General features: G+C 39.4%; 7 protein-coding genes and 1 pseudogene across 11 annotated transcripts; 5 read left to right on the top strand and 3 right to left on the bottom strand.

The window, feature by feature from the left end:
- Positions 1-2164: 2164 nt before the first annotated feature.
- On the bottom strand, positions 2165-12242 carry LOC124283681. Its single transcript, XM_046719684.1, has 6 exons — positions 12145-12242; positions 10149-10379; positions 8682-8821; positions 7352-7467; positions 4723-4958; positions 2165-3252 (listed from the first exon to the last, which is right to left on the bottom strand). Exons 2-6 carry the CDS (start codon positions 10333-10335, stop codon positions 2432-2434), a joined length of 1500 nt encoding a protein of 499 aa, XP_046575640.1. The 5' UTR covers positions 10336-10379; positions 12145-12242; the 3' UTR covers positions 2165-2431.
- Positions 12243-20241: 7999 nt separating this feature from the next.
- LOC124283682 (probable gamma-butyrobetaine dioxygenase) lies at positions 20242-62168 on the bottom strand. Of its 4 annotated transcripts, none has more exons than XM_046719688.1 (16): positions 62151-62168; positions 51492-51659; positions 50104-50186; positions 46766-46863; positions 44102-44229; positions 41260-41399; positions 38640-38695; positions 35218-35293; positions 34211-34255; positions 33208-33332; positions 30410-30550; positions 25953-26013; positions 25424-25477; positions 25237-25305; positions 24318-24422; positions 20242-20864 (listed from the first exon to the last, which is right to left on the bottom strand). In XM_046719688.1, the coding sequence occupies exons 2-16, from the start codon at positions 51616-51618 to the stop codon at positions 20757-20759; spliced, it is 1416 nt and encodes a 471-aa protein (XP_046575644.1). In that variant the 5' UTR covers positions 51619-51659; positions 62151-62168; the 3' UTR covers positions 20242-20756. The 4 variants fall into 4 exon arrangements, with proteins under 4 accessions (XP_046575644.1, XP_046575643.1, XP_046575642.1 ...); XM_046719687.1 differs by lacking the exon at positions 62151-62168 and adding an exon at positions 61914-61988; XM_046719686.1 differs by lacking the exon at positions 62151-62168 and adding an exon at positions 61752-61849.
- On the top strand, positions 52920-53495 carry LOC124283683. 2 transcript variants are annotated; one of them, XM_046719690.1, is made up of 2 exons: positions 52920-53069; positions 53110-53495. In XM_046719690.1, exons 1-2 carry the CDS (start codon positions 53013-53015, stop codon positions 53356-53358), a joined length of 306 nt encoding a protein of 101 aa, XP_046575646.1. In that variant the 5' UTR covers positions 52920-53012; the 3' UTR covers positions 53359-53495. The 2 variants fall into 2 exon arrangements, with proteins under 2 accessions (XP_046575646.1, XP_046575645.1); XM_046719689.1 differs by having other exon boundaries at positions 52920-53064; positions 53105-53495.
- Positions 62169-66505: 4337 nt separating the features above from the next.
- Positions 66506-84950, top strand: LOC124283686 (RNA-binding protein 25-like). The gene is given in 20 exon segments (XM_046719692.1): positions 66506-66624; positions 68719-68815; positions 69314-69354; positions 69670-69759; positions 71357-71452; positions 73828-73885; positions 74036-74127; positions 74433-74685; positions 74823-74887; positions 75128-75208; positions 77459-77682; positions 78412-78507; positions 78691-78778; positions 79395-79468; positions 79698-79848; positions 80706-81039; positions 81449-81615; positions 81618-81710; positions 82619-82765; positions 84066-84950. Coding segments are annotated over 19 exon segments (2331 nt in total). The 5' UTR covers positions 66506-66624; positions 68719-68727; the 3' UTR covers positions 84159-84950.
- Positions 84951-85578: 628 nt separating this feature from the next.
- On the bottom strand, positions 85579-89569 carry LOC124283685. The gene has a single exon (XM_046719691.1). It carries the CDS (start codon positions 87781-87783, stop codon positions 86920-86922), a length of 864 nt encoding a protein of 287 aa, XP_046575647.1. The 5' UTR covers positions 87784-89569; the 3' UTR covers positions 85579-86919.
- Positions 89570-108162: 18593 nt separating this feature from the next.
- On the top strand, positions 108163-112969 carry LOC124283689 (1,25-dihydroxyvitamin D(3) 24-hydroxylase, mitochondrial-like). Its single transcript, XM_046719695.1, has 6 exons — positions 108163-108765; positions 109776-109966; positions 110838-111041; positions 111920-112086; positions 112582-112748; positions 112858-112969. Exons 1-6 carry the CDS (start codon positions 108362-108364, stop codon positions 112952-112954), a joined length of 1230 nt encoding a protein of 409 aa, XP_046575651.1. The 5' UTR covers positions 108163-108361; the 3' UTR covers positions 112955-112969.
- A 1856-nt stretch (positions 112970-114825) lies between these two features.
- LOC124283690 (25-hydroxyvitamin D-1 alpha hydroxylase, mitochondrial-like) lies at positions 114826-118279 on the top strand. The gene is made up of 3 exons (XM_046719696.1): positions 114826-115003; positions 115911-115954; positions 117331-118279. The coding sequence occupies exons 1-3, from the start codon at positions 114829-114831 to the stop codon at positions 117454-117456; spliced, it is 345 nt and encodes a 114-aa protein (XP_046575652.1). The 5' UTR covers positions 114826-114828; the 3' UTR covers positions 117457-118279.
- A 3078-nt stretch (positions 118280-121357) lies between these two features.
- On the top strand, positions 121358-129632 carry LOC124283688 (annotated as a pseudogene).
- Positions 129633-142713: the final 13081 nt, after the last annotated feature.

Genomic DNA, 142713 nt, shown 5'->3' on the forward strand with positions numbered 1-142713 from the left:
CCAGTAATATCAAAAGCAGACTCATTATCACAAAATAGCACTGTGCAACCTTTATATCAGTCGTCACGCTCACGATGGTGAAATGTGTAAGTGTGACCACCATACTGTGTTACCATGGTAACAATATGCTGCATAATTATGGGCAACAAACAAATGGCATCATACTCTCCACCTGTGCAACAACCGGGTTTAGTTTGAACTAGTTTTTAGTTCCATCTAATGATACAGGCACCAAATCCACTAAGCATCCATAGCATTACGTTATTCCTTAGCCAATGATAAACTATATACCGGTAGCTACGATAGGTCGTAATGTTACGAACACTTTGTGGATCAGGATCCAGTCTACACAAATATCAGTGTAGCGTAACATGAAAATTCAAAATTTTAAAATGTTCATTCTGACACTGAATCAAACAGTGACTACAAGAAGTAAGAACGAAACATATATTACCAATTACCAATTATCCAAGAATGTCTCTTGTAACACTTCAGCAAAACTAAGTTGATAAAGAAACTGGTGTTATATTTTGGCTGGTTGGCCAGCGCACAAACAGCTCACCTATAGCTGTGTCATCTCCTCAAATGAAGTGCTAAAATACTCAAAAAATATTACCGGGTTCAATCTCATAACAATATCCATAGCATATGTCTCCACAATCAGCCTTCATCAGGTCCCAATGTACTGAACACATTCAAATTTTCGTGGCTACGAGAATATATCTTTAATGTGATCAAAAATAAACTCAGTAACGGATGTCATTTGATTTCAACTTGACCTTGATAAATGCCATTAAAAGTAATTTCAATCGCCATTTTTTTAAATGGTCAAAAGTTTTCAAATGCCAATTCCACAAATTAGTGCATACATTTTCAGGTAATGCTATTATAACACACCTCAATTAAGACAATAATTTTGAATTGCTCTAAAACATTTCCTGCTATGTTTCTGTGCCAGAATCAGAAACAAGTATTTGATCCAATTCTAAGTTGTCACTTATCTGATCGCCATATTACTACACCTTAAATACAACAATTACATGTACTGTCCATAGTCAAAACACTTAGCACCGAGGTGCTCTTATAATACAAAGGTGCTTATTACAGTGCCATGGCAACGATTGTGTTACTGGTGGATCCAGAGGGTGGGGAGCGTACTGATCCTTTTTCTCCGATACCTTACATCGTATCTGCATCCTTCGTCAAGTCACTTGGTAGTACAGGTACCAGCTTCTTCGAAATCTTGGATCCGCCTTTGCGTGTTAATTTGATTCCAAATCTCCTATACATAAAAGAATCAGTCTGTCTACAGCATTTACCTCAGAAGGAACCCTAGGCACAGACTCTCTGTGGAAGCACTAAAAAAAGCTGGCTGTAGATCTATAATATACATGGGGTAGAATCCCCAAAGTGTCTTATCTTCATCAGGTCGGGACTATATCGCTCACTCAGTATGTGGAACACAGCACTTCATGTGAGACAACATGAGTCTTGTAAAATACAACAATTCTTGCTACACTGTCAATCTTTTCAATCTCAATCGTATTCCTGGAAGAAATACACAAATGAGCAGTATTAAATAATTTCCATGTCCCAAACTCCCAACCCTTAATATTTGAGTTTGCTTGTTAAGAGTTGGCATTGACTGACTTGCATTACCACTTTCTGAGTGCATATATATGAGGTGTGAAACTACATGGGGCGCGGTATGCTATATACGATATTTGTTTAATTCTTATGACACATTGCGATACCATAATGTTTGGATATTAAGGGTTTACAAAATATCTAGTTATATTTTTTATACTCACTGAAAATTTGTTTGCATGCATGTTATCTGGCTGTCCGAATTTCAGAAGTATTTAAATGTAGGATATTTGTACATATCAGTTTGATAGTCTTATCGTTTTCCAAATGAAAGCAAGACCAAATTAATTACTTGTTTTAAAGAAAAGTGTGTTAACTTTCACCTAATTCCCCAATTAAAATTTCAATAAGGGAAATAACTGCTCAAGTTTTTACTTAAAACTCATAGTTACATTGATATGATGATAAATACTTTCCCCTGAAGTGAAAACATAACATTATTTCCCAAATTAATTAAGTCTCAAGGAAAATATGTTATTACTCATAACAGGCACAAAATAGTGACCATTTAGCCATTGATATTTTAATACAAAAAGCTGAATTTTTTTCCAGTTTTCCCACAATCTTTTCATATACTTTCGGATGAACATCGTCAAAACAAGAAATTATATTGGTCTGGTTTAAATATACATTCAGTAAAAAACAAAATCTTATATTTTACGTGTCATTTTTATCACAGCACAACCCCTACTAATCAATGTATGATATCAGCAGCTGTGTCCTGCATTACATAACTATCTCTGTACCAAAACATCACTAGCATACACACAGCTGTGCCCTAAGACTATACCACCTCCTCCAGCTCATCTATGATGGGGGAGTTGGGGTTGCGTGGAGCCTGCAGAAAGCGTGCTGCAGCAGAGGGGCTGGTGGTGCTGCTGTGGTGGCTGGTAACCCTAGGAGGAGAACTGCAGCCCACAATACTAGGCATGGGTGTGCTGGAGGCCTTCATACTGGATCCTGTAACACCTATACCCGTCAAACTGGAGGCCGCCATGCTGGAGATTGGCAGAATGGATGACGTCGAGCAGCAGACTTGACTTGACGGTGTCTCAGCAGACATAGGGAGGCTGCAGGTGGTGAGACTGGAGTCTGGGAAGCTGGAGTTTGGGACAACTCCCTGTCGACTACACTCAGTAGGAGGCAGATGGTAGGTGTCAACAGGGTGGTCCGGTAACATTGGATGAGCAAGAGAACGGGACTCATGGGGACTCTGAACCCCCAGGTGGTCTTGTGGGGGACATGGTTGGTTGCCTACACTCATGGCTTGAAGGTAGGTGAGTGGGGAGCGACCGGTAGTGTCAACTGGCTGGTAGGCCGGGGGCAGCTCACCAGTCACACTCGCTGCAGGGTCACCTCGCCTATTGGCTAAAACTCCTAGAAAATGTGGAATTAGAAAAAACCTTCCTGAAGAAGACCAGGGTCCATTAGTGCCCTGAGTGAGCTCAGCTGTAGTGAGTGTCTGTCCTGTGGCGAGAGATGCAAGTTGGTGTCCTCCACCACTGGTGTCTAGTCCAGGCTGTGTAGGGAATGTGCAGCGACGGTAACACTGGGCCATCTGTCCTGGGATAGTCAGTGTATTGCTGGAGGTGTCTACATTACAGCCTGTGGGGAAGGAAAAGTGTTTGTTGATGTGATGTCATAGCTAAAAATCCAAGAGCTTGAAAGAGAAATCAAACTTGAAGTTCAGCAATCAGAGCCTCATTGTGAGAAAGTGTTTGATGCACAGCTAAATTTGACACTGATTGTGTTGCATGAGATGGAGCTCATCACCTAAATAAGATATATAGCTTATGATATATATAGATATACATACCTGTGCACATGATCTATACCTGATGGCCCAGATATATAGCTGGAGCCCATGATGTATACACTATATTTACCTGGGGCCCATGATGTATACACTATATATACCTGGAGCCAATGATGTATACAATATATTTACCTCAAGCCCATGATGTATACAATATATTTACCTGGAGCCCATGATGTATACAATATATTCACCTGGAGCCAATGATGTATACAATATATTTACCTCAAGCCCATGATGTATACAATATATTCACCTGGAGCCCATGATGTATACAATATATTTACCTGGAGCCCATGATGTATACAATATATATACCTGGAGCCCATGATGTATACACTATATTTACCGGGAGCCCATGATGTATACAATATATAGCCCATCATGTATACACTATATTTTCCGGGGAGCCAATGATGTATACAATATATTTACCGGGAGCCCATGATGTATACAATATATATTTACCGAAAGCCCATGATGTATACAATATATAGCCCATGATGTATACACTATATTTACCTGGAGCCAATGATGCATACAATATATTTACCTGAAGCCCATGATGTATACAATATATATACCTGGAGCCCATGATGTATACACTATATTTACCGGGGAGCCAATGATGTATACAATATATTTACCTCAAGCCCATGATGTATTCAATATATATTTACCGGGAGCCCATGATGTATACAATATATAGCCCATGATGTATACACTATATTTACCTGGAGCCAATGATGCATACAATATATTTACCTGAAGCCCATGATGTATACACTATATTTACCTGGATCCCATGATGTATACAATATATATTTACCTGGAGCCCATGATGTATACAATATATAGCCCATGATGTATACACTATATTTACCTGGAGCCAGTGATGTATACAATATATTTACCGGGAGCCCATGATGTATACAATATATAGCCCATGATGTATACACTATATTTACCGGGGAGCCAATGATGTATACAATATATTTACCTTGAGCCCATGATGTATACACTATATTTACCTGGAGCCCATGATGTATACAATATATATTTACCGGGAGCCCATGATGTATACAATATATAGCCCATGATGTATACACTATATTTACCTGGAGCCCATGATGTATACAATATATAGCCCATGATGTATACACTATATTTACCTGGAGCCCATGATGTATACAATATATAGCCCATGATGTATACACTATATTTACCTGGAGCCCATGATGTATACAATATATATTTACCTGGAGCCCATGATGTATAGGCTGGCAGTGTAGTTTCGTCTGTGTGAGCATGGAGAGTAGAGCGATTGAGGGTAGATGAAGACACTTCTACCCCAACAGCCTCCTCGTATGGCGGAGGGGGTTCATCCTGGTCAAGATGATGATGCCCTGCTGGGGGGATGCAACTTGTATTTTCCTGTGTCACCTCACTGTAGGATGGAGGTGCACAGTCTTCCCCTGTGGATGATGCATAGCTTCTGCAAACAGGAAGACACTGTGTGAGTATAATGACATTAACACATTTTCTTTCATTAGTGAATGAGTTTCACACCACCAGTGTCTTAGTCTACAGGGGTTTCACCATTGTACTCATTAGGGAACTGAATTCATCTTTGATGTAACAAGCACATGCTTCAACCTCTAGGCATGGGTGAATGACATTAGTTTTACGCCGCTTTTAGTTTTAGCAATATTCCAACAATATCACTGCCGAGGACACCAGAAATGGGCTTCACACACTGTACCCATATGGGGAATCGAACCACTAGACCACCTATTGCAATGGCAACTGGACAATGAAATGGGAGGAATCTGGGATCTCTAAAAACATGAGTTATACATACATTCTTAATCTTAGAAAGATATCCACAACTCTGGTCTGCTAACCAAAGAATATACTATATACTAGTGTTGGGAATTGGTTGAAATCACACAATTGATGATTGCTTCATTACAAACGAACAATCATCAAAAAAACTTGGTTAGAGTCATTTTTTCAGATTTTCCTATCCAGGTTGTTACTGCAGAAAAGTATAACATGATGCAACTTGTTAATTTAAAGAGATGACTAATATATCATGAACATAAACTTCCTGGAGTCTTGGAGAAATATTCAGTCATGACTTTTCAGTTAGTGAAGTGAGTTTTCTAAGAAATAGACATGTTTCCAGGCCCTGACAACTTCTAAGATATGTTCAAAGTATTTCAAAGACTAAAACAGTAGTTCCAAAATCGTTTATGTTCGATTATGAGAAAATGTGATCGATTGCTTGGTTGTTTGGTCACTGCGACCAATCTTTGATTATTTCAATTAATCGGAACACCACTACTATATACACCAACAATCAAAAGTATTTAAAAGATGCCTTGACATCAAGTTACAATGTCAATGAGATAATCATGCCATACAATCATTATCACAAAATAATCACATCTCCACAAAAAGTATCAAATAGAACAACTTCTTGGATTGGCAAGTTGAGGAGATGAAGAATGAGGACTATATTTTTTATGGATAAACAACTTCTTTATTCTGTATAGACCATGTTTCGACATTGATTCTAATGTCGTTGTCAAGCAAGTGGTTGTTAACAACATTAGAATCTATGTCAAAACGTTACCTTTACAGAATAAATATGTTGTATATCCATAAAAATAGTCCTGTGATATACAACTTGTCATTGGCCTGAGCATTCAAGTATGTCATGAAATGTGGATTTCATTTTTTATGATCATGCTAAAAGTATTGCAGCATGTTAAGCGAAACCATCTTCTACTTGTCTCATATCAGACATTTTCTTTATATGTTATCATTGGTCAAAAGAGAGTTGAGATATGTCACCAGTTTTCAATGCATTTTGACAGAAGATAGTGTTACTCAATCATGCCAATAGGGCCAAAGTACAAGATTTTACAGGTACTTCTATTAGTGATGAAGCCATCTATTTGACATGACAACTAAAGATATAGTCTGTTTGCAGTGAAAACATACCGATGAATTTCACGTTAAAAAAACAGTAAATCAAATAAAGTGAAAGAGGTTGAATCCTCATAATTCTACCTTGCCAATTGAACATTTAAATGTCAGAATTTTATTCAACTTAGGATAAAAGTTGTTTAACAAATGATCATAGTTTCAAATCGCTATTATTGGTTTTATAATATTATAATATTATTATACCACATCGGCCATTGAGGACAAAGTCTGACCTGTCTGAGTAATTTAGACCTACTATAGCCTGTCAGATATAAATGTACTGGAGACATGTACTGGTATTCTGACCAGTATCTAATATATTGAGGTGAGGTGAGGTGAGGTGATATGGGGTTTAACGTCGTGCTTGAGAATATTTTGCTCATCTGACGCCGTGCATCCGTGTGTATGTGTATGTGCGGCTGCTTGTACTAGCCCAGACTGAAGCTGGTTTTATAGTGCTAGCCCACTGAGATACCATGCCGCAGTGAAGCATGAATACCCCACTCAGACACATTATACTGACTCCGAGCTGACCAGTCCTTGTTGTACCCAGTAATGCCGAGCGCCAGGCAGGGACCAACAAGTACCATATTTTAACGTCTTTTGGTATGACGCGGTCGGGGATCGAACCCGTGACCTTCCGCTCTCCCGGGCGGACGCTCTAACCAATACACCACGGAGGCGGTCGTATCTAATATATTGGGCACTGCTGACCTATTCTGACCTTTAGCAGGTTGTGTCACAGCTGATCAGGGAAACTAAAAGGTCCCACCAAAATATATGACAGCTCCTAACATCAATCCCCCATTGCCCAATAAGGATAAATATCTGAACTCCAAATTTACTACCATATTGGGCCCTGAAAGACTTTCATGACAAATAATGAGCTCCTACCTCATTTGTGTGTCAGGGGTGACATTCAGGGCATCCATGATGACAGTGACAGCACCCAGGCCATCGTTACGATCCACTACCACTGCTGTCACCGTGCCACGCCCCATCTGTCCCAGCTGTTGGAAATAACAGGCAACCAAATCATGTATAAGTGTATGGTCTTTAAAAAATGTGATGTTACTTAGCATACAAAGTAACCAGCTAAGAGAGTGAGTGAGTTGGATTTACCACAGCTTCGAACAGTTGGTTGGTTTGTTGTTTTACGCCGCACTCAGCAATATTCCAGCTATATGGCAGTGGTCTGTAAATAATCGAGCTTGGACCAGACAATCCAGTGATCAACATCATGAGGATTGATCTACGCAATTAGGATATGATGACTTGTGTCAACCCAGTCAGTGAGTCTGACCACACGAATCCTGTTAGTCACCTCTTACGATAAGCATGGGTTGCTGAAGACCAGTCGAACAGTATTTCAATCGCATCTGTCATGTCTGCTTGAGGAAAGCCCAAAGTAATCATCTAAAGGGACCGTTCATAATTTATGGCTAGGGGTGATGATGATTTTAAAGGGGGTCACCCATTTTGTTCTGGGGAGGTAGGGGGTCAGCAAATTTGTACACGTTTCTAGCGGGGTCAGCAATTTTGTACATAAAAATATTTTAAAATTATGCTTAAAACATACTGGAAGGGAGGGGGTCATTGATTTTGTACATGACATGCAGGGGGGGTCACTTACTTTGTACATAAATTTTAGGGGGGATCATTCACATTGTACATGCTTCTCCATAAAAATTTATCATCAACCCCCCTGGCCATAAATTATGAACAGTCTCTAATACAGGTCTTCTGTTTGGAGGTAAAGCACTCAGGTGGAGCACACAAACAAGGCACGGTACTGACAAACCATTACACAAAAGCCCACTGCATCAGGATTTGATGATTTTATATAATGTCAACCACAAAAAAATGACCTCTCTAATATCTAACATTGCTTATTTATTGTGACTGGCAAGTCTTCATTTTCTTACAAAACAGACATAAGTGAGTGAGTGAGTGAGTTGGGTTTTACGCCACTTTTAGCAATATTCCAGCAATATCACGGCTGGGGACACCAGAAATGGACTTCACACATTGTACCCATGTGGGAAATCGAAACCCAGGCGACAAGCGGACCATTTAACTACTAGGCTACTCCATCACCCATATTAGACAGACATGATAAAAAGACCTTCAGTGATACACTCTGATGATGATATCCATAATTTACTGGATATATTACCTGTAATTCTGATTATAATAACTCTGGTTGTTTTCTTTATGTTCATACCTGTAGTCCATTCCTGGTGGAGTTATTTCGTTTCCGAGCTATAACAAACTGCCTCATGGACAACAAGAGAAGTAGGAGAGCTAGAGCTATCAGCAGTGGGCCGGTCATGGACACCTTGCCACCAAATACATCATTGAACCCTGAAAGAACAAATACCAAATAGCTTGTTTGGTTTGTTGTTTAAACACACGCAATATTCCAGCTATAAGGCAGCTGTCTGAAATAATCGAGTCTGGACCAGACAATCCAGTGATCGACAGCATGAGCATCGATCTGCGCAATTCAGATATGATGACATGTATCTACCAAGTCAGCGGGCCTGACCACCCGATCCCGTTAGTCACCTTTTACGACAAGCATGGGTTGCTGAAGACCAATCCTATCCAGGAACTTCACGGTCTTATACCAAATAGCATCTCACAAAGTAATGTCGTATTTGTCAGTGGACCCGGGTTTGGATAAATTTTGTATTGTAACAACTCAATACAAGGGCAGCAACGAATCCACTAGGAAGCGAATATCATATTTTTAAACTTATCCTATCTCACGATTTGCACTTCTCTCTCTTGCTTCGACGCTGAGTGGAATGAATGAGAACTTTCCCTGTAGGCCTCTCTTGTCCATACGCCCGTGTTCCCCAGGCTCTCCTTATAGGACAGGCCCTAGTCCCATGCTGAGCATGCAGCACGCTCCCCTATCTACCCACGTGACTACCTCAGAGTGATCATTCTCTTCTTGGAGCTACCTCCGTAATCTGAGTAGCGGGGAGGCTGGGTGGGCATACATCCCGTGAGATAGGATAAGTATATAAATATACAATTTATTGTTAAAATTTCAAAATTTGTAAACTTATCCTATCTCATGATTTGCACTTATACCACGGTTGGACGGCGGGTCGCAGATTACCCTAAGTCAAAAAGCACTGACAGTATACACTGTATAGGCAAATGACAACCGTAGATAGCAATGAACAAGGGAGGCCATATCCGACTAGCATAGTACCTATACTAGTGATGGGTTCTCCTGAACATATACAATTTATAGTTAAAATTTCCAAGACTATTGGGTAACGAATACGATTATTGTCTTATGAGTACAAAAACAAGTAATCATCCAAAGTATTATTCATTATATTCAGTGAAACAAAAACAAAAGAAATTCTTTGAAATGTTTTGGCCATAGTTACAGTGTTGATAATGATATATGATCATGACAATGTCCAGTGACCAAATTACTGTCAATTTAAATATATATATGAGTGATGACAATTATCCTGCTTTTCTTAGATCTATTCCCCTTTGCAAGACTCGCTTTAATAAGTGACAACCAAATTCATGAAAAAACACTCCTTTGTAAAAAATGCATGATTATTTGATTCTAGTGATAACGAATCATGAACTGAATTCCCAATAGTTTTCAGAACAATTCACCAAACCCTCCAGAACAGTGTGATGACTGATGTCTTACCCAGCCATGTTAGGATGCTCCCCACAAGAAGGAGAACACTGGCAACGGTTGTGAACATTATCCCCCGCCTAAGTGGCTCCTTGGTCTCCGTGGGCCCAAATGATGAGGATGTGACGAATGTCCGCAGTGCATTTGGTCGCCGGCTGCGAGGCACGTGGATATGAGACGAATGGAACATGGTGCTCATCGGTGAGTCAGGGGGGTAACATTCTACACCAAGGTGCTTTCAGACTGCAACATGACACAGGGGAATAAAGAACATGTATTTGGAATACAGCTGACCTGATAAATCTTTACTGTGTAAAAGAACAATAAAACCAAGTGGATGGTTGGATGGTTTGTTGCCGAACTGAACAATATTCCAACTATATGGCAGCGGTCTGTAAATAATCGGTCTGGACCAGACAATTCAGTGATGAACAGCATGAGCATCGATCTACGCAAATAGGAACTTATGACATATGTCTAGAAGACTAATTCTAGGCTACCAGATCATTCCAAGCTGACTGTGTCAAAAATTGGTGAGTGAGTGAGTGAGTATGGTTTTATGCCGCTTTCAGCAATATTCCAGCAATATCACGGCGGAGGACACCAGAAATGGGCTTCACACATTGTATCCATGTACTATGATGTAGGGAATCAAACCCGGGGTCATCGGCGTGACAACCAGACGCTTTAACCAATAGGCTACCCCACTGCCCCCTTAAATTGGTAACCATAAAGCCTTAATACATAAGACTAGTTCAGTAAATACTTAGCTGTCATACCACACTTACAATTCATTCTTTATTCCTCATACTCCAGTATTAGAATCTAGGGACCCAGTATATTATTAAGATTTAACATTTTGACAGGGATCCCTTAACTTCTATACTTAACAAACATGAGGACAGTTAGCAGATTTAAATACTGTCAATTTGACCTGTAAGTGCAATATTCATATTACCACAATAACATTAAGTAAATTTGCATATAGCCAGGCTGTATTTATACAGACACAGAACTGCAGTGTAACATTAACCTTTTACTCCAACACAGGTAATCATGATAATTGGTCCATAATAAGTTTAAAATTATTACTTGCTTGGTTCTTGCATGTCAAATACACTGATAATAAGTTAACTATTGTTACCATGGTTACAGACTCATTGTCACTAATAGTGATACTACACAGAAAACAGATTTATAAAAAACATTTGTACTTCAAGAGTAAAAGACATTCTATTTGGGTGACCTTTTGTTCTATTTTAGATAAATTATTTCACAATGTCCTAGATAGGCAGTTAGGAATTAGTGGTTGATCAAGACACAAAAAACATGAATTTGAACATTTGACTGAGGTTAGACGGTTAACTTTGTGTGCTGGCAATTAAGTGCCTGACTCTGAGGGTGTCTGTCGGTTTAAATCCAGGATGGGACTCAACCCAACGAAAGTACTAGAATCTTTACTTTACTGAGAAAGTGTAATTCCAAATATAACATGTGTTCAGTTTAACACAGCTAAATTTGTAGAAAATCTACCTCTGTATTGAAAACAAGGTATCTCTAACGTAGCTTAACGTTTCAACTATTCCTTATAAAGTCATGTTAGCTTTTCCAGGATGGCTGTTTTCAATCATGATGTGTAATGGTTTTCGTACAAATTCATTGAAAATTGTGAATATAAACTGAGCCCAAGTGTTTCTATCTTTCAGTGGTAAAGTGACATCTGTCATGTACCATCAGGATGTCAATCCCTTGTAGCGTGTTCGTCAGTGGTAACAACTATATGGGTAACATAGGTGTTGATGGGCATGTTTTATAAGAGTAACAGATGAATTTCAATTATGAGACAACCTGTGAAACTAATTTCAGTTAGCATGAAGTGGAAAATGTGAAAGTGAATAGTTCACACCACCAATAAATGCTTGCACTACAGCTGGGATTCCTCCCTTTAAAATGTATTTCGAGCAACATTTCCAGTTATTCATACATCCACATCAACAGTTAACGTTACCTGCATCCCATGTAATCACTAAAGAAACATATTTCACATATAATTGACTCCGAACACACAGCACAATTCCATGTTTACTTTAGCTGCTCTCAACATACAGGAAGTACCAATGTACGGATGTAGAAACTGCCACCTGTTGGAGAACTAAGGGAATTAACTCTGGACATCAAACAGTTTTCTAGACTTGCTTATTCCTTCCGTTCGAATCAAGTGATCTAATGGTCTAACATGTTGCCAACTCGCATTTTCTAAGATTGGGGAATGTTTAATTGTTGAATATGTTTACAGGTATGGATCACTACTAGTGGTGGTCCGATTAATTGAAATAATCGAAGATTGGTCGCAGTGGCTAAACGACCAAACAATCGATCATGTTTTCTCATAATCGAACACAAACGATTCTGGAACACTTTTTGCATTAACAATATTTTTCACATGGTTGGTTTTGTCTGTTACATTTATGAGCACTACAAGCTCGTTCCAAGTCACAAATGAATTTATCTTAAAGACCCCAAGAAATTTATGTTCCTAACATACTAGTCATCTTTTAAAGATGTGCAATTTGCACAAAACACCTCAAAGAACTACATGTTTTTCCTTTATGTTTTTGTGTGTATTGACAAAAATAACCAGGAAAATTTCATAAATGACGCTAACCAATTATTTTCGATGCTTGATCGGTTGTAATGAACCAATCATCAATTATGTGATTTTAACCAATTCCCAACACTAATCACTACATAGAGCATGGACTATGGACTAAGATGGCGACAACCATGGCGTAATTACAATCACAGCCGAGTAATTTGTCAGTCTCATTCTGACATATGCAGTTTTTGTAATGACCTACAGGAAACAATCTGTCATGTATACTGGAATTGTAAGGAAACCAAGACATTTTGGAATGAGCTTGAGATCTGGATCAATAAATACCTCAACAAAGAAATCAAAATTACAAAATATCTGGTTTGGTACTTCACAAGCTAACAAAATACTAAACCATATATTTTTCTCTGCAAAGAGACATATTTATTTATGTAATATGAACAAAAAAAACAATTCCCAAATTAATTAACTGTCTGAAAACCTTAGAATTCATCTTTCTTGCAGAAATAAATATTTCCAAAAGAAACAATGACGTGGACAATTTTGAAAAAATGGTTTCCTTTCATCCCTTATCTCAATCATTGACTATTTTCAACCACCCTATAGAAGTTGGTATGTGTCAACGTATTTTACTTGTATATTGCTTCTGTCACTGAGGCGGCAGAGTAGCCTAGTGGTTAAGTGGTTGACCCGGGTTATATTCCCCACATGGGTACTGTGTGTGGACCTGTTTCTGGTGTCATGATATTGCTGGAGTGTTCCTAAAAGCGGCATTAAACCATGCTCACTCACTCACTGCTGTTACAGTAATATGTTTGCATCTTTGTAACTATGGGAATGAATAAAAAAAACTAAAAAACATTTGGCAGTCTCACTAGAGACGACATAATAATATATTATGTGGACTCTGATCTCAGTATGTTTTATCAGGGAGAATAGAAGATTTGCTGTAGATTATCCCTGGTTTTATTCTTGTAAGCTCAGCTGATTAGCAACAGTTTATGGTTATCCTAATTACACACGGACAATGTCTCAGTTTTGCATGATATGAAGATTGGTGTTTGAACGTGAGTTAGTGACGTGTGTAATACATTTGTGAACAGTATTATGTGTCTGTTTGATCACAGGCAAATTGTAGCGCAAATAGGGTTGCGCAACAAAGAGAAAATTACCAGTCTTTCCATATGCTTCGCGCGCATATGGGAAGACTGGTAATTTTCTCTTTGAAATGAACGGACTGGGTAATCACGCTGAGTGTTGTGATACCACTAGATTAAGGACATTTTTATGCAATGAACTCAAAAGCATTGGGCAGTGGTGATGTATTAAAAGGGCATCGCACATGTGGGAATCGAACTCGGGCACGAGCTAACGCTTTAACCTGTCGGGCGGATATTGTTTGAAGGTACCTGAGATAACCTGCTGGGTTATGGTCTATCCTTATGGTTAAAGAGGATTCTTTTACCCTTCTTAAGCACATTGTGTGTGCCTCGAAAGCTATAACATCCGATTCTTTACAACCCATGCAAGAAGCCGAAACTGAAATGTGCTCACTGCGAGTCCATTCACTCAACGTATTATTTTTATATGGATTACGTCAATCAATGGTGGTTCATGTCACGCCCTTTTAGGTAACTACATGACAATTTATGTAGTGTGCGTGTGTGTGCGTGCGTGCGTGCGCACGTGATAAGTCCCAATTTCAGATTCAGTTTACAGAGTCAACCAGTCCTTATTCTATCCTTTTAATCCATCATCATAGGCGGCGTAACAACAAGGACCACACTTTAAAATCTTATGTCTGACACGACAGGAAACTGACCTCCCGACCTTTCCGTGCAGACGCTCTACCCACACAAAAGAAGTGGTCATAATGACAGTGGAGTATGACAGTTATTGAAAGTGTACATGTGCTTCAAAGTGTTAGTGTCATACCATATACAGCCTGGCGGGCAGTAACCCTGTCTATCAATGTCTCTTTACCCTCAAAAAAAATTATTATGAGGTCCATTTTTGACTACATGACCTGTTTAATATAAAAGATGGGCTGTGCCAGAAGGGCTGAAATTAGCGGTATCCTGGAACCTTTCATTCACGTATTTTAGCATGGGCAATTATCTGAGAGCAGTGAGAAATATAAAGGATAGCAGTGAAACATATGCGCATTTCCAATCCTTGTATTAAAGTTACCATGAATGTAATATTCACAAACTTGCAAACGGGCTTTGATATGTGTACATTGTCTTGGCACTATATAAACGCTGTCCCTGTCGGTGACAATGTATACCTTGATGCTAGTGTTCTGCGAGTATCATATAGACAAATTAGCCGTGAAACATGAATATATTCTGTTTTAAATGTGATGATGATGATTATTGTTGATGACGATGTTGATGATTATTTGGAGATTTTACATGCGCTTTACGACATAGAGCGTATTTCTCACACGGTGAAAAATGTTCTTATGAGACGGCGTTAATCTGAACAGCTGTGAGGATCGGGACAGTTTGTCAGTATAGGCTTAGTTGACTGATAAGGAACAGTGTTAGTATCACAATCTAACAGATAATAGTAGCTACGTCTACCTACGTAGCTGATACGTTTCTCTACGGAGCATATACTTTCATGTATATATACTTCATTTCAAAAGTTTAGACTCACTTAAAACACTCACTATATATATGTTACATCGAAGATTGATTTCTCCACTAACTTGGGGGAACCAAGTGCATGTGAAAAGCTGCGTTTTGGTGTAAAGTTGTGTTAAGAATTCGCCAATTTTCACTGATTTGTATCATTTCTTGAATTCATGACAATAATCTTTTCAACGTTACGAATTTGTTTTACAATACACCAGTTCCTGTGTAAACAGTACCTTTAAACAGCATGGAATAGTTTGCAGAATTTAGTTTAGAACAGCTGCCAGAAGAAAGTAGCTATATTGACACTAGTGAGTCTAAACTTTTGAAATGAAGCATATATGAAATTATAAACGAGACCGTGATATTGTGTTGTGAAGTTACGATGTAAGTATCAGCTACGTGGAAGTAACGTATCTTCAACGTGGACGAAAGTATTTCAATGATTGTTGAAAGTATCAACTACAAAGAAGTATTATTTACGTAGATATTACAATAATTATATATTGTGGCTTGAATAGATTGACATTATACAGTGGAAATTCTACTCGCCCATTCTTCACGCGGGGACTGAACGTTCAAAACACTGAATTAAACTGCGATTTTACCCTGATTGCATGGTCACAAAAAGTCGCTTTGGTCAGAATAGTCTAATGAAAAATCATTTTGTCTTGTTTGGGGTTTCTCATAACGAAATCATTCTGTTTTGAAATTCGATGCCCTCTCCGCGTACTGGGAGAACCTCAAGAATATTTGGCTTATCTTATCAACTGACATTTTATCTTCTAGGCTGATCCGAAAGTGACCAGCTACGTCTTAACATGTAAAAGCTTACTATCTGGTCAAGATATGACAAACTTGTTACTTGAAATGTACTGCCAAGACCTACTTTTGTCTGTATCGTTGATGTAATGGTCTGAAATCTATACGTCCATCGGCAGATGAGTCGGACTAAAATATTATTATATTACTCAAAGGGAAAACGGTTTTACATATTATTTATCTGTTAATACTGATCATGATATCCATTTGTAGAATAGAAGCTGTCAAGATACATAAATTGTATTTCCTTCTTAAATATACGAGGCAAGATCCAGATTTTTTCCAGTCCGATAGAACCCCAGTGGGGTGTAAAGTTATGTTGTTTGAGTGCTGTTTTGTTGTATTTATTCACCACTGCAACATTCAGCCTACAGCCAACTTACGACACAGAGAACCGTCTGCCTAGACCAGACAAACCAGTGATCAATAATGTAAGCAACCGGTGTCTCTTCTCCCCCCAATTATTTTTCAAGGAAAACGTAGCTCTTCATCTCAACGAGCATTTTACATTCTTCTTGATGTATTTGTACTCCTTCGTCTTGATCACGGGGAATCGCTTTTCTAGTTCAATTCACGGTTCTGGCAGCTCATTTGGGCGGAATGGTCAGGGGTAGGTTATTTAATTGAGTGAGTGTCAAATGGCATACCCAAGGCATGGACTGATGGTCAAAGTAATCATTGGTCTGACCCACGGTCCGAGTTAGTTCGACTGCCCTCATATTGCGGACTGCTAGTTCCTACAGATGTGGGTTTAATTTCTTCAACATGGTGGCTTTTTTCGTGTTCTTGGTTTTGAATTTGTTCCACCACTGTTCAGAAATATATTCCATGCAAAGCAAGAACAAACAAACTGACTGTCCTACTGCCATTGAACTTTACGTCCTGGGACATGTTTCCCTTCTGTGCTCGCACCCATATGGAACACGATAACGTTTAGATAATAGCAGATAAACATATGCTATTCGCCGACACATGAACGAAACCAGTGCTGTTCAAGGGAATTATTTACCGTACGCAATGTACTGGCCTGGAATCCATTCCTGTTTTCAAAATGGTGCTGAAACAACACTTTACTATTATTATCACCTTGCTCTTGATTTTATAATACACCGAACAACTGACCGAGTATGGTTTTGCGCAGTTTAAGCATTATTCCAATATTCCAGCAATGGCGGGGGAGCAATGGCCAAGAATCATAATCTGTGCGATCTGTGGGATCGATTTTTGGTTGGGTTTGGTTTGTTGTTTAACGCTGCAGCTATTCCAGCTATAATGCGGAAGTCTGTAAATAATATAGTCTGGACCAGACAATCCAATGATCAACAGCGTCAGCATCGATCTACGTAATTTGTATACGATGACATGTGTTGAGCTGGGATCAGACCTAAGGAGAGCAATATCATGCTAGCTATGTCCCTTGTCTGTTCCGAATTAAACATGTTTCCATATGTCACAACTCTCAACCATAAGAAAGGTTAGAGGAATGTAACTGCACGATTTACAGCTCACGTCTATATCTCCGATTGGCTTTAACTCATAAACTTCATGAAACTATGTCTATCTTCTTTAATAACCTACTCTTAAAACGCATGTGTTACTGAAAGTGAGTTATAAGTAAGGCCTCACATAGATAAACACACCAATAGTTTTGGAAACCAAGACGGCGGTTCCTTAACAAAATACCAAATCCAATCTCGAAAGATGGAACCCAAAGAAACGAACCCAATAGAACCGAATTCAAAGATCATTTGCAATTAAGAAAGCATATATATTTGGACGTAGTAAATGGACCACACATTTTAAAGAAGATATTATTTCTTGCCAGAGAGAGTTGTAGACGTGTGTGTCGTATGATTTAGACCTTTCAGAAGACCAGCATTGACCCTTAAACGCTGACATTAAACAAGAAACAGATATAGGGATACTGTAACCGCGGCATAGTAAACTACTGACGTTGACCAGTCTGGGTAAACATGTTTAGTCTTGCCAGACCAAAGATAATCAACAGGGCCAGGTGTTAAATCCCCCAGGAACATGAGTGTATGTTTAAAAGTAGATTTGGGTATATTTATCTCAATTTGACTTCGGTAATAAACAGAATATTATATGAGTGCCCATATCATACTATGTTTACGACACTCGTGCATAAATATCGGTATATCCCTCGCTCTCGCTCGGAAATACCAACATTTAGGCACTCGTGTCGTAACCATAGTATGACATGGACACTCATATAATATCCTCTATATGAAGACACTCAGTTGAGATTCTCTATGTCCCAACACAGTATGGGAAGTCCAATATGCAATAGAGACTGATGAAGATTAGGTTTAGACTGTGAAGATTAGGTTTAGACTGTGAAGATTAGGTTAGACTGGTGAAGACCAAAAGTAGTCCATGCTTGCAAGACGTGACTAACTGGAGTTGGACTTGGTTGATGCATGACATCTAAGCCCACCTACGTTGATTGATGCTCATGATGTCAATCACTGGATTGTCAGGTCCAGGCTAAATTATTTGCAGACCTACAAATAGCTGAAATATTGCGGTTACAACATAACAAATACAGAATGACATGTTTGATTGAAATTTGTCCCCCAAACAACAGACAAAACCTCCTCTCTTACCTTATATTGGTTGAAAGAAAAAACAAAACAACAACACACATTAGCATGTTTAATATAGTCAGTTGAAGGGCTATAAACAAATATTTTGATGACTGCATTACAAAAATGAGCAGGAAGCCATTCTACAGAGCGATCTCAGCTTTGAGGTGTTCCTAACCTCCTTTATTGTACATTTTAGGCGATTCATAATCTAAAACCAAAGTAGTGGTTACAGATTAAGACAAAATGAATACTCATATTCTATATCAAGATGATAAACATGTCATGTGCTTAGACATGTCTCTTCACCCCTGAAGATCCGGATTAGAATTGATCTTCAGCAACCCATGCTTGTCATAAGAGGTGACTAACAGGATCGAGTGGTCAGACTCACTGACTTGGTTGACAAAGGTGTTCGTATCCCAAGTGTGTAGAGCAATGCTCATGACGTTGATCACTGGATTGAATGGTCCAGACTTGATTATGTACAAACTGCCGCCATATATCTTGAATAATACTGAGTGTGGCATTAAACAACAAACAAACACAAACAAAGAGATAAAGGAGATTTTTCTTCCTAAATGAATATATATAGACAATTAAATAAGACAATGATGACACCAGGGTGATACATATACATATTGCCATGCTTGAAACACCTACATTTAACCCTGTTAAGAGGGGCAGTGGGTTAGCCTAATGGTTAAAGCATCGTATCATTAAATTCACGTGCACAATGCGTCAGGGCATGCGTTTACCCGGTATGTGATGCGCTCTGTTGTTTCGTCCCATAAAAATGTTGTTACGTTAAAAGTCTTGTTTCTGAAGTTTAATTTCGAAAATTGGTTTAAAAGAACATTTAACATGCACATTCGTTATGATTGTAAAGTAGATAAGACAATTATCGAAATTTCAAAAACAAACATGAATGTCGCGTTTCTTTTGGAACTAAGTATATTTCCACAACTGAATATTCACTGACATCTGAGCACACTTCATGCTGAATCACATTATATTTTCAAAACGTCAGAAGTAGGTTTCTGCACAAACTCAGGTGTGAGATATATATGACATCACTCTGGTTTGATCTCATGATTACATGGGAACAAATAGTGGAACAATATATTGACTGTCATTGGAACAAATAGTGGAACAGTATATCAATTGTCATGAAAACAAATAGAGAAACAGTTTATCAACTGTCATGAAAATATATAGTGGAGCAGTATATTAAGTGTCCTGAAAACAAATAGTGGAGCAGTATATTTTAAAAGTGACATGAAAACAAATAGTGCAGCAGTATATTTTAAAAGTGACATGAAAACAAATAGTGCAGCAGTATATTAAGTGTCATGAAAACAAATAGTGGAGCAGTATATTTTAAAAGTGTTAAAAGTGACATGAAAACAAATAGTGGAACAGTATAGTAAGTGTCATGAAAACAAATGGTGGAGCAGTATATCAACTGTCATGAAAACAAATGGTGGAGCAGTATATTAAGTGTCATGAAAACAAATAGTGGAACAGTATATCAACTGTCACGAAAACAAATGGTGGAGCAGTATATTAAGTGTCATGAAAACAAATAGTGGAGCAGTATATTTACTATCTTGGCAACAAATAATGTAACAATAACCTGTCTTGGGAAGCCTACGGCTGAAATAATATCTGATTCAGTAAACATATCAGTTTACTTTCTTTTACTCATACCATGTCAAAATGGAAGGTTGAAAGCCAAACATGTGTACTGACACATGACTAAGGGTCATTACTGGGGCAAAAATTCACACAAATGAATAACAAATACTAGAATGTCTAAGCATCAGAACTCTACACATCAAGATGCTGATTCTTGATTTCACGATGCCCCAACACAAATTAGAGCCGTTGTGCTTCTAGCACAGCACCTGGTTGGTGGAGTTGTAGGTGCCCCAACATATCAGAACCAGTCCTGGTTTCCAACTCTTCTAGCAGGATGCCCATCACCGACTGTGTTTGAGAGAACCTGTAGCTTGCTCTTGAAGTGGTCAATATGAACATAGCAGCCCTGAAAAAGTCAGTTTCACATAAAGATAGACCCTTTTTCAAACTGGAAATAGTTCATTTGAAACAACAGATGATTAGACATTAAGAAGGAACCTCCATTTGAGAGTAGCAATGCTATGGATGAACATGACACTTTCTGTAGCTGGCAAACACCTCTGTTAAAGTGTAACAATAGATGTATCTTTGATCAAGATTTCAGTTGGCAAGCACCTCTGTAATAACATACAGATGTACTGTCAACAAGATGCTGCCTTAAAAAGGTGGGGACCACTGTTCAAGGACAACAAAGGATTCTCATCCATCAAGAAAACCGTACCTCCAACAAATATGTCATTGATCAAGATGACCCTACCTCCAGTAGAAGAGCGTGTCTGTTAGAGGACAAGCAAAGATATGTCATTGATCAAGATGACCCTACCTCCAGTAGAAGAGAATGTCTGTTGGAGGACAACCAAAGATATGTCATTGATCAAGATGACCCTACCTCCAGTAAAAGAGAATGTCTGTTGGAGGACAACCAAAGATATGTCATTGATCAAGATGACCCTACCTCCAGTAGAAGAGAATGTCTTTTGGAGGACAACCAAAGATATGTCACTGATCAAGATGACCCTACCTCAAGTAGAAGAGAGATGTCTGATAGAGGACAACCAAAGATATGTCACTGATCAAGATGACCCTACCTCAAGTAGAAGAGCTTGTCTGTTAGAGGACAACCAAAGATATGTCATTGATCAAGATGACCCTACCTCCAGTAGAAGAGCATGTCTGTTGGAGGACAACCAAAGACATGTCATTGATCAAGATGACCCTACCTCCAGTAGAAGAGAGTGTCTGATAGAGGACAACCAAAGATATGTCATTGATCAAGATGACCCTACCTCCAGTAGAAGAGAATGTCTGTTAGAGGACAACCAAAGATATGTCACTGATCAAGATGACCCTACCTCAAGTATAAGAGCGTGTCTGTTAGAGGACAACCAAAGATATGTCATTTATCAAGATGACCCTACCTCCAGTATAAGAGAATGTCTGATAGAGGACAACCAAAGATATGTCATTGATCAAGATGACCCTACCTCCAGTAGAAGAGAATGTCTTATAGAGGACAACCAAAGATATGTCATTGATCAAGATGACCCTACCTCCAGTAGAAGAGCTGTTTCTGCTAGAGGACAACCAAAGATATGTCATTGATCAAGATGACCCTACCACCAGTAGAAGAAGAGCGTGTCTGTTAGAGGACAACCAAAGATATGTCATTGATCAAGATGACCCTACCTCAGTAGTAGAAGAGAATGTCTGTTAGAGGACAACTTAAGATATGTCACTGATCAAGATGACCCTACCTCCAGTAGAAGAGAGCGTGTCTGTTAGAGGACAACCAAAGATATGTCACTGATCAAGATGACCCTACCTCCAGTAGAAGAGAGTGTCTGATAGAGGACAACCAAAGATATGTCATTGATCAAGATGACCCTACCTCCAGTAGAAGAGAATGTCTGTTAGAGGACAACCAAAGATATGTCATTAATCAAGATGACCCTACCTCCAGTAGAAGAGAATGTCTGATAGAGGACAACCAAAGATATGTCACTGATCAAGATGACCCTACCTCAAGTAGAAGAGCGTGTCTGTTAGAGAGGACAACCAAAGATATGTCATTGATCAAGATGACCCTACCTGGAGGACAACCCATGTCATTGATCAAGATGACCCCTACCTCCAGTAGAAGAGAGTGTCTGATAGAGGACAACCAAAGATATGTCATTGATCAAGATGACCCTACCTCCAGGAGAAGAGAATGTCTGTTAGAGGACAACCAAAGATATGTCATTGATCAAGATGACCCTACCTCAAGTATAAGAGCGTGTCTGATAGAGGACAACCAAAGATATGTCATTGATCAAGATGACCCTACCTCCAGTATAAGAGAATGTCTGATAGAGGACAACCAAAGATATGTCATTGATCAAGATGACCCTACCTCCAGTAGAAGAGAATGTCTTATAGAGGACAACCAAAGATATGTCATTGATCAAGATGACCCTACCTCCAGTAGAAGAGCGTGTCTGTTAGAGGACAACCAAAGATATGTCATTGATCAAGATGACCCTACCTCCAGTAGAAGAGCGTGTCTGTTAGAGGACAACCAAAGATATGTCATTGATCAAGATGACCCTACCTCAAGTAGAAGAGAATGTCTGTTAGAGGACAATAAGATATGTCACTGATCAAGATGACCCTACCTCCAGTATAAGAGAATGTCTGATAGAGAGGACAACCAAAGATATGTCATTGATCAAGATGACCCTACCTCCAGTAGAAGAGAATGTCTTATAGAGGGACAACCAAAGATATGTCATTGATCAAGATGACCCTACCTCCAGTAGAAGAGCGTGTCTGATAGAGAGGACAACCAAAGATATGTCATTGATCAAGATGACCCTACCTCCAGTAGAAGAGCGTGTCTGTTAGAGGACAACCAAAGATATGTCATTGATCAAGATGACCCTACCTCAAGTAGAAGAGAATGTCTGTTAGAGGACAACTTAAGATATGTCACTGATCAAGATGACCCTACCTCCAGTAGAAGAGCGTGTCTGTTAGAGGACAACCAAAGATATGTCATTGATCAAGATGACCCTACCTCCAGTAGAAGAGACTGTCTGATAGAGGACAACCAAAGATATGTCATTGATCAAGATGACCCTACCTCAAGTAGAAGAGCGTGTCTGTTAGAGGACAACCAAAGATATGTCATTGATCAAGATGACCCTACCTCCAGTAGAAGAGAATGTCTGATAGAGGACAACCAAAGATATGTCATTGATCAAGATGACCCTACCTCCAGTAGAAGAGCGTGTCTGTTAGAGGACAACCAAAGATATGTCATTGATCAAGATGACCCTACCTCCAGTAGAAGAGCATGTCTGTTAGAGGACAACCAAAGACATGTCATTGATCAAGATGACCCTACCTCCAGTAGAAGAGAGTGTCTGATAGAGGACAACCAAAGATATGTCATTGATCAAGATGACCCTACCTCCAGTAGAAGAGCGTGTCTTTTAGAGGACAAACCAAAGATATGTCATTGATCAAGATGACCCTACCTCCAGTAGAAGAGAATGTCTGTTAGAGGACAACCAAAGATATGTCACTGATCAAGATGACCCTACCTCCAGTAGAAGAGCGTGTCTGTTAGAGGACAACCAAAGATATGTCATTGATCAAGATGACCCTACCTCCAGTAGAAGAGCGTGTCTTTTGGAGGACAAACAAAGATATGTCATTGATCAAGATGACCCTACCTCCAGTAGAAGAGCGTGTCTGTTAGAGGACAACCAAAGATATGACACTGTTCAAGATGACCCTACCTCCAGTCGAGGAACATGTCTGTTAGAGGAGAATCAAAGATATGTCATTGATCAAGATGACCTCAAGGTGACCTTACCTCCAGTAGGCGAGAACCTCCGTTGAGGGTGAAACTGTGACGCCCATGAAGCATCCTGCGGTTGTTAAAGACAACTACATCACCCTCCTGTAGTTGATAAGTTAACTGAAACATAATCAGTTCCATGCACAATGCCAGAGGCAAAGCATTTTGGACAAGATCTTGACAAATATCATCCTTTGTCAACATTCACGGTAAAAATATCAACGTGTATAAAATCAATATAGATTCATCCCCATCATAAAGCAGGTCTTATATATAATCCAAAGACAAAAATAGAAGACATCTCAATACAACATTTTTTCGTGTAGCTCCACTACTTAAACTCCATCTATACCAAATTTCATTACAATTTGAACAACACTGGCTAAGAAAGGGCATAAGAGCTACAAGCTTTCAGTATGGTTAAAACACAAAGGACTAATCTAGGTAATAATCCCATAAAAAAAGAACATATATGTTAAGCCCCACTACTAAGATGTAATAAATCTGATTACATTTTCAAAATATTAACAAATAATTTGGGATGTCCATATTAATGGTAACAGAAATGTTTCAGTCATTTGTCAAGTAGTTTCTAAGGACAATAGTTTTAGTCTTGATGCTGGACAAAGTGGCCATGAATTTCAGTGAGTTTAGCTAACAAAAGTTGCCTTAATACTTGTGACAAATATTTCCAAATAAGGTATATTCTCCAGACAGTTTGTCCATGATCAGACACTTCATAACTACGACCCTACTACAAAAAAGCTGTTTTTTCTCCAGAGCAGATGATTCGGATGTGGGTTTAAGGCAAAAATCTTAAATGATGCAGATCTTTACTACAACAGTGTACTTCTGAGAAAAAACATGAATCCTTATCAGTCTAATCAGGGATATTAAAGACGAGTTATCAACAGCATTGATTTCATCTACGTACCGTATGGGGCGACGCCTCAAGAGCCTTGGCAAAACTCTGGTAGGCTGCATAATATCTCTCTATGTCAACCTTAAATATAAATAATAAATTCAGTTAACATACAAATTCTTAAACACATTAACAACAGGTCCATTTAATGTAGCTCTTAAGGCTGAATGTTTTTGAAGTCATTCATGTTGTTTCTCACCTCTGGTATGGATAAGGGTCCCTCAAATGCTGGAGCCCAATTGACGTTCACAATCTGAAACAAGTATGAAATGATAACAGCAAATAGACTGTTGTTTGAAAGAAAATAGGAGACAATAATCAGGGGTAGTTTGATTAATTCCATAGCTAAACCTTGAACAAGGCAAACATGTTGCTAAGGCATTGTTCTCTTGCCGAAATACTGTTCAGACCATTCAGATAGATGGATGGATAGAGGGATGGGTGTATGAATGAACAAATAAACGAATGAACAAATGAACGAACGAATGAATAAGTTGGTGGGTGTTTGGATGGATGGATAGACAGATGGACGGACATTAAATATCAATATATCACTGACTTCATTATCACTTTTTGGGGAATGTTGATGAATGAATGAATGAATGCATGAATGAATAGTTGGGTGGGTGTTTGCATGGATGGATGGATGGATGATGGACGGACGGACGAACGAACAGACGGATGGATGGATGGATGGAAGAAATGTTAAATATCAATATATCACTGACCTCATTATTATTGTTGAGGACAATGTGAGGTCGCTGGAAAGTTATGTGAACTGGAGACTCTCTGTGATGGAAGAAAAGACCTGTTATATATAGAATGTGACAAGGCTCTGTAGCTCACCTGTCTATAGCTTCAATAAGAAATATAATTGTTTATAGCAAACTGAAAATTCTTTTTTTATTGTGTAACCGATATTAATGAACAACGTTAAAAACACTTGAATGACAGATGCAAGAAACCCAGTTGCATCTCCATTCCCGAATGACCCAAAACTATTCTCATACCACGCCTTACAAATGTTGAATGTAAACGTGCAATTAACATTCTCCCGGCTGGCCAATCTACAGTTCCTGTTGCATTACATGGACAATTCACAACCTAAGGACACAAGTGCATCAAATGGGTATGACAAATGGTCGAGGGACGCCACATGCCGAGGACAATCAAACTGGCTACATCATTTGACAACCACAATGTCAACCAGTAAATCACTGTTAGGGGTTCACGTAACTGCCCAGTACATCACTGGTGCGCTACCCATCTTCGGGTCCGACGTGCTCTTGTTGGGCCAATTCTGACCCATGTAAATCATAAACAATGTCTACTCTGGCAGCGTATGAAATAAGCCAAAAAACCCAGCCAGACTGCCAAAATGGATTTAACCAGGCCAGACACCAAGATATGGTGAATGTACTCAGGCTAGCCGTAAATTTAGAAATCTAGCCCGTCTCAGGCGGTCGGACGGGCCTTATTTCATACACTGACTCTGGGCACAATTGCACCTGTAGATGGCTACATTTTCTGCAAAATGTGGTATTGATGTCATGGAGTTGCCATCGGGATCACCTGATCTCAATCCCATCGAACATGTATGGGATGCTCTTGGGAGAAGTCTTTGTGCCTTGAGACTTCAACCCCAGAATGTTCAAGAGCTACTGGCGCCATATTGGTACAATGGTACTGAACAAGCTCCAATACAGAGGGCTTGTCCCTGTGAAATCAAAAAGTGACCCCGTTGTGATCCTGGAAGGTGCAACAAACAAACCTTAACGCCTAATTGTGTTTTAGTGTATGCTCATTACGTCCATAAAACCAGATTCATCCACTAGCAACACACTTTGTTCTATATGGGGATGTTTGGGAAGTTTCTTTTATTGTGTAGTATACGACACAATCCCACTGACCTGTCCGGGGCCCCTGTGACTATCTCTTTTTTCTACATATGTTTTCTCCCACAGATAAGACTGACCATGTCAGTCAAAATCAAAACAGTGTGTACACCATAACATTTTTTTCCTTGCTGGTAGGGGTGAAACGGTATTGGTAGAACCGTGGTATTTTGCCATCGGTCCGGTATTTCGTAATGCAATCCCAAAATTTGGGATTTTCGGGTGTTTATCTAGTCATAAAATGACAGTTTTGTTCATTCAAAATAACAAAGATTATGGTTATTTTTTTCAATGTTATTAAACAATGTAAGGTTTGGCTCTTGTCAGTATTCTGCATTATGATCATATCTGATATACCGAAGGCCTTGTACCGTAAATACACCAATTTTCCTTTCATTAATTCGTGACTAATAACCATACTCTACCTTGATGAGCCAGTTTTACACTTTCTTTAACATATACTTTTCTAATAGCTTTGGTCTAGATTCGATAAAAATGTAAACAAGTAAGCTGATGTTACAGTATTCAAGTTACGATCATCTTAGCAATTATGACTTGTGGAACGGCCACAAACTGATTGTAGCACCACCAAGTCAATGTTAATGGGGATAAATGTAAAGTAAATGGGGCATTACCCTGGCCACATGACCGATCACTTCTGTTAGCCTTCCATCAATTTTACTGTTCAAGCCATACTCAGCAGACATAGTGACCACCCAATCCCTACTATGTCCAGTTTCTCCACAAGCATAGAAACTGCCACTGTTTTAGTTGACAGAACATCTACCAGAGTACAGGGTTCTGATCCACAAAGCATTCACAGCGTAATGACCCATTTTAACTCTATACTTTATCACAGGCTTATAAATGATGTGGTGCTAAGATGTGAGTGAGTGAGTCGGGTTTTACACCTCTTTTAGCAATATTCCAACAATATCACTGTGGGGGACACCAGAAATGGGCTTCACACATTGTACCCATGTGGGGAATCAAACTCCTGTCTTCGCCATGATGAGTGAATACTTTAACCACTAGTCTACCCCAGACCCAAAGATGTTAAAGGTGGACGCTTTTATTACCCGGCTTGGTGCTAAGAAGAGTTTGTGGACAGGGTATTTCCTTGGTATAAAGTTCAATGGAAGACAATCCCAACCCATGTCAGACCCAAAGATGTTGAAGGTGATTATGCTTATAACCCGGCTTGGTGCTTGGAGCATGAAAGGTTTGAAAGACTGAATGGCAGCAGCACTGTGTCAATTTAGCAAAGTGTATTAATGTCAAACTGCAGCTAACAAAAGGCAAAATACACCACCAGATCTATAAGTCGAACTTGTTGCCATGGAAAGCGCCAAAAAATATTTTATTCAGAATTCCAAAACTACCAAAAGGCACCAGTACACCACCAGATCCATGTATGTGCCAAGTTTGGTGAAGAAACATCGAGCGGTTTTAGAGTTCTGCTCGGGAAAAGAAGAAATGTGCGGACGGACGGATTGGACTGGACCGGTGATCGGACGGACTACCGGACGGAGTCCATTTAATACCCGCCAAAAGCGGCTGCGGGGATAATAACTAAGAGTCATCAGAAGATGACATATCCCCCGCCTCCACATCTTTGAAAGAACAAATCATCTGACAGTTACTTAAAGTCCAGCTTGATTTTAGACTGAGTGCAAATCATTTCCATGGAAATCATGAAAAAAATAAATGACAAAATCTGCAAATAGCAAAGGCACCACTTTGGGATCTGCCTCACATATCTGCCAAGTTTTGCTGAAAGATATTAAGAAGTTTTTAGCAGTTGTGCTCGAAACAAAACCTACCCCTCCCTTTTGAGACTAAGTCAGAATTGTTTCCATGGAAACCGAGAAAATAATAAATCACAAATATCTGCAAATAGCAAAAGGCACCACTTTGGCATCTGCCTCACATATCTGCCAAGTTTTGCTGAAAGATATTGAGAAGTTTTCAGTTGTGCTCGGAAATGAAACCCACCCTTCCTTTTGAGACTAAGTCGAATAATTTCCATGGAAACCGAGAAAATAATAAATCACAAAAATCTGCAAATAGCAAAGGCACCACTTTGGGATCTGCCTCACATATCTGCCAAGTTTTGTTGAAAGATATTGAGAAGTTTTGAGTTGTGCTCGAAACGAAGCCCACCCCTCACTTTTGCAACTAAGTCCAAAATCTTTTCCATGGAAACCGGAAAAGTAAAATGCCAAAAATCTGCAAATAGCAAAAGGCACCACTTTAGGATCTGTTTGATATATCTACCAAGTTTTGTTAAAAATATTGAACGGTTCTTGAGTTATGCTCCGGAAACGAAGCCCACCCTTCTTTAAAACTAAGTCCAAAACGTTTCCATGGAAACCGAGAAAAATAAAAATGACAACAATCTGTAAATAGCAAAAGGCACCACCTTAGGTTATGTTTGACATATCTACCAATTTTGGTTAAAAAATATCGAACGGTCTTTGAGTTATGCTCTGGAAACAAAATGATTACGGACGGACGGACAGACGGCCGAGGCGACGACTATATCCCCCCGCATTACATGCCGGTGGGATAAAAATGTCACTGAACTTGCAGGCATATCCCATTTCAAGTGCAATAATCTTGACCATGACATCAAAACCCATTTCACCTCCTCACCTCATAGCAAAGCAGAGTCACTGGGTGCAGCTTTAAACTTAAATGTTTCCATACAGCTGAAATACTGCTGAACCTTTGCTGTGGTAATAGGGCAGTCTTATGATTAAAGCCTTAATTTGTCAGACCTAAAGACCGAGTTGTTTCCCGATAAGGGTGAGGTGAGGTGAAATTGGGTTTAACGTCGTGCTTGAGAATATTTCGCTCATATGACAACGTGCATGTATGTGTATGTGCGGCTGCTTGTACTAGCCCAGACTTAAGCTGGTTTTATAGTGCTAGCCCACTGAGATACCATGCCGCAGTGAAGCATGAATACCCCACTCAGAAACATTATACTGACTACGAGCCGACCAGTCCTTGTTGTACCCATTAATGCCCAGCACCAGGCGGGGACCAACAAGTCCCATATTTTAACGTCTTTTGGTATGACGCGGTCGGGGATCGAACCCGTGACCTTCCGCTCTCCGGGCGGACTCTCTAACCACTACACCACGGGGGCGGTCCCCGATAAGGGTACACAGTGTGAAGTCAGTTTCTGTGTCCCTTGCTGAGAGATAGATAGAATATTGCTGAAACGGACATGGACCTTGGATCATGGTCCCCAGACATTCTTGGGACTCTTAAGGGCATCCTACCTGTCATAATGCACCTTCTGGAAAGTTGCAGGAACCTCTACAAGAGATTGGAAGTGTTGTGAGTTCTGTTCTCGGAAATCTTCTGCCACTCGGAATACATCAAGGAATACACTTTCTCCACCTTCAACACACTTGTCGAACCTGAAATTATTATCACCATAACTTTTAAGATTAAAGCCATATACTACTGATTAAGCCAGAGCAATACATCATGGTGGCACCCTGGTTTCAGATCACCATCAACTTCAACCAAAATGGCGAGAACGATGAACACAGTGATTTGTTTCCATGTTGATTGATCATCATGGTAAAAAGCTCAGTTCCAAATAGAAAATACCATCTAGTCTACAGATACACTTACACAAATTACAGTACATGGTAAGTTTAACTCCCAGCTGCCCAAGACCATGGCCTCGTTCCTCAAAGCGATCGTAGTGCTACGACTGTAGTAAGTCTATGTAGGGGAGTTACGATCGTGTTATTGTTACGATCGCTTTGAGGAACGGGGCCCAGGCATTAACTTACTATACTAAAGTAAACTTCTTTTTTAAATATTATGATGTTTAAATTGGTCCATGAAATACATGTGACCTGTAAAAAACACAAAATTAGTTAATACTATGCAACTTAACATGGAAAATCAGTGATTACAATTTGGGAATTTTTACGGACATTTGCTGCAGACTTGGGGGAGAGTATCCTCTGAGCAGATCTACATAAACCACTGAAGTCTGAAACAATTCACTGCTGCACAGATTTGTTATCCAACATCATACTTCCATATTATATCAACATCCAATCTATATGACAGAGGCATTTAATAATAAAGTTTGAACCTGACAATCCAGTGATAGATATTATGAACAATGTCCCACTCTGTCATGTCATGATGACACTCAGTCAGCCTGACCATATGACTGACTGACTGACTGAGTTTGGTTTTATGCCGCTTTTAGCAATATTCCAGCAACATCACGGCGGGGGACACCAGAAATGGGCTTCACACATTGTACCCATGTGGGGAATCGAACCCGGGTCTTAGGCGTGACGAGCCAACGCTTTAACCACTAGGCTACCCCAGCGCCCCCTGACCATATGATCCTTTAAATCGCCTGTAATATCTAGCAACATTGAATGGAATGAATTTTAACCCAGTACCCCGTACATCATCAGCTAAGTCAAAGCTGAGGGTTGGTCTACATTAATATTAATTTCAAGTCTACTACCATAAATACTGTTGACACATTTGTTACTGTGTTTCGAACAAGTGATGCCACTATCTCTCATTTCACTTACTTTTTGTAACTTATAATCAGTGTGTCATTCAAAGTCCTGCTAAAAAATGAATTATCACTATTTAAAGAAGATTACATTAGAAATACTATATTTGCATTGTAACTCTGCAGTTTACATAAAATATATCAGTGAAACAATTTGGCTTTAGATACAGACACATATTGTCTCACTTCTTCCCATTAGAACATACAGTAGATTATTGCATACATATGATAAATTACAGGAAACTGAACAGTTAGTACAAACAATGTATCTGGTGACTATCATTATTATAAAGAATGTCCATTTACATGTCTCTTCTCTGACTTACAATACAGTATCAAAGTGAGCATAATCAGATTCAGAATAAAGTCTTCAGGAATGCATGAATGAATGAATGAATGAAAGAATGAGCCAATATACTATAGTACTGTCGGAAATAGAAAAAAACTGTATTTTCTCTTTTATCTCTACAATTTATGTAGTTGATATGTGAAAGTGTGAAATATCTGTTAAACTAAGAGCTAAGCTTTATGCAAATTAGTGTGTGACGATATTGTATTACAAAGGACACTTTTTAAATGCCCAATTTGAAATTAGGCGTAGATTCATTATAAACTATAGCTGACGATTCATTATAAAAAAATAATAACTTTTATGCCGAAACTATTAAGGATGTAGCTACCATGCAGTCTCACTGTCACTATAAAAAGAAACAGATAGGAGGGGTCGCCTCAAAAAGCAAAACCTGGGGTCGGGCTTGGGGATAGAGATATCAGCTAAGATAAGATAATCCTTTAGGGCAATTATACTGGGGAGGTACACGGCACGGCATAATAATTTACAAATAATATCCAGTCCTGTCGATCTTCGGGTGGTCATGCCACCTATATACTCATGACGCGCTTCTATGGTTTTCGGGTATCATACTCTCTTACATATCTCAACATAAACTTTATGAAAGAAAGACACGTAAGATGTTAATCAGTAGATGAGACATAGTCAACACACATGACAAAGCACAAAATATCTTTGAGATGACCCCTTGTGCCTGTAGGCAGCACGTGCATTTCATGCCAGGTGAGTCGATGGTCCGTCATCATACCTGTCTGAGCGACCTAATTGCCATCTATAGTCTGATCTATTGTTTTCAGCAGCTATTCGTATTTTTTCTAAGTTTTGCCCGATTTTACGAGTAAACATGCTTTTCTGGATATCGTATTACGCATCCCACTGAACGCCCAGTTAGGCCGAAGTGGGTTATTTCGACATATGCTATTTGCGATTGTGTAAATTTTAGGGATACAGAGTAACAGCCTAAAAACAGTTTTTTTCTATTTCCGACAGTACTTAAGTCCTGCACATGCACTACATTCGTAACGCACCTGCTTAGAATTTATGCATGACTGCAAAATCTGCACTGCATAAAGTAGGTGGAAAGTCTGTCAGTTACTCACAGATAATTCACTGATAAAATATTCGAGTGATGTCATGGCTGTATTTTAATCAAATCAAATTGTCACCTTCTAGCAAACAGAAGCTGCAGACCGGGAGGAGACTCATAGTACACAAGGTCCATGTGAAGGTCAAGGCCAACACTAGAGTAGGCGATGTTGATTGGACGAGGAGTGCTCACTACGTCAAATGACTAAAAAACCAAAGTCAAGTCAGTCAAGTTTTGACAATATTTATACTTTGATGATCATATTTTTGTATTGAATAACCTGCAGAATGTTTCCAAAACTTTAATGACTGTATATTGTAACGGCAGACGTTATTGTTTGGAAATGAAATCATGACAAAAAAGTAGGCCATGGGCTTGAATCCCAAAATTGTCTTAATTATATAACTTGTCCCGTAAGAACCTTACACTTGTTCGAGCAATGTGGTAAGATTTTTACCATCTGTATATGATGAGATTTCTTTGAGCTCAATGTGACAAGTTGTAACTGTATATTGTGTCAAAATCAACCAATTTGTTCATATGCGATACGTATTAGCTGTTTTGACCTCAATATTTCAACGTCGGCCTACATGGCACAGCAGATAGAGAGTCAACCCAAAAGTCAGTGGTTTGATCAAACACGCTAAAATATGAATAATGCATATCACTGTATAGGTGTAATAATCTTCAACATTAAACCCCATTTGACTTTGCCACCAAAGTCCATTTAAACATGTGAGCCCAGTTCCTAACTACATTGTTCGTGCTAAAGCAATCAGAACATAAACACAGATTTACAACCATTAGGGCTGGCTATTGATCTACATCATTGAGATCGATAATTGTTTACTAAATATTGATTGATATATTGATAAATATCAAAGTAACTTTGAGCAAAATCGCCAAAACTGGTGAGTGATGACATATTATGCATAGATGAGTATCAAAACACCGTCCTAAAATTAATTTAGAAGCAGCCCATGAATTAAGGCAGAAATTTGTGTATTGTGTGCAAACTTTTTCATCACAATAGTGCGAAGATTTGTTTGCGGAATGGTCAGAAGAAATAAATAATAACTTACGTCTCCATATATGGTATGTTGAGGTCTGTCAATCAACTCTGCAACCTAGCAACAAAAACATAAACTCAAAGTGAGTGAGTGAGTGAGTTTAGTTTTACACCGCACTCAGCAATATTCTAGCTATATGGTGGCGGTATGTAAATAATCGAGTGTGGACCAGACATTCCAGGGATCAACAGCATCAGCATCGATCTACAAAATTGGGAACCGATGACATGTGTAAACCAAGTTAGCGAGCCTGACCACCCAATCCCGTTAGTCGCCTCTTACGACAAGCATGGGTTGCTGAAGATCAATTCTAACCTGGATCTTCATGGGTCCATAAACTTAAACACAGAAGGGACTCTCATAGATAAATTCAGGGATGGGTGCATAAAGGAGGGTCAGGAAGATGTTTCAACATTTGTGAATAACAGCAACCATCCCTATATATGTATTAATTATATAACTCCATGTAAAAGAGTTGATGTTCTCCGTCATGTCGTTATCAGTTTCAAGGCACAATTGGTCAATCAATCAGTTTTAATTTTTACTGAACATGTTCTATTTTGACTATGGAATGTGTAAAAAGGGAAAAGGTCAGTATTTCGTTTCACAGCCCATCAGAACAAAGAATGTTTAAAAATGGTACTTGTTGTTACCCTGACTTGTGTTCCGGGATAAAACATGGACAGTTAGCTTAAGAAAGAGTATCTTGCCTCCTGTGAGTCAAGAACAGCACAATCAGATGACCCCCCATCCTAAAAAACACACTCACAGACATTGCTAAGAGAACGCAATAATATTGGCCACTTTGTTAAATCTCACTTTAGCTCATCTCACCTTTATTGTTGACAACATTCCTTCAATATGATACAAAGTAACAAAGGATTTATGATCACATTTAAATTCCCACATATATAGTTTCTTTTAATACAAAATTTGCATACCTACAGACACAAGGCATGCCTGATACACCTTGTCGACATATATATGTATGTATAAAAGAACCATCTAACCTTCCTTACCTTTGTTACCATGTTTTGTTCTAGCGGAACCCCTGTCAGTAGGCAGAGACCATATTGATTGATCAGTGTCAGCCATCTGTCAATGAGAATATATATTATAATGATAACAATAATAATAACTATAACAATATCAACAATAACAACAGCAATATCAACCATATCAACAATAACAACAGCAATATCAACTATATCAACAATAACAACAGCAATATCAACCATATCAACAATAACAGCAATATCAACCACATGAATAATAACAACAGCAATATCAACCACATCAACAATAACAACAGCAATATCAACCACATCAACAATAACAACAGCAATATCAACCATATCAACAATAACAACAGTAATATCAAACACATCAACAACAAGAAGACAAAGTCATCAATATCCCCTGCAATGGCAAAATACTCTTCATGATTATGTCTACGAGTTATGATTATGTCAAATATTTAGGTGTGTATAGAAAAGTGGAAGGAGAGTATTGAAAGGTTTTGCCAAAAAAGTTCTGCTCCAGAAAGGAGCACTATCACCAATTTCAGTCTAAGTCAAACTTGTTGCCATGGAAACGCCAAAAATATTTTATTCAGAATTCCAAAACTACCAAAGGCACCAGTACACCACCAGATCTATCTATGTGCCAAGTTTGGTGAAGAAATAGTGAATGGTTTTAGAGTTCTGCTCGGAAAAGAGCACAACCACCAATTTCAGTCTAAGTCAAACTTGTTGCCATGGAAACGCCAAAATATTTAATTCAGAATTCCAAAACTACCAAAAGGCACCAGTACACCACCAGATCCATGTATGTGCCAAGTTTGGTGAAGAAATATTGAATGGTATTAGAGTTCTGCTCGGAAAAAGACAAACTTGTTGCCAAAAATATTTTATTGCAGGACCGTACACCACCAGATCTATGTATGTGCCAAGTTTGGTGAAGACGAATGACTGACCACCAATTTCAGTCTAAGTCGAACGGCCATGGTCCATTTAATACCATAAAGTACACCACCAGCGTTGCAAGAGGGATAATAACAACAATATCAAACACATCAATAATAACAACAGCAACATCCACAAAAAACAATAACAAGAAGACAAAGTCATCAATATCCCCCGCAATGGCAAAATACTCTTCATGATTATGTCTACGAGTTATGATTATGTCAAATATTTAGGTGTGTATATAGAAAAGTGGAAGGAGAGTATTGAAAGGTTTTGAAAGTTCTGCTCCAGAAGGGGAGCACTATCACCAATTTCAATCTAAGTCAAACTTGTTGCCATGGAAACGCCAAAAATATTTTATTCAGAATTCCAAAACTACCAAAAGGCACCAGTACACCACCAGCTCTATGTATGTGCCAAGTTTGGTGAAGAAACATTGAACGGTTTTAGAGTTCTGCTCCGGAAAAGAGCACTACTACAATTTCAGTCTAAGTCAAACTTGTTGCCATGGAAACGCCAAAAATATTTTATTCAGAATTCCAAAACTACCAAAAGGCACCAGTACACCACCAGATCTATCTATGTGCCAAGTTTGGTGAAGAAACATTGAACGGTTTTAGAGTTCTGCTCCGGAAAAGAGCACTACCACCAATTTCAGTCAAAGTCGAACTTGTTGCCATGGAAATGCCAAAAATATTTTATTCAGAATTCCAAAACTACTAAAAGGCACCAGTACACCACCAGATCTATCTATGTGCCAAGTTTGATGAAGAAATAGTGAACAGTTTTAGAGTTCTGCTCCGGAAAAGAGCACTACCACCAATTTCAGTCAATGTCGAACTTGTTGCCATGGAAACGCTAAAAAATATTTTATTCAGAATTCCAAAACTACTAAAAGGCACCAGTACACCACCAGATCTATCTATGTGCCAAGTTTGGTGAAGAAATATTGAACGGTTTTAGAGTTCTGCTCCGGAAAAAAGCACTACCACAAATTTAAAAGTCGAACTTGTTGCCATGGAAACGCCAAAGATATTTTATTCAGAATTCCAAAACTAGCAAAAGGCACCAGTACACCACCAGATCTATCTATGTGCCAAGTTTGGTGAAGAAATAGTGAACGGTTTTAGAGTTCTGCTCCGGAAAAGAGCACTACCACTAATTTCAGTCAATGTCGAACTTGTTGCCATGGAAACGCCAAAAATATTTTATTCAGAATTCCAAAACTAGCAAAAGGCACCAGTACACCACCAGATCTATCTATGTGCCAAGTTTGGTGAAGGAATATTGAATGGTTTTAGAGTTCTGCTCCGGAAAAAAGCACTACCACCAATTTCAAAGTCAAACTTGTTGCCATGGAAACGCCAAAAATATTTTATTCAGAATTCCAAAACTACCAAAAGGCACCAGTACACCACCAGATCTATCTATGTGCCAAGTTTGGTGAAGAAATAGTGAACGGTTTTAGAGTTCAGCTCCGGAAAAGAGCACTACCACTAATTTCAGTCAATGTCGAACTTGTTGCCATGGAAACGCCAAAAATATTTTATTCAGAATTCCAAAACTACCAAAAGGCACCAGTACACCACCAGATCTATCTATGTGCCAAGTTTGGTGAAGGAATATTGAACAGTTTTAGAGTTCTGTTCCGGAAAAGACAAATGTGCACGGACAAATGTGCACGGACGGACGCACGCACGGACGGAGTCCATTTTAATACCCCCCGCAAAACGCGTTGCGGGGGATAACAACAGCAATATCAACCACATCAACAATAACAACAGCAATATCAACCATATCAATAATAACAACAGCAATATCAACCATATCAACAATAACAACAGCAACATCCACACAAAAACAAACACAAAAAACAATAACAATACTCATCATATTAATGACTCCACGGATACAAAAGGTAAACTTTCTTCCAGGAAATAACATGTCTACATTCATGAAAATAGACACTGAGAGCTACTTTGTTTCTCATTGTTACAGCTGCCCAGTCCATTAGCCAGACTATCCTATACTTCCTTTCAAAAGTTTAGACTCACTAGTGTAAATATAGCCACTTACTTCAGGCAACTGTTCTAAACTAAATTTTGCAAAGTATTCCATACTGTTTAAAGGTACTGTTTACACATGAGATGATGTATTGTAAAACAAATTCATAATGTTGAAAAGATTATTGTCATGAGTTCAATAAATGATAAAAACTCAGTGAAAATTGGTGCATTCTTAACAAAACTTTACACGAAAACGCAGCTGTTCACATGCATGACATTTGCACATGCTTTTCAGCAACTTGATGCATGATCCTCGTGCAATTCATCTGCAGAGGTTTGCAGTTATTGGAGAAATCAATCTTCGATGTAACCACATATATATCCATAACATATAGTTAGTGTTTTAAGTGAGCCTTAACTTTTGAAAGGAAGTATATTACACCTCTATTACTCTGACAATCAGCTTACTTGAGAAGCTGAGTCTGGGACTGTATCACGTCGCTGTACAACAGGGCTGGGATGCTCTGAAATAAACAGGAACATGAGACTCACTAAATGGTTTTTAAAGAGTCATCTTTATCTAAAAAACAAACATCTTTCATATAATTTTTTGATGACCAGAATATGGGTGGAACAGATTGACAAATTGGAGCTATAGAAATCCACTTTTTTAATAGAATTTATTCAAACACATACTCCTACCCTTTCAAAAATGTTACAAAAATATAAGTACCAAAAAGCAACAAACTGGGTTACTGCCCTTGAAAAAGGGTGCATTTACTATGAAATTCCATTAATTGGGAGTTATTGCAGTACCTCATCCATTCGAATCATAATAACTCATTAATAGCCAAGAGTTATTATTTTAATATCATGTGAACTACATCCACCCTTTGACTGAAAACAGCACTTCAAAGTTTGAGCTTTTTACTGTTGTCAGCGGTATCAAGCAGTTGTAAGTGAGTATTGGTTTGATGTTACTGTTTGCTGTATTCCAGGAGTACCATGGCAGAGGACACCAGAAACATGTTTCATACATTGTACCTATGATGGAAATTGAACCTGAGCCGTTAGTGTCAGAAGCAAACACTGTAACCACTTGACTACACCACTACTTTGTCATAAACTTGATTAAAGCTGTTCAAACATTCTTTCCTTTGCATGCTCAAAGTGGGTCTTGAGGACCTGGACATCTAGTTAGACACCTAGATATACTGAACATCACTGAAAACGCACCAGTCCAAACTTGTCCATATTTTCATCAAGATTGATTTCAGCATGACAATGATCAATGAATATAACTAACATGAAGTCGAAGGGCATGTCCAGTTGAAAAAATGCTTTAGAAACAAATTACTGTCCACTGTATGACTCTTAATTCCAAAATGCATCAACATGCAGCCACGCCATGAAAAAAAGCGCGAATTTTGTTCTGAAATCATACTGACTGTGACATTAAAAGCAGGTGTATGAGAACCGATTCTCATTGCTTCAGTTACGATTGTGAAACGAGAACAGAGATGCCGAGGTTAACATCTCACGAAAGAGAACGTGCACTAGGCATGAGTCAGGTTGGCACCAGCAGTAGGGATATTGCTTGACAACTTTTCGACTTGGCCACTCCAACATCGTTAGGCTTCATAGACGACATCAGTCGACAGGCAGCACCATTGACCTTCAATGACCTTGGCAACAACATGTTACGACGCTCCATCAGGATCGCCATATTGACCTTGTCCATATCAGTGATTGAACACTGGACTGCTGCACTAGTTCAAGGTTGATGTTGGGGTCATCAGCGCTGACTCCATGCGACGCCGTCTACACGCTACAGGGCTCCATGCTCGATGTCCTTACGTTGGACCAATTCTGACTGACAGACACCGTAATGAGCGTATACAATGGGCTAGCAGGCATTTTCAGTGAAGGTTACAACAATGGCATGGTGTGGTAGTCACTGACGAGTCACGTCTTCCTCTACGTAATGCTGACAGCTGATTTCGTGTTTGGCGTAGACGTGGTGAACGTTATGCTGATGAGTGTGTGGTTCAGACAGACCTTTGGGTGGTGGGAGTGTCATGGTCTGGGGTGGAAGAAATTACAATCACAGGACTGCCTTCATGTCTGTCAAGGAGAGTTAATGCCCTTTATTACCGTGAGCAGATTCTTCAGAATCACATCATATCAAAATATCTTCAATCACCACCAAGATGTCCATACTTTTCAACAGGACAACGCACGGGCACACACAACAAGACTTTCCATGCAGTATCTGGCCCAGCAACACATCCAGGTTATTTACTGGCCAGCACAGTCATCAGATGTATCCCCCATGGAGCACTTGTGGGACGAAATTGGTCAAAGTCTTTCGCGGAAAAAACAGATGTGAAACATCCGTGAACTTGAGGCTGCACTACTGCAGAAGTGGAATTACATCCTCAAGAACTCTATTCAGACCCTTATTGACTCAATGAGGAGACGTTGAACTGCATGTGTCAATGCAAATGGCAGTGACACGCAATATTGACTTTTCAATTTGACCCCACGTGTGTTTGATCCTTTCTGACTGTGGAATATTTCAAAGAATGAGCGTCTTTTCTGTGTTGTTGTTTTTGTCAGTCGTCCATCTGTTATTGTCCACTCAAAAACTGTCAATTTCATACACGTGCTTTTAATAATCTGAACTTTTATAAGTGGTGCGTTTTCAATGATGTTCAGTATATAAATAGCACAGCAGCAATCTCTTGGACACCTCTTAGTTTGTAAATCTGTTTGTGAGTTACCGTATTTCGTCTAATAAGCGCCAGGGGTTCTAATAAGCTCTGGAGATAAAGCAGTGGTTTAAGAAATTAGCACCAGGTCTCTAATAAGCACTGGGTACGTTCTTTATAAATGTATTCTCCCTTCATCCAAAAATAGATTTATTAAGGAATGGTCCCTAACTTTGAAGTAATACTCACTAACAATTAATTACGGTACACCCAGCAAGAGCAATAAGAGCTTCATCTCCAATAAGTGCTGGGTCTGAAAGTCCATTGAAAAATTACGCGACCAGGCGCTTAGAGAGGAAATTAGTAACGGTACCTACCTTGGCAGTGCACTCATCTGTGAGCCTGACTTGAGCAGCACGTTTGTGGCGGGCTTCCTGTGAGTAACAGTTGGAGTGCAGGTATTGGAGAGGCACTCTGCCCACGTGTCCACAGGTCCATTTCAGTTCCACTCCATCACCTTGAACATAAGCATGCCAGTCTATCGCAGACATCAGGTATATGAATACCACACTGCGGCGGGCCATTGGTGTGTGAACACGCTCTGACACAGGCCATTGATATGTTGTGTGGATACCAGTGTCACAGACAACTAATGCGTCAACACCACCATCACAGACAACTAATATGTGAACACCACTGTCACACAACTAATATGACAACACTACTGTCATAGCCAATTTGTGAACACCACCGTCACAGACAGCCAATCTGTGAACACCACCATCACAGACAGCCAATCTGTGAACACCACCATCACAGACAGCCAATCTGTGAACACCACCATCACAGAAAGCCAATCTGTGAACACCACCATCACAGACAGCCAATCTGTGAACACCACCATCACAGACAGCCAATCTGTGAACACCACCATCACAGACAGCCAATCTGTGAACACCACCATCACAGAAAGCCAATCTGTGAACACCACCATCACAGACAGCCAATCTGTGAACACCACCATCACAGAAAGCCAATCTGTGAACACCACCATCACAGAAAGCCAATCTGTGAACACCACCATCACAGAAAGCCAATCTGTGAACACCACCATCACAGACAGCCAATCTGTGAACACCACCATCACAGAAAGCCAATCTGTGAACACCACCATCACAGAAAGCCAATCTGTGAACACCACCATCACAGACAGCCAATCTGTGAACACCACCATCACAGAAAGCCAATCTGTGAACACCACCATCACAGACAGCCAATCTGTGAACACCACCATCACAGACAGCCAATCTGTGAGCACCACTGTCCCATGCCATCAATATGTAAATTCAGTCGAAGCTCACTCATCCGGACACTCACATTTTCTCAAATAATGTCCAGATGAACAACTTACCGGGTCTCTGTATCACTAGTTGATTGACCAGAACTACCTACACAAATACACAATTTCTGCCGAGATACATGTAAAATACACAGCAGACTTTCTGAAGTACATGCTTATTGATAAATAAACTACATAAAAAATGGATCTACCTACTGCTTATTATTGTAACAGATGGTGCATGGAGAAACAGCTGTCACAAATAGCGTGGGTCACCCTGCCACACACAAACATGAGTTACAGCCATGTTTAACTCTACCAAGTGACAGCTTCACTTCATTAATTACATTAAGTTGTACGCTTTCATAAGCGTAAACAGTAATCTGGAAATACTTTTTGCTCAAGTGAACCTTTTGATGTTGAAATTATCTTTATGCAGGGTTTGTGGTGAGATCCATGAAGATCCAGTGTAGCAGGCCATTTCTTCCTCGGTCTAAACTTTCCCCGGGGAGAATCTAGCCTGGGCCAAACTTTCCCCGGAAAGTTTTGTCCTAGGATATTCTTACCCCAGGGAAAGTGGGCAACCCATGCTTGTTGTAAGAGGCGACTAACTGGATCGGGTGGTCAGAGATTCGCTGACTGGGTTGACACATGTCATCGTATCCCAATCATGTAGATTGATGCTTATGATGTTGATCACTGAACTGTCTGGTCCAGATTCGATTGTTTACAGACCGCGGCCATATAGCTGGAATATTGCTGAATACGGCGTTACCAACCAAATTGTGGTTGTGAAAGTATAATCAGTGTTTCAAGGCCTGAAAGAAATGGCTACTACAAACTGGGAGTGTGTAAATGTGAAGGAGCAGTGGTAGAGAGAAATGAACAACCACAGCACAGAGACGGACACCCAAAATGGGCTTCATACATTGTTCCCATGTGAAGAATTGAACCCAGGTCTTCAGGAAGACAAGCAAATCCTTTAACCCCACTGCCCCAAGTCAAGTTAGATATACAAGGAGAGGGGATGGAGATTTTTCAACATTATAAAAGCATACAGTATTAATCACCTTTTTGAAAATTACAGAGGTCAGTTTCTCTGTTGGTGAGACCTTTAATCTAGCCTTGAAGTAATCATTGAGCACCATGGGAATAAAAGATGCCTTCATTACAGTAAATAATAGTACAACATGTGACACTTCAGTAAAACGAACATACTGTTGTTTGTAATGGAAACTGCATTTCCACATCCTGAAACTACATTTCAATAAAAGAGGGTTTTTTTTATGTATCTTATTTGTTTAATATATATATTGACAAACAGGCATGTTTCTGTCACAGATTACAAATATCTGAATTCCACTCTCAAAGGACACCAGTATTTGCATACCATAGTGTTGCTGACAAGCACCTGATATTTCACAAGTTTGCTTATCATCTAAATCTTAAAAGAGATCCAAGACATCAGCTCTATCAGTCAGCCATGTGTAGTGTATGTACAAATACTTCCAGGCATGGTTGAGGAAGTCAAAAACTTTCTGACTAGTAAATGTGTGATGGACCACTTCATCAAAATGCAACAACACATCTTACAGCATTAGAAACTATCAAAGACAGAGACAATATTTCAAAGGGCTAGCAGAACATAACATGTCCAACTTTCTAAGCCTGTTTCACAAAGTGCCCATAGCACAGAGACTGTTGTACCTCCCATATGTATTACAGGTCTACAACAGTCATTGATGTAATTACAGCCCTTTGTTGTGGAGAAGCAGGCATGTTTAACATATGCATGAATAGAAATCTCATATCATAACACGGCTTGTACAAACAACTCACAGTGTTTGGAACAGTATGTTATGTGTGATGTAAAAGGGCACCTGAAATGTCCGCTGATTCCACGGAGATGTCGGGTGGAATGTTGACAATGTCCAGAGTCTTCTGACCGCTGTCCACCTGCTTACATTCCAGGCAATGACAGTTGTGACGCAGCCATACTCCATGAAACCTGCATCACAAAGACTAGGAATACACATTAGAAACTGGTTAAATGTGAAAAATGTTATATTTGGGATTACACTTTCTCAGTAAAATACAGATTCTAGTACTCTTTTTGGCTTAGTCCATCTGGGATTCGAACCCACACTCTCAGAGTCAGGCACCTAGTCGCCAGCACACAAAGTCAGCCTTCTAACCCACTCAGCCTATCATACCTTCCACAAAGATTGTCGAATAACTCATAGTCTTGTCCACAGACTTTGTGTACCCCTCTGATAAGTGTAAATTGTACTAGACTGACTGACTGAGTTTGGTTTTACGCCGCTTTTAGCAATATTCCAGCAATATCATGGCGGGGGACACCAGAAATGGGCTTCACACATTGTGCCCATGTGGGGATTTGAACCCGGGTCGTCGGCGTGACGAGCCAACGCTTTAACCATTAAGCTACCCCACCGCCCCTAAATTGTACTAGAATCTGTACGTTACTGAGATAGCATAATCTGAAAAATATATCATTTGTTACCACAAACACTATACTTGATGATCAAAAACTGATTTAGAACCCAGCACAATCTGGCATAAAAGATAATACCTTCCTAAATCCTTGGTAAGAGCTAACAACACTGTGACATGAAATATCTATACATTTTTGCCATGAGGGCACACCAGATATTCTTGGCTGATGTTAAATTGCAAGAGCCACAAATGTGGACAAAGACAAACTGTAAAAATAAATATTTGGTAATAGAGAGCTTTATGTTCATCCACCAAGACTATTCTGAGTGTGTCATTAAAAGACAAACTAATAACCACAAAGAAAGAAACTTCAATCATGTTCACATTTTGACACTCAAAGCTTACAATGGAGAGCGTGGTGTTTCCCCTTGGTTAAATGTTACAGTCTGTTTGGCTCAAAAGCGGACCAATGAATTGCAATCTAACTCGAAAACTAATAAACATAACATACTCAATGAAACGCTGATCATAATCAAAACATCATACCCAATCTGTGAGGTTTTTGCAGAATTTTTGTCCTAAAAATCATAAAGTTGTTTAACAACCTATCATTAAAATATTGACACAGTTCACTATTTGTTACGAGGGAGGAGTACAGAGAAAGGGACAGCCAGGTGTGCGAGAAGCACGTTCACAGACAAAGTTATTTATTCATTAACCTGTGCTGTGCCGTCTCCATCCTTTCTCGCACACCTGGCTGTCCCTTTCTCTGCACTCCTCCCTCGTAACAAATAGTGAACTGTGTCAATATTTTAATGATAGATTGTTAAACAACTTTTTTATTTTTAGGACAAAAATTCTGCAAAAACCTCACAGAGTGGGTATGATGTTTTGATTATGATCAGTGTTTCATTGAGTATTTTATGTTTATTAGTTTTCGAGTTAGATTGCAATTCATCGGTCCGCTTTTGAGCCAAGCGGACTATAGACCATCAGGCAGAAGGTGGGATTTGACTAAAATGAGTACAATATATGAAAACATTCAGAAATAGTGCAAAAATCATCATAAAACAATTTAATGCTCACCCACTCACTCACTCAACACTCATAATTGCGATCGTAAGTATATTTTTCACTGAACATGAATCAAAGATATGAGTTGAACTAAGAGTTTTGTTACAGCTTTGTTATAATATTGCTTTTATACATATACAAATTACAAATACAAACAATGGACTTTTATAATGAGTAGTGGCAGAATTTTACTGTTCTAGCTAAACAAACGCATCAAAGAATGTTTGTTTTCACTCCAATCTGACTTCTTAAACAACCAAGAGTTGTTACTGACAAACTCAATACCATAATATATGAAACATACTGGTATGTTATATTTAGGTTTACACATTCTCAGTCAAATACAGATTCTCGTAGTTCAATAGGTTGAGTCCCCTCAAGGATTCGAATCCTCACACTTAGAGTCAGGCACCTAATCGCCAGCACGGAAAAGACAGCAATCTAACCCACTCAGCCACTGTGTCTTCCACAAATATCATTATGCATTCATGCCATAAAGTATGACATACTGTAGTCTTCAGCTTGAAATTTTGATCAGTGTTGTAAAAAACAAAATTCATTCACTCATTGATCTGAAACATGATATTTCGGGAAAGAAAAAACAATTACACAGTGTTGATTGATCTATCAATGATTTCAGCATGACAAGAGAAAGCTTTAATCACTAGGCTCCTACTCAAGTGTGTTCACGAGTTAAAACAAGACAATATTTGCAATCTCCAAACTACATTTACCTTGAGTGAGTGAGTGAGTGAGTGAGTGAGTGAGTTAGTTTAGTTTTACGCTGCACTTAGCAATATTCCAGCTATATGGTTGTGGTCTGTAAATAATCGAGTCTGGACCAGACAATCCAGTGATCAACAGCATGAGCATCGATCTGCACAATTGGGAACCGATGACATGTGTCAACCAAGTCAGCGAGCCTGACTACCCGATCCCGTTAGTCACCTCTTACGACAAGCATGGGTTACTGAAGGTTCATCCTAACCCGGACCTTCACGGGTCACATTTACCTTGACTTGGAGCCATCTGACCATTCAACATCCAGGCTCCTCCCAGAGTTGTTTATAGTGTTTGCTTTAGGTGTTGTGGCACAGGAACTTGCATGCCTCTGTACAAGGAGAGAAGGGGTTAATGACAATGTTTCAGAAATAATCCAACATTCTGAAATTGCTGAAGGCTTTGTTGTCTGGTGAATTTTTATACTGAAGCAGATCGATAGATGTTAATTGTTTTTCAAATTTTATTGATGAATTGTGAAAGTGATTCAATTTCAAAATCAAACAATTGCACAAAATGGGTCAACCAGCTGTTAGGATTCAGCTAAAAATACACCATGAGGAAAAATACAACCTGTTTCTATGATACTACAGCTGTAATAGTTCATTCATTTTATTATTTTGGTAAAATATTTTTATTTTCCAAAGTAAATTGTTGACATGTTACATAATACAATCATCGTCATACAGTCAGAAGTTGATACATGATACAGATTTTCATAAGCGTGAGTGTGTAAATTTTGGTTTAACGCCACTTTTAGTAATATCACAGCTGGGGACACCAGAAATGAGCTTCACACATTGCACCCATGTAGGGAATCGAACCCGGGTCTTTGGTGTGACGAGCGAACGCTTTAACCACTAGGCTACTCCACCACCCCATTTTCATAAGTGAGTGAGTGAGTGAGTAGTTTTACGCCGCACTCAGCAATATTCCAAATATATGGCAGTGGTCTGTAAATAATCGAGTCTGGACCAGACAATCCAGTGATCAACAGCATGAACATCGATCTGTGCAATTGGGAACTGATTACATGTGTCAACCAAGTCAGCGAGCCTGACCACCTGATCCCGTTAGTCGCCTCTTACGACAAGCATGGGTTACTAAAGGTTCATTCTAACCCGGACCTTCACGGGTCATTTCTCAACAGTAATAGACATCATAAGCATCAGTCTACACAGTTCATGAGTTAGGATTCAATGAGTGAGTGTGTGACTTAGTTTTATGCTGCACTCAGCATTATTCCAGCTATATGGTGGCAGTCTGTAAATAATCGAGTCTGGATCAGACAATACAGTGATCAACAGCATGAACATGATCTACGCAATTGGGATACAATGGTATGCAATCATCCAAATTTGTAGTCCTGACCATCGTTAGTCGACTCTTTCTATTGCATTGGTTTGTACCCAGAATCACTAGGGATTGGAACTTAAACTAGCACTAAGAAAACTGAATCAGTTGCTGATTCTTCTGAAATGGAGAAACTCAGTTGTGTTTGTCTTAAGAGGTGTCCAAATGGTCAGACACCACTGATTGTCATTATACCTAAACATGTGCTGTTGCTCATGATATCAATTACTGTCAGTCTGAGCTCTTTAACCACTGGGCTACCCCACCACCCCTGTTGAATTGAGGAAACATAACTATTACACCACAACATCACTCACAACACAATGTATTCTAATAATCAAACATAAGATGAAATACAATGACTCCCTGTTGTGCTCTACTCCTGAAACAATTATACATTTATTTTGTGGTTGATCACCAGATTGTCTGGTCCCAGGGAAGTTTTGTCCTAGGATATTCTTACCCCAGGGAAGGTTTGGGCTAGGCTAAAGTCCCACCCACCCACCCTAGGCCAAAGTTTCCCCATGTTTAAACTTGGATATTTTGTTCTGTCCAGGTCAGAATGGTCTAATGAGCAACCCATGCTTGTCGTAAGAGGTGACTAACAGGATCGGGTGGTCAGGCTCGCTGACTTGGTTGACACATGGCATTGTATGCTAATCGCGTAGATTGATGTTCATGATGTTGATCACTGGACTATCTGAACCATGTTTGACATGTGGATCATATAGTTTATGTAGGACCTGGTTGGAGCATACTGGATCAATGCTGATCCACAATGAATATACTGGACAATGCTCAATCATGATGGACCTTGTTTGACATGTGGATCATATAGTTTATGTAGGACGTGCTTGGAGCATACTGGATCAATGCTGGTCCACAATGAATATACTGGATAATGCTCAATCATGATGGACCTTCTTTGACATGTGGATCATATAGTTTATGTAGGACGTGCTTGGAGCATACTGGATCAATGCTGGTCCACAATGAATATACTGGATAATGCTCAATCATGATGGACCTTGTTTGACATGTGGATCATATAGTTTATGTAGGACGTGCTTGGAGCATACTGGATCAATGCTGGTCCACAATGGATATACTGGACAATGCTCGATCATGATGGACCATGTTTGACATGTGGATCATATAGTTTATGTAGGACGTGGTTGGAGCATACTGGATCAATGCTGGTCCACAATGAATATACTGGATAATGCTCGATCATGATGGACCATGTTTGACATGTGGATCATATAGTTTATGTAGGACCTGGTTGGAGCATACTGGATCAATGCTGGTCCACAATGGATATACTGGACAATGCTCGATCATGATGAACCATGTTTGACATGTGGATCATATAGTTTATGTAGGACCTGGTTGGAGCATACTGGATCAATGCTGGTCCACAATGGATATACTGGACAATGCTCGATCATGATGAACCATGTTTGACATGTGGATCATATAGTTTATGTAGGACCTGGTTGGAGCATACTGATCAATGCTGGTCCACTGGGCAATATTCCAGCTATATGACAGTGATCTGTTAATAACTGAGTTTGAAGCAGACAATCCAGTGATTGAGGTAGGGTGGTTGGAGCATACTGGATCAATGCTTCTGAGAATGGATATACTGGATAATGCTCGATCATGATGAACCATGTTTGACATGTGGATCATATAGTTTATGTAGGATGTGGTTGGAGCATACTGGATCAATGCTGGTCCACAATGGATATACTGGACAATGCTGGACCATGTTGGACCATGTTTGACATGTGGATCATATAGTTTATGTAGGACGTGGTTGGAGCATACTGGATCAATGCTGGTCCACAATGGATATACTGGACAATGCTGGACCATGTTGGACCATGTCTCTCAGGACAATTTGATACTGATTTAATAAGTTTGTTTGTTGTTTAACCTAGTACTGGGCAAAATTCCAGCTATATGACAGTGATCTGTTAATAACTGAGTTTGAAGCAGACAATCCAGTGATTGACATCATGAGCATCTATCTATGCAATCGAAGTATAATGACATGTATCAACCAAGTCAGCGAGCCTGACCCCACGATCTCATTAGCTGCCTCTTATGACAAGCATGGGCTGCTGAAACCAGTTCTAACCCAGATCTTCACAGGCCAATGTAATAAGACGAAAAGCAACTGACTCAGTCATTAAGGCTTCTGTGTTAAACCTACCACAATAGTCTGCAGATTGGGGAAACTCATCCCTCCCTTCAGCAGCCTTGGTAGTCTATGGACAGATAACCTAAAACTGTTTCCTTAAAAAATAAACACATAAAAACCTTTCTAAAACATCTATCTGATCATCACAGATGGCATTAGACATCATCATCATCATCATCATCATCATCATAATAATAATAATAATAATAATAATAATACTTTATTGCCCTTAGAAGGGAATTTGTCTTGCGTTATGGACGCTGGAATTACAATAAATACATATATCCATTACACACACATTACAACACGAACAACATCAGTCACACGATCTGAGGAGCTCTCGCAGATCACAGTGAGCAATCAACAGTGGTTAAAATGTATTAAAGTACGTTATAACATGACCAAATGTTGTTGTTTTCAAAGATTAAACGAATGTAAAGGGGAAGGATAAAACTGGACATTAAGAAAATAAATAAATAAACCACATATATTTTTACTTACATTGTATACGTACTTGCACAAATATATGTTAAGAGAATGTTTAATAACACATTAGCATTACAACACCGAAGGGCTACCAATGACAATTCCTTCAATGTACCTGTATGGCCTCAATGATCTTTAGTCAAAACTACTGCTTTAATTACCGGATCACGTATAAATGAACATGCCGAACTGCATAATACGTTGATGCTACGTACTACTTACCTTTACCTAGACAAGTACATCGCTGTTGTGACATTGCGCGTGACAATGTGACATTAAACACATAACAGAAACATACCTTAACCGCTTCAGTATTGCTTCATTATAACAGAGGTTTAACTGACTGACTGAGTTTGGTTTTACACTACTTTTAGCAATATTCCAGTAAAATCATGGAGGGGGACACCAGATATGGGCTTCACAAACAGAGGTTTAATGGACATACTCTGCAATATAGTATGTGTTGAAATATAACAATATAATATGTTTTCCTGAGTAGCAGAACTTTGAGCGAAGGCATTTCTAAAGCTACAATGAGGGTATTTTGAATATATCAAAATGAACAGTGTATTTGGTTGCAATATGCTGAACATGTTATACGAAAGTTATATATATGATTGGTAAATTTGCATAATAGGACATTTTAGTTTCAGTGCTTTCAGTGTAAACACTCACTGGTAACGTCAAGCTGAGCAAAACGCTATACTCAATTCAGAATAAATACTCAAAACATTTTTTGAAGGTTTCAGATATGATTATATGAACTTATATTCCTTGACAAAAACTTAAAAAACATAAAAGCTGATTTTGAAGTATGAGAAACTGTAGACTTGCATACAAAATTTCAGGAATTAAGATTTTTATCTGGCGTCAAACTTTAAACTGTCTAGGAAGCCATATTGACCGTTCTCTACCTGATTTAAGCTCTGACAGAACAACTCCTGTCTTCTTCAGTATAGTCCTGGACCGAGAACACTGAACCAGTCTCGACATTATTCTGCAGCTGTGTGTCAAAGCTCGGCTGCATCTGGGATAGCTCATGATTCAGTTGTTAATTCACACCAGCTGTTGGCTCTCCTCGTCTGAAGATATGAAAAATGTGATCACTATTAGTATTTATATTATTTTTTTCTGTGACCGAAGTCATCAGGTAAATGATACAAACTGGTAAACTCCGCTTCTGTCCACCATGCCTCATGTAGTGTTGGGAATCGGAAACCAAATCCACTATCGATTATCGGAGGACTTGTGGTGAATGATCATCGATTATAATCGAAATATATAGATTTTTAATGTAATCACCAATTTTAAGGGGTTTTTCACACTTTTTTTTCCTAATTAATGTTTTATTATAATTAAAACTGTCATGCAATGAAATGCACGCATGCAAGAAAATATTTATCAGTACATCTCATTACGTTCACGATAGATGTAAAACTTATTCATAGACATGTTACAGTAATATATACCATAGTGATGAATATGAAACAATGAATGCAATGTACATAGCTTTACGCTGATGATCGCATGTTTGTTTGTGAATATTCGTCAAATTTAATGGTTAGTTTACTTCATTCAAGTGTGTTATACTAAAACAACAAAATTCTGATTAATCGAAAATATGTATTTTACAATCTATAATTATTTTTAATCCTTCTTTCGATCGATTTTCGAATATTTTTTATCATCAGAACACTACTAGCCGGATGATTATCATTTGTACAGAGCTTTTGTTAAAAAAGATAGGATGGAAGATAGGACAGGATGGATGTGGTGGTATGTGGTCCTGTGCATCGAGCTCAGGTCACAAATCAGTTGAAGTTAAGCAATGATGGGCGCGGAAAGTCCTTGGATGGGTGACTGTGTTTGGCAGCTTGACCCCTGAGAGTTTTTAGGACTGCCCCACACCAAAGCACACGTGATACATGTGGTCTCACCTTAGGCAAGTGAGTTTGTTCGAAATTGCCTCTGTTTACCCAGCAGAAAATGGGTACCCGGTGGGATAAGTCATGTGACTATAAACCTTCTAGCACCGGTTGTATCCCATTACCCCTACATCCCAGTACCCCTACAATTAGTTATAACAACACACAGCATTTACCTGTCTGGCATAATGAACTTACCCATGGGAGCGATTAAAGTGTTGTGTATACAACTTAGAAAGGGTTAAGGTGTTCTTCGTTAGAGAAAGTTTGTTAAGATGAAATGAAGTAAATGTTGAAATTGACACTGAGATGAGACAAATAATTTGAGATGACTTGGCATAGTATATAAATGTTGGAAACAAACTAACTTGACATCAACATGGCTGGTCTTCGCAATGTTGAGTTGGTTAGGTCACGGAGAGGTAGCCCCCAAGTCCTATTTGAGGGTTATCTACACACTAAGAATGTCGAGAGACAGTCTTGTGTACACTGAAAGTGTGTCCAGTCAACATGGGTCGACGACGACCCAAGATTCGGTCTGCCACTGTGGAACCATCACTCAACAACAGGTCCAAGGACAAACAACAACCTAGAGGGATTCCACAACCGCCTGAACCGGGGACTCCCACATCGACACCCCAACATCTACCGATTTGTGGAGGTGATCAGGAAAGTTGAACACGCTGAGAGAGCGAAAATTTCCCAGATAGACTTTGGAGCAGCACAGAGAAGCAGAAAGAGAGTGTACAGAGAGATGGAGCATCCTTTGTGTCGCCTCAAGGAGCAGCTCAATCCTGGGCTGAAAACACCAATGCAGTTCCTTGACGCTGTGGGCCATCTCCTCAAATTGGGATAGAGACTTGTTTAGAAGACAAAAATTAACATTAAAATGTTAATATGAACTGCTGCTCACGACCAGGAAGATATCTGTGTATTATATTCATTTATTTGTGTAATTAAATCCATAAATTAAAACATTAAATCTTGTGTTCATGTGTTTGGGTTAGTCCATTGACCAGGTAACAGGAAGGGGATTAGCAGTGCATTGGACCGTGAACTTTGTTGTTATAAGCTGTAGGGGTAATGGGAGGATACCCTAGCACCTCACAGGCAGCTTGGGTTATCGTGTGTGTGTATGTGTTTGTGTGCGTGTGTATGTGTGTGTGTGTGTGTGTGTGTGTGTGTGTGTGTGTGTGTGTGTGTGTGTGTGTATAATAATCTGAATAATCTGAATGTCGCTTTGAGCAACCGCAGAACGAATGGAAAATAGCGCATAACAAATGCACTTAATGAAAAGTTTACTAGATATACATTACTTCCGTTATTGATAGGATTGTCTTTATTATTCCTAATTCATTATGTTTTGAAGATTCTATGATTAAATTGAGTGAAAACTCAACAATTCACATATTTTCATCTAAATTATTGATGACAAATAACTGATAATTTACATATTTTCTTCTCAATCATGAAACAGAAATAGTCTAAACTAAAATGATTCACATATTTTCTCCTGAACTAAATTCACAGAAATAACCCAGCGGGCACACAACGTTGAATCAACGTTGAATCAACGTTGAATTTTGGTTGTTTGGTTGATCAACCTTTCATAAACGTTGATTCAACGTTTATCATGCGACCAAAGAAAGTTAGTCGAGATTCGTTTAGTTGTCAACGTTGTTTCAACGTAAGGAACCAACAAAATGTCAACTAATTGTTTCCTTGGCAAATTTGATACATAATTCATATTGGTAATAGGTATCCAACTTAGCAACTATCATTTCGGAACATTATTTTCATAAAAGATCAAGATCGAGCTAGTGACAGATATAATCTTATATATTATTTGATTGTGCATCGATCAACGGACGGAAATATTACGTAAATCACAGTTTTAGGTATAAAGTCATCAGTTATCCAAATTGCATTACATTTGATATTTTCCCACAAAACTGTGAAAATTGTATAATTCCCGACAATTTGCTTTCAAACACAAGCCAGATGTTGACCTTTCGATCGCCTCGTTTGGCCATATCCGGACATGCGCACACAATTATCGCGCGCGCAAAGGCAGCTGATCGTTGTCAGTTCACTTTGGCGAAGTTCAACGCAATATCGTTCAATTTTCACCATCTTCACGGCATGCTGGTGTTTATTTGGTAAGTATGTCCTTCATGTATAATGAAAACGTAGGAATGCCGTTTAAATCTAGCAGTAGCAAGAAACTCCGAATTAGGGCTCATGTTTTATCTCACAAGGTTACCAGTATGTCACAGTACATGTTTCTCAAAATTTAGTGGAAGCCCGTGTTTTCCATGTATTTCTTTTGTTATTTTTCAATATATTTGCATGCATATATTTGGCATTTTACTATATAATCGAATAAGATTTCCTTTCGTACCCATCACCTGATTTGAATTTTGCAAATATACATTTTCAAATAATCAATGAAGTACATCAATATAAGGAACCGTTCATAATTAAATATATGGCTGCGGGTGGGGTGTTGATTGTAAGGGTTGGAGGGTGGGGTGGGGTGTCACCCATTTTGTTCAGGGAGCTAATGGGTCAGCATTTTTGTACACACGCACTATGTTTAGAAATTATGGGAAGGGGAGAGGGCGTCATAGATAATGTACATGACATGCAGGGTGGGCCGTCTCTTATTCTGTACATACTCATACACTTTAGGGGTGGGGGTGGGGTGGGGGTGTAATTCACATTGTACATAAAATCAACATCACCCCAAAGCCATACAAAGGGCAGCTATACAAAATCGGAAAGGATTAATCAACATTTTATATTGCATCCCATTATTATGAACATTTGTTCGTTTGAATAGATCTATCAGTAAATGATGCATTGAGCACGCCCTGAACCCTGTCAACATATGTATATTATTGGGGGGAGGGGGTGGTGGAGAATGGTGTAAGGAAATGCAACGAAAATTTTCACTTTAAAATGTCTTGTGAAAGTCTTTGTTAAGGATGAAATTGTATATAATATATTTTAACTTTTATTTATTTACAAAAAGTGTAACTTCACTAATGATTCTTTGATGGGACACCAAACGTTGCACCCACAGACTTTCATTCTTACACTTGTTTGGAAGGGATATGATAATTCATGTCTCTTAAAGGTTAAAATCTTACATACAACAGAAGTAATTTTAATGTAAGGAACATTTAATTATGAAATAAGATTATTTTAATGGAATTTGCAGAAATCTCATCTTCGAAGACTGGGTGGCAGCAATTTTGTGGATCACATAAAAGGAGCAAGGCTAAGGTAACACGTTTTTAACATTTCACTTGTTTCCAGTATATCCACCACAAAGTTTAAGAGAAAGATGATAATGCTCTTTCATTACCACCTGTTTTGAATATTTGTGATAATGTTTGGTCTTTTTTGGTGATAATAGTTGGTCTTTATTTTCATTTATATATTAAGGTTGATCATTTAAGAGAAAAATTGACAATGATTTCTCCCGGAGATGTTTAGTTTAATGAGCACTCCCTTGCTTGGCGCCATATTGTTTTCGACGTAAACAGATGGATGCAAGATAGCACGCGAGAGGACAGAAGTCATACATTTATAGATATATAGAGATGTTTATTGCTGGGAAACACACTCTTCAGGTATTTGGTCAGCTGTAGAATTTGAATATAATGTTTTTTATTATTGTCAAAGGGTAGGTTTTTCATTATTTGCAATCTATTATGTGTGCAGTGAAACATACTGAGATTAGGAAGAGTCCATTATTTAAAGTACAGGTGTTGTTAGATATCAGCATTTTATGTACATGTTCCCTTGTTAAGATCATCTATCGAGTATATTAGAGAGAAGGTGTATATTTGTAGTGTTTTAAATCAGAGTTATTTTCAGTGTATGACCTACATTTCAATATGTTTTGGCCACCTGTCACCCCTTTGGTCAAATAGAGTAGGACTTCCATTTCTTGGAATTGAGAGTCAGAGATGCACTGTTTCCAAGAATTTGCGTGTGCCAGCGATGTTTGTTTACGAGTACATTTAAGTCTTTTTGAGTGTAGATTGGAGTTGTAAGAGATGTTATTCAATGTCTTATTATTCATGGTATGATAGATTATTTCTGGCAATGTAGAGTTTAATCTCATTATTTTATTGTTCATGATTCAGAGAAGCATAGTTATGACGTCGCAGATAATACGCACACATAATTCATTATATGAGAGATTTTCTAAGCGTTCCTATAAGAGATTAAGTGTAAACATTTATGAATTATAAAAAAAGTTATTTATCTGAGTTTTATGAGTGTACAAATGACAAAGAGAGAGAGAGAGTAGATAATAGAGAATATATTGTATACTTATGAGAGCTCATTATTGTTTTCAGAACTCCATGATCCATACTTCCTTGTGTTTGGGAACAAATGGTGTTGGGAGACCTCCCACAATAGACTTGTTCTTTGACCTGTGAACCACCACCCATTTTGTTTTCTTATCATTTAAGGGGCGGTGGGGTAACCTAGTGGTTAAAGCGTTGGCTCATCACGTCGAGGACCCGGGTTCGATTCCCCACGTGGGTACAATATGTGAAGCCCATTTCTGGTGTCCCCCGCCGCGATATTGCTGGAATATTGCTAAAAGCGGCGTAAAACTAAACTCAGTCAGTCAGTCTTATCATTTAATGTAAAATGGCTTTTGTTACAATTTATGACAAATTGCTACATCAGTTCAACTCCTATTAATTTGAAATAATCATTTCCAAGAATCCCTAAAGAAAACTAAATCTGACAGAATAACAACAATCTTCCATTGTTTTGCAGGACAATGTCAAACAATTTGATGTCAAGAATGAATGTTGATGGGCAAAACGGCAAGTTTTCTTCTAAGAATACAAGGTTGTATTCTATCATCTCTGGTAAGTTAATTACCAAGTGCAGCATTTTCATCATGACCATAGCAAATAATATATGACAGTAAAGCATCGTCTAATTCATCCTACAGGTAATTCATAGTCTAATTAAATAATCAACTTGCAAATGTTAAGAAAACTTCCATTCCTTCGGTTGAATATATAAATTGTTTACACTTTTCGTCATATTTTGTATTGATGCTGTTCATATGTTCACATGCCAAGTTACAGCAGTGAAATGAACCTTTCAAGTGATTGATTAAACAAATACTTGAATCATTTAAGACAATATATCTTCCATATAACTTATTCATGTATTTAAATATAAATTTCAGAATGTGTCCTATCTCAAGGGAATGAGATGGGAATGCATCGAAGCAAATTTCAAGAAAGAGTTAGGAACGTTTCTGAAGTATCCACCTGACCGCCAGGCAGGGAGTGGCAGAAAGAAGAGGAGCTGATAATTGTGTTTTTGGAGTTGTAATTGTGTTGAAAAATCTGAACTGTGGTATTGAAATTGGTGGCGTAAATGTCACTTTGATGCTCTATGCAGATGATATTGTGTTATTAGCACAACAGAGATCACCTACAGACTATGTCATGTGTGATGTTTTACATTATGCATTAAACCACGTTTTCTGTGTGCGTGTGTGTTCATAAAAATTTCATGAAAAGTGACTTGTTTTATGTGCTGTCTTCAGGTATAGTTCCTGGTCATCTTGGATCCCTTTCATGGTGAAAGTAATTGCATTGTGTTTATTCAGGGGTCTGTCTAAGAGCTGAAATTCAGACAAAATGTCTTCTCGGGACAATTTCCACCTTTTCAAGATAACAATACAACAGTAAATAGTTTTTCTTAATTTGGAATACTCTTTTCTTCTTACTGGAATTATACGTCCAACTGACATAAAACTTAAATGAACATTATATTGAATGTGGAATTTTAACCAAGTATTTTATCAGGTAAATATTTTTACTGCAATTTTCTGTTTGAACACTGTTTATTGCAGGTAGCTTTTTGGGTATTTTAGCTGGATGCAGGAGTTTGGTGCTACTTTATTGTAGTTTAAAGATGAAGTGCGAGTCTGTTTACAGGAAAGCGTAATACCTCCCAGACACAACCACGAAACAATCCATTTTCAAGGTTAATAAATATGTCAGACTTCAACATTGATTCCATCGTCGGATATCTACGTCAAAAACTTTCATATACAGCCTATTTTCAATCTATTTTCAACGTTGAGGATCAACCTATTTTCAACGTTGATAATCGGTCAAACTTCAACGTTGATTCCACGCCGGATATCTACGTCAAAAACTTTCATATACAACCTATTTTCAATCTATTTTCAACGTTGAGGATCAACCTTTTTTCAACGTTGATAATCGGTCAAACTTCAACGTTGATTACACGTCGGATATCTACGTCAAAAACTTTCATATACAACCTATTTTCAATCTATTTTCAACGTTGAGGATCAACCTATTCTCAACGTTGAAACAACGTTGATGTGCCTGCTGGGAACTGAAACTGAATGATCAAAACAAAATATGATTTCGTCATAAGTGTTACTACTTGAATCTGCTATCTTATCTCTTTGAACAATAAATTCACTACATCATGTGAGAAGTCCAGAGCAATGCCAGTGTTAGACATTTTCCAATTTCTAAGATTACACTTTCCACAGGTATTAATAATATTATTTTTTCATTTTTACACATTTCAATTTTTGTTAGTGGTTTTATAAACAAAAACTAGTTGAGAAGAAAAAACATCACTTCATGACAATACTTTTAAACACACTGAAATTTACAGGTTGGTCCTACTGCTCTGCTTAGTTAAATGTTGTGTCCTTACAAAATGCACATGTTCCATAATCCATATGCCATAAAATCATGGGTATCACCAGACATTAGCAAAAAATACATATATCTTGCTCATTGAAGCATTTCACCTTCACATCAAACACTTAACATATAATAACAATATGAATTACCTGATATATGATAGCATAGCAATATTGATTACAAATACTAAAATGTAATTCAGATCATTGTGCACTTCTAGGATTACACGCTAATTTGGATGTGTTGAAAATGTCTAACTGTTTCTAAATACTGCATAGGCATTCTCTGTCGTAGCGTAGATTGGGTAAGATCCCGTCCTGGGCCTAGATTTTCGAAACTCTCTTAGCGCTAAGGTAATCGTAAGTTAATTTTAATGTATGGCACTTATGACTATCTTAGCGTTGAGAGACTTCGAAAAACTAGGCCCTGATCTCACTCCACACAGCCCGGGTCACCCGTGAAGATCCAGGTTAGAATTCATCTTCAGGAACCCATGCTTGTCAAAAAAGGCAACTAACGGGATCGGGTGGTCAGGCTTACTGACATGGTTGAGATTGTATGTCAATTGCGTAGATCGATGCTTATGCTGTTGATCACTGGATTGTCTGGTCCAGACTCGATTATTTACATATAGCTGGAATAATGGTGTGTAAAACTAAACTCACTCAACTCACTCACAGTCTGGATGAAGTGAAAAAAACATCCTTTGACTTCACCTCAAGGAAATTCCCTTCAAGATCTTCAGTGGAAGCATATTTAAAATCAGATGGTTTCTGATTTTTGGCAATAGTGAGCTTGATGCTAGTGGGGTCCTTCTGTGAACTGAATGGTCTGGTGGAGGTACCAATCTGAACATAAAGATATTCCAGGAGGCAGTCTGGGAAAGATGATGCACAATACAAAACTATCAGTGACCAGTTAACAATGAAGCATTGGCCAAGCAAACTGTTGATATTTATAGGACTGTTGTAATTGAGTTATGAGGTGTGGGAATTATATTCGCTATCTCCAGAATAAAGTGCTAAGTCATGAAATTCCACAAAGATAAAAGCCTGTGCTTTCTGCAATTTTTCAGGAACACTATACCTGAATTGAATGCATCAAAATGAATGAAGTCAAACTGACCCCACACAAACACGCACACCAATAATCCTGAATAATATTTGTTTATGCAGAGCTACAGATAACTTTTTGGGTCATTGAGTTATGTACTCGCATGTGTTCATCTCAATTTGGTATCCTAATTTTCCTTTGAGTAACCAAATAAATTGTACTGTTCACTCAAACTCAATTGGGTATTTTGCCATTTTCCATAAATTTTAAAAATATAATAAAGTTTAAATGTTAGTGTTTGTTATTTATATTTGATCTGTAATATGAGAAACAATAAGAAAGACTGCAAGTTGCCAAGTTCATGTCCTGAAATAGAACCTCTCAATATACCTCAGTTATTTTATCTATCCACCGGTAGGCAAGCCAAGATTTGACATGTTTGTGCGTGTGTGTGTACGCATGTAAGATCACATTTATTGAACATTCAATACAAAAATTCAAGCGTACTTGTACGCAATAGACTTAATAGGAATTGAGTTTTCACAGAAATATTTCCATAATTTACGCAGATAATAACACAACTTATCTGTACCTTTGTTTATGAGCACAAACTGATCACTGAAGTAATATTCCCACAGGGATCCTAACAAATACGCAAGGATCTCATTGTTTGTTTGAGTTTCTGTAGTTGTTGTTTAATGCTGCACTCAGCAATATTCCAGCAGTCTGAAAATAATCGAGTCTGGACCCGACAATCCAGTGATCAACATCATGAACATCAATCTACGCGATTGGGACACGACATTGACAATCATACATCTATTGGATTAAAATCTATGGTATTTTTTAAAAATGTATTCAATAAAACAGTCATAAATGCGTTATAAATACAATATTAGCATTAAAAACACATTGACAAATATATCAAAGAAAACTGAAACTTAACATAGTAAAAGGATATTAACAAGATATTGCAACTGGAGGTATAAGAATTTTCAAAAGCCTTCTATCATTATCAAAATAATTCATTGTACTGAGGTAAATCATAGAATCTAAGCTTTTTAAATTTGTAATGCGATAGCCGACTAAGTATGAACGTTGAGGACACCGGCTTTATACTGCAGTATAGTTATAACTGCGCGACGGTGGGAACTGTAATAGTCAGATATAGTAAACGTGGTTATATGCACGGTGCAAAAACGAAATGAATGTACGGAATGTCAAATTGTATATCAGAGAACTCACAATGGCAGATGACGATGTACACGTCTGCAGAACGGTATGTGTATTTACAGCATCCCTTGTCTGAGCTATCCGTGGGAGGAGGCCATGGACACTGTGGTGACAGCGCGTGTGATGGACAACCACATACACTTTAACAGCACTTCGAACTCCTGACAGTGCCCTGGGCCATGTTACAACTATGTCACAATAAACATATTTATAAACGTACCTTTCAATCGAATGTTTCGTTCCGGCGTGCTCTGTGCTAGAGTCAAATTGTGTTGAGGCATCAGCGGTAAGCTGGTGAAGTGAATGAACTTTGTACTTTAAAAAACGGCCATGATCGAGAGCGTTCTCCCTCAGCCAGAGCACTGTGCTGAACAAATCTTACCTGTGAAGACACCAGCAGTCTAAGCTCTCGGCAGCGCTGTCACTTCTCCAAGAATAAAGTATTTGAATATCAATGTACTGTCTAGTGTGTTAAAAATGCTGCGATATCAAAGGTTATGCCCGGGGTAAACTGGGTTTAGAAACTGAATGGTCCGCTGTCGTGGTGTATAAAATACTTTCACAAAATCTGAATCATCTGCTTATGTGAATGTGTAACTTCCACGATTATAAACCGTACCTCGATTAAACGCAGATCTAAGCGCGTGATTCTCGTCACTATTGCACATCCTTGCAGTGTGAAGAAATATGTACCGAGCGGAGCGTTTAATAGAGGAAATACTGTACTGCAGTATCGCTGATTCTCAACGGTAATGACTTGTGTGTGCCAATTCTGCATCACAGACCCCGAAACCAAACTATTGTTCTTCCTTGGCTGGACCTATTGGTAATGCAAACGCTCTAAATGAGACAATTAAGTCTGGTAATGCAAACGCTCTAAATGAGACAATTAAGTCTGGAGTTTCTAAATGAAACAATTATGTCTGGATTTTCCACGGGTTCGAATCTCTCATGTCACAGGGGAACATTTTCAGCTTATTTGTTGTTACTTTGTGTATCAAGTTATATATTCAGGGACAAGGCGTCTTGTGTGTACCGTACTTCCTCAAGTACAATCCAGGCACCTGACAGAAACAATGGCCCGGACGTGATTTTGCAGCCTAGTTTATGATAAAGGTAAATGAATGAAATAGTGCAGGTTCCAATCGTATTCCAAACTCTCTGTGTGTGGGTGTGGGTGTGTGTGTGTGTGTGTGTGTGTGGGTGTGTCGCATATTCCTTCTGAAGGGTCAAAAAGGAGCTTTTAGATTTCAATGAACAATTTTGTGAAACGCTAATTACGAAGTGGCCAGTCCAAATGAAAAGTGACGACTGTTAACGGATTGTCCGGGATAGATCCCGTAGTGGGCTGAAGCTCAGCGTCCAAGCTTGTGAGCTTTTGCATGTCAGAAAGGGGTCCGCGGAAGAGAAACAAATATGGTTCAGAGAGAGTGAGTGAGTGCTTTTAGCAATAAAAATATTCCAGCAATATCACGGCGTTGGGCACCAGAAATGGGCTTCACACGTTGTACCTATGTGGGGAATCGAACCCGGACCTTCAGCGTGACGAGCGAGCGCTTTAACCACTAGGCTACCCCACCGCCCCGTTTCAGAGAGACTCTGTACACTATGCATCGTCTCAGTGGTAGAAACCGAGTATCATATTTTCTTTAATGCCTATAGGATAAGGACAATAATATCCTTCCTGCGTAGATTTTAATCATTTTTAATTATTATTTAAGTCACAAACTCCTGCAGCTAGTAATCAAATAGGAAAGTCTTTTTAGCACGGAAGAAGCGCTCAGCATCTCTGAAGAAATAAGTGAAACATGGAGCTCAAACTCAAACATTGACTGGTGCAAGGTGTATTGTATAACTGTCTTGCTGGGCCCTAGCTCGGACTGTTCACTTCATGTCCATTCCCCACCATCCCTAATCCCAATCCCTTCTTATCCAAATCCTAGATCTGGTAATTAGTCAGACGATAAGATCATCGTGTATTAGGCCAGTAAAGATCCGCGGTAGAATTGGTCTTCAACAACCCATGCTTGTCGGAATCTGGGGATCAGGCTCACCGAATTTGTGTCATCGTATCCCATTTGCATAGATCGATGCTCATGTTGTTGATCACTGGATTTAATACTGCTGAGTGAGGCGTTAAACAACAAATAAACAAACAAACAAAACTTATCTCGTATAATGTGGCTTTCTGTGTTGACGTTTGAAATTGTTTGCATGTGAGCTACAGTACCTTGTCACCGCTTGCTACTGCTTGGAGGCCACAGGGCCGAGGAGCACTACAAAACTACGATGTTAGTTTGATGGTTACGCGTCAACCATCAGCCATACTGCATGTGTCACATTCCGTGGAGCGACCCAGTTTTGACGCCAGCCGATTTAAAGTGAATTACTTAATACATTGTTATGATGAATAAAACTCGTGAAGCAAAACGGGTTTCATAGATGACAGGCGTTGCTATGGTGGCGATTATAAATATAACAATTATGCCCTGCATGCGAACTGATGCCTGGACAGCTTCAGTCGTTTGCTTGATCGCATCGTTAGAGCCTTTACCTAATTTTAATTATTAAGTTGTTTAACCATACGTTCCAACTATTAAAGAGGCGATGGGGTAGCCTAGTGGTTACAGCGTTCGCTCGTCATACCGAAGACCCGGGTTTTTTTCCACATGGGTAAAATGTGTGAACCCATATCTGGTGTCCCCAGCCGTGACATTGCTGCATGGAATATTGCTAAAAGTGGCGTTAAACTAAATTCAATCCAACTACTAAATGTCGCTCAAAGACGTAATTCTGGTGCTATTTCGTTCTCAAATTTAGAAAGCAAAATTAACATTTCTAATTGTTCTTAAGCTTGAAATGAATAATTCGTATGGAACTCGCCGAGTATAGTTTTTTCCCAGTGGTCAATTGTGTCCATTTAGATGGCGTCTGTATATTGTCGAATAATGTGTCTAGGCCTCGTACGTTTTCGAACTGCAGTGCTTACCCGCGCTATAACGAGGAGTTTTGAGTCAAACAAGCATTTCCCCTAATCGGACGATGGCATGTGTTTAAGATATATTTATTTGTATGATTTATTGAGATGGTTTACGGTGTTTAATGTGACTAGAATGAGTGAGTTTGGTTTTACGCCGCATTTAGCAATATTCCAGCAACATCACGGCGGGGGACACCTGAAATGGGCTTCACACATTGTACCCATGTGGGGAATCGAACCCGGGTGTTCGGCGTGACGAGCCAACGCTTTACCCACTAGGCTACCCCACCGCCCCTAATGGGATTAGAGAAAAACAGCGAATGTTTCTGAAACGTCACCATATCACGTGGATATACTGTACTTCCTCTAATAAGCGCACGGGCGCATATTTTTCAACTGACTTCCAGACCCGGTGAATAGTAGAGGCCGTTTTTTGCGCTTACTGGGTGTACCGTATTTCCTCTAATAAGCGCTGAGTATCTAATAATCGCCGTGCCTCTAATGAGCGCCTGGGGGTAAAACAGCGGTTTAAGATGTAATTAATTACACTCAGTAAGCACAATAAGCGCCAGGTCTGGAAGTCCGTTGAAAAGATAAGCGCTTATTTGAGGAAATACGGTAATTACCGTAGTTGTTAGTGAGCTGCTTTAACCCCGGCGATTATTAGAGGCCCGATTAGAGGCGATTATTATAAGAAATACGGTATGTGATGTGGGGAATGTTATAATGGTTGTTATAACCACATTCATTATAACGCTCATACATGATTTGCTGGAAGGTGTTTTAGAAAATTCGGGTAATCAGGACAGTTTGTGTTTGTATGCGAAGTGCACGGTGACCCGGTGTCTTCCTTTATAGGTCCCCGTGCTTAACGAACCCCGGTCTATATGCCAAGGTATCCATGCATGAATACACGGGCTTCTTGAAAGGTTCACTGGACACTAATGGGAAAATATCATCGGTTGAAGTGAGATGAGGCAGATATTATAAAGTTTTAATCTGTTCTCTTGAACATATGAGACAGCAAAACACATCAAGTAGGTTTATCTTTATGTACCTGCCCTTTCAACTCAGCAGTTCAGCAGACAAACGCAAACAGGAAACCTACAAGAAATAATGCAGTGTTATTGGAGTTGAAAAAGCATATATTTAAATGCAACAACTATCTGTTATAAATTATTTTATACAGGCTAAACCACAAATGGTGTTGTCATATTGTATCACCAAAACTTTAATCCTTGACCTCTTCTCGAGCCCCTTGGGAGTGCCAGGATGTTTTATTCGCAGCTGGTATGAGTTTTAGTTGGACAGCACCTGATCCCTTAAACCTACTTTGTGCTGACATGTCATGGTGAGAATGGTTGTTGTTTAATCACGTGTATATCTCCCACAAAACAGCATATGTATTCTATGCATTCCATATGGATGAATGATAAATTATATGTGTATCTTTCACAATCATCAATAAAAAGGAAATTGGAGCTGGAACTATGTTAAGAGACCGTTCATAATTTGGGGGTGGGGGTGATGATGCTTTTTATGGAGAAGCATGTACAATGTGAATGACCCCCCTAAAATTTATGTACAAAATAAATTAACCCCCTTGCATGTCATGTTCATAAGCAAAATCATATTCATAAATAATAGTTATTGTTTTAGATGATATTTACATTTTATCCAGTAAAACGCACGTAAACGGCCATTTACGCACGGAACAGACTAGTCTGTCTCACAGTCCATGGACTACATTATTTTCCCTACAGCCATGCCTTCCCTGCGATGCTAAAGCCCTAAATGAAGCAAGTCTAAATTTCCCGAGGTTAGGTTCTGAATCCCTGGCCACCCTGGGGCTCCTTTTCAATTTAAAGGGGTTTATATGTTACAATCAAAATTATATATATTCAGAGACTAAGCGTTAGTCTAGGAACATACTGTAACAGAACATAGCTCCACTTATTTGTGGGTTTTCAAAGCTACCCCAACAGGGGTTATGTCCCTTGAGCATGTGCTTGTGACGTCACAACTGCAGTGGTGCAGCCATTTGCATTAGCTGTGTTTGGTGTAAATTGCAACAATCGTGGTTTCACTTGCCGGTTTGATGTTACTTTAAAAGGTAATTATCGAGTAAATGTTTTAACATTTGTTTTTTGTTAATTCTTGACTAGTTGCCGCCTCATTTTGTGGTACGTGTGTTCGTAACTTCGCGTTCGGTATTGTGTCTTGGAAGGCTGTCTTCACTCTTCTCTCTTGTCGCCATGCCTCTTTTTTATTACGCGTGATCTTTTCTTGCGTATGAAACTTAGTGTTCATCTTATGTAGCTATCAACGACTGTTATGCTTCTAGCCATGTAGAAGCTAGTGAAGAGTTGGCTTTGAAGTTTACTGCCCCATTAAGACAATTGAAAAAATAACAATGCTCGCGGACCTTGCTCTACTTCACACAATAATTATTGCTTAAACATCTGTAGGTTTTGCTTATACTGTTGGGTACCGGTGCAACTCATGAGTACAAGTATTAACTTCAGACATATGACTGTGAGGTAGTCATTGTTCCAGTGAGTTGGATTACAACGAAACATTGGAACACATAATATTTAAGTATTGCATAAATTGATTTTTTAATACACTCCCGTAACCTTGATGCGTGGATATAAGGGAAATGCGGCGAAATTCATATTTTAAATGCATCCTTTCATTTTGTATACGCACTGATTATTTTATTCATTGACTCAGCAAATTGAAAATGCCTAATATTCCACTCGTGAATGAAACGTTTGTTTACGGAAGCCATTTGCAATCATCACCCATTCGTGTGCCCACAAAATATGACGTCACCTTGTTTCGTGGATTAGGTAGTTGGTTACTTTATACCACTATGTATGACATCCCACTGCAGTAAGTATTGACACCAAGGAAAGCAGAGGAGAAGTGAGAATGTTGGGGCTAACCGTATCTTTTCCTTGACATTTTGTAAAAATACAATTTGGTAATGGTGGTATTAGTGATTTGGGGCTATTTATTTCAATGCTGGACAATTACATTTAGTGTACTTGCCAGTAATGCAGAGATTTGGAACTGTTTTGTCAGCGAGGCGTGGCATTGTATGTACATCAAAAGTACCGCTTCGTGACGTCAGTCGAAACTGAATTTACGAGTTTCGCTGATAATTTCCGCGATCCACAAAACAATGTTATCCACAAATTTAGGTTACAGTTCTGTACTTTTTGGCAAAAGTTATGATTTTGACAACTTTGGACATGTGGTGGAAGTAGTCACCATGGTGAGTGAGCAGAGGTAGAGAATCCTCTAGAGATATCCATATTATATTCACTCGTTAGTTTAATGTGACTCTTCATGATTTGGTAACAACTAGAGTTTTCAAGAAAAGTGACATAATGGAATTCTACACAACCGTTATTCATGGCCTAGTTCTTTGTTTTGAATGATGATAATTGGATGCGTGTTGCATGATTGTTTTTGGTGTTTGTTGTTTACATATGTTTTTGTATTGGGTGTTTACATGTATATCATTCAGGCTTGTCAACATCATGAACATGGTGAAAACAATATATCTGAGTATTTATGCAGAGATGCATGCATCTACAAGGAAAAGTGGAAGTCCACAAATATACGACTTTAGTTTATTTTTTGTGCAAGTAGACTTGTGATATTTTCAACTGGGGATATTTTTAAAAAATTAAGAATGCTCTTGAACATTTTGAAAGTCATAGTTTAATTTGTCTCTCTTCATGAACAGCCAATCCCTGATCAGATAATACATTGCAATGTGTAGCATGTACATTGGACTACAAATTGTGAAGATCTGGGTTAGAATTGGTTTTCAGCAACCCATGCTTGTTGTAACAGGCGAGGAACGGGATCAGGTGGTAGGACTTGCTGGCTTGGTTGACACGTCATGGTATTCCAATTGATCACTGGGTTGTCTGGTCTAGACTGTTATTTACAGGCCTGTCACCATATAGCTGGAATATTGCTGAACAAACCAACCAACATTGGACTACAGGTATATTTGAGGACATGTCATTCTGATCCTGTCATTTCTGGAGATAATGCGAAATGGACACATACTTGCAGTATACGTGAGTATGTGTTAAGAATTATAAAAAGGAAAGATAGTGTTTATTAAGAAGACTCGGGTTGTTTTTTTCATTCTTAATATATTTTCCTGTGATAATTTATTTTGCAGATCTGGATCATGTCCTTTCCATCAAGACAGCCTATAGGGATGCCTCCTATGGGACCAGGAATGATGCATCAATCAGGCTATGCCTTTGCTCCAATGGGTATGTAGCTCATTTCATTTTCTAGTCATGGTAGTTGTTGATTGGCTCTTGAAAAGCTCCTAAAAGGCCTTAAATTTGATAGCTGATAATCTGTACATACACTGGTCACTATTTTGGAATATTGGACCTCAACATGCTCAACAGTATCATGGTTTTACTTTATTTGTACCATGACATATTTTTTTTTGACGGTTGAGTAGCCTGGTGGTTCAAGTGTTTGCTTGTCACACCATAGATCTATGATCGATTCCTCAAATGGCAGTGTGTGTCTGATGTCCCTTGCAGTGAAATTGCTGGAATATTGATAAAAGTGGCATAAATCCCAACCCAAACCCAATCTAGATTGAATCTGTTTTAGATAAATAATTTTCGATTGTCAGCAGTACCCAGTGTAAAGTACAACCAAAATCAGAGCAGAAATTCTGAGTCAAATCCTACCACTAGGTCCACATTTACCCATCTTCTCTTGCTTCACTTGCAAATTCTGTTTTGTTCCAGGCATGATGCCAATGGGCATGGGAATGATGGCACCACCTCCGGTAAGTTATTGTGATAAAATGTTTCTTCTTGGCTATTATTAATAAGTTATTGACAAAAAACTCATTACTGCTCTCAGTCTGATGAACTCAACTATCATCATGATCATGGCTGTGCCATTGAAAGTTTATGCAATAATAATGAACATTACAGTTTTGTTAAATGAAGTACTTCTGTATTTGTCATACTTGTACTTGACTTTGTACATGTTCAGTTTGTCCATTCTTGGGTCATATCAATAAAACTGACTATAACACTTCATATGAAGAGTAAGCAGTTTTACATCATTTGTTACATGGCTTGTCATTTATCTTCAGATGATGAGACCAATCGTTGCATCATCTAGCTCATCAAATCAGAACAGCGTCAAGTCCTCCAAGAAGCTTGTTCCCCAAGAGATACCAAAGGTATCTATCACACTCAAAGATTCTGTCTGCATGTCTGAGTATTGTCAGTTTAGCAAAATAACAATAACAACATAACAAAACACCATTAATCGACCCTTTGTGGATTTTAGGAAAGAATTGGCCCAATGCTTTGCCTTGTTGGAAGAAGAGGTGTGACCGTATTGAATAAGCATGGTTATTTGGTTCATTGGTTATTTGGATCATACCTCTGTACATTTGATATTGGTCATTATGTCTCAAACCCTGAAGCAATTAACATGTTATCATGATAACTGAAGGAATCTTTCTGATTGTAGCGTACAAGATCAATCTCACACCAAAAATGTTGTGGAATATAGTCTTTAAACTGAATTTAGACATGATACACATAAAATGTGAGAATATATGGATGTCAGCTTCTTTATTATGAGGAACACAGCATATATCCCTACTTACTCATCAGAGAAGCTGACATCCATAAGTACAGCTTATATCCCTACTTACTCATCAGAGAAGCTGACATCCATAAGTACAGCGTATATTGCTGCAGGACAGTATATCCCTACTTACTCATCAGAGAAGCTGACATCCATAAGTACAGCGTATATCCCTACTTACTCATCAGAGAAGCTGACATCCATAAGTTGTTGCCTTCTAATGTGGAACTGGTCAGCCAGAATGCTGCAGGACAACATGAATATTACAGAAGAGGTGTTGCCCACAGTGATGGTGAATAGTCATCCTCGATAATCTCCAGGGTATATGTTCCGATAAATCTCCACTATACTCTGGATGTATCTACGGCTCGGCGCGATGATTTTATTACCTCCCTTTGCTGGCTCCGCATTTTCACAGTAGCCAATCAGCTAAGTCGTCATTACAACCAAGCTTGCCAGTGTCAAAGATAGCGGTTGCAGTCACGAAGGTTTGTTCGCAGTGTGGCTCATATTTTGAGGGAATCATACAGACAAATTGACAGGTCGGAAACTTAAAACTTAAAACTTAAATATATGCAAGAACTCCTACCTCATTGAGAGTACCTCTGCATCAGTTGCCAAGTTTAATCGGTTAGATAATTTAAGAAGTGAAAGTGAGTTGTGATTGGTACGCTCAACTTCCCAGTGTGGACACCTGATTAGATAAAAAGCCAACCAAGGGAGGTAATAAAATCAAGCCGTAGATGCATCCAGGGTGTAGTGGAGATTTATCAGAACATATACCCTTGAGATTATCGAGGATGGTGAATAGAGAGCTTTGTTCAGACTTTGTCCATCAATTTTTAATCGACTGTTGCTTGGTGGTGTAGTGCAGTGCAGTGTTCAGTTTAGCACAGTCTGAATAATACATCTGGTAGTCTGTTCCGAATTTTGTGCTACACTTTCAGTACTAGACAGGAATGATGTGAAGGAAGTTGTGAATTGTGTAAAACGACAGGATGCTTAACTACATATTTGACTGATCTATTCTTGTTTAGACAAAACACAAAGCAGTTTCTTTTATATAATTTTGTTTCAATCTTTCTTTGTGAACAGTGTTTGAATTAGGGCATGTGGACCTTTGTGGTTTGTGGGTTACTTCCCATTGGTTAATGTTGTAAGATTTTGTTTCTATGTTTCAGGATGACAAGAAAGATGAGAAGCCACCTGTGACTACAGTATTCATAGGCAACATCAGTGACAGGGCTCCTGACATGATGGTAAAACAGATGTTACAGGTAAGCCATGTTCAATGCTGTGTTAACATTACCATGATTACAGAGTTTACAGGATTTTGATGTTCTAGGAGGAGGCAACTAGTGGGATGGGATGGACAGACTTGTTGACATCTTAGATATCAGTCCTGGGCCGCTGTCATATAGGCAGATTATTCATCTGATTTCAGTGTTGAACAGCAAACAAATCGACAATGACAATGGTGTTAAATTTCTCTTGAGTTCCGATTGTGAAACCACTGACAATAAAACATGCATATCATGGATGTCACTTTCATTTAATCCAATAGTTTTGAGGTCATGGTGTCCAGAATATGTAATTACACAACTACATTTACAGTAGGTCTGGAATGTTTTGACATCAGGAAAGTATTGCAGAAGGTGCAGGAGTGTGAGTGATTAAGTGAGTTTAGTTTTACGCCACACTCAGCAATATTCCAGCTATATGACGGCGGTCTGTAAATAATCAAGTCTGGACCAGACAGTCCAGTGATCAACAGCATGAGCATCGATCTACACAATTGGGATACAATGACATGTCAACCAAGTCAGGAAGCCTGACCACCTGATCCTGTTAGTAGCTTCTAGTGCTGGTATTGGCATGCAACCTGCGATACGATATATCACGATACTAAAATTTTAGTCACGACGATATATTGCCAAAGTATTGTGCACTGAAGTTGCGATATGATACGTATCACGATACTAAATCCTTTAATTCTAAAACATCTCAATATCAAAACAAAAACAATGTTTAAATGAAAGAAACTTTAATTTGAAAAAAGTTACATTAGGCACTTTTTTAAAACAAGTACAAATTAAATAAAACATAATACTGTTATTTCACACAAAAAAGCAGATCTAAAACATCTTTAATATCTGCATATTGCTGGATGCTGTCACTACAGTCAAAATTTGTGCTGATTTTAAAAACGGTACATGTTGACAGATATCGCGACTCGGCAATATTCAGAGTTAAACATCGATGTATCGTGGCCCATTTGATGTATCGTATCAGGATATACAACAATGTGAAACTTTGTATCGATTCACTGTATCGGCGGCCCATGGATCGATGAATCGTTACACCACTAGTAGCTTCTAGTGTTTGTGCACAGGAAAAATAAACAAATATGCAAAAAGGACTCTCTTTTTTAATTCACAAATTGTCAAAGTTCAACTGGCCAGTAAGAGATGACAAACACAGTACCCTACATGTTTTTTAATTGCAAATTGTCACTTGGTGTCCATGATCTAATAAGGAAAGTTCACTAACCTGCTACATCTCATCCAGTCTAAGTAAATTTGGCTCAGTATTATTCGTAACACTGCTATACTGAGTCGAACAAACCCTAGTAGAAGGTCATGTCAGCGACCTATGACCGTCCATCCAACACGAGACAGTCAAACGGATTTAACCAATCAGACAACGGCTACTATTTAGGGTGTTCGGTTGGACTTGCAAAATGGCAATGCAAGATGAAACTGACAGTGCTATCATTTAGGGTTTTCTGATGACATGGTTACTATTACTTTGCTTATATTTGAGATGATGTCATGGAATATTGGAAAAAATCACTGTTATGAATAATGGCGTCCTCCATGTGTATCACTCAGAAGTAATCGCATGGAAAATGGCATTGAAAATCGTTAGAGTACAAACGTTTTGGAGGTAAAAGTTCAAACTGTATGTGCGAATGTTAACTTTCGCAATTTGGTAAGCTGTGTTCTGATTGGTCAATTCAAATGATTAGCTGACGCGACCTACTAGACTTCACCTCTTAACAGTGTCTCAATATGCTTTTTGGGTTCTAGGGCTGGGACGATACACTATGTCTCGATGCGATAAATATCGCGATACTTTACCTGCGATGCGATATGTATCACGATACATACACCTTGAAAGAATGACACAGTATTAAGATTTATTAAATGATTTATTTCAAGGTATTCGTGTATCGCAATAACACTTTGTAATAAACAAACAAGTAACTCTATCATACTTGCATATTTTTCTCTAAATATGTACTTTATCATGTTTAAGATAATACTGTTTTGAAAAAGAGTCGTGTATCGATACACCAGTCGACGATACGATAGCTGTATCAAACTTTAATGTATCGCGATGTATCGGTGAATCGTCCCAGCCCTATTGGGTTCAGACTGAAAAGTCAAAACAATGATTCCCTACTGATCACATGATTTATTTGGTTTATTGTGGTCATCAAATCTAGGAATACTCTGTTGATCTGCTTTGTAAATAACTTATTAATGTAGGGCTATTAGCTACCCAATTATTCCATAGACAACTGCAAGGAATTATTTGCTTGGTCATCTACCCCATGTTCAATTTAGCATTTTGTTATTGATATTTTCAGAGATGCGGAAATGTGCTCAGTTGGAAAAGAGTTCAGGGTGCTTCTGGAAAATTGCAAGGTAGTAATGAAACGTTGTGTATTGTCTTTATGATAACTAAAATAACTGGCTACAATAAATAAAACAGCAAGAAGCACATATTTTCAAATATTAACTGTGCTAAAATAGCAACAAACACATTTTCAATAATTTCTTGTATCATATTTTCAGCTTTTGGTTTCTGTGAATACGAAGATCCAGAGGCCACATTGCGATGTATTCGACTGCTCAATGAATGGAATATTGCTGATAAGAAATTAGTTGTGAGTACAATGATTTGTTTTGCCGAGACAAATTGATTAGTATTCAGATTTTTGAAAAATTTGTCTTGAGATTTGACTCTGCTGATGGATGGTCATTGGCCAGTTTTCTGGGAAGTTACAGTCCTTGACCTTCCAAGATCTAGATATTTGACAGTAGACTTATGTCTGACATATTTATACATATTCACCGACCTGCATCTCTATGGACTTTTATCCCACACTAAGCTGACTCCATGATCTAACTAATATACTGTTTACAGCAATCTAAAGGCAAGCTTATTATCTTAATCTTTTGTTTCATCAAGGTGAAAGTGGATGCCAAAACAAAAACATTGTTAGATGAATATCGAGCAAAAAAGAAAGCAAAAGAAGCCAGCTCTGAGAATGGTGATGATAAGCAGTCTAATGGAGAGAAAGAGGGAGAAGAAGAAACCAAACCTCTGGAAGATGATGATGAACTCGATGAGGATGGAAAGCGAGAAGATCGAGTGGCCAGAGCTGGGCTGGAGGCCATCATGAGAGAATATACATTCGAATTATCAAAACCTTCATACTCTGGTAAGCAGTCATTTCGTTTCCTGCATGTCTTCAGATTTAAAAGTGTGTGGTCCCCTAAATCTTTTTTATTTGTTCAAATTTGCCCTTTATTCAGCATGCTTGCAACAAAAAATTATATAAATTTACTTCCATTATAGAACAAGACAAAGAACCTAAAGAAAGGCCAAAGAAGAAGGAAGACAAGGGAATCATAGCAGATACGGTATGACAGTGCTTCTGTATCTTTGATGTATTGCAATTACAATTCTTGGTGAAAACAGAGCATCATTCATGCTGTAAGATGTGTACGAAATATATTGAAACTACTCTTTACCAGTGATTTTTATGTGCATGGCTCGATGAAACATTTTGTCCAATGTCCAACATAACTAATGTATGGTGAAAGAAAAACTTAATAAGAGAAAGGCTGTCTGGTTTCAACCCTCTCTTCTGCTTATTTTAGGGTCTTGATGATATGGAACTGGAAGAAGACAAGCTTCAAATAATAAACAGGGAAATCCAGTCCTTTCGTGATTTACACAAGGTAACTATATACCCTAACACATGTTGTCTTTAATCATGCTTCTTATTTGTCTCGAACAATACAGGTCTGTGTAGACTTGGAATCTTGGCATTTTGTAATTGGGACAAATTGGAATATTCAGATGGTAACTTTCAAGAAAGGCGAGAAATTGTTTTCCCTATCAAATAATGCCAAAATTCCGGCTTCACAGATAATTAATGACATGATTGATCCTTGTTCGTTTGTTGATTCAACAGATGTATCCTGTTGCGTGAAATCTTCCTGATTTGAAAATTGGTTAATTGATTTGTTACACTTAATGTCTTCGTGTCATTGAAACTTGTTTGCGCTTCTCATTGCGTATAAGTGATCATCTTGAACTATATTGTCATGAGATTGCCGAGACAGAAAAGCTGAAATTAAATACTGCTTTGCAATTACTATCCGTTTTAATCTGACTTGAAATTAATAGGCTGTATTTCATTACCTAAAAACAATAGATTCTGCTATCTGGCAAGCATCTGAGCAACATGAATAGCTGTAAAAAATATATTGAAGGCCCCTTTTGGTAAGTGTTGCCACAATATTGTTTGTGATATATGTTACGCATATCCCACGATGCCTCAAGATGGGTGAGTGATGCTCCGAGTAGTTTCTTCCTAGTTGCCTTTTAGAGTTGTCCTGGTTTCGGTTAGCTCTGTCAGTTTGTCTGCATGGTCTGAAGAAAAGCTTCATTGTAATCTCCAGCAAGCCAAATTAGACATGACTGTTCCAACTTCAGTCGGTGGAAAGTTTCCCAAACCAAAACATGACTTCACCAGTGAACAATATATTCTGTAACTTGTAATAGGTGCAACTGTGCTTTAGGTGTTTTCCACGTTAGTCTGTCTCTAGCGACTTGGATGACCACCTCGCAAGATTAAAATAAGGTTAGTGCCCCTAAAATTATTTTTTGAAAGTTGTTACTCTTGGAGATGGCAGATAGTTGTTAAGGTTAGTGGCTTTTATTTCTACTGTTGTTGTATTTACTCTTTGCATATTTATTTAGACAGGTATTAGTTAAACACTTTTCAGGAGCTCAAGGGTAAATCTCTTCACAGATATAAGCTTGGGTAAAGCCAAGTGTTGAATGGAAATCTCAGTTAAGTTATACCCTGAAGATGGTTGTGTGTGGGTAAGTTGGTAGAGAGATGGGACACAAAGCTTCTTGTGTCAATATTGTGCTTTATCAGGTTTCCTTTTGTTTCAGCCTTCCGTGTATGTGTTGTATTCGTAGTCACACAAACATTACAGCACCTGTTGAAAAACAAATGGGTGGGGATTGCTTTCTTTCTTCTTCTATTCTCTTTGCTGGGGTGGGTGTTTGGGGATAACACGTTTACTTTTTTGATCTACTAGCAGCTACCTGATTGAAGGATATTTGCTAGCCATACTTTGTTAACAGGAGTTGAAGTGGATACTGTCAGGAGACAGATGAGCGGTCAGAGAAGTACACTTACCATCAGTGTAGTTTGCTAACTTTAAGCAGACATGCGTGGTTTTATGCATTTTGCTCTTGTCATTAACATCTCTATATGCACATGTGGCCATTCAGCCTGGCCAGTTGACTGAATGGGAATGTTTGACTGATTGATTCACCAGCATTCATTCTTGTCAGTCCATATGTTTATATTTGTACTTTTCCTGTGTTACTTTTCATACCACTTCCCATTGCCCTGTAATAAAAGCCGAAGAAATATATACAATATCCATCAAAATTAAGCAGCTTGAAAGCTGTATCGTGAATACTTGTGTGTTATTTAGTATAAACGAGTTCTTCAGATGTGGGTCGCAACATGCTGAAAATCGTTTTTCTATTTTTGATCTTGGTTATGTCAATCATATTCATATGATGTCCTATTCATTCAGTGTTCACTGCAATTGTCTTCCTCATAAACAAAAAACCTACCTCCATAAGTACACCGTCTTTTTATGTCTCTTGTTCATATTTCTTTGCCGGTTGTAAATGTGCATGTTCTTTTGCTTTCATCAGAAAATGTACAGTTCGGTTGAGTAAACATTGTCATTTGCAAGGTATGGGACAGACATCCTGAGATGAGTTTAGTTGTGAAGTCAGCCTGAAGATTTTGACAAAATCACAATTAAGATCAGCTCATAAGTCTTATGCTGTCATTTATGTTCTTATGTAAATATTCAGATTGAGTTGGGAATGTGAGCTTTTCTATCTGTCTTAAACCTGTTACTAAGAATTATGTTTGCTCGTTTTTGTAGGATGAGGAAGAAGATGCAGATGCCACAGAGCGTGAACGGCGGTCTGAAGATAAACAAAGACGCCGTGAGCGAGAAAGAATGAGAGAAAAAGAGAGGGAAAGAATGAGGGAAAGGGAAAAGGCTTTAAGAGAAAAAACACGATCCCGGTCTCGGTCACCATCACCAAGAAGATCAAGAAGACGATCTAGATCACGTGACAGATCAAGAGACAGATCAAGAGAAAGGTGAGTTATCATTTCAGGCAACTAAACGAATCCGTCACTTCTCTCTGTAAGGGAATAGGTCTAGATTGAAGGAATTTGGAAACTTCTAAAACCATGTACGGATATTTGATAGTTCTGTTTATATTTTGTATATCTTTTCAAAATCATGTGAGATAGTCTTCATTCATTCAGATGGAACCAGAGCTACAGATAACATTTTTGGTCATTGAGTTATGTACTCACTTGTTTTCATCTCAATTGGGTATCCTAATTTTCCTTCGAGTAACCAAATAAATTGTACTCACCTCACGCAAACGCAAATGGGTATTTTGCCATTTTCCATTAATTGTAAGTATATAATAAAGTGTATATGTTAGTGTTTATTATATATTTGATCTGTAATATGAGAAACGATATGAAAGACTGCAAGTTGACAAGTTCATGTCCCGAAATAGAACCTCTCAATACACCTCAGTTATTTTATCTATGCACCGGTACGCAAGCTTAGATTTGACAGTTTTGTGTATACGCATGTACGATTACATTTATTGAGTATTTACAAAAATACAAGCGTACTTGTACGCAATAGAGTTAATAGAAATTGAGTTTTCACATAAATATTTGCGTAAGTTACGCAGATACACAGCTTATCTGTACCTCTGTGGAACATCAGGTATAGGAGCATGATTTAACTGCCAGTTATTTTAATATTGTGCACAAAGTCATACAATTTTGTAATGCCCATTTCAGGAGGAAGGAAAGAGAATTGGAGGAAGAGGAAGAAGCTTATGAGAGAAGGAAGCTGGAAAAAAAGCTTAGAGAGAAAGAGGCGCGGCATACCAGGAGGTAATTTCAATGCATATGTTTAAGTGTTTGCCATGCAGTATGTTTTAAGATTTTAAAAATTTGAGACTAATGATATCTCAACTTGAACCCAGATCTTGAATTTTTTATACCCATCTTGCTCAAATGTACACAACACAAAGAAATGTGGTCATTAATATATGCAAATGTTTATGTGTAACAGAGATTGAAAAACTGGGAGGCAAGAGAAAGGAAGAAATCTCGAGAATATGACAAAGAGAAAGAGAGGGAAGAGGAGAGAAAAGCAGAAGAGGTGAGATTAAGAGTAATATCAGTTACTCACCTAGTTGATTCAGTGCTTCATTATGGTATGGGCAGATCCTGAGATCTCATTGACAGCAACAGTACAAAAACATTTTATCCCCCGCAACGCGTTTTGCGGGGGGTATTAAAATGAAGTCCGTCCGTGCACATTTGTCTTTTCCGGAGCAGAACTCTAAAAGCATTCAATATTTCTTCACCAAACTTGGCACATAGATTGGTCTGGTGGTGTACTGGTGCCTTTTGGTAGTTTTGGAATTCTGAATAAAATATTTTTGGCGTTTCCATGGAAACAAGTTTGACTTAGACTGAAATTGGTGATAGTGCTCCTTTCTTGAGCAGAACTTTAAAAACCTTTCAATGCTCTCCTTCCACTTTTCTATATACACACCTAAATATTTGACATAATCCTAACTCATAGACATAATCATGAAGAGTATTTTGCCATTGAGGGGGATATTGATGACTTTGTCTTGTTGTTATCAATGTTTTAAGATGTCACAAATCTACTTTATGAAACCAGTCTGTTATGTCAGGGTAACCAAGCATGACATTTTTAAATTCATCTGTTTTTATGTTGATCTTTCACAATGATCTTTCATTTTCAGCAAAGAGAAGCAAGAAGGTTGAAAGAATTCTTAGAAGATTACGATGATCTCAGAGATGATCCTAAGTATTTCAAGTAAGTTTGAAACAAGGAAACTGGTTTGGTCTCTAATCCACGCTTAGAGGTTTACTCAGTGAATACATTAGAAATCAATTGTGGTTTGCTGACTGGTATACTTTAAGACAACTTTTTTTTTAAATACCTGAAAGAGTAATTCCATATGCAAGTTGACCTTAGTCGTGCAAATATTTGAAAGAAATACATGATTGTCATGATGTTTCATCATTAATATGCTTGATGACAGGGGCAGTGCATTAGCTCGAAGACTGAAGGAGAGAGAAAAAGAGAAGGAAGCTGACTCCAGAGATAGACAGAGGGAAAAGGAAGAATATGAAGAACTGCGAAGGAAGCTCATGGAGGAAGGTCATCCTGATCCAGATGCAGAACTTGCTAGGGTAGGATGATCTGTAATACTCTATGCAACAGAAAAGCAAAATATCATTGCAGTTTTTCTTGAAAAATACCCATTCCTTGTATGAATGGAAGAATAGCAATGTCTTCCATACCTTGTAAGGATGGGAAAACAACATTAACTTGATGCACCTAGTGGCTGCAAGAGTTGTATACTCCCCAGAGAGTTGAGATTGATAATACAATGTGCCGTTGAGATTGATCGAGATTGATCGAGGGGAAAAGAAAGCGCCTGTGAGCAGCCTAGCTGGAACTCGGCAATATAGAAATAGATTTTAACTTATCTTAACTTACCTCGTAATGCAAGGGATTTGTTCAGTTCCTCTTGTATTTTGTTAAATGTTTATCAAATCATGCGTGTGTATTTTCTCCAGCTGTGGTAGGCAATGGGGTAGCCTGGTGGTTAAAGCGTTTGCTCGTACACACGAAGGCCCAGGTTAGATTCCCCTCATGGGAACAATGTGTGAAGTCCATTTCTGGCGTCTCCTGCTGTGATATTGCTGGAATATTGTTTACAGTGGCGTAAAACTCACTACAGTTCTGGTATGGCTTGAATATTGCTAAAACTGTGCAAGCTCATTTGTACAACTTGCTTTCACTGACCCCTGGACCTTGTGAGGATTTAACAGAGGTGATTCTGAAGATTTGCCATGATCTTTATCAAATCAGATTTGCCATGCCAGTACTTAGTCTAGCAGGTCCATACGTCCACTTGATTTTGTAAATGTCTACATAAATGCCTGATTTTTTTTGGCTTTCCTACATTATGCTGAAAATGTATTTCAGAAACTCAAAACAATGTTCAAAGTTGTGGTTACCCTGTTGAATTCTCTGCTTGTAGCTGGAGAAAGAACGTGAGGAGCACCTGCAGCCCCGACTACATATACAAGAATCCGAACCATCCACACCAGAGAAGGAGGTTGTGAAGGAGGAACCCCCACCACCACCACCAGTTGTCCACAACTCTGACTCAGATTCTAAATCTAAGATGCAACCAACACTGAAGCCAGTGGAAGTGAAAGCATCACCTCCATCAAATGAAGCTAGTTCGTCAGATGAAGACACGAGAGGCAGCTTCCCTAGTGTCAATTACTCAGATGACAGCCAGCAACCCATCATAAACCAAGCCATGAAGGATGAACCTACTAAACTGGGCTTCAGTGGTCTCAAGCTGGGTATGTTGCTCTATATGATTCAAAGGAAAAGGATCTTCTCACTGATTGTAACCATATTGTACATTAACTACAGTAATCAGGAAAAAGGATTCATTCTTTGGTATCACTCAAAGATAGTAGGTGGTGTTGACTCTCCCAACCCAGCTTATGTCAGATTCTTTTTTGACTGCCTATCTCCCCCTTTATCATGTTATGATAACTAATGTAAAGAACAAAACAGGTCTGATTATATGGTGTAGCTAGTGTTTGTACCTTGAAAACAAAATGGGCGATGGGGTAGCTTCGTGGTTAAAGCATCCTCTCATCACGCTGAAGACCTGGGTTCGATTCCCCACATGGGTATATGTGTGAAGCAGGAAGGATATTACTTCAAAGAAATGCTGTTAGAGTAGTTTCTTTTCTGTTTTAGGGTCAGCAAGTCCAAGCGAAGGAAGTGGCACCAAGAGGAAGAAACTGACAGTGGGGGATGTATTTAATCAAGATGATGAGGACAGTATGGACTCAAAGAAGAGGAAGTTGATTCCACTGGATTATGATGAAGAGAAAGGGGACAAAAAGCCATCTACTGCAGAGGAAAAAAGCGACAGCGCATTAAACACCTTATCGAAAGCATTCCCACAGCCAAAGATGAATTGTTTAACTACAAACTTGATTGGAATATTGTGGACCAGGTAAGACAGCGATCACTTAAAACATGAAGGAGTCACTTGAAAACAATTGCTTGACTAAAGACAATGCTGAAATAAAGTGGAAGCCCTCTAAACCGGCAGCCCTCCAATCCGGCACGCTGTCAATATCGGCACTAGAATTTGGTCCCGACAGAAGCTAGTTAATTTATGATCATTTACAAGCCCTCTAATTCGGCGTCAGTCTATTCCCTATTTCGACACAACAAAGGCCGCCCAATTGACTGTTTGTACAGTAATTAACGCTCTCTAAATCGGTATCTCGGCCTATTTCTGGTCCTATTTTGAAAGAGAAAGCTATTCAGTTTGAATTATTATTCAGAATTAAATGTCAACGAGGTTAAGATATCAGATGGTTGGCTGGCATGTTGGAAGACACGATACGACATCAAGCGGTGAAAGTGCCAGTTTAGGTCATTGACAAGAATATGATGACTATCAACACGTTGTTCAGTAGTATATTACGACACACAGAAGATCATTCTCAGGTTGAAAAGGAAAAGTTCTCTAAACCTGGCACACCCTCTATGCCGGCATTTTTTGCCGGTCCCAACGCATGCCGTTTAGAGGGCTTCCACTGTATTGTGATTTTGGTACACATCTTTTGGCACAGATGGCCAGGTCCAGCCACAGTTGTTTACCATGATCATGGGTTTGAATCCTGGTTTACTACAGTATTGTTTCTTGGTTCACTGGCACCATTCCATTTTTTTACATATATATATAGGGTTGGGGGTGGAGTTTTCTAGATATTCATCTGTCAGTCTGTCAGTGATAACTACTCTCCATTAATATGATTTAGCAGGGGAAGTAGTTACCAGGTTTGACTTAGATTTATGTGCAACCATATGGAACTAAGACTTCTGACGGCTTTGCTGATGGTGGTGTTTCAGAGTCTGATGGACAAGCGCATCAAACCATGGGTGAACAAGAAGATCATTGAGTACATCGGAGAGGAGGAACCAACGCTGACAGACTTTATCTGTCAGAAGGTTGTTGCCAGGAGTACACCACAAAGTATACAGAATGATGTAGCCATGGTAGGTACAACTAGGTCAACACTTGCTGCTAAAAATAGTCTTGCATACTAGCTTGACATGCCGTGATGTAATTTGTACACTATTCAAAGTCACATTAAAGCTGACTCCCTCATAAAACTGATGCTTTGATTAAACTTGTATCAAGCAATAGGCCTTGTGATTTTATGAATCCTGTGAAAAGTTTATTCAGTAAGGTTAACATCAGTTGGTTTTTCATAGGACACAGCATGTGAGCTATATACTGAGTGGTCTTTGATTATGTCAAGAAATAGAATTAATGGCAAATTTTGTCAATGTAGTTATCAGCTGTAGTTGTGAGCTCCTTGTATTGTATCTTCATGATCTTTGTCCTTGGTGATGAGACCGCCTCTGTGGTGTAGTGGTTGGAGCGTCCGCCCGGAGAGCGGAAGGTCACGGGTTAGATCCCCGACCGCGTCCCACCAAAACACATTAAAATATGGTACTTGTTGGTCCCTGCCTGGCGCTTGGCATTAATGGGTACAATAACGACTGGTCGGCTCGGAGTCAGTATAATGTGTCTGAGTGGGGTATTCCTGCTTCACTGCGGCATGGTATCTCAGTGGGCTAGCACTATAAAACAAGCTTAAGTCTGGGCTAGTACAAGCAGCTGCACATACACACGCGCATGCACGTCGTCATATGAGCAAAATATTCTCAAGCACGACGTTAAACCCAATTTCACCTCACCTCACTTTGGTGATAATAATAATAATAATGTGTCCATTTATATAGCGCCAAACTCCACACTAGGTATGCTCATAGCGCTAACAATCAAGGCCATTATTACCCCAGATAACCCAAGCTGCCTGTTAGGCGCTAGAAGGTTATAGTCATATGACTTTTATCACCGGGTACCCATTTTCCTGGTGGGTGAACAGAGACAATTTTGAACAAACTCACTTGCCTAAGGTGAGACCACATGTGTCACATGTGCTTCGTTGTGGGGCAGGACTCAAGTCCTAGAAACTCTCAGGAGTCAAGCTGCCAAACACGGTCACCCATCCAAGGACTCTCCGAGCTCGACGCTGCTTAACTTCACCGATTTGTGACCTGAGCTTTAAGCACAGGACCACGCGCCACCATCGCGTGGTCCTAGTGATGAGGAGAGATGGTTCAAGCCCTGATGCTTGCGCAACTGTTACTTCATCAGCGTTAATATTGATGTTGCTGGTATATTGCTGAATGTGATCTTAAAGCAGTTGCTCCCTCTCATTAACTCATTTTGTGATTTAGTCTTATTCTGGCAATTAAAGTTATTGATTATGATGATATTTTTCAGGTTCTGGATGAAGAAGCAGAAGTGTTTGTGGTCAAAATGTGGAGATTATTAGTGTATGAGACAGAAGCCAAGAAGCTGGGATTGGTCAAGTGAAATTGGCTGAACCTTTTATACATGATTTTGAGTGGACGGATACATGAAAGAAGAATGCCTGCTGAATGGGAGAATGTTTGTATTATGCTATAAGTGCTGAGTGACATCGCTTGTGGAGCGACGTGCAGAGACAATGTGCAACTATTACTGTCAGTATAGGATGTTATGTCAGCTGCTGTTGGCAGAGTGGAACCTTGAAACCACCTGTATAGACTTTTTCACACATATTTCAGGTCTTGTCCCATCTGTAACTTTGAATTACTTTTGAGATATGTCAAAGAAATGTCTGTGTTCACAAAATTCCAGATTCCAGATATTCTGTCAAATAATGTATTGACATTACACTTGTTTCTGGAAAATATTTAAAAACAAAAATTTCACTTCACAATTGTGAATTTGGGGTTTGTGCTGTCATCTGGTTGTTTCTTGACTATCATGTGTACAAGATCTGTTATGAACCAGAAACTATCATATGTTTCCAGTGTTTCTCATGCTCTGGGAAAGATGAATGATTTGAAACATAACTCTGAAACGGACATTTTTTAAGATTCCAGTGTAAATATGTGGGTATCAATCATTTCATCAACTACATCGATTGTGATTTTCATTTTTGTATGTGAAGATTCTTAATTCCCCAATGAAACACATCATTTCTTTGGCTTACCAGAACTTAATTCACATTCATTCCCTGTAATGTGATGGCTCCTGCTAGGTCAGTGCTGTCTCACAATTGTATACATTCTGTCTTATTGTGTAACATCCTACATGGCAGCAATAAATGTAAATAACTGATGTCTGTTGTTTTTATATTGAACATGGTTTACATTTAGTTTTCAGTAAATGTTTGAACGAGGGGTGTTATGTTCCACTCTTGTTGTGTGAATCAAACCAAATACCTTCATGAATTGGATTCGTAGAGGGGCGGTGACGTAGTTTGCATTAATTAAAAGAATATTCATGAATTTTTTAAAAAGGATTGTATTTACTTGAATTTGGTGTTATCAAAGTGAGCCAGGCAAGATAGTAGTCAACACTCCCATTTAATTCGCTATTAATGTGGTCACTGATCAATGCCGTGATAAATTAACACACTGAACTGGTGTACCTGACCCTGATGGTGGTGACAATGAACCAGATATTTTGTGTTGGAGGCATTTTCCATGGTCATTCACTCAATCCACACACACACCACTTTAATACCCAGAGGCCTGTGGGGAAACCAAGTAGTTAAATCGTTCGATTGTCATGCCAAAGTCTGTTTGATTTATCAGTCAGGACCGTGACATTGTGTTGTCCCCCGCCGTGATACTGCTAAAAGTTGCGTAAACCCAACTCTCACACACCGTGGCAGATCTTTGACAAGCTCTCATACAGAGTATATATCACTGGGGTTAAGTATGTGACATAAACAAGCTGGAAGTCCTGTTTTATCAGTTTAATACATGAGTAAATGGTGCGGTTTTAAAAGAGCAGAGTATTCATTAGGACTGTGAATATGTGATCTGATATTCATTCTGGTCAGATTAAACATGGATGGATTCTGTTAATATAATGTGAATAGGAAACATTTTGCAATCCGTTTTGTAAACCCACGGTGGATAAGGTTCAAGAACCAGCAGAATGTATTTATACTTTCAGACATTTTTCATGACTGTTTTGCCAATTTATGTAAGCGATTCAGTGACTGGAAAAAGCACTAACTCCAAACCATTTTCGGGAATAGGGAATATGCCTTCACGTTGTTAATATCATCTGATAATAAGTACTATGTACTTCAATTTTCATGTCAATTGCGGACTTAACTTTTAACAAACTTTTGCTTTGCAGCTTTGGAATTATCAAGTTAAGTAAAACATACAACGCAAAGAGGTACATTCTGTTAATATCTTCACCCAGCTTGAAAATGTAATGAAACCATCGCGATAAAGACGTAAAATGTTATCAGGAAACAAGGCTTATTGTTTGGGGTAATATGTAATCCTTAGCATAGATTCATAGAAAATCATGTAACTTTTGATACCTTACACCGCACGTACCTTACAAACTCCAAATCTACTGGAAACCTAGATTGAAAACACAGCAGATGTTAGGGTTAGAACATTCATATCCTTTCAATTAATATTAATCCCATGCTCGACATTAAAGGTAAAAATAATCCATAGCTGTCAGTGGGACGTCTGTCAGGATTGATATGCTTATTAAAGTTAAGTACAATACACATTTGCATATTGCCAATCCTCCAGCACGCCGCAGAACGATGAAAATATACGAAAATGTGTGAAAATGCAGTCTAGCGGATGAAGAAGATATACATTTGATTCTTAGACATCGGTGCACCAAGGACTTGTGGAAAACAATAGTTTTGCAATCAATATAAATCAAATCGCCCTGAGAAGATTTCCCCAATCAGAAACGAATCTTGGACACTGAGTATTGCCGTTTGACCGTATATATCCGTGCTTGACATTCATGTCCGGGAGCGGGTATTCCAGAATAGTTAAGATTCACCTCTTGTATACTGTAGCGTCAAAATGAATATCAATTTTCAATTCTAGTCGATTCGTCAAGTTAGGACGCTGTCCGATGATCTTATCAATGACGAAATGACAGCTGCCACAACTTCCTATTCCGTAATTGGTAAATGGTAACAACACCATAAGAGAAGTCAACAATCCGTGTGTTCCATGTGTCCTCAATGTTTAGGTATAGTAAAACATTGATGATACCCCATGCATGTTTACAGGGTACACGAAATCATACCTTAGCACACTCTGGATTTCCTGTATTTCGCTGTGATGGTCACTAGTTTTGGTTTGTTGACGTCGGGCCCTGATTTCGTCCCAGTTGCCTGTTTCCATATTTCAGGTAACTTCGTGAATCGTGTCCATGACGCCTGATGGACATCAACGTCCAACTCGGAATCTCCACTACTGCTGCCGTGTTCTTTCCGGCCGGACCGGAAGTCCTCTTGTTTCGACGTCAAATGTGTTGGCAGAGATCGACGTCCTCTGGAGGCACCGCCCAGCATCTTCATCACCTGATCCTCCGCTTCGGTCCCTTTGAGGACAACCCGGGCTCGGTGGAGGACATCGAGCTGAGCCGGGTCCAGCTGGTTGGGTTGTTCCAGGGACTGGCGCCTCCGCTCATCACTCCGACTGTACAGTTTCAGCAGAGCCCGGGCTACATGGTTACTGCGCTTCTGGAAACTGTTCGTTTTCACAACATGTCGGGTTGGTGAGACTGTTAAGTCCGAAGCCGATTTAACTTCTCTGGGTATGTTGGCAAATATGCTTTTCCTGCTGACCAGGCAGGGTGCAGACGTCACAGATGACTTGATTTGGTGATCGGCGGTGCGTTTGGCTTCTTGTCTGAGATTCTTTTCAAGTGATAACGTCTTCTCTTTTATCTTTTTAATCTGTTGTTTGACATTTTCCTGCTCCCATCTTCTGGATCGGTCACAGATGCCCTTAGCGCGGTCCAGGATGCACGTGTGGTGAGCAAGATACCGCTGCTCTCGTTTGTTTATCTCACGCATGCGCAGTTGCTCCCGAGCATCGATCGACGTCAGCGTACCGCCAATACTACTGTCGTGGTACAGATGACCTAGGTTGGGATTCAAACTCATGATTTTACAGTCACAACCGTATTTAATGTAAATCACACGCCTCTGTCTTGATACACGTGAAGAATGAATAAATCCTGGTAGCTGTTCAGGGCAGCTGCTGTCCCGTGATGTGGTCAAGGGGTGCGGTAACCTCGGGGCGGTCAAAGATATCCATGTCCGGATGGGATACGTCAACGTCCAACAATGACATTGTGTTCACTCCATATAAGACATGTCAACACTCGTAAGTCGAATGCTGTCAACATCCACAATCCTTAATCCCTGAAGTATTAAAGGATTATCCGAGGCGCACCCGTCACCAACACAGTTGTACACAATTGATTAACTATTCTTTATATCAGTCAGGATTAGAATTTCAGAAGTGTTTCAACCACGCAACATCAATACTTCCTCTAAAAGAATCAATTTCCTTTTGTCGGTCGACTCTTTCAAAGATCAGATGTATATCCAGATAGTGTGCACAACTCCAACACAATAAACATTAAGATTCAATTATTGCATAAACTTTGTCAGTTCAGATTTCAGCCTCGATGCAATATGAGAAAGGAGACTCAAATGTGCTGATATTATCTTTGTATTCGCTGAACAAACACCAATACAGGACAAATCTCCCCCGCTAAGTTCTTGCCTCATAAACGCCCAGGCGTAAATTAAAACGGTGAAAAGAAGTAGCGGAGGTTGACTGCCTCCAACGTTGTTGATTTCGGTGGTTTTGTTTCCTTCTCGAGACTTTCAGTTCGATTATATTGAACAAAATGTTCCAAGATATTTAATAGCGTTGTTTTTTTGTTGATTCAATACTACAGTGAACCTTTTTTCAGTAATACTCACAATCTTAAGTAGAACCAGGAAGTCCGACTTCAAACAAGTGACGCCTTAGGTAACCTTCTTAAGAATGTTCTGTAGATTTGTGTAACACGTTCATGGCTGAAAAACTGCCTTGAAAGGCCGCAACATGTACCGGGCTACTTAACTACAAATTAAACAGCCACTGTCTGAACACTTGAGTCCAACTAATAATCAAATATATAAATATTGCTAAACCTTTGAATGTCTGGGTCCGTCGATGGTCTCGAGGTTGAGTGCCACTGTGGTACTGTAGACAGAGTCGACTGGTGCAAGATTTGCAGTAGTATTGGAAGATATGGCTAGAAATCCACAACCGTCTATTTTCCAGTTTAGGTTCTTGTTCTTGAAGAACCTTCTGCGGTAGATTCCATGAGGGTTCTGTTCAGGTACAATGTTATGTTGTGTAGTTTATCATTACTCCTCCCAGGGGCAGGATGGCCATATTGTCCAGTGACGTTGCTGGTTGCTACCCTTAGCCTTACAACGAACGATCCGCAGCACTTTGGATCCACAATTATCCCATATTATAATCCTTTGTCGATCATAACCTTGCCCATGTCTGTAGGTTTACAGTATTTGCAATCGTCAAGAAATGTGACAAAGTGGTATTCCTTATACATTACTGAAAAATGTTCCAGGCTGCGAAAAACTCACTGTCTCTTTCGTTGGTCCGAGGTAACGGCTGGTCCTCAGCACTGAAACTGATTGAACTGTTTCAAAGTTGACGAACCGTATCCCGTAATCTAAAAATTCACCATTATCATTCTTCCACCAGCCTCAATGCCTAAAGTCCATGTCGAAAACAATTACAACACTAACTAGTTGTGTTAAAAGAGGATAATTGTTCCAAAGAACAAAGATCGATCGTTTCCTATTGTACACGGCCTCAAAAGAAACTGAAAGAATTCGCAAGCGTAAGATTTAAAAAGTCTTATGAGGTAATAAATCTTGGCTGAATGGGAGGCGAATTGTTTGTGTTTGTAGATTCTTAACATTATCACCTGTGTAAGCGATAGTAGATCTTGAGAGAACTGACCCCGTGCTCGCCGTACTGGGTATGCACTGGCGACTTGGAGATAACAATTGTGCTTCGTATTGAAAAGAATGTCGTTTTAATTTTTATGTTTCGTGGCGGTTTTGAAAGTCTAAAATACCAAACACAAAAATATAAAAGAGCTACATTATTCATGGAGCATTAACTTGATATACCTAAATGCTTATCTTTTCATAAAAAGACTCCTTTTAGCATTGTTAATTATTGTGTTGGAGCCAACTCAAGGATACTCAGGGGAAGGCGATACGATACAATAAAATGGAATTAACACTTTTTCTCTACCAAACAGCGTGCTTTGAATTTTACGAAATTGTTCCCATTTATACAAAATAAATGTCTGTATATTGACTGCCAATAATGTTGTTGTAAGATTTAAGTAAATCTTTGACAGTATAAAATATATCAATAATGTATTATCCACAAAAGGGGCGGTGGGGTAGCTCAGTGGTTAAAGGTTTCGCTCGTCACATCCCGGGTTCGATCCCAACATGAGTACAATGCGTGAAGCCCATTTCTACTGTTCCCCCGCCATGATATTGCTGGAATTCCCCCGCCATGATATTGCTGGAATGTTTCTATAAAAGCGGCGTAAATATAAACTCACTCACTCATTATCCACGAACATCGGATAATACAATATACTTATGGAAACGAAGAAAGGAACACATGAACGTACAGGTGTTCATTTATTTAATTCCAGAATTGCACTCACATTGCAATAAAAAGCATGCGAAGAAACCTGGAAAAGAGTATAGGAACACTTGTACTTTCATGTGTTCCCTTATTCGTTTCCACGAGTATATTAGGAATATATTCAATAAATTCCCATTAGTTTGTGACGGGCATTTTCACATGAATACAAGATTGTCCTTAAACCAGATAATGTAATCACTTCTGCCTAAGGTTAAGCCTACACTCTGGGACAATATCCGCGTCTATTGATCGTGATTTATTGATTATATTTGACTAGAAATGATAACGACTTTACCCATGCGCATTAGATTTAAATCTTCAGTCTGATCAATACACGCTTTATATACAATTACCGCGAACACTTCATTGCCGGGCCTGTCACTCCCTTTATAAATAAATTTGTTTTTTATCGTAAAGATTTTCGGCATATATTGTAGACTTTTTTAACCGATAGTGTTTGTATTAACATTCCCCGTGAAACTATCGCACACAGAGCTCTCGACTTAGGGCCGAGTGTTCTTTAATCCTTTTCTTTTGTAAAAGATCACAAATCTGGCATAGACAAGTGCAGGATTATGTTGTATGGGCTTGTCTGTCAATACTTTGATTGCACTGAAACAGACGCCATAAGTAAGGATTGCCACCCTGGTACTCGAGTGTAAGACTTGACTTATCTCCAAGTGTAGTTCATATATCTAAGATATTTCTTGTTCCTGGATCGAGGTACACATTCGTTTATGAGTGAGTGATTTTAGTTTTGCGTCGCTTTTAGCGATATTCCAGCGATATCACGGCGAGGGACACCAGAAATGGGCTTCACACATTGTACCCATGTGGGGAATCGAACCCGGGCCTACAGTGTGACGAGCGAACGCTTTAACCACTAGGCTACCCCACCGCACCGTTTATGCTTGAAGATACATTTCAGGCTTGGGGGAAATGATCTACACCATTTAACATGTTCTAGTTTTATAGCGTATATATGGATATCAAGGAAGAATATGTATTATTCTCTCAATTCATCCCACCACGTACCAAGTCGTCGGAAAAGTCGCAGTTCACCTTGCTGTCTTGCGCCCCTTAGAGACTCCAGAAACCTATGCTTGTGGGTTCGAGTCCCGGTTTCCGCTAGTTCTATTTCCAGGTTTGTCAGCACAATACCCTTGTGTTCCATCAAAGTAGCAAATGTCTAACTCTAGCGGGACGGTGGGTAGCCTAGTGGTCAAAGTGTTCGCTCGTCACGCCAAAGACCCGGGTTCGATTCCCCACATGGGTACAATGTGTGAAGCCCATTTTTGGTGACCCACGCCGTGATATTGCTGGAATATTGCTAAATGCGGCGTAAATCTAGACTCAATCACTAACTACAGCATCACCCCGAGCTTTTCTTCAAAGTTTCGACCCGTGAAGATGCGGGATAGAATAGGTCTTCAGCAACCCATGCTTGCCACAAAAGGCGACCATGCTTGTCGTAAGAGGCGAGTAACGGGATCGGGTGGTCAGGCTCGCTGACTTGGTTGACACATGTCATCGGTTCCCAATTGCGCAGATCGATGCTCATGCTGTTGATCCCTGGATTGTCTGGTTCAGACTCGATTGTTTACAGACCGCCGCCATATAGCTGGAATATTGCTGAGTGTGGCGTAAAACTAAACTCACTCACTCCAACAAACTTTCACGTCGTGATATAACTGAAATACTGTTCAAAGCGGTGATTATCACTCACTCACTCACTCACTCACTCACTCACTCACAGAAACCTCCCACTATTGAGAAAAGGAGGGGCGCACACTTCATTTTCACCCGAGTTTCAATGGTCATTTAACAAACTTTCAGCACAAGGTGTGTGTGTGTGTGCACCCGTGTGTGTGTGTGTGTGTGTGTGTGTGTGTGTGTGTGTGTGTGTGTGTGTGTGTGTGTGTGTGTGTGTGTGTGTGTGTGTGTGTGTCTGTGTGTCTGTGTGTGTCTGTGTGTCTGTGGATCGATATATTTCATGTGGCGAACAGTATAAATGCTGACCAAAAAGGGTATAAATACAGACTACAAAGAGTGAATTTATCCAATATATTCCACAAATGACATCATGTAACATGATGTAATATCGACATCATATAATTCAATGACATGTTGACATCATGTATCATAAAGATATGGTTAACATCATGTTAATGTTAACGTTATGTCGATTTTATGTTACACAATGTAATAACATCATAAATGTATAACAGGTGTAGTGTTGACAAGTCCCACACGAACCTGCCTTGCAAAGGTTGACCTGAAGTGTATTTTGTCTCCAATAATACAGTGGTAATACATACAGTGTTTTAGTATACATGTTGAGTATCTATGATGAAGTGGGTGTGTATATAGAGAATACTACACGAGGTCTCATTACATACGAATTATACGAAACGAGTGTCCTTCCTATGCTATCTGACCGAGCGAAAGCGAGGTCAGATAACAAAGGAAGGTCACGAGTTTCGTATAATTCGAATGTAATGAGAGCGAGTGTGGTATTTTATTTATTACCCACGTCTTACATGCACTTAATTGACAAAATAGCGTATTTTTTATATGTTTTTGGTTTCAAACCGAAACCGGTTTCATGAAGAGGTTGCGGAAGAGTTTTGTACTGTAGTACAATATTTGCATGACGTCACACTGTAATGACGTCACTGCCTTGGTAACCGACTTCAGGATGCATGTCAGTTGTCATCGCCTCGTACAGCCTTCTACAGTAAACTTCTCCGCAGCACCTCGTTTCTTGGTTTCCAGCTGCTTCATTCGGCTAACATCACTGGTGGAAACATTGCGTGTATGTTTTTCGACGGATATAATGTCTCAGTTCGACTCACAATTAAACAGCGACACGGCAAAGTTCGCAATGTTTACATTCCCACAATGCATTTAAGTTGTAGAATGAATGAATTCACGTGTTTGTTATGAATGAAAAAATAGTTAGGTCAGAATGTGACCTAACTGAGAGGTACTCGGTTATCCAATCAAATCGTTAGAATCTCCGGTCAAGTCGTTACGACACAGGTCAACGCGATACGACACTCGTGCGACGTACGAGATTAGTATGCAACTACCCATACGTTGACCTCGCGGGTAATAAATAGAGAATACTACACGAGGTCTCATTACATACGAATTATACGAAACGAGTGTCCTTCCTATGGTATCTGACCGAGCGAAAGCGAGGTCAGAAACCATAGGAAGGTCACGAGTTTCGTATAATTCGTATGTAATGAGACCGAGTGTGGTATTTTATTTATTACCCACGTCTTACATGCATTACATTGACAAAATAGCGTAGTTTTGGTATTGTTGTGGTTTCAAACCGAAACCGGTTTCATAAAGAGGTTGCGGAAGAATTTTGTTCTGACGTACACTTTTGCATGACGTCACACTGTATTAACGTCACTCGTCTGTCCCCTTGGTAACCGACGTCACGATGCATGTCAGTTGTCATCGCCTCTCGTACAGCCTCCTTCAGTAAACTACTCCGTAGCACCCCGTTTCTTGGTTTGCAACTGCTTCACTCGGCTGACATCACTGGTGGAAACATTGCATTTATGTTTTTTCGACGGATATAACGTCTCAGTTCGACGCACAACTAAACAGCGACACGACAACGTTCGCAATGTTTACATTCCCACAATGCATCTAAGTTGTAGAATGAATTAATTCACGTGTTTGTTATGAATGAACAAGTAGTTCCGTCACAACGTGACCTAACTGAGAGGTCATCGGTTATCCAATCAAATCGTTAGAATCTCAGGTCAAGTCGTTACGACACAGGTCAACGCGATACGACACTCATGTGACGTACGAGATTAGTATGCAACTACCCATACGTTGACCACGTGGGTAATAAATCGGTATCTGTAACACATGCATAAAAGGTGGTCGCAAACGCAGCTGAAAATATCTCGGTAAGGGCGATACATCCTGTAACACGTTAAAGATTGACTGTCAATGTGCAGTGAGGTGGACGAGGGGTGAGAGTGTGTGTATGTGTGTGTCTCTGTGTGTGTGTGTGTGTGTTGTTAAGGTCATCCTGCTTACGGTGTGTGTAGTAGACCATTTCGCAGTAGAAACAACATGTGGTATATGCCAGATCTTTGTTGAAACACAATCTTCAAGTCACTCTGTTTCAAGACATACGGGAGCGGTGTGGTAGCCTAGTGGTTAAAGCGTTGGCTCGTCACGCCGAAGACCCGGGTTCGAATCCCCACATGGGTACAATGTGTGAAGCCCATTTCTGGTGTCCCCCGCCGTGATGTTGCTGGAATATTGCTAAAAGCGGCGTAAAACCAAACTCAGTCAGCCAGTCAGTCAGTCAAGACATACGTACCTTGTTCCTGGTGAAGGAAAAATATCTTACACCGAGCGAAAGCGAGGTCAGATAACATAGGAAGGTCACGAGTTTCGTATAATTCGTATGTAATGAGACCGAGTGTGGTATTTTATTTATTACCCACGTCTTACATGCATTAATTGACAAAATAGCGTATTTTTGTTATGTTTTTGGTTTCATACCGAAACCGGTTTCATAAAGAGGTTGCGGAAGAGTTTTGTACTGTAGTGCAATATTTGCATGACGCCACACTGTAATGACGTCACTGCCTTGGTAACCGACGTCACGATGCATGTCAGTTGTCATCGCCTCGTACAGCCTCCTTCAGTAAACTACTCCGTAGCACCTCGTTTCTTGGTTTCCAGTTGCTTCATTCGGCTAACATCACTGGTGGAAACATTGCGTTCATGTTTTTCGACGGATATAATGTCTCAGTTCGACTCACAATTAAACAGCGACACGGCAACGTTCGCAATATTTACATTCCCACAATGCATTTAAGTTGTAGAATGAATGAATTCACGTGTTTGTTATGAAAGAAAAAATAGTGACCTAACTGAGAGGTCATCGGTTATCCAATCAAATCGTTAGAATCTCAGGTCAAGTCGTTACGACAAAGGTCAGAGAGAATACTACACGAGGGCTCATTACATACGAATTATACGAAACGAGTGTCTTTCCTATGGTATCTGACCGAGCGAAAGCGAGGTCAGAAAACATAGGAAGGTCACGAGTTTCGTATAATTCGTATGTAATGAGACCGAGTGTGGTATTTTATTTATTACCCACTTCTTACATGCATTAAATTGACAAAATAGCGTATTTTTGTTATTTTTGGTTTCAAACCGAAACCGGTTTCATAAAGAGGTTGCGGAAGAGTTTTGTACTGTTGTACAATATTTGCATGACGTCACACTGTAATGACGTCACTGCCTGGGCAACCGACGTCACGATGCATGTCAGTTGTCATCGCCTCGTACAGCCTCCTACAGTAAACTACTCCGTAGCACCCCGTTTCTTGGTTTGCAGTTGCTTCATTCGGCTAACATCACTGGTGGAAACATTGCGTTTATGTTTTTCGACGGATATAATGTCTCAGTTCGACTCACAATTAAACAGCGACACGGCAACGTTCGCAATGTTTACATTCCCACAATGCATTTAAGTTGTAGAATGAATGAATTCACGTGTTTGTTATGAATGAACAAGTAGTTCCGTCACAACGTGACCTAACTGAGAGGTCATCGGTTATCCAATCAAATCGTTAGAATCTCAGGTCAAGTCGTTACGACACAGGTCAACGCGATACGACACTCGTGTGACGTACGAGATTAGTATGCAACTACCCATACGTTGACCACGTGGGTAATAAATCGGTATCTGTAACACATGCATAAAAGGTGGTCGCAAACGCAGCTGAAAATATCTCGGTATGGGCGATACATCCTGTAACACGTTAAAGATTGACTGTCAATGTGCAGTGAGGTGGACGAGGGGTGAGAGTGTGTGTATGTGTGTGTCTCTGTGTGTGTGTGTGTGTGTTGTTAAGGTCATCTTGAAGACGAAGAGTAAGACGAATCCATATTTATTCACGCATTTGGTTATGAAAGAAGCATATGCAATTAAAAAAGAAATCGATCACAATTCTAACACAAGTCAAGCGGCAACGACCACTCTCAAGTGCATCTAAGAATGTACAAATGCGCAGGCACGCACGCACACACACACACGCACACACACTTCTGCTTACGGTGTGTGTAGTAGACCATTTCGCAGTAGAAACAACATGTGGTATATGCCAGATCTTTGTTGAAACACAATCTTCAAGTCACTCTGTTTCAAGACATACGGGAGCGGTGTGGTAGCCTAGTGGTTAAAGCGTTGGCTCGTCACGCCGAAGACCCGGGTTCGAATCCCCACATGGGTACAATGTGTGAAGCCCATTTCTGGTGTCCCCCGCCGTGATGTTGCTGGAATATTGCTAAAAGCGGCGTAAAACCAAACTCAGTCAGCCAGTCAGTCAGTCAAGACATACGTACCTTGTTCCTGGTGAAGGAAAAATATCTTACACCGAGCGAAAGCGAGGTCAGATAACATAGGAAGGTCACGAGTTTCGTATAATTCGTATGTAATGAGACCGAGTGTGGTATTTTATTTATTACCCACGTCTTATATGCATTAATTGACAAAATAGCGTATTTTTGTTATGTTTTTGGTTTCATACCGAAACCGGTTTCATAAAGAGGTTGCGGAAGAGTTTTGTACTGTAGTGCAATATTTGCATGACGCCACACTGTAATGACGTCACTGCCTTGGTAACCGACGTCACGATGCATGTCAGTTGTCATCGCCTCGTACAGCCTCCTACAGTAAACTACTCCGTAGCACCTCGTTTTTTGGTTTCCAGCTGCTTCATTCGGCTAACATCACTGGTAGAAACATTGCGTTCATGTTTTTCGACGGATATAATGTCTCAGTTCGACTCACAATTAAACAGCGACACGGCAACGTTCGCAATATTTACATTCCCACAATGCATTTAAGTTGTAGAATGAATGAATTCACGTGTTTGTTATGAAAGAAAAAATAGTGACCTAACTGAGAGGTCATCGGTTATCCAATCAAATCGTTAGAATCTCAGGTCAAGTCGTTACGACACAGGTCAGAGAGAATATTACGAGGGCTCATTACATACGAATTATACGAAACGAGGTCTTTCTATGGTATCTGACCGAGCGAAAGCGAGGTCAGATAACATAGGATGGTCACGAGTTTCGTATAATTCGTATGTAATGAGACCGAGTGTGGTATTTTATTTATTACCCACTTCTTACATGCATTAAATTGACAAAATAGCGTATTTTTGTTATTTTTGGTTTCAAACCGAAACCGGTTTCATAAAGAGGTTGCGGAAGAGTTTTGTACTGTTGTACAATATTTGCATGACGTCACACTGTAATGACGTCACTGCCTGGGCAACCGACGTCGCGATGCATGTCAGTTGTCATCGCTTCGTACAGCCTCCTACAGTAAACTACTCCGTAGCACCCCGTTTCTTGGTTTGCAGTTGCTTCATTCGGCTAACATCACTGGTGGAAACATTGCGTTTATGTTTTTCGACGGATATAATGTCTCAGTTCGACTCACAATTAAACAGCGACACGGCAACGTTCGCAATGTTTACATTCCCACAATGCATTTAACCCCCTGGCTGCCGAGTTTTTTTTCAGGCGCACATTTTCATACGGTTTGAAAAGTGAACGTTGTGCGAGAATTGCGCTCGCGTGGTCCTGGATCTACGTACGGCTATAAAATTACACAGAAATGTAGAATATTAAATTTCCTATCCGTTGGTATAAATATAAGTGCAACTACCTCGGCGCGGTTTGAGAAATAGACACTGCTAAATGTTGTCCAATTTTTTATGCGTTAAAAACAGTAATTTTATCCGCTTTTATCGCGCACCGATAAAAGCACTGTGCTACGATTTTTAATGTGGCATCTTTACGGAAAGTGTTAGCGAAGAAAATACAGCTTGATATCTGAACGACATAAGTGTATATGAATTGGGTTTATGTGCTTGTGCATAACGTTATACGCTCAACATTAAAAATGACTCGCAATAAATGTCAAAAATGGATTTTCTTCTATGACGTCAAACGACGACAGAGAGGTCATACACATATAATGATAAGGGGCATAACTCCGTTATGCGTAACACCTAGGACCATGTAACTCAGATCACTTGGAGAGAATTTGTTGTGGATACGGACGCTATATTTTCGTTATTTTATGTTCATGGTGAACCAAACTATCCCAATTCAAAGTTCCCCAATGTGAGCGGATGCAGTTTGGTAGTTTCACAATTTACAAGAAAAATGACAACGTATTACATGTGAAAGCACGTAATAGCGATTTGGATGGCCCTATCCGATATATAAGTTTGTTCTTAGATTCCCATATTGTCCTGTTTGTGTAGATGTATTTTGACTAATTTTGCATCGTTATTACCAGAGTACTAGCCATATCTTCAAATGTAATGAAATTGCTGAAAATAATACACCATTTTAGTTGACGTCATTGCTTGTTTTATGCATTTTGCGACGTCGGAAAAAGACGACCTTGGTATGCTGTTTAGTACATATCTCACCTAATTTCCTTTAATTGTGTGAAAGGTCTCGGCTTCTATGTCAGAATTTAAGACTCTTTAGACAAAACATAAAATGACTGATTTTTCCATTTAAATAGTGTCCTGAATATATCAACAATTAGACAGTTTGACTGTGTATCTTTTTGTGAGAAACACGCGCACCTGTTTGGCATCAATTTAACGTAAATGAAAAATAACATTTCACAACACCCGAATATTTTGTTTAGGATAAGAATTTTCTTTGTTTATGATTATGTAGCTATTTCTCTTCATAAGTATGCAATGGAAGATGCAAAAAGATAGCTTTTTATATATGGAACTAGTACGTACTATATATTAGAATATGGATGTAAGATTTGTCCAAATTAAGACATGACATGGTTTATATATTTTTAAACAATTTTCGTATAAATATAGTTTGATATCCTGTCATCACAATATTTTTAAATCGAATATGAATTGATTATATTATCGAAAACAATGATAGTGAATCATAAAACGTTTCCGACAAACGCGCACCTGGCCAATCAATTTACATCATTGTTTTCTCTATAAACCGACACAAAATGTGCAAAAACAAGACAATTCCTTTAAATATGTGTGCATATACATTTCATACCATATATAAATCATTTTCATTAATATTATCAGTTTTACTTATAAGGTTGAATTAAATCGCCGTTCATTAACCTGTTCATGTGAAACTGCAATATTAGTCCAAATGCATTGAATATTGTACATCATCGGAACTAACGCAATTGCAGTTATGGCTACGTTTGATCTTCTAACACTTGTGTAAAGGTTTAGAATATGGTGTATTGCACTAAATATGTCAATTTCCTATGCAAATATGATTCAAACAATCAAAAACTTTCAAAGAATAAAACACCGTAAACCCTATGTGCATGTATGATATGATATTGAACAAGGCTAAATGTGGATACTGAAGTCAGTTTCATGAAAAAGTATCTGAACTATACGCAAAATATACACCATAATACTGACAGTGTAATCGGAAGGATTGGGCGATTGTGTTTACTCTTGTTCAACCGACCTTCACCTCAAAGAAATTGCCTAATATGTACAACAATGTTGACGTATGACATCACTACCGCTGACCGATTTCTTACAAAATGGCGGCTTTGCTGATAAGGGTACACAGAATTTTGCGAGGACCCTTCCATTGATTCAGGGATCGTTTGTCCATAAATATGAGATGTAAGTAATCAGAATGATTCTGACTATCTGTGTATTGTTATATGTTTTTATCGTTTTCACTAAAAGTAAGAGAAAAAGACATAAATTCCAGATAATTACCGTTGTCGTTCTGCGTGATTTTCCGTCAGTCATGGCGTCACGCTGCACGGAAACTTTGACAATTTCTTATGAATTATCAAATCATTGCATTGTATCTATTTATAATTTCTTGCTACGATACTCTTTCCATGCATATTCCAAAGGTATTGAGCCATTGCAAGCAATGAATAGACGGATGAATGTTGGAAAATTTCAGAAAATGCTACACAGTGTAAAATAGGTTTTTGTCTTTGTTTACATTTCGAACCAGCGCAGTCTTTCGAGCACAGCGTTCGTTTTCACACCAAATATGTTTCGTCTCATTTTATCTAGACAGTTGGCATTGGTGACAAAGACCACTTGCAGTTTGAGTCTAAAATGTATGGGGAGTTTATTGATGCTTTTGTCGAAGCTGAATATGAAATATACGTGATGTAATATGCGTCTCAATACCGGCCTTCGCGAAACGTGATTTTGTAAACACTATCCAATATGGCGGAAAGCGCTCTACGGCGTTCGTGTAAGTGCATTTTCGAAAACATCCCAACCGATTCTAGATTCATCGGCAACGTTTCAGAATTTTACTTAGCGATTTCATGTAAAACTGATATGAGTGATCATGAATATGTTATTTTGAAATTCAATACTTCCCAGTAATTATCCGGTTTTCATTTCAAAACATACAGGAAATAACGCTGTGAATCGCGATTTCGTACTGTGTCAAAAATGGCGACATTTTCGATGAAGCCTATTTTGAACGGTCATTTTCAGCACTTGAACTTTGTCTAAAATAATAGTGGATGGTATCAAGAAACAGGAAATTTCCCGAAGAAGTCGAAACTGTGAAGTGTATTTGTGTGCGTGGGATATTTTGATTTTTATTGGACTTGAAATTGAGGGTTGAAGGGGAAGGACATATATGTCCCTGTGGCATCCAGGGGGTTAAGTTGTAGAATGAATGAATTCACGTGTTTGTTAAGAATGAAAAAATAGTTACGTCAGAATGTGACCTAACTGAGAGGTCATCGGTTATCCAGTCAAATCGTTAAAATCTCCGGTCAAGTCGTTACGACACAGGTCAACGCGATACGACACTCGTGTGACATACGAGATTAGTATGCAACTACCCATACGTTGACCACGTGGGTAATAAATATAAATATGACATATTTACAGGAATTTTCGCTGTCAGTGAACAATTGTTGATCTGTTGCTAAATATACAGCAATATTGTTATTTTCAAAATCATGATAATAATTTGCCATCCAAATTGTGTCCATGTTGAACATATGTCCAAAATCATAGCCCCAAAATACTTCTGTAACCCGTGTTACGTTGCAAGATGCGAATGACAAAACATCCTGGTTCTCGGGCCTCTCCATCCTGGTTCACGGGCCTCTCAGTAGTTAATATAGAGCTCTTTATTAACTAATGAGAGGCCTGGGAACCAGGATGATGACAAAATACTTCGCCGACCCTCGGTTGATCAAGCTCCTCACAGCGGAATGCTCGCTGTCATAGAGCTGAGGAGTCAGTACTCAACTGCTGTACCGATTTACCGAGTCGCTAACAAATGTGTCGCACATTTGGAAGTAATCTGTCATACAAACCCTGAAGCAAATATATCCAAGAAAGCGCAAGTCTAGAAAATGTGGCAAGTCTAGATTTCCACATGTTCAAGAAAGTCTCAGGGCTCCTTTTCATTCTATTTTATATTTTTACTAAGTATATGTTCATTTCAGAGACTAGTTCTAAGTCTAATTTGGAAGGAGCTTTGGCCCTTAACCCCCTGGATGCCACAGGGACATATATGTCCTTCCCCTTCAACCCTCAATTTCAAGTCCAATAAAAATCAAAATATCCCACGCGCACAAATACACTTCACAGTTTCGAATTCTGCAGGAAATTTCCTGTTTCTTGATACCATCCACTATTATTTTAGACAAAGGTCAAGTGCTGAAAATGACCGTTCAAAATTGGCTTCATCGAAAATGTCGCCATTTTTGACACAGTACGAAATCGCGATTCACAGCGTTATTTGCTGTATGTTTTGAAATGTGAAAATCGGATAATTACTGGGAGTATTGAATTTCAAAAATAACATATTCATGATCACTGATATCAGTTTTACATGTAATCGCTTATTATAATTCTGAAACGTTGCCGATGAATCTAGAATCGGTTGGGATGTTTTCGAAAATGCACTTACACGAACACCGTAGAGCGCTTTCCGCCATATTGATAGTGTTTACAAAAATCACGTTTTGCGAAAGCCGGTATTGAGACGCCTATTACATCACGTATATTTCATATTCAGCTTCGAAAAATGCATCACTGAATTCCCCATACATTTTAGAATCAAATTGCAACTGGTCTGTGTCACCAATAACAACTGTCTAGATAAAAAGGAGACGAAACATATTGGTGTGAAACGAACGCTGTGCTTGAAAGACTGCGTTTGTCTGAAATGTAAACAAAGACAAATTCCGATTTTACACTGCGTAGCATTTTCTGAAATTTTTCAACATTCATCCGTCTATTCATTGCTTGCAATGGCTCAATACCTTTGGAATATGCATGAAAAGAGTATCGTAGTAAGAAATAGGAAATTATAAATAGATACAATGCAATGATTTGATAATTCATAAGAAATTGTCAAAGTTTCCGTGCAGCGTGACGCCATGACTGACGCAAAATCACGCAGAACGAGAACGGTAATTATCTGCATTTCTAGCCTTTTCTCTTACTTATAGTGAAAACGATAAAAACATATAACAATACACAGATAGTCAGAATCATTCTGATTACTTACATCTCATATTTATGTACAAACGATTCCTGAATAAATTGGAAGCGTCCTCGCAAAATCCTGTGTACCCTTGTCAGCAAAGCCGCCATTTTGTAAGAAATCGGTCAGTGGTAGTGATGTCATACGTCAACATTGTTGTACATATTAGGCAATTTCTTTGAGGTGAAGGTCGGTTGAACAAGAGTAAACACAATCGCCCAATCCTTCCGATTACACTGTCAGTATTATGGTGTATATTTTGCGTATAGTTCAGATACTTTTGTCATGAAACTGACTTCAGTATCTACATTTAGCCTTGTTCAATATCATATCATACGTGCATATAGGGTTTACGGTGTTTTATTCTTTGAAAGTTTTTGATTGTTTGAATCATATTTACATAAGAAATTGACATATTTAGTGCAATACACCATATTCTAAACCTTTTACACAAGTGTTAGAAGATCAAACGTAGCCATAACTGCAACTACTTTAGTTCCTATGATGTACAATATTCAATTTATTTGGACTAATATTGCAATTTCATATGAACAGGTTAATGGACGGTGATTTAATTCAACCTTATATGTAAAACTGATAATATTAATGAAAATGATTTATATATGGTATGAAATGTATATGCACACATGTTTAAAGGAATTGTCTTGTTCATTGCATAATTTTGTGTCGTTTTTATAGACAAAAGAATGATGCATATTCATCGGCAAGGTGCGTTTGTTGGAAACGTTTTATGATTCTCTTATCATTGTTTTCGATAATATATTCAATTCATATTCGATTAAATAATATTGTGATGACATGGATATCAAACTCTAACTACATTTATAGGAAAAATTGTTGAAAAATATATATACCCATCTCATGTGTTAATTCGGACAAATCTTACATCCATATTCTAATATATAGTTCCATATATAAAAAAGCTATCTTTTGCATCTTTCATTGCATACGTATGAAGAGAAATAGCTACATAATCATAAACAAACAAAATTCTTATCCCAAACAAAATATTCGGGTGTTGTGAAATATTATTTTTATTTACGTTAAATTGATGCCAAACAGGTGCGCGTGTTGTTCACAATAAGATACGCTGTCAAACCGTCTAATTGTTGATATATTCAGGACACTATTTAAATGGAAAAATCAGTCATTTTATGTTTTGTCTAAAGAGTGTTAAATTCTGACGTAGAAGCCGAGATCTTTTTATACAGTTAATGGAAATTAGGTGAGATATATACTAATCAGCATACCAATGTCGTCTTTTCCGACGTCGCAAAATGCATAAAACAAGCAATGACGTCAACTAAAATGTTGTATTATTTTCAGCAATTTCGTTACATTTGAAGATATGGCTAGTACTCTGGTAATAACGATGCAAAATTAGTCAAATTACATCTACACAAACAGGAGAATATGGGAATCTAAGAACTAACTTATCTATCGGATAGGGCCATTCAAATCGCTATTACGTGCTTTCACATGTAATACGTTGTCATCTTTTCTTATAAATTGTGAAACTACCAAAGCGCATCCGTTCACATTGGGGAACTTTGAATTGGAATAGTTTGGTTCACCATGAATATAAAATAACGAAAATAAAGCGTCCGTATCCGCAACAAAATCTTTCCAAGTGATCTGAGTTACATTGACCTAGTGTTACGCAAAACGGAGTTATGCCCCCTTATCATTATACGTGTATGACCTCTCTGTCGTCGTTTGACGTCATAGAAGAAAATCCATTTTTTACATTTATTGCGAGTCATTTTTAATGTTGAGCGTATAACGTTATGCACAAGCACATAAACCCAATTCATAAACATTTATGTCGTTCAGATATCAGGCTGCATTTTCTTCGCTCACACTTTCCGTAAAGATGCCACATTAAAAAATTCGCAGCACAGTGCTTTTTATCGGTGCGCGATAAAAAGCGGATAAATTTACTGTTTTTTAACGCATAACAAAAAATTGGACAACATTTAGCAGTGTCCATTTCTCAAACCGCCAAGGTAGTTGCGCTTATATTTATACCAAAGGATAGGAAATTTAATATTCTACATTTCTGTGTAATTTTATAGCCGTACGTATATCCAGGACCACGCGAGCGCAATTCTCGCAAAACGTTTACTTTTCAAACCGTATGAAAATGTGCGCCTGAAAAAAAACTCGGCAGCCAGGGGGTTAAATCGTTCGAGACCTGACCCAGTACGCAGCTCAAGCATACCGCGTTTACGCATTCAACTAGACATGAACCCAGTCAATATGGGTCAATACCCAAGCTCCTCCTCAGCGCGTAATTCCTTCTTTAAACATTACAACTTGACAATACAGAGAGAGCTCCGCTGAAGGTATCGCTGTGATAAGCTTACTGATAAATACACTACCCACGCAAGGGGCATAACTGTGCATGGACTATTCTGCTTAGAATTATAGTCACAAACATCTGTACTCAGGTGAAGTAAACAGTGATCCGTTCAGTCAGGACAAAAGACATCTTCATAATTCATCCCAAAAACACGGTTTAGCATGGCTCCTTGTCCATTGTTAGAAAAACTAATTACATCACTGTATTAAGACTACAACGATAGTAGACCTTTATTTGACATTGTAAATATTCGTAAATTTAGAACAGGTCTCTTAGATTTCGATGTAGCTCACGTGATTATAAATTGAAACCAACAGATATGTAAACATTTCATGAGAACATAGACTTTGTAGAATTAGTGTAACGGGTCGCTCCTCAACTCGCATGGACCTAATCTGATGACGCATCCAGGGGCGGATACAGCTTTTTGAGAAAGGGGGAGGCGCACACTATTGAGAAAAGGAGGGGCGCACACTTCATTTTCACCCGAGTTTCAATGGTCATTTAACAAACTTTCAGCACAAGGTGTGTGTGTGTGTGTGTGTGTGTGTGTGTGTGTGTGTGTGTGTGTGTGTGTGTGTGTGTGTGTGTGTGTGTGTGTGTGTGTGTGTGTGTGTGTGTGTGTGTGTGTGTGTGTGTGTGTGTGTGTGTGTGTGTCGATATATTTCATGTGGCGAACAGTATAAATGCTGACCAAAAAGGGTATAAATACAGACTACAAAGAGTGAATTTATCCAATATATTCCACAAATGACACCATGTAACATGATGTAATCGACATCATATAAATTCAATGACATGTTGACATCATGTATCATAAAGATATGGTTAACATCCCGTTAATGTTAACGTTATGTCGATTTTATGTTTACAACAATGTAATAACATCATAAATATAACGAATTTAATCGTATTGACAAGTCCCACACGAACCTGCCTTGCAAGGGGTTGACCTGAAGTGTATTTTGTCTCCAATATCACAGTGGTAAAATACATACAGTGTTTTAGTATACATGTTGAGTATCTATGATGAAGTGGGTGTGTATATAGACTGACTGACCGATTTGACTGGTGACTGAGTTTGGTTTTACGCCGCTTTTTAGCAATATTCCAGTGTCTTCCTATGGTATCTGACCGAGCGAAAGCGAGGTCAGATAACATAGGAAGGTCACGAGTTTCGTATAATTCGTATGTAATGAGACCGAGTGTGGTATTTTATTTATTACCCACGTCTTACATGCATTAAATTGACAAAATAGCGTATTTTTGTTATTTCTTTGGTTTCAAACCAAAATCGGTTTCATAAAGAGGTTCCGGAAGATTTTTCCAGTGTAGTACAATATTTGCATGACGTCACACTGTAATGACGTCACTGCCTTGGTAACCGACGTCACGATGCATGTCAGTTGTCATCGCCTCGTACAGCCTCCTACAGTAAACTACTCCGTAGCACCCCGTTTCTTGGTTTGCAGTTGCTTCATTCGGCTAATATCACTGGTGGAAACATTGCGTTTATGTTTTTCGACGGATATGTCTCAGTTCGACTCACAATTAAACAGCGACACGGCAACGTTCGCAATGTTTACATTCCCAAAATGCATTTAAGTTGTAGAATGAATGAATTCACGTGTTTGTTATAAATGAAAAATTAATTACGACGGAATGTGACCTAACTGAGAGGTCATCGGTTATCCAGTCAAATCGTTAGAATCTCAGGTCATGTCGTTACGACAGACAGGTCGAAACTCGTGTGACGTACGATACAACTACCCATACGTTGACCACGTGGGTAATAACACTCTCCTACCAGAGAATGCGGGGTAATATGTACAGATGCACGCACGCACGCACACGCACACACACACGTTGACCACGTGGGTAATAAATATAAATATGACATAGATCTTTTTAAGAAACACAAGTCACTCTGTTTCAAGACATCGTACCTCGTTCTGGTGAAGGAAAGAATCATATAAATATGTTGAATTTTCTGATTGTTGATCAACAATGATCTGTTGCAGCAATATTGTTATTTTCAAAATCATGATAATAATTTGCCATCAAAATTGTTTCCATGCTGAACATATGTCCAAAATCATAGCCCCAAAATACTTCTGTAACCCGTGTTACGTTGCAAGCAGCGAATGACAAAACATACTGGTTCTCGGGCCTCTCCGGTTGAGATTCACGGGCCTCTCAGTAGTTACATATAGAGCACTTTATTAACATGAGAGGCCTGGGAAGTCAGGACTCAACTGCTGTACCGCCGACCCTCGGTTGATCAAGCTCCTCACAGCGGTGTTGCACATTTGGAAGTAATCTGAGGAGTCAGAACCCTCAACTGCAAAATATACCCAGAAAGCGAGTCGCTAACTAAATGTTCCACAGCACATTTGGAAGTAATCATTCTATACAAATTTTTGACGAAGCAAATATATCCAAGAAAGCGCAAGTCTTGATAAAAATGTGGTAGTCTAGATTTCCACATGTTCAAAGAAAGTCTCCAGGGCTTCCTTTTCATTCATCTATACAACTTCTAAAATGCCTATTTTTTTCTGTAAAATAATGTTCATTTCAGAGACTAGTTCTAAGTCTAATTTGGAAGGAGCTTTGGCCCTAAAATCGTTCGAGTGCTGACCCAGTACGCAACTCAAGCATACCGCGTTTACGCATTCATCTAGACATGAACCCAGTCAATATGGGTCAATACCCAAGCTCCTCCTCAGCGCGTGATTCCTTCTTTAAACATCACAACTTGACAATACAGAGAGAGCTCCGCTGAAGGTATCGCTGTGATAAGCTTACTGATAAATACACTACCCACGCAAGGGGCATAACTGTGCATGGACTATTTGCTTAGAATTATAGTCACAAACATCTGTGCTGTCAGGTGAAGTAAACAGTGATCCGTTCAGTCAGGACAAAGACATCTTCCATAATTCATCCCAAAACACGGTTTTGCATGAATACTTCGATGTCGAAGGTGTAAGTGGACACTAATCATGGCACATTTAATCAGAAGAGTTTCGCGATATCCAACACTTCAAGTTTGGGCAGGATGTGTTCGTTTCAGATCTACCGCGGAAGCAGGGTCGGCCAGATACGAATTCGCTTCGGCTAAGCCCTTCATGGACATCCCTTTTAAAAAAGGATATCCAATAATAAATAATTTGCCGGAATTTTTGCGAAGACCAGGAAAAGGACATGAAATTATCTGGTCCCGGCATCAACAACTTGGGCCGATTTTCCGAGAAAAGACTGGAGTGTTTGATACTGTGATGATCAACGATGTGGAGGCTTTAGGCGACTTTCTCCGCCAAGAGGGCAAATACCCGATGCGGCCACAGTTCCAAGTTTGGGATCAGTACAGGAAGGATTCAGGGGAGTCTGATGGCGTGCTTACTGCGTACGTACTATCATTTACTCAGCGTTGTTGTAAGGGTCAACCCGTAAAGATCCGGGTTAGAATTGATCTTCAGTAACCCATGCTAAGAGGCGACTAACGGAATCAGGTGGTCGGGCTCGCTGACTTGGTTGTCATATGTCATCGTATCCCGATTGCGTGGATCGATGCTCATGAATTTGATCACCGGACTGTCTGGCCAAGACTCGATCATTTATACCGCCGCCATATATCTGGAATATTGCTGAGTTCGGCGTTAAACAACAAACACACAAAAATCTAAGGGTCGGTTTGATTGCAAGGCACATACCTATATGTGGTCATTGCTCAATCATTTTTGTTCAAAGTACCGTGATATTTGTTGTAGTTTTGACAGAGGTATCAAGAAAATATATTAATTTTCACAAATTGCCACAAAAATCATACATTTATATTAGGTCTTGTTTATATATAATTCAATATGTGAAGCCCATTTCTGGTGTTCCCCGTCGTCATATTGTTGGAATAGTGCTAAAAGCGACGAAAAACTATACACACTTATATTATGTCTCCATTGGAAATGTATGTTCTTTGTTAATATTTATTAATTTATGTACATTATCCTTATTATTTGTGCTGAGTATGTTTGTAAATCTATGTTGACAGCAGCATTAAGTGATTATATTTTTGCTGTCATTTTAAGCTACTGGATCAGTTCCTACACCCGGACTGTAGGGGATTTTTTCATTTTATCAGTCTATAAAGGAGGCGGTGGGGTAGCCTAGTGGTTATTTTTTAAAGCGTTCGCTCGTCACGCCGAAGACAAGTTTTCGAATTTCCCCAAAGGTGCAATGTGTGAAGCCCATGTCCCCCGCCGTGATATTGCTGGAATAACGCTAAAAGAGGCGTAAAACTCACTCACTCAAAGATTAAAGTTCAAGTTGTATTTTGTACAGTATGTAAATGAATATGTGTGCGTGTGCGTGTGTGTATATATATTTTCAGATATATATGGTTTGATATGAACTTGACAGAGATGGTCCGGAATGGCAGCGCATGCGCAGTGTAGTAGACAAACCACTGATGAAGATCAAGACTGTTGAGAGTTACGCTGACGATTTCAACATTGTAACCACCGAGTTCCTGGACAGATTGGCGAGTATCAGGGACCCTGATGGGGTTGTACAAAACCTGGACGTGGAGCTCTTCAACTGGTCACTGGAATGTAAGTGTTTCGTCTTTGCTTAACGATCGAAATATATTGTTAATTGTATAGGAATTTCGTCTTTTTGTGCATTTTGGCAGTTATGTGTAACAGTTTTAGTAATGAGTTTAATAGTCGTCCTTTCATTCACTCTGTTCATTTTTATCCCCCGCCGCGCGTTAAGCGCGAAGCTGGGGATATAGTATTAGGCTCCGTCCGTCCGTCCGTACGAATTGGAATATCTTAAGAACCGTTAACTGGATTCTTTTCATATTTGGTACCTAGGTTGGTCACAGTAAAAGAAAGGTCCCAGTCAGTCCCAGTTTGGTGACCTTGACCTTTCATTTTAAGGTCACAAGGTGACTTTAACGTTTTACCCTTGTCAGCGATCGCGAGATATCTCAAGAGCCGTTCTCTGGATTTTCTTCATATTCAACACCAAGCTTTATCTAAGGAAGGCGCAGAGCCCAGTTCATTTAGGTGACCTTCGCCTAATTTTCAAGGTCACGGCGACATTTTGAAGATTTCAGCATGGTAAGCTGCACGTCAAGCTTGTCAGCGAGATATCTCATGAACAGTTCACTGGATTTTCTTCAAGACTTTCAAGACTTCTTTTGAATGTTTTTCAATAAGCAATTTGTTTATTACTATGTTTGCATATTTCATACACTAAGACATTCATGTCAAGGTCAAAGTGTGTGCGTTTGAACAACTAGAGATAAGATATCAAGAGAGGTTGAGTGGTCATGGTTTTGTTGACATTTCACTTCATCTTAAATTACAACCTTCACTTTCATTACTTTTTAAGTTTGATTTGATAATTTGCGGCGGGGGATTATGTCACCTTAGTGACAATGCTTGTTCTATCTCTTTTCTGTTGTACAACTTTCAGCTATATGTACGCTACTGTACAACAAACGAATGGGGTGTTTAACCGACACCCGCAGTCCCGACAGTGAACAGTTTGTAAAGGCAGTTAGGTCTATGCTTGAGACTACTGCTGAGATAGCGGTCTTTCCCCCCTGGCTGGCCAAGCTTCTCCGACCATCCAAATACAGGGAGTTCACACAATCCTGGGACACAATCTTCCGAGTGGGTAGGTGAAGCCGTATCTTGAAACAGTGTAGTGATCTGACGTGGAAGTGTGAGCGAGGAGCGAGAGGGACTTCCTAAATGTGTGCACATTCACAGGCCCTCGTGTTTTCGCGAGGATTAAAGATGTTAAAAAACATAAAACATTTGAGCTGACCCCCGACTCGAAATACTACACAGTACAATACATTATGACAAGGCCGGACACTTTAGTGTATCCCACTCGCCTGCTTTGCCGATCGCTACGCTACCCTCGCATGCAATCGATTAAAATGTAATGTAAACATAATCATGGATGATTGGCCTATCGATGACAACTCATGACATCTACCAATTCTTTATTGTTAATTCTGCAAGTCGATTGAAAACGATCTTAACACAAATGGACGACGATATATCCGCACAAAACGGGGGTGTGGTCGAAGCAAGCCTCTGATTGGTCAACGCTTGCAAATCTGCACATTCTTTATAAATTCGCGGGAATGTTTTCTTTCATCGACTTGTTAATGTAATAATATTTTTCGAGCAATGGCTTCTCAAAAGAAAGCATCAGTTGTAAATGTCTCCTTAATCAGCATTAACCAACCAGAGGGCTTGCTTCGACCACACCCCCTTATTGTGCGGTTTTGTGTCAAGATCGTTTCAACAGAACGCGTGTAGAATTATATATGGTAAAAAGTATGAGGTCTAAATTATGTATGATGTAAATAATGCTATCTGTATTATATATGGTAAAAGATTATGAGGTCTAAAATTTATATGCTCTGGATAATGAGGTCTAAATCACACATGGTAAAAATTATGCAGTTATCTATGTGGATGTAGTACTTTGAAAACATGCACATCATCATGTATGTAACTTGGGTACAACTTGTGTTCCAGCTCGACAGTGCGTGGACGAAGCTCTGGTTAAACTGAAGTCTAGGACCGTGAGCGAGGGAGAGGAGGAGGAGGTTGGGTTCCTGGAGTACCTGCTTCTGAAAGACACTTTGTCCAAAAACGAAATATACGCCAACGTCACGGAATTGAATAGTGCTGCTGTCGACACGGTCAGTTATACAGTTTCCACATACATGCATCTTGCTTTGCTGATAAGACAAAATAATATCTAACTTACTATTTGCTAACTTCGCGTCATCCACAGATCTTGAAACAAATATATCCCAAGAAAATCCATGCAAGCCTAGCATATGTGGCAAGTCTAGATCACCACAGTTGAAAATGAAGAAAGTCTATGGGCTTTCATATTTTATGATTATAATTCAGAACCGTTTTTCTTTTCGTAGAAAGTGTTAATTTCAGAAAGTAAATGTTACTTTTGGAGATGCCGTAAGTATGTGTTGTGGTCAACCTCTTCCACAAGGTTGACAAGTCAGTTAATATTTACAGTCTCTTTATCTTTGCACATGACATTCCTTTCAAGATCAGACAAAGACAGGGGATATAGATGAATAGATGACTTTGTTTTCTTGCTATGTTCCTATTTCCTCACTTTCGTGGCTGTTAACAAGGGCCAGTTGATTGATGTGAGTCACCTTTCACAGACGTCAAACACCCTCCAGTTCATCTTATATGAGGTTACCAAGAACCCGGATGTTCAAAAGAAGCTGAGAGAGGAACTGGAGAGGTCGGTGCCCCCTGGGGAAATCCCCACCCCCGTACATCTCAGGACTATGCCCTACCTGAAGGCAGTTATCAAAGAAACGCTCAGGTAATACCATTCAGTGTGTAATGGCATTTGTGGAAATTTGTACATGATTATTAAAAGTATACGAAATAGTTCTTATTCTTCGGATGAATTGTTTTGTTTTGTTTTATAGGTTGTACCCTGTCGGGAGCTTCGTAGGTAGGGTGGCCCAGGAAGATGTGGTTATCATGGGATACCAGGTGCCAAAAAGGGGTAGGTACACACCCTGAATGAAAAATAGTCATTACACTGATGCAAACATTAAGTGGTATGACTGTTCATGTGTTCATAGTTTGTACACACTAAGGTATTTATTGTTTTACGTTTGACGTCGTAGTACAGAGAAATATTCCAGCTCTATGATGGCGGTCTGTAAATAGTCTAGTCTAAACCAGACAATACAGATATTGACATCACGAGCATCGATCTTCAGGGGGGCCTCAAGTAGTTCGATGTTACATCTGTACACCTCGTCACATTATATGAGTGAGTGTGGTTTTACGCCGCTTTCAGCAATATTCCATAAATATCACGGCGGGGGGACACCAGAAATAGTCTTCACATATTGTAACCATGTAGGGAATCGAACCCGGATGTTTGTCGTTACAAGTGAACGCATTAACCATTAGGCTACCCTACCGCCCCTCACACTGTGTACATACCAGTACAACCAGAAATTATTGAGAATTTAAATATTGTAATTTTTATATTTTTTTTCACTCATTATTCGCGTATTAAATGTGAATATTAGCAGAACATAACTCCAGATTCAAAGACAGGTGAACAGTTAGTATTTTGTCAAGTCACCATGGGCAGCAATGCAGGCTTCAATGCGGCGGGGCATACTACTGATCAAAGAAGTTAGAAAGTCGAGGTCCACCTCTTCTTTCATTTCTTCAATATTTGTCAGATATTTCTTATTGGCACTTTCCTTCATAAGTCCCCAAACATGTTCTATTGGATTTAGGTCAGGGCTATAGCTTGGCCAATCTAATAATGTCATATATTGGGTCCGAAACCAGGCCTGTGAATGCTTTGAACGATGTTTTGGGTCGTTGTCCTGCTGGAAAATCCAGAAATTTCCATAGAACACGTGAGCAGATGGAAGTAAATGTCCCTCGAGAATATCTGTGTACCGCTCACTGTCCATATTCCCTTCAAATACACAGAGGGGCGTTGCCCCTAACACAGATATGCCACCCCACACGTTAAAATTCGGACTGTACTTTGGACGCTAATACAAAGGCTTTTCAGTTTGTTTGGTCCAGAATTTCAGTGTAATAGGAAACAGTCACACAGAACTTTCATCTGAGAAAATCACATTGTCCCCGTTAAAATTTCTATGCTGTAAGCACCAGTTCAACCTTCGCTCCTTTTGTTTGGGTTTCATGATTCGGTGATGGAATTCCTCGACTTGTCTGCCAACCCATTGCATGCAGCTCAGTTCTAATTGTCTCCTTACAGACAGCCACAGTTCCTCTATCAATCATATCCAGCCTTAAGTTTTCTAAACTCCTTCGTTTGTTTTTAGAAACAAGAATACCAAGCCGCCTCCTGTCACCGACAGTCAATTTTCTGGGCCTACCTGCGCCTCCCTGGTGCTCAATGCCATATCCATTTGCAATATTTTTCAAAACACGATAAACAGTGGACAAAGGGATGCCTGTTCTACTTGAAATCACTTTAGCTGATCTCATGTCCTTGTTATAATACTCTAAAATCAACTTCCTCTTCTCTGAACCATCCATACTGAGGATCACTGAAAATGTCGTCTGCTAGCAAGTAAACAAAGGGGGATAACTCTTCACAAACTAGTGAAAAAGGATTGACGGAGTTGTCTCTCTTGAATGAAACCAAGCACTTGATAGCTGATCAAGGTTGTTTATACTAGAAATCCAATTAAACATATTCCTAAAATTCTCAATAATTTCTGGTCATACTATATATATATATGTAGGACGACAGAAGTTAATCAATTCCATGTATATAATATTTAATATTTTAATATTTCTAGACTGTCCTTGATGCGAAATGTACCTCAGATGAGTGTACCAGTGATCTGCCAGTGTATAGACGTCTCTTGACTGCCGAAAATCGGTATTATATGTTGCAGAAAATGGTAGCGGTGTCGTTATATGTCACTGGACGACTTCCGTCAATGTATGATGACCCCTTGACCTTTCGACCCGAACGCTGGCTGAGAGAAAGCAGAAAGGACGGCGAGAAACCTTTGGCATTCTCACATCTCCCGTTTGGCTTCGGACCAAGAATGTGCATTGGTGAGTGTCAATATGAAGATGTTATTTACCATTATCCTACCTCCTGCTCGGTGGATTAAACCCTGTCTACCCCGCATCACAATGCTACAACATATATTGGCACCATGAGGCAATTCTTGATTTCATTCGCAAAGTATTTACCGAGTTATTTATAGAAATGGAATTGATGTACTTCATCATATTAATGAACATGAATGTAGTGTACATGTAGTTGGATATGTAAGGAGGTGCATGAAGTAATGATGGTTGTTTATGATGAGCCAGAACATGCCACATACCACAGTTTAACATGGAAACTTTATTCAGACAAAGTGTAGCGACTCCGAGAGGAATAATGCTTGACTACTGAGAGGGGAAACAACTATTGCGATGGGGATCGTGTATTGCAATAGGGCTGCAAGAAAGACAAAGAGGGCGTAATAAAATCAGGCCATTGTTTAGAAGACGTAAGGGACCGTTCATAATTTATGACGTGGGTGTGGGTGTGCGCGATGATGATTTTTATAGAGAAGCATGTACAATGTGAATGACCCCCCTAAAATTTATGTACATAGTAAGTGCCCCCACCCCTGCATGTCATGTACAAAATCAATGAGCTCCCCCAACCCCACCCAACCGTTTCCCATAATTTATAAGCAAATTCGATAAATATACCTATGTACAGGCTTGATGACATCCCCTCCCCAGAACAATGTGGGTGACACCCTCCCCTCTTAAAATCATCATTTCTCGTCTCTCGTAATCTCTTTCATAGATTATGAACGGCCCCGATGTTACCAAGGTTTGATGTGTTTGTGTCATGTCGTTTTTTGCTGACCAATCAGAATGTATTGCACACAAACGTTCCTTCCTTCCTGGTAATGTTATAAGGCAGTGCTTATCGTTCTTTGTTATATTTGATGTTCAGGTCGACGAGTCGCGGAACTGGAAATGCAGCTCCTGATATCTCAGGTAAGGAATGGCGATGTGTCGGAGACTGTATGTATGGTACGAAACGATGGTTCTCGTTCCCTTCCTTTCTCTCCATTTAGTATAGAATTGTATTGAAGATTATTATATACCTATGAATAATATGGACCATTTTACACGCACAATACTGGGTGTCGGCATATGTCCATACTGACCACCCAGGCCGAAAATACACATCAGCCATATCAGCCGTATTGACCAGCTACTAAACTGGTACGGAATGAAAACGTGCAAATGCTCGAAACTTCAATAGACGGAGCCTAATTTATTTTAGAGTTACGTCACCTGATGTGGTATATGAGAAAAAGATTATGATATGACAGGTTGGCCCTCGGGATGATATGGTAGTCTCGGGCTGATATGACTGGCGAAAAGAAAACTGTCATGTAATAACCTCTTAATATTTGATTCAGTTGGAGTACCTTTGATTGCGGTTGAACGCGTTACATAAAAGATGACATGTACTTAGTTTCATGTCAGAAGAGACACAACTTTGTATAGATGGTGTCAGATCAAGTGTACTTTTTAAAGTTAGCTGTAAACAGAATACTCCAGTCAGATCAGGATGTGCCCAGCGGAAGATCTCAACCACATGCACATTCCGTCACAACGTCACTTTGAGTTTTCATACTCACACTGGAAACCATCGGATGACAAAGACGTACCCAATGTGAGGTCAATTGGTCAGAACGAGATGGCATACTCGGTTTAAAGTCATGGGGTCAGAACGACATGATGTACTCAGTCAACGGTCACAGGGTCACAACGTCATGGCGTAACAAGTGCGTTGTCATGAAGTAACGTTTTACAGTGCTAGCCCACTGAAATACCATCTGGCAATTTAATAGGCACACCCAACTCCGACCTTTCCTAGGTTCTGACCGCCTCCGTTGTGTAGCGGTTAGAGCGTCCGCCCGGACCGCAGAAAGTCGCGGGTGGCGTTCGGCATTAGTGGGTAAAACAAGGACTGGTTGGCTGGTCGGCTCGGAGTCTATAAAGTGTCTGAGTGAGGTATTCATTCTTAACTGTGGCATGGTATCTCAGTAAGCTAAAACGTTAAACCCCATTTCACCTCACATCACCTTGGTTCTTCCCTTTGTTCTCGAGCACCAGGTATGGTAAATTATAAGGTACCATCTTTAAATATGTTTTCTTTTCCCCGATATCCGCTCTGCGGCAGACCTTCTGCCCTTCAAATAACCGAGGACAATAGAAGAAGGACAGTGTAGAACGTTATTTGTTTACTTTAAGACCTAACTTGACGAATATGATTTTATATTTTGAAGATTTAAATGCTATAAAAACATTACCAAGCCTTCAGGGAGCCACAGAGATCATGGTCTTGTTTTGTTTGTCAGATGTTACAGAGATTTGATCTGGAGCCGTGCGACCAGCCTCCTCCGGACCTTCTTCAGTTGGTACTGACCCGACCAAAAGATCCTGTCAAGGTGAAGCTTGTGGATAGACAACCTGCTACAACCTAATGACGGAGTCACATACCTCACAGAGAAGCAAAACGAATGCGGTCTAATTAGATAAGAATATGATCTTATGACCGGAAGGTTCATCAACCAACAATGTGACCAGGTGCCCATGTATCCATGACAAATATTTGGATTCACGAAATGGCATGTTGAACTCTGATAATCTGAATAATCACCTATTTGATCATAAGATAAATATGCGATCTCGTCAACTCGGGCATCGCCTTTGGGTTACCAATCAGATATGAGGAGCCAAAGGCTCAGACTGACGCTTTGTCTCTGAATATATATAATTTTGATAAAAACAAACAATTCCTTTGAAATTGAAAAGGAGCCGAAGTGAGAAAGGAGATTCAGAACCTTAAGCTGAGGAAATCTAGACTTGTTCATTTAGGGTTATAGCACTGTAGAAAAGGCTATCAGAAGGGGAAATAATACGGTTCAGGACGGAGACAGACTACCGAAGTCGCAGTACCTAAAACTTCGATTCCTCGAATTGCCTTAACGAGAGAGAGAGTCCATATTTATTCACGCGTTTGGTTATAAAAGAAGCATATGCAATTAAAAAAGAAATGGATGACAATTCTAACACAAGTCAAGCGGCAACGACCGCTCTCAAGTGCATCTATAGAGAATACTACACGAGGGCTCATTACATACGAAATATACGAAACGAATGTCCTTCCTATTGTATCTGACAGAGCGAAAGCGAGGTGGGATATCATAGGAAGGTCACGAGTTTCGTATAATTCGTATGTAATGAGACCAAGGGCGGTATTTTATTTATTACCCACGTCTTACATGTATTAAATTGTCAAAATAGCGTATTTTTGTTATTTCTTTGGTTTCAAACCGAAACCGGTTTCATAAAGAGGTTGCGGAAGAGTTTTGAACTGTAGTACAATATTTGCATGACGTCACACTGTAATGACGTCACTGCCTTGGTAATATAACCGACGTCACGATGCATGTCAGTTGTCATCGCCTCGTACAGCCTCCTACAGTAAACTACTCCGTAGCACCCCGTTTCTTGGTTTGCAGTTGCTTCATTCGGCTAACATCACTGGTGGAAACATTGCGTTTATGTTTTTCGACGGATATAATGTCTCAGTTCGACTCACAATTAAACAGCGACACGGCAACGTTCGCAATATTTACATTCCCACAATGCATTTAAGTTGTAGAATGAATGAATTCACGTGTTTGTTAAGAATGAAAAAATAGTTACGTCAGAATGTGACCTAACTGAGAGGTCATCGGTTATCCAATCAAATCGTTGGAATCTCAGGTCAAGTCGTTACGACACAGGTCAACGCGATACGACACTCGTGTGACATACGAGATTAGTATGCAACTACCCATACGTTGACCACGTGGGTAATAACACTCTCCTACCCAGAGTTCCATGCGTAAGTTGGGTAATAAAAGAATGTACAGATGCGCACGCACGCACGCACGCACGCACACGCACACACACACACTTCTGCTTACAGTGTGTGTAATAATAATAATAATAATAAGAGTACTTTTATAGCGCCTCATCCACATCACCCAGGGACATGCTCTAAGCGCATAACATATATACAGGTTATATGTACAGGAAAGTTGACGTCATAGATATTTCTTGAAGAGGTGAGTTTTGAGCTTGGACTTAAAGACTGGGAGTGATGGAGAGGTTTTAAGATCCGATGGTAGAGAGTTCCAGAGAGTGGCAGCAGCATGAGAAAATGAATTTGCACCAAAGGTTTTGAGTTTGACACTTCTGCTGTCTTTGACGTGGGGCAATAATGATGGCTTCTGTTTTACTATCGTTTAAAACCAGTTTGTTGTTTGTCATCCATGACTTGACATCATTGAGACACGACTCCATGTTATCCTTGGCCTTCTGCTGACTGTCTGGACTTGGTTTAAAGTTATCCACCAATTGGGAGTCATCAGCATAAAAGTGCCGCCCAATGCAATGATCAGAGATCAGTTGTCCCAGAGGTTTGGTGTACATAGTGTACAGTATTGGTCCTAAAACTGAGCCTTGTGGCACTCCACATTCAAGGACATGTCTGTCTGACAGTGCCCTGTTAATTTGAACAGACTGTACACGATCTTCTAGATATGATGAAAACCATTTTAGGACTGTGCCGTTTAGTCCATATTCGATCTGTATCCTTGATAACAATGTTGCATTGTCAATAGTATCAAAGGCAGCTGAGAGGTCTAAAAGAACGAGCAGGACAATATTACCGTCATCTACGGACATCTTGATGTTGTCCAGAACACCATTTAGAGCTGTTTCGGTGCTATGTGCAGTCCTGTAGGCAGATTGATACTTATCAATCAGATCGAAGTTCTGTAAATGCCCAAGCATCTGACTTTTGACAACTTTTTCAAGGACTTTAGAAAGAAACGAAAGATTAGAAACTGGTCGGTAACCGCTGAGGTTTTCAGGTTCCAATGATGGCTTCTTTATCAAAGGTTTAATTACTGCCTGTTTAAAGCGCTTGGGCACTATTCCAGATAATAAACTGAGGTTGACAATCCTGGTGATAACAGGCAGAATGGTGTCTAGTACTTTCAGCAAGAACTTGGTTGATAGTGGATCTGCCTCACATGATGTTGGTTTTGATGATGTTATGATTTTCATAATGTCATTTTCAGACACGTGTGAAAGATGTTAAGCGTTGTCCTTGGAACTCTTTATAAGAGACATCATCGCAGAGACTACCCAACTTATGACGAAGTCTTGTGATTTTTTCAGAGAAGTAATTTTGGAAATCATTTGCAAGAGCAACATCGACTCCCTGTGGCAGAACTACGTCAGATGTCTTCCCTAGGAGTTTATTGAGGGTGCAAAATAGGCGTTTAGGATTATCAGCATTAGATGTGATTTCTGCATTGAACTAATCAGATCTGTAGACCATTTCACATGAGTAGAAACAACATATGGTATATGCCAGATGTAGATCTTTGTAAGAAACACAGTCTTCAAGTCACTCTGTTTCAAGACATACGTACCTCGTTCCTGGTGAAGGAAAGATATCTTACATATAAATATGACATACATGAATTTTCGCTGTTGATTGTTGATCAACAATTGTTGATCTGTTGCTAAATATATAGCAATACTGTTATTTTTAAAATCATGATAATAATTTGACATCAAAATTGTTTCCATGCTGAACATGTGTCCAAAATCATAGCCCCAAGATACTTCTGTAACCCGTGTGTTACGTTGCAAGCAGCGAATGACAAAATACTCCGCAGACCCACGGTTGGTCAAGCTCCTCACAGCGGAATGCACGCTGACATAGAGCTGAGGAGTCAGTACTCAACTGCTGTACCTATTTTCTGGGTTGCTAACAAATGTGTCGCACATTTGGAAGTAATCTGTCATACAGACCCTGAAGCAAATACAAATGTATATCCAAGAAAGCGCAAGTCTAGATTTCAACAGCTTCAAGAAAGCTCCTTTTCATTCTATTTTATATTTTTGACTATGAACTTGGCTCAAGCGGATCACTTGCTTGATAACGGTGTTAATACCTACACCGAAACGTCGCACTCATTGCAATAATGAAGTTGACTATCCATAGAACTTGGTTTTCCTTCATCTATACAACTTCTAAAATGCCTCTCAAAGAAAACTTTTTTTCTGTAAAATATGTTCATTCAGAGACTAGTTCTTAGTCTAATTTGGAAGGAGCTTTGGCCCTAAAATCGTTCGAGTCCTGACCCAGTACGCAACTCAAGCATACCGCGTTTACGCATTCAACTAGACATGAACCCAGTCAATATGGGTCAATACCCAAGCTCCTCCTCAGCGCGTAATTCCTTCTTTAAAATCCACAACTTGACAATACAGAGAGAGCTCCGCTGAAGGTATCGCTGTGATAAGCTTACTGATAAATACACTACCCACGCAAGGGGCATAACTGTGCATGGACTATCTGCTTAGAATTATAGTCACAAACATCAGTGCTGTCAGGTGAAGTAAACAGTGATCCGTTCAGTCAGGACAAAAGACATCTTCCATAATTCATCCCATAACGCGGTTTTGCATGAATACTTCGATGTCGAAGGTGTAAGGTGGACACTAACCATGGCACATTTAATCAGAAGAGTTTCGCAATATCCAACACTTCAAGTTTGGGCAGGATGTGTTCGTTTCAGATCTACCGCGGAAGCAGGGTCGGCCAGATACGAATTCGCTTCGGCTAAGCCCTTCATGGACATCCCTTTTAAAAAAGGATATCCAATAATAAATAATTTGCCGGAATTTTTGCGAAGACCAGGAAAAGGACATGAAATTATCTGGTCCCGGCATCAACAACTTGGGCCGATTTTCCGAGGAAAGACTGGAGTGTTTGATACTGTGATGATCACCGATGTGGAGGCTTTAGGCGACTTTCTCCGCCAAGAGGGCAAGTATCCGATGCGGCCAAAGTTCCAAGTTTGGGACCAGTACAGGAAGGATTCAGGGGAGTCAGATGGCGTGCTTACTGCGTACGTACTATCATTTACTCAGCGTTGTTGTAAGGGTCAACCCGTAAAGATCCGGGTTAGAATTGATCTTCAGTAACCCATGCTAAGAGGCGACCAACGGAATCAGGTGGTCGGGCTCGCTGACTTGGTTGTCATATGTCATCGTATCCCGATTGCGTGGATCGATGCTCATGATGTTGATCACCGGACTGTCTGGCCAAGACTCGATCATTTATACCGCCGCCATATATCTGGAATATTGCTGAGTTCGGCGTTAAACAACAAACACACAAAAATCTAAGGGTCGGTTTGATTGCAAGGCACATACCTATATGTGTTCATTGCTCAATCATTTTTGTTCAAAGTACTGTGATATTTGATGTCGGTATTTTTTAAAGGATATCTTTGTTGTGGTTTTGACAGGGGTATCAAGAAAATCTATTAATTAACACAAATTGCCACAAAAATCATACATTTATGTTAGGTCTTGTTTATATATAATTCAATATATGAAGCCCATTTCTGGTGTTTCCCGTCGTCATATTGCTGCAATAGTGCTAAAAGCGACGAAAAACTATACACACTTATATATTATGTCTCCATTGGAAATGTATGTTCTTTGTTAATATTTATTAATTTATGTACATTATCCTTATTATTTGTGCTGAATATGTTTGTAAATCCATGTTGACAGCAGCATTAAGTGATTATATTTTTGCTGTCATTTTAAGCTACTGGATCAGTTCCTACACCTGGACTGTAGGGGATTTTTTCATTTTATCAGTCCCTTAAAGGAGGCAGTGGGGTAGCCTAGTGGTTATTTTTTAAAGCGTTCGCTCGTCACGCCGAAGACAAGTTTTCGAATTTCCCCAAAGGTGCAATGTGTGAAGCCCATGTCCCCCGCCGTGATATTGCTGGAATAACGCTAAAAGAGGCGTAAAACTCACCCACTCAAAGATTAAAGTTCAAGTTATATTTTGTACAGTATGTAAATGAACATGTGTGCGTGTGCGTGTGCGTGTGCGTGTGTGTATATATATATTTATAGATATATATGGTTTGATATGAACTTGACAGAGATGGTCCGGAATGGCAGCGCATGCGCAGCGTAGTAGACAAACCACTGATGAAGATCAAGACTGTTGAGAGTTACGCTGACGATTTCAACATTGTAGCCGCCGAGTTCCTGGACAGATTGGCGCGTATCAGGGACCCTGATGGGGTTGTACAAAACCTGGACGTGGAGCTCTTCAACTGGTCACTGGAATGTAAGTGTTTCGTCTTTGCTTAACGAACGAAATATATTGTTAATTGTATAGAATTTCGTCTTTGTGTGCATTTTGGCAGTTATGTGTAACAGTTTCAGTAATGAGTTTAATAGTCATCCTTTCATTCACTCTGTTCATTTTTATCCCCCGCCGCGCGTTAAGCGCGAAGCTGGGGATATAGTATTAGGCTCCGTCCGGCCGTCCGTACGAATTGGAATATCTTAAGAACCGTTGACTGGATTCTAGGTTCATCACAGTAAATCGAGATATCTCATGAACAGTACACTGGATTTTCTTCAAGACTTTCAAGACTTCTTTTGAATGGTTTTCAATAAGCAATTTGTTTATTACTATTTTTGCATATTTCATACACTAAGACATTCATGTCAAGGTCAAAGTGAGTCTTGAAAATATTTGTGTGCGTTTGAACAACTACAAATAAGATATCAAGAGAGGTTGACTGGTCATGGTTTTGTTGACATTTCACTTCATCTTAAATTACGACCTTCGCTTTCATTACTTTTTAAGTTTGATTTGATAATTTGCAGCGGGGGATTATGTCACCTTAGTGACAATGCTTGTTCTAACTCTTTTCTGTTGTACAACTTTCAGCTATATGTACGCTACTGTACAACAAACGAATGGGGTGTTTAACCGACACCCGCAGTCCCGACAGTGAACAGTTTGTAAAGGCAGTTAGGTCTATGCTTGAGACTACTGTTGAGATAGGGGTCTTTCCCCCCTGGCTGGCCAAGCTTCTCCGACCATCCAAATACAGGGAATTCACACAATCCTGGGACACAATCTTCCGAGTGGGTAGGTGAAGCCGTATCTTGAAACAGTGTAGTGATCTGACGTGGAAGTGTCAGCGAGGAGCGAGAGGGACTTCCTAAATGTGTGCACATTCACAGGCCCTCGTGTTTTCGCGAGGATTAAAGATGTTAAAAAACATAAAACATTTGAGCTGACCCCCCACTCGAAATACTACACAGTACAACACATTATGACAAGGCCGGACACTTTAGTGTACCCAGAGACTATTATATGGTGTCTGGTGTACCCAACTCGCCTGCTTTGCCGATCGCTACACTACCATCGCATGCAATCGATTAAAATGTAATGTTAACATAATCATGGATGATTGGCCTATCGATCACCACTCATGACACCTACCAATTCTTTATTGTTAATTCTGCAAGTCGATTGAAAACGATCTTGACACAAATGGATGACGATATATCCGCACAAAACGGGGGATGGGGTCGAAGCAAGCCCTCTGATTGGTCAACGCTTGCAAATCTGCACATTCTTTATAAATTCGCGGGAATTTTTCTTTCATCGACTGCTTAATGTAATAATATTTTTCGAGCAATGGCTTCTCAAAAGAAAGCATCAGTTGTAAATGTCTCCTTAACCAGCATTAACCAACCAGAGGGCTTGCTTCGACCACACACCCGTATTGTGCGGATTTGTGTCAAGATCGTTTCAACATAACACATGTAGAATTATATATGGTAAAAAGTATGAGGTCTAAATTATGTATGGTGTAAATTATGCTATCTGTATTATATATGGTAAAAATTATGAGGTCTGAATTATATATATGGTAAAAGATTATGAGGTCTAAAATTTATATGCTCTGGATAATGAGGTCTGAATTACAGGTGGTAGAAATTATGCAATTATCTATGTGGATGTAGTACTTTGAAAACATGCACAGTATCGTGATTATCATGTATGTAACTTGGGAACAACTTGTGTTCCAGCTCGTCAGAGCGTGGACGAAGCTCTGGTTAAACTGAAGTCTAGGACCGTGAGCAAGGGAGAGGCGGAGGAGGTTGGGTTCCTGGAGTACCTGCTTCTGAAAGACACTTTGTCCAAAAACGAAATATACGCTAACGTCACGGAATTGAATAGTGCTGCTGTCGACACGGTCAGTTATACAGTTTCCATATACATGCATCTTGCTTTGCTGATAAGACAAAATAAGCCTAGCATATGTGGCAAGTCTAAATTACCACAGTTGAAAATGAAGAAAATCTATGGGCTTTTATATTTTATGATTATAATTCAGAACCGTTTTTCTTTTCGTAGAAAGTGTTAACTTCAGAAAGTAAATGTTACTTTTGGAGATGCCGTAAGTATGTGTGGTGGTCAACCTCTTCCACAAGGTTGACAAGTCAGTTAATATTTACAGTCTCTTTATCTTTGCACATGACATTCCTTTCAAGATCAGACAAAGAGAGGAGGATATAGATGAATAGATGACTTTGTCTTCTTGCTATGTTCCTATTTCCTCACTTTCGTGGCTGTTAACAAGGGCCAGTTGATTGATGTGAGTCACTTTTCACAGACGTCAAACACCCTCCAGTTCATCTTATATGAGGTTACCAAGAACCCGGATGTTCAGAAGAAGCTGAGAGAGGAACTGGAGAGGTCGGTGCCCCCGGGGAAATCCCCACCCCCGTACATCTTAGGACTATGCCCTACCTGAAGGCAGTTATCAAAGAAACGCTCAGGTAATACCATTCAGTGTGTCATGTCATTTGTGGAAATATGTACATGATTATTAAAAGTATACGAAATACTATAGTTCTTATTCTTCGGATAAATTGCTTTGTTTTGTTTTATAGGTTGTACCCTGTCGGGAGCTTCGTCGGTAGGGTGGCCCAGGAAGATGTGGTTATCATGGGATACCAGGTGCCAAAAGGGGTATGTACACACCCTGAATGAAAAGTAGTCATTACACTGATGCAAAAATTAGGTGGTAGGACTGTACACAGTGTGCGAAATAGCCAATGGCCCGCTAGCCCATGGCTAGTAAAAATCCAATCGGGCCAGTAAATATTCACAGTCACTGGCCCGACTAGCTAGTGAAGTTTCATGGGGTCACTTGAATAGGACAAGCGTCATTCATGTCAAGGAGCCTGACAACCCGACCCTGTCGCCTTTTACGTCAAGCATGAGTTGCTAAAGACCAGTTCAACTAGGATCTTCAGGGGGCCTCATGTAGTCCGATGTTACATCTGTACACCTCGTCACATTATATGAGTGAGTGTGGTTTTACGCCGCCATCAGCAATATTCCATAAATATCACGGCGGGGGACGCCAGAAATGGTCTTCACATATTGTAACCATGTAGGGAATCGAACCCGGATGTTTGTCGTTACAAGTGAACGCATTAACCATTAAGCTACCCCAACCGCCCCTCACACTGTGTACATATATATGTAGGACGACAGAAGTTTATCAATTCCATGTATATAATATTTAATATATTAATATTTCTAGACTGTCCCTAATGCGAAATGTACCTCAGATGAGTGTGTCAGTGATCTGCCAGTGTATAGACGTGTCTTGACTGCCGAAAATCGGTATTATATGTTGCAGAAAATGGTAGTGGTGTCGTTATATGTCACTGGACGACTTCCGTCAATGTATGATGACCCCTTGACCTTTCGACCCGAACGCTGGCTGAGAGAAAGCAGAAAGGACGGCGAGAAACCTTCGGCATTCTCACATCTCCCGTTTGGCTTCGGACCAAGAATGTGCATTGGTGAGTGTCAATATGAAGATGTTATTTACCATTATCCTACCTCCTGCTCGGTGGATTAAACCCTGTATACCCCTCATCACAATGCTACAACATATATTGGCACCATGAGGCAATTCTTGATTTCATTCGCAAAGTATTTACCGAGTTATTTATAGAAATGGAATTGATGTACTTCATCATATTAATGAACATGAATGTAGTGTACATGTAGTTGGATATGTAAGGAGGTGCATGAAGTTATGATGGTTGTTTATGATGAGCCAGAACATGCCACATACCACAGTTTAACATGGAAACTTTATTCAGACAAAGTATAGCGACTCCGAGAGGAATAATGCTTGACTACTGAGAGGGGAAACAACCTTAATTGTCGCCTCTTACAGCATGGATTGCTGGGTCCCGATCCAACAAGCATTCGTAATGTTACGAGCCATCGTAACTATATAGTTAATCAGATTCTTACAAATGACATAGAACGCTTTGAGGATCGGCCCCCTGAAGACCAATTCTAATCCGGATCTCCACGACGACCAACGACTTTATCCGAGGAGACGCTACGTCAAGAAAGACAAAGAGGGCAGGATAAAATCAGGCCATTGTTTAGAAGACGTAAGGGACCGTTCATAATTTATGACGTGGATGTGGGTGTGCGTGATGATAGAGAAGCATGTACAGTGTGAATGACCCCCCTAAAATTTATGTACATAGTAAGTGCCCCCCGACCCACCCCCTGCATGTCATGTACAAAATCAATGAGCTCCCCCACCCCACCCCCACCCAACCATTTCCCATAATTTATAAGCAAATTCGATAAATAGACCTATGTACAGATTTGATGACACACCCTCCCCAGAACAATGTGGGTGACACCCTCCCCTCTTAAAATCATCATTTCTCGTCTCTCGTAATCTCTTTCATAGATTATGAACGGCCCCGATGTACCTGTGTGTCATGTCGTATTCGCTGACCAATCAGAATGTATTGCACACAATCGTTCCTTCCTTCCTGGTAATGTTATAAGGGACTGCTTATCGTTCTTTGTTATATTTGATGTTCAGGTCGACGAGTCGCGGAACTGGAAATGCAGCTCCTGATATCTCAGGTAAGGAATGGCGATGTGTCGGAGACTGTATGTATGGTACGAAACGATGGTTCTCGTTCCTTTCCTTTCTCTCCATTTAGTATAGAATTGTATTGAAGATTATTATATACCTATGAATAATATGGACCATTTTGCACTCACAATACTGGGTGTCGGCATATGTCCATACTGACCACCCGGGCAGAAAATACATATCAGCCATATCAGCCGTATTGATGGCTACTAAACTGGTACGGAATGAAAACGCGCAAACGCTCGAAACTTCAATAGACGGAGCCTAATCTATTTTAGAGTTACGTCACCTGATGTGGTATATGAGAAAAAAGATTATGATATGACAGGTCGGCCCTCATGATGATATGGTAGTCTCGGGCTGATATGACTGGCGAAAGGAAAACTGTCATGTAATAACCTCTTAATATTTGATTCAGTTGGAGTATGTCTGGTTGCGGTTTAACGCGGTACATCAAAGATGACATGTACTTAGTTTCATGTCGGAAGAGACACAACTTTGTATAGATGGTGTCAGATCAAGTGTACTTTTTAAAGTTAGCTGTAAACAGAATACTCCAGTCAGATCAGGATGTGCCCACAACGTCACAACGTCACTTTGAGTTTTCATACTCACACTGGAAACCATCGGATGACAAAGACGTACCCAATGTGAGGTCAATTGGTCAGAACGAGATGGCATACTCGAGTTAAAGTCATGGGGTCAGAACGACATGATGTACTCAGTCAAAGGTCAAAGGGTCACAACGTCATGGCGTAACAAGTGTTTTGTCATGAAGTAACGTTTTACAGTGCTAGCCAACTGAGATACGATCTGGCAATTTAATAGGCACACCAAACTCCGACCTTTCCTAGGTTCTGACCGCCTCCGTTGTGTAGCGGTTAGAGCGTCCGCCAGGACCGCGGAAAGTCGCGGGTGGCGTTCGGCATTAGTGGGTAAAACAAGGACTGGTTGGCTGGTCGGATCGGAGTCTATAAAGTGTCTGAGTGGGGTATTCATACTTAACTGTGGCATGGTATCTCAGTGAGTATAAAACGTTAAACCCCATTTCACCTCACCTCACCTTGGTTCTTCCCTTTGTTCTCGAGCACCAGGTATGGTAAATTATAAGGTACCATCTTTAAATATGTTTTCTTTTCCCCGATTTCCGTTCTGCGGCAGACCTTCTGCCCTTCAAATAACCGAGGACAATACAGTGTAGAACGTTATTTGTTTACTTTAAGACCTAACTTGACGAATATGATTTTATATTTTGAAGAATTAAATGCTATAAAAACATTACCAAGCCATCAGGGAGCCACAGAGATCATGGTCTTGTTTTGTTTGTCAGATGTTACAGAGATTTGATCTGGAGCCGTGCGACCAGCCTCCTCCGGACCTTCTTCAGTTGGTACTGACCCGACCAAAAGATCCTGTCAAGGTGAAGCTTGTGGATAGACAACCTGCTACAACCTAATGACGGAGTCACATACCTTACAGAGAAGCAACACGAATGCGGTCTAACTAGATAAGAATATGATCTTATGACCGGAAGGTTCATCAACCAACAATGTGACCAGGTGCCCATGTATCCATGACAAATATTTGGATTCACGAAATGGCATGTTGAACTCTGATAATCTGAATAATCACCTATTTGATCATAAGATAAATATGCGATCTCGTCAACTCGGGCATCGCCTTTGGGTTACCAATCAGATATGAGGAGCCAAAGGCTCAGACTGACGCTTTGTCTCTGAATATATATAATTTTGATAAAAAACAAACAATTCCTTTGAAATTGAAAAGGAGCCGAAGTGAGAAAGGAGATTCAGAACCTTAAGCTGAGGAAATCTAGACTTGTTTATTTAGGGTTATAGCACTGTAGACAAGGCTATCAGAAGGGGAAATAATACGGTTCAGGGACGGAGACAGACTACCGAAGTCGCAGTACCTAAAAATTCGATTCCTCAAATTGCCTTAACGAGAGAGACAGATCATTTTTATTCACGCGTTTGGTTATAAAAGAAGCATATGCAATTAAAAAAGAAATGGATGACAATTCTAACACAAGTCAAGCGGCAAAGACCGCTCTCAAGTGCTTCTATAGAGAATACTACACGAGTTCTCATTACATACGAATTATATGAAACGAGTGTCCTTCCTATTGTATCAAAGGAAGGTCACGAGTTTCGTATAATTCGTATGTAATGAGACCGAGGGCGGTATTTTATTTATTACCCAGGTCTTACATGCATTAAATTGACAAAATAGCGTATTTTTGTTATTTTTATGGTTTCAAACCAAAACCGGTTTCATAAAGAGGTTGCGGAAGAGTTTTGTACTGTAGTACAATATTTGCATGACGTCACACTGTAATGACGTCACTGCCTTGGTAATATAACCGACGTCACGATGCATGTCAGTTGTCACCGCCTCGTACAGCCTCCTACAGTAAACTACTCCGTAGCACCCCGTTTCTTGGTTTGCAGTTGCTTCATTCGGCTAACATCACTGGTGGAAACATTGCGTTTGTTTTTCGACGGATATAATGTCTCAGTTCGACTCACAATTAAACAGCGACACGGCAACGTTCGCAATGTTTACATTCCCACAATGCATTTAAGTTGTAGAATGAATGAATTCACGTGTTTGTTATGAATGAAAAAATAGTTACGTCAGAATGTGACCTAACTGAGAGGTCATCGGTTATCCAATCAAATCGTTAGAATCTCAGGTCAAGTCGTTACAACAGAGGTCAACGCGATACGACACTCGTGTAACGTACGAGATTAGTATGCAACTACCCATACGTTGACCACGTAGGTAATAACACTCTCCTACCCAGAGTTCCATGCGGAATGCGGGGTAATAAAAGAATGTACAGATGCGCACGCACGCACGCACGCACACGCACTCGCACACACACACTTCTGCTTACAGTGTCGCTCTGCCGTAGTAGTAGACAATTTCACATGAGTAGAAACAACATGTGGTATATGCCGGATGTAGATCTTTGTAAGAAACACAGTCTTCAAGTCACTCTGTTTCAAGACATACGTACCTCGTTCCTGGTGAAGGAAAGATATCTTACATATAAATATGACATACATGAATTTTCGCTGTTGATTGTTGATCAACAATTGTTGATCTGTTGCTAAATATACAGCAATACTGTTATTTTCAAAATCATGAAATTAATATGACATCAAAATTGTTTCCATGCTGAACATGTGTCCAAAATCATAGCCCCAAGATACTTCTGTAACCCGTGTGTTACGTTGCAAGCAGCGGATGACAAAATACTCCGCAGACCAACGGTTGATCAAGCTCCTCACAGCGGAATGCACGCTGACATAGAGCCGAAGAGTCAGGACTCAACTGCTGTACCTATTTTCCGGGTTGCTAACAAATGTGTTGCACATTTGGAAGTAATCTGTCATACAGACCCTGAAGCAAATATATCCAAGAAAGCGTGTGGCAAGTCTAGATTTCAACAGCTTCAAGAAAGCTCCTTTTCATTCTATTTTATACTATTTTTGACTATGAACTTGGCTCAAAGACGGATCTTTAATACAATGCATAAAATCGGTGATACAATGTGTTAGTACAAAACATACTTGCACAGTTTGAAACGATATTTACAAAAAACGGGTCCACTCATTGCAATATGGAAGTTGACTATCCATAGAAGTTGGTTTTCCTTCATCTATACAACTTCTAAAAATGCCTCTCAAAAAGAAAACTTTTTCTGTAAAATAATGTTTCATTCAGAGACTAGTTCTTAGTCTAATTTGGAAGGAGCTTTGGCCCTAAAATCGTTCGAGTCCTGACCCAGTACGCAACTCAAGCATACCGCGTTTACGCATTCAACTAGACATGAACCCAGTCAATATGGGTCAATACCCAAGCTCCTCCTCAGCGCGTGATTCCTTCTTTAAAATCCACAACTTGACAATACAGAGAGAGCTCCGCTGAAGGGCTATCGCTGTGATAAGCTTACAGATGAACACAGTACCCACGCAAGGGGCATAACTGTGCATGGACTATCTGCTTAGAATTATAGTCACAAACATCAGTGCTGTCAGGTGAAGTAAACAGTGATCCGTTCAGTCAGGACAAAAGACATCTTCCCATAATTCATCCCATAACACGGTTTTGCATGAATACTTCGATGTCGAAGGTGTAAGGTGGACACTAACCATGGCACATTTAATCAGAAGAGTTTCGCAATATCCAACACTTCAAGTTTGGGCAGGATGTGTCTGTTTCAGATCTACCGCGGAAGCAGGGTCGGCCAGATACGAATTCGCTTCGGCTAAGCCCTTCATGGACATCCCTTTTAAAAAAGGATATCCAATAATAAATAATTTGCCGGAATTTTTGCGAAGACCAGGAAAAGTGACATGAAATTATCTGGTCCCGGCATCAACAACTTGGGCCGATTTTCCGAGGAAAGACTGGAGTGTTTGATAGCGTGATGATCAACGATGTGGAGGCTTTAGGCGACTTTCCGCCAAGAGGGCAAATATCCGATGCGGACAAAGTTCCAAGTTTGGGATCAGTACAGGAAGGATTCAGGGAGTCAGATGGCGTGCTTACTGCGTACGTACTATCATTTACTCAGCGTTGTTGTAAGGGGCAACCCGTTAAGATCCGGTTAGAATTGATCTTCAGTAACCTGTTGCTAAGAGGCGACTAACGGGATCAGGTGGTCGGGACTCGCTGACTTTGTTGTCATATGTCATCGTATCCCGATTGCGTGGATCGATGCTCATGATGTTGATCACCGGACTGTCTGGCTAAGACTGATCATTTATACCGCCGCCATATATCTGGAATATTGCTGGAGTTCTCAGGCGTTAAAACAACAAACACACAAAAATCTAAGGGTCGGTTTGATTGCAAGGCACATACTATATGTGGTCATTGCTCAATCATTTTGTTCAAAGTACCTTGATATTTGATGTCGGTATTTTTAAAGGATATCTTTGTTGTGGTTTTGACAGAGGTATCAAGAAAATATATTAATTTGCACAAATCGCCACAAAAAATCATACATTTATATTAGGTCTTGTTTATATATAATTCAATATGTAGCCCATTTCTGGTGTTCCCCCGTCGTCATATTGCTGGAATAGTGCTAAAAGCGACGAAAAACTATACACACTTATATATTATGTCTCCATTGAAATGTATGTTCTTGTTAATATTTATTAATTTATGTACATTATCCTTATTATTTGTGCTGAATATGTTTGTAAATCCATGTTGACAGCAGCATTAAAGAACCACTAAACTTTGTTTTTGTTACTCTTTAACCATTACATATGAAAGATTTGTGGTTAGTCTTATGCGGAACACCAAATTTATTCTTTTAAAACTTGTGGTTAATTAATACCGAGCGATTAAAAGTGGCCAAAAAGTCGCCTGCTTCCTCTCGCCCGCCAACGAAACCACAGACAGGTTACGTAACTCTGTCGCCAGAGCACTGCAGTGACGTCATATGAGGAACGATTTTCAGTTAGTTGTATGGAAAGTGTGTAGCACGCTAATCATTTTGATGATTTCTCGATTACGAACGACGACATGCCGAATCGTTGCTTTGTCGTCAATTGCTTCTAGGGGTCGGGTGATGGTGTCACCATGCAGATTTCACAGGACCCGCAGTTCGTGCTAAATGGGTTATGTTTGTGGAGTGCGAAGCGAGCGTTGTGGAAGCCTGAAACGATATCTTACTTGTGTTCAGATCGCTTCACGGAAGTTAAAGAATCAAAACTACTTTACTAGTTGTAGTAAAATATGTATATGATTGATGACCATAAAAGATTTTCCATAACACAACTTGTAACATAACGATTTCTTCCTCGGAAGTGAGGTTGTGGTCGAAGTAACAATAATATTGTAAGTAGTATTATATTGACACTCCACCTCGCTGCCACGAGAGAAATTGTTATGTTATACGCTATGTCATGCAAAAAATCCTATTGGCCATCAATAAAATACATATTTTACTACCAGTAGAAAGTAGTTTTGATTTTGTAACTCGGTGAAAACAAACCTAAATAGCATTTATCCACAGACTGGCGGATGTTCCCTGACAGGCGCCGCCATTTTGAAAATCGTAAAATCTGTTAGAATTAATGAGATTATAGTTTGTTTTCATCAAAAGTTAGAAAATCAAAACTACTTTCTACTCGTAGTTAAATATGTATTGGAATCATAACCAAAAAAGGATTTTGCATGACACAACTTATAACATAACGATTTCTTCCACGGAAGCGAGGTGGGGGTCGAAGTCACAATACTGCGCGATAAATTTCTTTGCTACATTCACATGGTTAATGTCCACTCACCAGTATGTAGATACTAGTCAATGTGCGTCTTTATATTTGGTCTTATAATCCTAATTAGTTTATTATCATACTTTTATGCATTTTGAAACTAAATAAAAGCTGACGATCTGCTGATACTTATAGTGAATTTATAACAGAACTGTAATATCTAGACATTTTATAGTTTGCCAATGTGAATCATAATTCGCACACACACCCTAGTGTATGTTGTCTGTCCCATTACACTTCACGGCGAAAACAATGATTCTGTTGAATGCTACGACAAATGAATAAAAACAAAATGCAAATATTAAAACTTAAAACAGATTAAAGTTATAGGAACAATATCAGGCCATTACCTTGTTTGAGGAATGTATCCATCAATATCCACAAAACTGTTCCAAATGATGTGTCTTTTAACAGTTTAATATACGAAAAGTGATAAATCTTTTCAGGTATTGGTGTATAGTCTCATTGGTCACCCAAGATAGCACACCTGGCAATCCAATTGTATAATGTCCGCCTTTCTTTAAAAAAAACAGTAATTTAGTTAGCTTCAATAATGGGCAATCAATCAATGTATTGCCGGTTAATCCTTTGAAAGAAGGACGTTGTTTTACGCAGACACAGACACGGCAGAGTGTATTCAGTATAGATTAGTAAGATCTACATACATAAACACTACCTTTTGACAAATCCGCTGTGTAAGATAAAAGTAATTAATCAATCAGGGTGTTATCGGTTAATCCTTTGATCGATGTTTATAATGTTGAATATTTACTCCAGACACAAGAAATGCCAAATGGGAACCTTTGTCGGGTAATCTAAAGCGTGTTACCACTAATTTGGCTGTTATAAATTCATTAACTGACCATCAAGTGAATGATGACAAATAACATGTGTAGGTTTATACCACCAAACACGGGTTACAACAAGGAGTATTAATTGCTGCATTGCATGTGAAAACTTATGAGCCGACACTGTTTTGAGAATACAAACAGATTTTTACATGACATGATTAAATATCGAGGTAAAAACACAGAAATGGGATCAATTTGGATCAGTCATTATACAAATAGGGCCTAACGACACCAATCAATTGTGACAGAAGCGTCTATGAAAACAAGTTGTAACTCGGAAACTAGGCAAAGCAGGAGACAAAATTAAATGCCAGTAGATTGTGAGAACATATAGCTTTCATTTTCCACAACAATTGTCACGATTTCAGGTTTATACAAGCCTGTAAACAAGATCATTTAATTCCCCTAAAATGTAGATGAATTCTGCATCGGCCCTCAAAGCTATTCCTCATATGACGTCACAGAGTCGCGCCGCTCTGATTGGTTGGAAATTTCGTTCGCGGGTGAGAATTGTGCACTGTTGTCCAAAAGGTCGATTTAAGTCAATTAAAGGTCGAAATGAGTAGTTTTAATGACGGGGTTTCATTTATAACGATGCCAGTTAGTGATTTATGTATTTTACCCCTAGGGTTTATGTGACCTTTTAGTGATTATATTTTTGCTGTCATCAAGCTACTGGATCAGTTCCTACACCTGGACTGTAGGACTTTTTTCATTTTATCAGTCTATAAAGGAGGCGGTGGGGTAGCCTAGTGGTTATTTTTAAAGCGTTCGCTCGTCACGCCGAAGACCCGTTTTCGAATTTCCCCAAAGGTGCAATGTGTGAAGCCCATGTCCCCGCCGTGATATTGCTGGAATAACGCTAAAAGAGGCGTAAAACTCACTCACCTCAAAGATTTAAAGTTCAAGTTATATTTTGTACAGTATGTAAATGAATATGTGTGCGTGTGCGTGTGCGTGTGTGTATATATATATTTACAGATATATATGGTTTGATATGAACTTGACAGAGATGGTCCGGAATGGCAGCGCATGCGCAGTGTAGTAGACAAAACCACTGATGAAGATCAAGACTGTTGAGAGTTACGCTGACGATTTCAACATTGTAACCACCGAGTTCCTGGACAGATTAGCGCGTATCAGGGACCCTGATGGGGTTGTACAAAACCTGGACGTGGAGCTCTTCAACTGGTCACTTGAATGTAAGTGTTTCGTCTTTGCTTAACGAACGAAATATATTGTTAATTGTATAGGAATTTCGTCTTTGTGTGCATTTTGGCAGTTATGTGTAACAGTTTCAGTAATGAGTTTAATAGCCGTCCTTTCATTCACTCTGTTCATTTTTATCCCCCGCCGCGCGTTAAGTGCGAAGCTGGGGATATAGTATTAGGCTCCGTCCGTCCGTACGTACGAATTGGAATATCTTAAGAACCGTTAACTGGATTCTTTTCATATTTGGTACCTAGGTTCATCACAGTAAATCGAGATATCTTATGAACAGTACACTGGATTTTCTTCACGACTTTCAAGACTTCTTTTGAATGTTTTTCAATAAGCAATTTGTTTATTATACTATTTTGCATATTTCATACACACTTAAGATTATTCATGTCAAGGTCAAAGTGAGTCTTGAAAATATTTGTGTACGCTTTGAACAACTACAAATAAGATATCAAGAGAGGTTGACTGGTCATGGTTTTGTTGACATTTCACTTCATCTTAAATTACGACCTTCGCTTTCATTACTTTTTAAGTTTGATTTGATAATTTGCGGCGGGGATTATGTCACCTTAGTGACAATGCTTGTTCTATCTCTTTCTATTGTACAACTTTCAGCTATATGTACGCTACTGTACAACAAACGAATGGGTGTTTAACCGACACCCGCAGTCCCGACAGTGAACAGTTTGTAAAAGGCAGTTAGGTCTATGCTTGAGACTACTGTTGTTGAGATAGGGTCTCTTTCCCCCCTGGCTGGAAAGCTTCTCCGACCATCCAAATACAGGGAATTCACACAATCCTGGGACACAATCTTCCGAGTGGGTAGGTGAAGCCGTATCTTGAAACAGTGTAGTGATCTGACGTGGAAGTGTGAGCAAGGAGCGAGAGGGACTTCTAAATGCGTGCACATTCACAGGCCCTCGTGTTTTCGCGAGGACTGAAGATGTTAAAAACATAAAACATTTGAGATGACCCCTGACTCGAAATACTACACAGTACAACACATCATGACAAGGCCGGACACTTTAGTGTACCCAGAGACTATTATATGGTCTCTTGTGTACCCCACTCGCCTGCTTTGCCGATCGCCACGCTACCATCGCATGCAATCGATTAAAATGTAATGTTAACATAATCATGGATGATTGGCCTATCGATGACAACTCATGACACCTACCAATTCTTTATTGTTAATTCTGCATGTCGATTGAAAACGATCTTTGACACAAATGGATGACGATATATCTGCACAAAACGGGTGTGTGGTCGAAGCAAGCCCCTCCTCTGATTGGTCAACGCTTGCAAATCTGGCACATTCTTTATAAATTCGCGGGAATTTTTTCTTTCATCGACTTCTTAATGTAATAATATTTTTCGAGCAATGGCTTCTCAAAAGAAAGCATCAGTTGTAAAATGTCTCCTTAATCCAGCATTAACCAACCAGAGGTAATTTTGCTTCGACCACACCCTTATTATTGTGGTTTTGTGTCAAGATCGTTTCAACATGGCGTGTAGAATTATATATGGTAAAAAGTATGAGGTCTAAAAATATGTATGGTGTGAATTATGCTATCTGTATTATATATGGTAAAAAAATTATGAGGTCTAAATTATATGTGGTAAAAGATTATGAGGTTTAAAGTTTATATGCTCTGGATAATGAGGTCCTGAATTACACGTGGTAGAAATTATGAGGTCAGAATTATATATGGGATAAATTATGATATCTAAATTACAAATGGTAAAAAATTATGCAATTATCTATGTGGATGTAGTACTCTTGAAAACATGCATAGTATCGTGATTATCATGTATGTAACTTGGGTACAACTTGTGTTCCAGCACGTCAGAGCGTGGACGAAGCTCTGGTTAAACTGAAGTCTAGGACCGTGAGCGGGGAGAGGAGGAGGAGGTTGGGTTCCTGGAGTACCTGCTTCTGAAAGACACTTTGTCCAAAACGAAATCTACGCTAACGTCACGGAATTGAATAGTGCTGCTGTCGACACGGTCAGTTATACAGTCTCCATATACATGTATCTTGCTTTGTTGATAAGACAAAATAATATCTAAATTGCTATTTGTCGCGTCATCCACAGATCTTGAAACAAATATATCCCAAGAAAATCCATACAAGCCTAGCGTATTTGGCAAGTCTAGATTACCACAATTTGTTTGAGAGGCATTTAGAAGTTGTGAAGATGAAGGAAAACTGATTTCTATGGATAGTCAACTTCTTTATTGCAGTAAATGAGTGCCTACCACAGTTGAAAATGTTAACTTCAAGAAACTAAATGTTACTTTTGGAGATGCCGTAAGTATGCAGTGTTGTGGTCAACCTCTTCCCACAAGGTTGACAAGTCAGTTAATATTTACAGTCTCTTTATCTTTGCACATGACATTCCTTTTAAGATCAGACAAAGGAGGGGGGCTATAGATGAATAGATGACTTTTCTTGCTATGTTCCTATTTTCTCACTTTCGTGGCTGTTAACAAGGGCCAGTTGATTAATGTGGAGTCACCTTTCACAGACATCAAACACCCTCCAGTTCATCTTTATATGAGGTTACCAAGAACCCGGATGTTCAGAAGAAGCTGAGAGAGGAACTGAGAGGTCGGTGCCCCCTGGGGAAATCCCCCACCCCGTACATCATCCAGGACTATGCCCTACCTGGAAGGCAGTTATCAAAGAAACGCTCAGGTAATATCATTCAATGTGTCATGGCATTTGTGGAAAAATGTACATGATTATTAAAAAGTATAGGAAATAGTTCTTATTCTTCGGATGATTGTTTTGTTTTGTTTTATAGGGTTGTACCCTGTCGGGAGCTTCTTGTCGGTAGGGTGGCCCAGGAAGATGTGGTTATCATGGGATACCAGGTGCCAAAAGGGGTAGGTACACACCCTGAATGAAAAATAGTCATTACACTGATGCAAACATTAGGTGGTATGACTGTACACAGTGTGCGAAATAGCAAATGGCCCGCTAGCCCGTGGCTAGTAAAAATCCAATCGGACCAGTAAATCTTCACAGTCACTGGCCCGACTGACTAGTGAATTTTCATGGGTCACTTGAATAGGACGAGCGTCATTCATGTCAAGGAGCCTGACAACCCGACCCTGTCACCTTTTACGTCAAGCATCGGTTGCTGAAGACCAGTTCAACTAGGATCTTCTTCAGGGGGTCTCAAGTAGTTCGATGTTACATCTGTACACCTCGTCACATTATATGAGTGAGTGTGGTTTTACGCCGCCATCAGCAATATTCCATAAATATCACGGCGGGGACACCAGAAATGTTCTTCACATATTGTAACCATGTAGGAATCGAACCCGGATGTTTGTCGTTACAAGTGAACGCATTAACCATTAAGCTACCCCAACCGCCCCTCACACTGTGTACATATATATGTAGGACGACAGAAGTTCATCAATTCCATGTATATAATATTAATATATTAATATTTCTAGACTGTCCTTAATGCGAAATGTACCCTCAGATGAGTGTGCCAGTGATCTGCCTGTTTATAGACGTGTCTTGACTGCCGAAAATCGGTATTACATGTTGCAGAAAATGGTAATGGTGTCGTTATATGTCACTGGACGACTTCCGTCAATGTATGATGACCCCTTAACCTTTCGACCTGAACGCTGGCTGAGAGAAAGCAGAAAGGACGGCGAGAAACCTTTGGCATTCTCACATCTCCCGTTTGGCTTCGGACCAAGAATGTGCATTGTGAGTGTCAGTATCAATATGAAGATGTTATTTAGCCATTATCCTACCTCCGGCTCAATATGAAGATGTGGATTAAACCCTGTGGATTACCCCTCATCACAATGCTACAACATATATTGGCACCATGAGGCAATTCTTGATTTCATTCGCAAAGTATTTACCGAGTTATTTATAGAAATGGAATTGATGTACTTCATCATATTAATGAACATGAATGTAGTGTACATGTAGTTGGATATGTTATGAGGTGCATGAAGTAATGTTGGTTGTTTATGCCACATACCACATGGAAACATTATTCAGACAAAGTATAGCGACTCCGAGAGGAATAATGCTTGACTTTTGAGAGGGAAAACAACTATTGCGATGGGGATAGTGTATTGCAATAGGGCTGCAACGATTCGGTTCGATTCATCGAAAATCGAATCTGACACCTTTACTTTCGATTTTCGATAACCATTATCACTATTTCGATTCGATATTTAAATAACTATTTTAATTATTTCCACACAACCAGAACGTAATTTTCACTCCAACTCGAGCAGTTTCGAGCGCTGAATTAAGGCGAAACGTGATTGGTTGACGCTGGGCTAATTATCCAATGAGAATTGTTTTATTAGACATTGGAGGTGACGATGGATTTGACGCTAAAAAGCCGATTCTGAGGGTTAAATGAAATCTGATGTTTTACTTGTATGAAGAATCGAATCGAAAATGATCGAATCAAGGGTCCAATATCGAATATCAAATCGAATCGAGGTCTCGGTGAATCGTTGCAGCCCAATATTGCAACATACTATTGCGGTGCTGACAGTCTTTTTGAGACCAACTATTGCAATAGTGTGTTTTTCCTCCTTAATTGTCTCATTTGAAGTCATTTCCGAAATGAATGTATAGTTTATATGAAATAAACACACGCTGAAGTTGTTTCAGTCTCTTTGGATAACTGACAAGAAACTTGAAACAGTTAAAACTCAATGAAGCTGCAAGTCTGCACCCAAATAATAAAATATACAAAATGATGTCAATATTTAATATAAAATAAAGTCAATTACTAAACTATCGATAGTCACATATACTATCGATGCACCGATAGCTTTTCATTTCTACCATCGATTAATCGCTTTCGGAGACTCAACAATTGCAATCCATCGATAGTTCGATGCATTGTTACAGCCCCTACTTGTTTTATTCCTTTAGAAGCGAACTCCAATCAGCGTGACAACAAAGTACGATCATATAACGTCTTTAGTGGTAGCGCTGTCGGGTTGGTTGGTTTAACGCTGCATTCACCAATGTTCAAACCAATGATCAACAGCATGAGCATCAATCCACACAGTTGGGGCACGGTGACATGTGTAAAACCAAGTCAGCGAACCTGACACCCGATCCCATTTGTCGCCTCTTACAGCATGGATTGCTGGGTCCCGATCCACCAAGCGTTCGTAATGTTACGAGCCGTCGTAACTATATAGTTAATCAGATTCTTACCAATGACATAGAACGCTTTGAGGATCGCCCCTGAAGACCAATTCTAATCCGGATCTTCACGGATCAACGCGGACCGGATTGGACCACCGACTTTATCCGAGGAGTCGCTACGTCAAGAAAGACAAAGAGGGCAGGATAAAATCAGGCCATTGCTTAGAAGATGTAAGGGACCGTTCATAATTTATGACCTGGGTGTGGGTGTGCGTGATGATGATTTTTAGAGAAGCATATACAATGTGAATGACACCCCTAAAATTTATGTACATAGTAAGTGCTCCCCACCCGAGCCCCCTGAATGCCATGTACAAAATCAATGAGCTCCACAAACCCAACCGTTTCCCATAATTTATAAGCAAATTCGATAAATATACCTATGTACAGATTTGATGACATCCCTCCCCAGAACAATTTGGGTGACACCCTCCTTCTTAAAATCATCATTTCTCGTCTCTCGTAATCTCTTTCAAAGATTATGAACGGCCCCGATGTTACCAAGGTTTGATGTGTTTGTGTCATGTCGTATTCGCTGACCAATCAGAATGTATTGCACACAATCGTTCCTTCCTTCCTGGTTATGTTATAAGGGACTGCTTATCGTTCTTTGTTATATTTGATATTCAGGTCGACGAGTCGTGAACTGGAAATGCAGCTCCCTGATAGCTCAGGTAAGGAATGGCGATGTGTCGGAGACTGTATGTATGGTACGAAACGATGGTTCTCGCTTCCTTTCCTTTCTCTCCATTTAGTATAGAATTGTATTGAAGATTATTATATACCTGTGAATAATATGGAACATTTTGCACGCACAATACTGGGTGTCGGCATATGTCCACACTCTGTCCACCCGGGCCGAAAATACATATCAGCCATATCAGCCGTATTGACGGGCTACTCTAACTGGTACGGAATGAAAACGCGCAAACGCTCGAAACTTCAATAGACGGAGCCTTATCTATATTAGAGTTACGTCACCTGATGTGGTATATGGGAAAAAAGATTATGATATGACAGTTTGGCCCTCGGGATGATATGGTAGTCTCGGGCTGATATGACTGGCGAAAGGAAAACTGTCATGTAATAATCTTTTAATATTTGATTCAGTTTGAGTATGTTTGGTTGCAGTTTAACGCGGTACATAAAAGATGACATGTACTTTGTTTCATGTCAGAAGAGGCACAACTTTGTATAGATGGTGTCAGATCAAGGGTACTTTTGAAAGTTA

This window comes from Haliotis rubra, unplaced genomic scaffold (genome assembly GCF_003918875.1).
Source record: "Haliotis rubra isolate DU_JTF1 unplaced genomic scaffold, ASM391887v1 Scf32, whole genome shotgun sequence".
In the NCBI taxonomy this organism is placed as follows: domain Eukaryota; kingdom Metazoa; phylum Mollusca; class Gastropoda; order Lepetellida; family Haliotidae; genus Haliotis; species Haliotis rubra.

Bases quoted from the DNA above. Each gene is read 5' to 3' on its own strand.
- LOC124283681 (XM_046719684.1), bottom strand. From the start codon at position 10,335: ATGAGCACCATGTTCCATTCGTCTCATATCCACGTGCCTCGCAGCCGG. The intron at 8,822-10,148 runs GTAAGACATCAG...TTGTTCTTTCAG, and splicing joins GAGCATCCTAACATGGCTGG to GGTTCAATGATGTATTTGGT. The intron at 3,253-4,722 runs GTAAATATATAT...CCTTCCCCACAG, and splicing joins CTATACATCATGGGCTCCAG to GCTGTAATGTAGACACCTCC.
- LOC124283682 (XM_046719688.1), bottom strand. From the start codon at position 51,618: ATGAGCTATCCCAGATGCAGCCGAGCTTTGACACACAGCTGCAGAATA. The intron at 25,478-25,952 runs GTCAGTGATATA...TACTTGTTTCAG, and splicing joins TCCTCAACAATAATAATGAG to ATTGTGAACGTCAATTGGGC. The intron at 20,865-24,317 runs GTAAGGTCACCT...TGACTTTTTCAG, and splicing joins GAGGTTCTCGCCTACTGGAG to GGCTGCTATGTTCATATTGA.
- LOC124283683 (XM_046719690.1), top strand. From the start codon at position 53,013: ATGGGTCGACGACGACCCAAGATTCGGTCTGCCACTGTGGAACCATCA. The intron at 53,070-53,109 runs AGGTCCAAGGAC...GGATTCCACAAC, and splicing joins TGGAACCATCACTCAACAAC to CGCCTGAACCGGGGACTCCC.
- LOC124283685 (XM_046719691.1), bottom strand. From the start codon at position 87,783: ATGAGTTTGAATCCCAACCTAGGTCATCTGTACCACGACAGTAGTATT.
- LOC124283689 (XM_046719695.1), top strand. From the start codon at position 108,362: ATGGCACATTTAATCAGAAGAGTTTCGCGATATCCAACACTTCAAGTT. The intron at 109,967-110,837 runs GTAAGTGTTTCG...TACAACTTTCAG, and splicing joins CTTCAACTGGTCACTGGAAT to CTATATGTACGCTACTGTAC. The intron at 111,042-111,919 runs GTAGGTGAAGCC...CTTGTGTTCCAG, and splicing joins GGACACAATCTTCCGAGTGG to CTCGACAGTGCGTGGACGAA.
- LOC124283690 (XM_046719696.1), top strand. From the start codon at position 114,829: ATGTTGCAGAAAATGGTAGCGGTGTCGTTATATGTCACTGGACGACTT. The intron at 115,004-115,910 runs GTGAGTGTCAAT...TTTGATGTTCAG, and splicing joins CGGACCAAGAATGTGCATTG to GTCGACGAGTCGCGGAACTG. The intron at 115,955-117,330 runs GTAAGGAATGGC...TTTGTTTGTCAG, and splicing joins TGCAGCTCCTGATATCTCAG to ATGTTACAGAGATTTGATCT.